Source organism: Astatotilapia calliptera, chromosome 18 (genome assembly GCF_964374335.1).
Source record: "Astatotilapia calliptera chromosome 18, fAstCal68.1, whole genome shotgun sequence".
NCBI classification, from domain to species: Eukaryota; Metazoa; Chordata; class Actinopteri; order Cichliformes; family Cichlidae; genus Astatotilapia; species Astatotilapia calliptera.
Window position 1 is genome coordinate 26,989,143 of NC_137439.1, and position 119,109 is coordinate 27,108,251.

The 119,109-nt window shown below is 41.5% G+C and overlaps 4 protein-coding genes across 12 annotated transcripts; 3 read left to right on the forward strand and 1 right to left on the reverse strand.

The window, feature by feature from the left end:
* The first annotated feature begins 4,810 nt into the window (after positions 1-4,810).
* Positions 4,811-64,521, forward strand: LOC113010063 (uncharacterized). The gene is made up of 27 exons (XM_080293301.1): positions 4,811-5,366; positions 26,323-26,946; positions 36,112-36,251; positions 39,950-40,048; positions 41,826-41,957; positions 43,428-43,547; positions 44,066-44,104; positions 46,713-46,778; positions 47,955-48,014; positions 49,980-50,027; positions 50,235-50,343; positions 51,287-51,925; positions 52,846-52,973; positions 53,397-53,448; positions 53,718-53,746; positions 57,143-57,273; positions 57,553-57,700; positions 58,781-58,928; positions 59,958-60,099; positions 60,461-60,593; positions 61,701-61,898; positions 62,061-62,301; positions 62,491-62,619; positions 62,705-62,868; positions 63,542-63,695; positions 64,013-64,084; positions 64,214-64,521. Exons 2-27 carry the CDS (start codon positions 26,877-26,879, stop codon positions 64,366-64,368), a joined length of 3,546 nt encoding a protein of 1,181 aa, XP_080149427.1. The 5' UTR covers positions 4,811-5,366; positions 26,323-26,876; the 3' UTR covers positions 64,369-64,521.
* A 1,108-nt stretch (positions 64,522-65,629) lies between these two features.
* c8a (complement component 8, alpha polypeptide) lies at positions 65,630-82,791 on the reverse strand. The gene is made up of 11 exons (XM_026150088.2): positions 82,589-82,791; positions 82,372-82,465; positions 81,891-82,038; positions 81,596-81,743; positions 79,439-79,628; positions 79,184-79,366; positions 68,093-68,333; positions 67,864-67,995; positions 67,584-67,741; positions 67,185-67,410; positions 65,630-65,928 (listed from the first exon to the last, which is right to left on the reverse strand). Exons 1-11 carry the CDS (start codon positions 82,696-82,698, stop codon positions 65,777-65,779), a joined length of 1,782 nt encoding a protein of 593 aa, XP_026005873.1. The 5' UTR covers positions 82,699-82,791; the 3' UTR covers positions 65,630-65,776.
* Positions 82,792-83,221: 430 nt separating this feature from the next.
* Positions 83,222-92,195, forward strand: LOC113010854 (uncharacterized). Of its 8 annotated transcripts, none has more exons than XM_026150079.2 (19): positions 83,222-83,382; positions 84,515-85,424; positions 85,548-85,739; positions 86,357-86,840; positions 86,920-87,035; positions 87,129-87,154; positions 87,235-87,296; positions 87,416-87,460; positions 87,545-87,674; positions 88,675-88,834; positions 88,986-89,109; positions 89,196-89,227; positions 89,420-89,483; positions 89,583-89,620; positions 89,877-89,940; positions 91,109-91,222; positions 91,306-91,352; positions 91,595-91,628; positions 91,791-92,195. In XM_026150079.2, exons 1-19 carry the CDS (start codon positions 83,374-83,376, stop codon positions 91,855-91,857), a joined length of 2,718 nt encoding a protein of 905 aa, XP_026005864.2. In that variant the 5' UTR covers positions 83,222-83,373; the 3' UTR covers positions 91,858-92,195. The 8 variants fall into 8 exon arrangements, with proteins under 8 accessions (XP_026005864.2, XP_026005867.2, XP_026005865.2 ...); XM_026150082.2 differs by having other exon boundaries at positions 91,339-91,352; XM_026150080.2 differs by having other exon boundaries at positions 89,586-89,620.
* A 986-nt stretch (positions 92,196-93,181) lies between these two features.
* Positions 93,182-105,781, forward strand: LOC113010966 (phospholipid phosphatase 3-like). 2 transcript variants are annotated; one of them, XM_026150277.2, is made up of 6 exons: positions 93,182-93,545; positions 99,636-99,793; positions 102,542-102,822; positions 102,934-102,991; positions 103,084-103,260; positions 104,105-105,781. In XM_026150277.2, the coding sequence occupies exons 1-6, from the start codon at positions 93,407-93,409 to the stop codon at positions 104,231-104,233; spliced, it is 942 nt and encodes a 313-aa protein (XP_026006062.2). In that variant the 5' UTR covers positions 93,182-93,406; the 3' UTR covers positions 104,234-105,781. The 2 variants fall into 2 exon arrangements, with proteins under 2 accessions (XP_026006062.2, XP_026006063.2); XM_026150278.2 differs by lacking the exon at positions 99,636-99,793 and adding an exon at positions 98,646-98,800 and having other exon boundaries at positions 93,192-93,545.
* Positions 105,782-119,109: the final 13,328 nt, after the last annotated feature.

Here is a 119,109-nt window from a genome sequence, read left to right on the forward strand (position 1 = left end):
TTATTCTGCATACAGTATGCTCCAGTGTGGTTCAAGTGATGGCTGGATATAAATTCCAGCAGCATCACAAAAATCCTCAAATCCCCCCTACCACCTCACCCATCCACTTCATTTCTGATAGTTTAAAATTCAATATTCATGCACGGTGGGAAAAAAATAAAAAATCCAAGGTTAGTTAGAAAACACAGACGCCTTGTTACACTGACACTAATATAAAGCTGCGGTATGTAGAGCTTCTTTCGACCTAGATAGAAATCGAAGACGGGGTTTCATCTACACAAATTAGTGCGTGCATCTGGATTTGCATGGTCTGATTATTTCAAGATTTATCAGCAAGATTTTCTCCAGACCTCTTTGACCTTGAAAAGACAGCTGCTCTGACTGCACGAGATTAACAAGCCGGTGTTGTGGTGTTCTTGGTTGAGAAACAAAAATGGCTTATAGCAAGACAACAAGGGTAAAGGTGTGGCACGATACTGAAACAAAGTTAAAACCCCCCTGAGCATCGGCACTGCATCTGTTCAGTTGCATGAATCCTAATGCTGATTCACTACCTTTTTGTGGTTTTTCATTTCTTGACTGCTGCTTCAAGGTCACAACACTTAATCCTTTGACACTGAAGGATCCAGTAATACTTAAGCAGTATTAACTGATTTTTTTTCCCTGTTTGTTTTGAGCAATATAGGGCAGTGGAGCAAGCTGTTTTCAGCAATGACATAAAACGTGGATATGTCACAGATGTTAGCAAACAGCTGCCTTTTGAAAGCACACAAAATTTAATTTGGAGACATGCTGGCATGCAAATGTTTCCGCTCAAGCCAAAGAAGAAGTGCTTAAAGAGCGTTTCCTGCCTCCCATTTCCCGCTGTGGTCTCAGTATGATCGTGTTGAATAGGACCATACTCAGACCACACTGACTCCGTATGATCTCAGTCAATAAGTTATGATTTTTTTTTAAGTTTCTGGGTCTACATTGATGGACAGTTGTGGACTTTAACAAATAGTTGACTTGCATACATTTCCATACTATACTTCCCAACAGAAGCACTACTTCCAAAGACATGCTAACTACCACAAAACAGAAAAAACAAAACAAAACACTACTATAAAATGATATTGGAGGATGGATGAGTCCATTAACTGTTTAGGAAATACAGCCATTTGTATGCACACTTTCTCATGTCTTAATGCATTCAGTCTTGTATTTAATAACTCTATCGGGTTGAGATCCAGTGACTGACTTGGCCATTGAAGAATATCCCACGTCCCTCCTTTGAGAAACTCCTGGGTTGCTTTTTTCCATATGCTTTGGCTCATTATCCACTTTTGTGACATGCTGTCTGATCACTTTTGAATCTGAGCAGAGAGTGCAGCACTGTACACTTCACAATTCATCCCGCTACTTCTATCATCAATCACATCATTAGCAGCCATATATTCCCATGCCATATTACTGCCTCCACCATGTTTGACAGATGACGCGCTATACTTAAAATCACGAGTTGTTTCTCACCGTCTCCATGCTTTTGTCTTCCTATCATTTTGGTTATGCATAAATAAAAGTATGGTTTCATCTTTCCACAACTGTGTCAGCTCTTTGGATGTTTCTTTTAGATTTTGCTTTTCATTTCAAAAATGTACCAAATTCTTGATTTGACAGTCTGTGTATAAAAAAAGCTGTAATTTTTATAAACCCACTTCAATTAAAGTTCAAAGTCTCGCCTTCAATCCCACCATGGTTTTATGATTCAAAATCCACCATGAAAGCGTGCAGAGGCAAAACTAGAAAAAAAGGTGCCTTTGAGCAAAAAGCTATTGACCTAACTACAATAGCAGTGCAGTCCCAGCTCATATACACAATAAATGATAGTCACATTGAACAACTTGCTCATTTCCTTCAATAATAAATATGAGCACTACCACAGGTGTTCTGTCTCAGTCCCCTGAGAAGTGTGCCCCCTAGACCCACAGCCGATGGAGTACATCATGATTACCCGTGGTACCGGAAATGAAGTGGCCCGGGGTGAGAGCGATAAAAGGAGTGGAACTTCTCAGCAGTCGGAGTAGTCAGAGTCAGGGGTCACATGTCATTTATCGATGTCAGGCTTTGCCCCGCCGTGCCTCTCTGAATGCTAATCGCTCACGCTCTGCTGTGACAATACGATTAGACTTGATTAAAACAGTCTATTAGCATAGAACCCACAGGCTGGGCAAACATCCTTCTTTCCTGGAAATCATGCTCACTCTGAGTGTCGAAACTGCAACTGACTGGACGTGCACTTATTGTTCGTGTTTTTGGCAACCTTCATGCCCAGAATCAGAGGCAAATCAGCACTGTGTTGGTACAATAACCTTTTTCTTTGTCCTTGAAATACACATCGTGACCCCGAAGCTGCCGCTCTGACTCAAACAGGGAACTAATTATTGATCAGCTTTCATGCCGAGGTTTTGCAAGGTAGCCACCAGTTACCCATCTCCCCTTAGGGAGCTGACTAATCATTTGCCAGGGTGCGGCGATGAGAATTTTGACTTAACTAATCTCTGGATTGAATGGAGATTAACTGCCACGTGGGGTGACGGCTCTCCTCTTTGTCTTTTTTGTCTGGACGGGGATCTGTTCTCCTTATCTTATCACCCTGCCTCATTTCTCCGGGGCAGTTCCCTGCCGTTATCAATTTGGCTCCATCTACATGGAAATCAAAGCCTTTCCAGAAGTGGAATACGATTAGGGAGGGGGGAAAAGTCTAATCTTTCCCCTTTTGGTTCATGCCACCAAAAAACCTACGATGAACCGAACAAATGAACAACAACAAACACTTCCTGTTATTCTTAATTTAGGGACTGTGTGCGTATTTGCCTAAAGAGAGCCTGTGGAGAGGGGTTTATTAATGCTGACTGGTTGACAGTGGTTGGGAACAGGGAACTGGGGAATTGACAATGGCTGCAGTGGACCCTTTAATCATTTGTAACTCTCAGTTTCACTTCGGCTCTTTATATAACTTCACTCTTCTCTGTGGATGACTGAAGGGTCATCAATAAGACAAACAATAGTTGCCCACAGACCAGTTGTACCACATATTTTTGACATTGCCCCCATCTGATAACATGTGCTCGCTGCAGGTGGACATTCAACCCACAGCTGCCAATGTACTGAACCATAATTTCCCCTTTACAGTGGAGGTGGATGAATGGGTGAACAAGGTGGCACAAAAGTGACGAGTTCCTGCATAACTCACGAAGCATTTCAACTGCGAGGCTTCTTTTTGTCTCTGGGCCTTGGAAATGAGGATTAACTCTCGCCTCACAGGACACAGCTGCCTGATTCCACTCCTGACACTGACCTCCTTTGTTTCTTTTTAATGACCAAAGAGTAGAGGACTGTGTGTGTGTGTTTGTGTGCTTGTTTGTGTGTGTGTCCAGTAGCAGGGGTGTCCGATAAAGAGCGGGAGGTTTACAGAGGGGATTAAAACCCAAACAGCAGCTTCCCTCCGTGGTAAACAAAAGTACATGGGGATGTGCAGTGTGTGTGTGTGTGTGTGTGTGTGTGTGTGTGTGTGTGTGCGCCACCGCTCGTGACACCAGACAAAAAGAGGAAGACTGAGTCCATCTGTGAAAGCAGCAGGATTAAGCTGTGCTCAAGCCAGGAGCTACACGTCAATCAACCGCTAAGTGTTTGTGCGTGTTCTTGTGCCAATGTGCATATGTGTGTGTGTGTGTGTGTGTGTGTGTGTGTGTGTGTGTGTGTGTGTGTGTGTGTGTGTGTGTGTGTGTGTGTCACATGCACAACTGTACACCCACATACATGTGCTCTTCTGATCCCACAGCGAGGACCCCAACTTTGCTGAATTCGTTCATAATCTGTGGGATGGAGCGAAGCCAGCGATACGTCCGTCACCCAACATAAAAAAAGAGAGAAACTTTATTTTTTGTGAAATGTGTGAAGTTGGCACCCAAGCATGAATCGTATGTGGCTGACATCTCCTTCATACTGTAATGTGGGATGAAGACGATGCTTTAAAGTGCTTCAAAAACAAGTTTGACAACAAGAGGGCCGACAAAGTACCGAAATAATAATAATAAAAAACATAAATTCATTCTGCAGGAATGTTCTACATCATTAGTGTACAGTCAGTCCCCCCAACACAGGTCACCCCCTCTCAATGGTTGCTGGTGCTCTGTCTCTCTTTGAGAAGCTTGTTGTCTCCTTGTCAGGACCCCCGACTGTTTGCCCATAATGCACCAGCACTCCTGCATGGCACCCTGTGAGGGGTGGTGGTGGAGGGCAAGTCAGAAGCCTTCAATGCACGGGCCACAAAGACCAAAGGTAGGCGTGTGCTTGGAGAGGTGGGGGGCTTGACCTGGATGTTCCTCAATAAAAGGACCTTGAAGGCAGGGGATCATTACGCCTGCATGAGCCGGTGCGTGAACCTGGCTTTCTCCCCTTGACAATCTTAAGGGGTAAATTAAAATCAATACAGCCTATGATGAGGCGACTGCAGTGAGACAGGGGTGAGGGAAGGTAGGAGGTGGGGGAAAGAGGGAGAGAGAGTGAGCTTGGACTTGATGGATGGCTGGTTAAAGGGGGATGATCAATTACCCTGATGGATTGCTTTTTGGGGATCTCTGAAATGAGACAGATCTCTGCTCTTTAAAGGCAAATTCAGAAGGAATGGAGGCTCCACTCCAGTTTGCATGAGAGCCCTGCAAGGCAGGAATATTATTCACTTACATCTTTGTTGTTGTGAGAAGTGGCAACTGGTCCCTCCTCCTCTCCAGAATCCTTTATTTTTCGAAAATGTTTAATCCCCTTCGTCCCCTCCCCCCTCCACACATTCTCCCTCCAACGGATCCCCTCTCTACATTATTCTCTGTGCATTTTAATTTTTTTTCCTTCTTCTGTCACCGGGGGCCCAGTTTTTCCCCGCCTACTCTCCTCATTTAAGCTTGAAACTAGAATACTGGAGCCAAGAAATAGTTAATCTCTCCGGCTGCTGCTATGATTGGCCGCTGTATTCAGCGCTTCAGCCTCCTTGAATGAGAAATAGGGGTAACCAAGCAACTTCAGTGCTGGGGAGAAGAAGATAAAAAAAGCAAAAAGATGACAGGGCTTTACGGGATTTTCACAATGATGGAAGAATTTTGAAGCTGTTAACAGAAGAAAGAAAAAAAGAGGAAGAGGCAATGTGATTTCACCTTGAGTGTCCGGCAAATGGAATTAACAAATGGATTTTCTTAAACGCGCTTCCTCCCTCTCTCTCCCTCTCTCGCTCGTTGAGGGGGGGGAATAGAGCGCTCAAATGAAGGAGACACAGATGTGGATTAAAACGCACAAATGGGACACTTCAGAAAAGCATCCACTGAGAAAAGGTGAGTAACATCTCAGCTTTTCTTTCTTTTTTTGAGGGGTGTGGGATGAAGAGGTGCTTCAGCATTAAACTGTGAAACTACAGAGCTGTTTAAGGATGCAAGGCAGCTCAGCGACATGTCAAGATTTATGGATGGGATGCGTTGAACGAAAATGGGTTGCGAACCAGTCCGCTGTGGATGACCGGGATACAAACACACACAGAGTGAAAAAAAAGAAAGAAAGAAAAAGAGAAACAAATGTGATCATGAAGCTGTGAACCTGATCGTCGGTGCTGCTTTGATGGATTTGAACGTGGAGTCCTCTGAAGCGCAAACGCCGGTCGCCTGTCAAATAACCCGCTGTCCCACGTCAAATTGCGCATAAATTACAAAGTGACGTTTGGGTTTTGATTGTTTTTAAACGATTTCAGCGGGTTAGCTGCTCATAGGGGCTTTTGGCTGTAGGATTTCGTGTAAAGGAACAAGTGTGAGAACAGGCGAAATCTTTTTTTCTCTGCCCACCACGTCTGTTGCTCTCGCCCCCCTCCACAATATTCAAATGAAGAGATGTTCTGCTGCAACAGCAGTAAGTCATCCTCAAACGAGTGCGTGTTAGCCCGCTCCGATGCTGAGCGAATGGATGAATGATGACGCATATGTTGATAAATGTATTGATTTCAGTGCGGAAGCGGTCAGGGAATGCTCCGCGGGCTGCAGTAGTAGGGGCTGAGTACCTGTGGATGAACGGTTGGATGGGAGCGCACAGCGCACAACGGCGCCGGTCTGTCCGGCAGCGGTGAGCAAAAATGTGCCAGAAACCAGTGCGTGGGCCTTCAGTGTGAGTCCTCCGGTCAGCAGCGACGTTCGTGGGTCAGTGTGGAGGTGGAAGCATTCCAGTTAGTCTTGGAAGACGTGGATGAGGTGGGTGGGTGGGGGGTAGCGTGAGACACGACTTCCATTTGCGTCATTTAAACATTTTTATTTTATTTTTTATGTTGATTTTTAATATATGTCTGGATTTGTAGGACTTACTTGCGTTGTATAAGAATGGCTAAACTTTGGTTATTTTATTTTTTAAAAGTCTGTTATCATTCTTGGTTCTATATTTAAAGATAACCCTAAACAGCAAGGTCCATCCCTAGTCCAGAGGCATTTCTTAATTAATTAAAAAGAGCCAAATATTGACAAAAATATAGTTTTTTCTGTTAAATCATTCAATAGAACAGGCTACTGTCCTGGCTGTTTATTATTTTGTTTTTCCCAATCATAACCTCTCAAACCCAACCCCCCTCCCCCTTTGGGTAAAATTGAATTGGAGCCAGTGTTACCAGTTCAAATGCAAAGTTCATTACTGGACCATATGTCAGTCATGATGCTCTGTGTTTTCTACATGGGTGCTTGTATGAGAGCAGCCGTAAATGATGGGAAATGAGCACTGTAGTGGAAATGTAGTAACACAGCAGCCATCAGCTACAGATCAGGGTGCTGCTGAAACACTGTGGCTCACCTGCATCTTGTTCATGCCGTGGTTTGGTGGGATAAAAGCGAAGGTCTGGGGCTAGGATTCTCATGCTGGTGCCAAAGTTCACTGGCGATTTCTGCAAGTCGCCCAAACTATCCTTCGTAATCTCCTTAGTGAGGATGCTCTGCAACAGAGCCTAAGCTGTGCTCAGTAGGTCGATCGTGGGATGGATGTGTTACCACTCTCACACACACATGCTATAATTTCCGGTTGTCACCCCCAGACATTTCTTTGCAGCCCAGTGTGAATTGTGGTGCTTAAGATAGAGCTCAACAAAACACTAGAGAGCATTAACTTCTCCAGTAAGGCCTTCTTTGTTGAGACTCCCAGTGGAATCAAGGCGCTTCATTTAGCTCCTGAAAGCGAAAGCAGCCGGTGCATATGGTGGATATAGCTTATCTAATTAAGACCATAATGAATTTTCCCCTTTTGCATTTGGAGGAAAGGTGGTTTGGGTATTTCTTCTCTGTGTTAACTCTTCACGATTGCATTGCAACAGTGTTGGAGCATTTTCAGCCTGTTGTTGTTTTGCACTTCTTAAATCTTTGGGTTTTTTCACCCCTTTGCCGTACCGTGCACACTCTGCTTCTCTTCTTTTGTTTCTGCTGGAAGCCTGGTGGATTATCGCATTTGTAGTTTCTCTTCATCTCGCAGCGGCATTCCCTCAACATGAACTACCAAGTGCTCTGAGGTAATACGTCTAACAAACAGGGCCTCGTACTGACACTAATGCAGTTTCAGACTCAGACACATGACTCCCGGAGTGGCCTGAATCTTTTATAAAAAAAGTAGCTTTAATGAGCAAGATTGTGCCTGAGTTCTGATTTTTGCTGGCGGCCTTATCACATTTAGTCTGTTCATTAATAAAGATGTGGCCCCTGGCAGAGGCAGGTCAGAGGTGACCTCGCTTGCAGGAGTTGAACAAAAGGGGGGAGATTGCTCCGATAACGGTGTATTGTAAAAAGCTGAATGATGCACACGTTCCCCCCCCCCCCCCCCCCCCCCAACCCGCCACCCTCCTGGGAGTGTAATCACCATGACAGGTGCAGGGAGAGTTGGGGCAACTTAATGTGTCAGAAGCAAGAACTCAGACTACTTGGTGTGAAATCAAAGAGCAAAAAAAAAAAAAACGGCCTTCCATTTTACAGAGTGCCATGTGCTGCACTAGGTTTTGGGATGAGTAACTTTGTTGAGTTTACATCAGCAAACTGGCACCATCTTGAAGTAATCCAACACAACCCCCCATTAAATTGTTTTGTTTTCTGCTATTTTGATGAACAAACAAAGTGTTAAATACTAAACTTTAAAGGTATTGGAAGGAATAGCAAGTATAAGTTGGTTGTCACATTACACCGTGGAATCTGTCAGTATCACACATTTGACCTGACAATATGTCCATTTTTGCTGTGGTCAGTTTGTGGAAAGCACGCAAACTTTGAGGGGAGGACACATTTTGTGATTTTCTTGGGTCAGAGTTTTCATGTTGTTGTTTCTGTATTAAAAAATCATACAATATTAGGCATTTAAACTGGACTTTTATTAAAAAGTTGAAGGTAATAGCTTTGATTTGAATCAGTTCTTCACTACCCAACCAAAGCCATTTGGTAGCTAGGTCTCACTGTTACCCTGTGGTTGATTCTTTGTTGACAGAATGGTTTTTGTTGAGCCATAAACCAGAGGAAGTATGGCTTTGTTGTGTTGTCTGCTAAAACTGATCACACAAAGACTTTATCCCTGAAAAACAGAGGTGTATGTTTGTCATGACTGACTTGTGTGATGCTGAGGGATGTATAGGCTTGCTAAATCACAACAAGCAACCTTATGGAGATCCCAGAAACTTTCCTTACCTGGTTGATCGAGCATGCATAAGGACTTAAATGGAGAGCAGTCAGTTTGATATTGATGCAGTTCATTTTTCTTCTCACTTTTACACCACCTTGCTCACTATTCCTCTGGTTACCTGTTGGAAAATCTTGCAAAAGAAATCTGTTTGTCTTTTAAAATATATACAGAACTTCTGGCCTTTTTTAAAATTATATCAGTGATACATCAGTGGAATTGGTTCTCTGTTGTTTTTGTGGCTTTTATAAAAGTGACATTATTAAAGCACTGAGAATACCTTAATTTCACTGCTCATAATACACAATAATTATCACTTGTTTAAATTCACATTTTAATTACAAGGTGTAATAGATGGTGTTCATTTCTAAATTTACATTTAGAAACACCATTGATAACTATGGAGACAACCAACCCCAGTTGGTGTTCACAACGTGTCATTGATGGTTAATTACTTTGTGATACAATTGACTGCAAAAATGAAAAGGATACCCATGTTTAGCTAGCACCATAAGCTCTGATTTAACAAAGGAATAGTTATTGAAAGCTATTCAATGATCAGCAATTCATGCAAGAGCAAAAAGTGTAACAACAAACCCTGGTCTACCCTACTAGCTATTTGGCTAATGAGGAACTTGGATAGCACCACAAAGTAGTGCCTTCCTTTTTTGTTTTATAGTTGCAGAGTTGAGAGTTGCATATGGTCACTAATATACATTCATTCCATCCATCATTGTGACTAACAAAGAGAAAAGCACAAGTACTGAAGTCTTCATTCCCGCGCCGGATAAACTTCTGTGCTAACAAGCTAGTGTGCAGCCAGTGGAGCCAAGCTAAAGCTAGCTGTTGCTGTTTGGTTTGAGTCTTTATGCTAAGCTGAGCTCACAGGCTGCTGGCTCCAGCATCTCATGCAGTTTAAGGTCATGTTGCCCTTATTGATTTTTTCATCTAACTCTCAGCATGAAAGCTGTTTTTAACGTCCTCTAGGACAGCCGTCCTGCTAAGAACCAAAATATCAGGCTTGGACAGACTTCACATCAGCAATATCATGGTAACAGGACTCGCTTATTGAACAATCTCTCAGTAGCATCAGCAAGCAGTCATACAGAATATAAAATGCGAAACTGGAAAATGTTCAAATGAAAATACTCTTTTTGGACCTGTTTCAGTATAAAAATTGGAAATAGTCCACACTTTACATCTTCCACAGGACAGAGGCTGTACTGCCTTGCAAGTTTCTGTCTCTCGCTTCATAAAGAGTATCTGAATGGAAAAGCTAATTCTGTTTATGCCTTATTAATACATATGTTAAATTGTTTCCAATTTAGCTATTATATCCAAAATTAAAGAAAGGCTGAAGATATTAAGCAAATAAATCCACTCACATTTACAAACAATCAAACTTATAAACTTCTCCATCCAAAACTATCTCATTGTGATTTAGACAATTGTAGATAAATATGTACATTCTGCAAAAACAGCAATCGAGTACTGCTTTCCTAACCTCTTGTCACTTATCACACTGATCCTTTTGAGCTGATAATGAGGCAGTGACCCTAACAGTATAAACAGTTTCACTGGACTCAGATGGGGAAGTGAATTACCAGTCAGTCATACAGTTATTTCCATTGTGCAGAGGCGGGTGGCTAGTAATCCCTGTGCCTTGGCCTGTAACATCTGGTGAGTGAGTGAAGTGTTCAGTGTGAAGCCAGCAGTGTCAGCCTGCCTCCTCTGTTCAACCGGGGCAGCCATCACTGCCCGCTTCACTTCCAGAGGACTGGGCAACTTCAATGCATCAATGACACCAGCCATCACAAGGGACATGTAGCATGCCAAACCAATGATTCATTAGGACTCAATTAGCTGGGAGGCATGGGGCGCCCTGCCATATGCCTCGAGGTTCAACAGCAATCTGTACCCACTCTCCGTTACTATAATCTCAACTGTATTTTGGCACTGTAAAGTCTGTACATGTGTGCTGTATCAGTGGTGTACAGTAGCAGCACAAGGGCTGCAGTCTGCTCTTTTCCGCAGAGGCATCGTCTTTGTGCTATTAAAACAAGTCAGTAGCAGAGTTTTAGCAGCTCTGTTTCCAGCCGCCCAGCTTTTGAGCTGGAAATGAGTCACAATGACCTTCAGCTCAACTCATGTTGCGCCAGTTGGCACCGTATGAAATACTCATCCATCTACTGAAGTATGAGACTGTGGAGCTCCAGATACTGTAAATCTTAGGAGGTAAGAAAGGCCCTCGCTCAGTATCGACTTCTCTTCCCTTGCCAAGAGGCGGCATGCGCTGCAGACAAGATCTATCCGCCCTCAAATCTAGTTTGTCTTCTTATCTGTGCCAAGGTAAAGGACCCCCTCACCTCATTCCACATGCCCCTGCCACTTAATCAAAGTGTTCCATAAACAGAAATAAATGAAATCAGATAGGAGCAGGAGGCAACCCCTTCGGGGTAAAAAAAAATCCATTAATCATCAACACTTTTGAGATTTGAAAAGCAAATGCTCATAATTTTCTCTATTTTACATTGATTTGTAGAAATTTTAGGTCAGACGTCCTTGAAGGAACGGCTGAAGCAGGTGTAGGGCTTTCTTTAGCGTATATATTTAAAGTGAAACCTCCCATGCACATAAGGAAATTAATGTCGGTCACACGCCTCCCTCCCTCCATATCTCCAGCATTTTCCGGCATATGATGGGACGGCTTAGCTGCTCATCCAAATCACATTTGATTGGATAAATTTATATGTAGGGCAGTGAAAGCAGGATGAGTCACTGAAAACACTTAACAAGAAAGGGATTTTGGTAAGGCAGTGTTCTCCATACAAACAGGTTTGCATCTCACGTGAACATCTTTAGCGGAAACCGGCCATCGTTCAGGAGGTTTTGTTGGTTTGGCTTTTGAATTTTCACATTTTAATTTGTGGAGCCTTTAGAAAATGAATGCACGTTTTTGCGCATTAAAGGCCTAACGTTTCAATAATACCAGCAATGAGTGAGGATACAGGCAAAGTAAGTCAAGTCGGAGCCACTCTGCCCCAGTTGTAAGCACGTGCAGCCACCCAACTGCACTCCTCCAGCGTTTTCACCGTATTACCCAGAAACGCTGCGTTCGCGTGACCCAATTTATCAGTCTCTCCTCCCCATTCATCTGCTCTCACAGATGCACTACAGGAGGCTCCATAAGAGCATCCATCACCTCAGAGTAGTGAGATCCTTCAGTTTCATCCCGCTGGCCCGTTCTACAACCCTGTTCCCAACAGGCAGGACAGCGGGTCCATATGTGGCTGGCGATTATAACAGAGTGCCAGGCTGGCAGCAGCAGCCTCGTGTTTCAGTCTGTAAAATATGTAATCAAATATAAGCTTAGCCATGTTTTTCTTCCACTGACAGTCAATTTAAATATTGTCTCTGCCACATCTCCTTACTGCTGTACTTCTTCAGCCCCCTGGAGATAATTGGGCTGTTTAGTTCAGCCCGGAGGAGCTATCAGATTAAGTTTTCATGTGATTTCATCTCCCTCAGATTCATGTCTTTTTTTTTTGTTGTTTTCCCCAGTGCTGCCATTTCAATCATTTACAATTTTGGAGTATCTGAGTAGCTAATTTTTTTTTCAATTCACGAAAAGGAGAACTTTATGCCTCTTATGGGAGGCTGTAGTTTGTGTTTCCAATACTCGGGATGCCCTCATTGGTATAAAAAAGGGAATCCTCACACATCTAAAGAAGTTTCAGCAGCAAAGGCTACGCTACAGCATAACCTTCAGGATTCACCAGAAAGCTGGTGTATTAGACTGCATTAGTATCTTTTTGTAGCGGATAAACTGGCTACTGAGTGTAGAATGTCTTTCATGTGGCCAAGCTGCTACACCGTAAAGATGTAGAAAAGCATAAACAGCATAAATAGATGCTGTAAAACTGCTGTAGCTCTTGCTGAGATCAAGAGAAATCTTCAAAAACCCAAAGTTCTCATTCTACCCTTAAAAAAAAAAAAAAAAGACAGAATTTATATTCATGCGATCGAAAGTGCGGGGAATGAGAGTACCACCTGAGTTATGCTTTTATTTTATCAGCGTACCGCGTCTTTTAATAACCAAGTCTGCTAAATTAAAAGATGCTGGTGCAGAACGTCTCGTAGCAGCGCCTGCAGGGAAGAGCCTCTGTATTTTTTATTTTTTTTGATGTGGAGTTGCACCGAGCAGCGAGCATCTGGCACAGCGGCGGCGGTCAGCATGACGCCTTCTGACGAGACCCTTTAGATCACTTCTCATCAGAGCGTCGCAGTTGGAGACCACCCTGATACTTTGCTCTAATCAGCCGTCAAGTGTCATATTCAGAAGACTTCACTCAGGCTTGTATCCAGCCTCCACTTTTGGTTTATACAAAACAACACCGAAGGAGCAGCTCCTTGGAGAGAGAGACGACACTTGTGTTGCTTGTGTGTGCATGATGTTTTTTTGGGGGGGTGTTTTCGCGATCTGTGCGAGATCCTGACCTTGCGACGCCATTGTAATGAGAGGCAGTGGAATATTTCACTTATCATTAGCAGCATGATTAGCTGCCAATGGGCTGTGCCTGACGTGGTTTAATCCTCCCAGTCTCCAGAGTGCGATAACATATGAGATGACAACAGTTTCACACCCAGTTTCACACCTCCCGTGGTTCCATACGTCGCAGCAGCCTAATCACTCATGTGAGATTAATGAGAGACGTTGAGGTGTGGTGGGAGATTCACTAATTACACCCGCGCATGCTGTAATGTAGTCGGGGGACTGGAGAGTTTGTGTGTCCGAGTGTATGTGTGTGGGTTTCTTAAGCTCTTTTTAATGTACAGTTTTATGAGATACCTGTTACTCCTTAGTGGGCGAGGATGAGCTACAACAAAGGTGACCTCGAGAGGAAAGAAGAAATGGCTGTGTGGGGAAGTGGAGTAACAAAGTCAAATCACTGCAAAATATCTTTAAACCTGGAACGTTAACAAGTTGTAGTGTAGAATTATTAAAGGTGCAGTTAGTCATTTTTTCGAGGGGGGGTTATTTCGATGAAAAAAGATTGTTGCACTGATGAATATGTGTGTAATTACGCCTTCAACAATCTGATGCATTCACATAGAAAATGCACAGGAGCGAGTGCAGGTTCCTAGCATATTTGAAGTGGCTAGGAAGGACATCTACCTTCTAATCACATTTCACATATGTGGTTGTTAGAAACATATGTGGTACGCAAAGGAGAAGAAAAGTGTTGTATCACTTGTAGGGACATAAAATTCATGTCTGCGTGAAGGTTCATAGCTACATTTTATTGTTAGAGACGGAGTTCCCTTTAGCAAAGAAGCAAAAAATGCAAAGAAAATGAAAAGAAAAAGAGACAACACCAATAGCATCACACACTCAAGTGTGCATAAACATGTTTGTTTATACCCATACTGTCGCACTTACTTATTGTGAGCAGATTAGATTAGATTAGACACATGACTGCTCAGGCTCTGGACTAGATTATAAATAATAAACTGAATATAAGTTAACATTATGCCGGCTAATTTTATGCTCAAATGTCCTAAAATCACACTTTCCCTCTGATAAATTTAGAGTTTATTTACTAACCATCAGATTCCAATCTTAGATCTACTTCAAAGGCAGTTTTGCTAATGCTGGCTAACAGCAGCAAAAACAGCAATGCTTACCAACAGAAAAGTTCAACATATCCTCATCAACTCACCTCAGTATTGCTGTTATTGGTCAGAACTGAGCTTCACTGACTAATCAACTCATGTATGAATCTTTTACAAAGGTTCATAACCTCTTTCAGTGTAAATAAAGGTGGCTGTTTCCCACCCAGCATTGATAGTGGACTGACAGCCTACATAACAGGAAAAACCTCAAAGGCAAATCTGGTCGGTCTCTTTGCTATCTCAGTACACACATTACAGACAAATGGCAGCCAGAGGTTTTGATTTAACTGATTTCATTTAAGTGTTGATATTATTCAAATAAACTCATTACAAAAAGTAAGGACATTTGTGTGTTGTTACAGCGATTATTATGTTGCTGTAATGATTGTTCAGCAGAGTTGAATATGTGGGCTGAATAACTGACCTGGAAAACTTCTCCGTTATCCAGGTCATGATTGTTTAAGGAGCTTGGAAAGACAGAGTATGGACTATTTTAAGTTTCTTGAAGATGTTTTTTTACCTCTCATCCAAGAGGCTATGTCAGTTCTAAAACCAAATGGTGGATCTTCCGAGATCTTTAAATCCTAGGACTGTCCACCATTTGGTTTCAGAACTGAGGAAGCCCCTCGAGTGAGAGGTGAAACATCTTCAGGAAACTTAAAGAGGTCTAGACGCTTTCTTTCCAAGCTCCTCAATCTGCTGCTGAACCCACAGATGCATTACAAATGTGGCACAATTTAAGTGGAAATAAACAGGCATTCCAACACAGTAAGATTTATCGCCAACAAACATTGTTACAACAAAGAAATAATCCACCAAACTCAATTTCCTTATTTTTTGTGCTAAGTTAAAGTAAAAATATAGTGTGTACAAAATGTATTTTTATACCAACAGAAAGAAACACACCAGCTGGTTGCAGTCATCATGGAGAAGTCGTAATTTAACGTTTTTGATCTCTCTTGTCTGACTAAACCATACTATAGATAGGAATATGCATTTGAATTAGGAGGGGTAAGAAAATAAAACTTAGTTGACTGCAATCTGCAATCTACTGACATATATTGGTGAAACTTTACACACTGTAATCACAGGAATCTTTTGGGCAGTAGATTTGGAGGAGCAATCAAATTAATTGCGGCACTTTTAAAGCAGAACAAGGAATGTTTCAGAATCAGAATTCAGTTCCACCAGCTTGATGTGCCATAAAAGTGACGCGTTCGTGTGGAAGTGATTCGTAGTATTTGTGTTGGTAAGAAATACCAGACCTTCAAACTCAATACCAATACACAAGAAAACACCCAACACTGCTTTTCAGACTACAAAGTGGAAAATGACACAACGAATGACATCAATGATAAAATCTAATCTAATTATTAAAAAATCAAATCAATCCCAGACTTAAGGAGAAATCACTTTTTAGACACAAATAATTGTATTATCCTGTTAAGTCACACTTTCTGTTAATGTTATAGACAGGCAGGACTGATACAATTTACTGCCCAGCTCCCATTTTATCATTGCTCTTTTATTATTAACCAAAGCTGCTAGCATCTATCTGAATGATAACCTAACTGGCAGCTAATAAGGCTATGCTAATAGCACTGGTCTTTTGTTTGCTACTGGGAATTTCAGACCTGCTCAGTTTTTGTTTTCTACATTGATTTCTGCTATGAAATTCAATTTAAGCTTGTGTGTCATGTTTTTGAGATACATATCAATGACATTTTGACACTTTTGAATATTAACATATATGGAAGTTTAGCAATTTCCCTCCAAAATTGTTGAAATGTGTTTAATCTAAAAGCAGAGCAGAAGATGACACTAGAGATCCGTTAAAACATATTTCTGTCAATTTGACTGAAAATAAAATTAGGTCAGCGTGCTAAAAAATGTTTGAGGCACTTGCTTTTGTCCTTGTACTGCACATCCTTCTCTCGTTGCAAGCACCAGCGGTAGCCACCTCATCATACTCGGATCAAATGTTCACTGATATCGTTTTTTTCGTCGTGCTTATATCTGAATGAAATCTTTCCCCGCGTTCATTGCTGACATCGCCCAGGTTTGGTGAAAAAACGTTGAGATGAGAATGTAAGAAGTGGCATTCTGGGACTCATTAGCTGGTACACGTTCAGCATGCTATCACAAGCTCAGCGTATCTCTCTGCTCTGTGATTACCAAGAAAATTCTGGGTAACCTGCACAAATGTTTCCCATGTTTCTTTTCTTTTGAACTCATCATGAAGAATCAGTTCACACATTTCAGTAAAAACAAACACTTTCCTTAATTTTGATGTCACTTTTCTCGAGATCAAAGTTTTTTTCTTAAATGCTGAAACACATCGCCGTTTCTGTCCAGTCATCCGAGCTGTCTAACACTTGGATTATCATAACTAAACAACTGAACTTTGCAGGAAGAGAAGACGGCACTGTTGGTCAGATGATTAACATCTGATTACCTAATCAGATGTTAATTTTTAGAATCAGCTGGAATCTGAGTAGCATTTTTTTACCACCCTGGTTTGCATATAAAAATTGTATTTCACTTGCTTCGCTTTCAGCAGCTTAGATAAGCCAAATCAGCATTTAGATTGAGATTTCATCTTGCATCCAGCAAATGAAAGTCCAACAAATACCCTTTTCTAGCTCTATTTCTGTTCTCCACCACTCGAAATGGCAAGTTGCTACCTGTTTCTTTCTTTGTGGTCTGCTTGATGCTGAGACATTAGAGTATAGTGGGATTTTCCAAGCGCACCTCTGTGCTGTAACTAAAAATTGCACTATGGCTGTTTTCACACATGAACTTCGGAGGTCAAGATATTGTTTGGAGTAGTCCTTTCTCAAATCTAAGATACCTTCTCACTCCTGAACATACCTCCTTTTGTTGTGGCTCCTGGTTGACTATTCAGACATGTTCTCACATAAAACTCCTTCTGGTAATATAAAATTTGGGGCTATGGCGCATGTGTGAAAATGGCTTGTGAGAACGGTGAGAGTGGAGCAAAAAGATAAACCATTTAAATCTCAGTAAAGCTGACAGAGCAGCAGGTTTAGCCGATAATTCTCTGCAGGCAGAGCTCTATGAGAAACCCACCTTCACAATATTATTTAATGGTATTTTTGAAATGTAGACAATACTACTTTGTGACTAATATTATTAATCTACACATGTTAGAGATCTGAAGAAACTTTCAACAAATCTTTCACACATCTGTTGATCATTTATTTAGATCTATACAAGGACGTACAAATAATATTCCACATTACTACAAATCACTTCCACACGAATGCGTCACTTTTATGGCCGAACATGAAGATGGTGAAAAGGAATTCTGGTTAAACATTTCTTTCTTCTTTAAAAGAAAGTGCCACAATTTATTTTGGTGCCCCTCCAAATTTCCTGCCCAAAAGATTCCTGTGATTGAAGTGTGTAAAGGTTTCACCGCTATTGCAGTCAACTAATTTCCGTTTTCTTACCCCTCCTAATTCAAATGCATAATCCTAGCTATGGTGTCTTCTATAGGACACCCATTTTAAAATGTATTCCACTACAGATTACAGATTACATGCCCCAAAATGTATTTTGTAATGTATTCCGTTATGTTACTCAATGAGAGTAACATATTCTGAATACTTTGGATTACTTAACATATTATCATGCTTTTTACAACTACATGAATGTACTATTGCTGTGTGATTTATTACTATTACTGAAGGCTATTCGCCATACAAATACTAGATTTTTAAATCTTAATATAAAATGAGTAACAGTAGTGTGGACACAGCGATCTCGTATACAAAACTATTCTGTACGTATATAAAACAGGTCCGCGGCTCTGAACCGTAGTAAAGGGACCTCTGGCTAATACCTCGGGTTCGTGTCGGGCTCGTAGCTGAAAAATAACTTTACTTTGTTGTCTGGGTCAACTTTGCTAGCAAGAGACAGGGAGAGGCGTTGAAAGGCTGCTCCAACGGAGCTTATTGTTTCAGAGGAAAACTCGAACACAGCGTACAGTCGAGTCTTAATAGCTTACTTACAACTGGGCTACACTGCCCATGAGGCTACATTATTTAGGGCTATGCCTGTAACACTCTGCCTATTGCCTTCATATTAAATAATTTTTTGAACAATAATTTAAAAAAATATTTCTTCACATCATTATGCGGGCTGCAAGTAGAGATGACATGGGCCGTGAGATTGAGATCCAGGCATTAGAGCCTCTTAATGCGTGTTTTGTTTGGGTTTTCATCCGGCGTGGAATTACCAAAAATAGAAAGGGGACAGCCTAACATATGAAACAGGAAAAGACCGCCGTGTAATCCCTTTATTTCAACAAAGTAACTGTATTCTGAATACCACCTTTTTAAACGGTAACTGTAATGGAATACAGTTACTCATATTTTGTATTTTAAATATGTAACGGCGGTACATGTATTCCGCTACTCCCCAACACTGAGGACAAGCAAGTTTAAGTTAGCCAAGGGAGCTTAAAAACATTAAATTAATGCTACTCCATAATGACTGAGGTCAGCCGGTGTGTTCCTATCACTGCTGGTGTAAAAAATACATTTGATTCATGTTTTTTTGCCATTTCAATTTCCCCCGCAAAAGTCTCAAAAATGGTGTTGAATATTTTCTTGGGTATTCGTATTGACTTTGAAGTTCTGTTACTGTGCCAAACCTAATGGAGCCAGAACTATTGTGTTCTTTAAAATCCTAACCATAAGTGCAATATTGTGCCCATCTCAACTTAGGCTTTAGCAAAATGTTGTGACAGCAAGTAGAAACACTAAAAACTTTCATCTCAAGATGGATGCTTTGGGTTTCCCCTCAAGTTCATTAATGTTTTCTTGCAGACCACAGGTAAGGCTTTTGTGCTTGATCATGAGCACTTTAATCTCTGCTACACAGGACTGTTGTTGGGAGTACTCCTCATATACCTGTCAATGATTCTGCATTAAACGTGCGTCTTTTAAGATGCGAATAGTAAGAACAACAAACCGTGAAACTAATTCACTGTCAAGTTTCATGAAGAGGCTGCTTGTGTATCTTAATTATACCCATGACCCATGTGTAATTAAAGAGGACACCTTTTGGCTATTTATTTAGTTCAAAGAGAACACAGAGGGAAGAGGGGGGAAAGCCCTAATTGTCTCATTAATTACTCTCCACATGAAATAATGACCAAACCAAGGTATCCACAGCTCTTTTGTAACTGACAAAAGAGAGCAGAGGAGGGGTGGCAGCAAAATAAAACATGCTTTAACCTCTTTTCACAAACAGGCATTGTGTTGGAAGAGAGGGAGACAAAGAAAAAGAGGGCAAATGAGATCAGGGGCAGGAGGGAGGAGAAAAAAAGAGGTAAATACGCAATTGAAAGAATAAAAAAGGCTGAGATTGAAAATTATAAATACAGAGCAAATCAAAGAGAGGGAAGCGAGACAGAAGGAGAAAATATTGGCTGTGAGGTATCGTGGTGTTTGTCCAGGCTTTCTGGACTCTGCCCAGTTCTCTCTCCCACCAACATGGTAAATAGGCTGTTTTAACACACTGTTCAGGCACTGAGACACAAACAAACCAAATCAACACTAAATTAAAGACTCCTCGGGGAGACCACAGACTAACATCAGAGGGGGTGCTTTGGAAAGCCAGATTCAGCAATTAAGTGTTCCAAGAGAGGTCCTGGAGTCTCGCGCCAGTTTCCAGACCTGCTATATTGCCATGGCTGTAATTAGATGAATAAAAGAGGAAATGTAGTGTAGCTTGTTTTCTTGCTTTTGTTTACTGCTACCATTGGGAGCAAGTGACACTTTATTAGCCTGAATATGTCTTTTATTGAGGCAGTAGAGGCCTAAGAAATGAAAACTTCCCAAATAAACCCCATTAATATTTGCATCTTGAGACCTATGCTGTGAGTGTATTTCTTTATTTATCTCGTGAGATACACACACAGACACACACACTCACCCCCTCCTCATACTTGTTTGATCTAAAATGGGCCCAATATCCTCCAGCTAAGCTGGTCAAAAGGATAATGCAGGGGCACTTTGAAGGGCAGCTTCTCACTGCCCTTTGCTTGCCAGCCACGAACATGCTGGAGCCACGCCTTACTGAGTGCACAGCTCAGAGCCCTTTACGGGCAAACTTTAAATCTGCACAGCCAAGCAGCTGCGTAACAACGCTTATTTATACCCTCAACTGAATTTTTTGTATGTATTTTCTTCCCCCTACTTCACAGCTCACACACTTCACTATTCTATCATCAGAGGCCCTCAGTCTTGTCAGAGAGAGGTGAACTAATGGGCCGCGGCTGAGCAGCCTGAGCTCAGAGGCTATCAGTTCCCCCTGGAAGGCCAGGAAGGCAGAGAAAAGGAGAAAGGGGAGGTCCTTCTGTTCTTTAGCCTCTATATTTCTTCTTCTTCTCCTTGGGATCACCAACTGCCCTCAGTCTGTTGGTTATCCCTTCCACCACACTGGGCCTTGCTGTCTTTAGAGCAGGGAGAGTGGGACCGTTTGGGGAGGTTAGCACCAATAAGCTTATAAAGACATAAAATTAACATTGATCAGAATTGTAACTATGGTTAAGGAAGTGATTCCTCCACACGTATCTTCTGTACTGCTATGTCCCAACACAATGCAAAGCAGCTTTCTCAACTCTACTCCCACAGAGGTCCATTATCTTGAGACTAGTGTTATATCCTCATAATACTGTGGCTTATCTGAAGAAGAAGCCAAGCAATAACAGTTGCTTAAGCAGCTGATAACGTGAAAGTTAGAGGAAATGGTCTTGCACTCATTTAGAAGGTCTTATTTTGGCCTCTATTAAAGAAGCCCTGTGTAAAGCTGGAACATCTTTCTATTTGTCACCGACTGAGAAAAACGGTAGCTGTTCAGCACTGTAAATAGAGCTCAGTTGAACCAAGTATTCCTTTAACCTTAACTAGAAATGGCTTTGTGAACTTCTGCACAGGTAAAACTTTAACCATTAGAGATAAAATATTAAAAGCCGTCCCACAGATGTGCCTTTAGGTACAGCAACCCTAATAACTACTGATTCTACTTGGATTCTTTCGCTCTGATCAGTCTGCATTATTTTCAATAATGTCTTCCTTTAAATCATTGATATCCATTTTAGACCCCATTCCTAAAAGACTGGTCAGGTTTCACCATTAATAATAATAATAATAATAATAATAATAACAGACTACATAGCAGGCTTTTAAGGTGGCAGTAATGATACAAATACTTAAAAAGGCATCACTTGATTAAGCTGCCTTACCTAATTATAGACAGATTTCTAACCCTTCATTTATTTAAAAAAAATGTTGAACAAGTAGGTGTAAAACAGTTAACTGATCATTTATAGAGGATTTGATTATTCAGTCAGGATTTCGAGTCTTCTTTACACACAAAGGTTTATTATGGAGTTCCACAGGGTTCTGTGCTAGGACCAATTCATTTTACATTATGCATGCTTTCTTAGGCAATATTTTTAGAAAACACTGTATACATTTTGAATGCTGAACAGATAACACCCAGCTTTATTAATCCATGAAGCCAGATGAGACAAATTAACTAGTTAAACTACAGGCATGTCCTAAAGACATCAAGGCCTGGATGACCTCTGATTTCTAAATTCAGATGTAATACTCAGTCCTAGCTGGGACTAGAAAATGAGAGCACATTTCTCCCCTATTAGCTCATCTTTAATGACTCACTGTTAAATTCAGAAATGAATTTAAAACCCTTCTCTTTATATGGAAAATATTGAATAATCAATCATATCTTAAAGACCTCATTTGACCTTATTACCCTAACAGTTCAATATCCTAACAGAGAACTTCACTCACAGACTGCATGCTTACTTGTGGTTCCTAAACTATCAGGACAGACGTAGGCTTAAAACTTGCCTTTTTTGTTAAAGCTTATAGCTAGAGCTGGATCAGGTGACCCTGAACCATCCCTTAGTTATGGGCTAGGCTGCTGGAGGGCTTCCCATAATGCACTGAGCATTGTTTTCACTCACTTCTTCTCGTTGTCTATGTGTTTATACAGCACTCTGCATTTAATGATTAGTAATTATTAAACTCTGGCTTTCTGTCCTGTAGTTTGCCTTTTTTCCTCTCTCTATAAAGTCCTTAAAGTACAGCCTTGCAGAACCATTTCTATGGTGGACCATTACTCTGAAATGCTAACTTTGAAATCTTTAAACATTTTCCCAGTGGCCTTACAGCTATAACTAAGTTTAATGTGATTAACCCTCAGAAAGCCCTGAAACACATGGTCAGAAATGTTAATAGATGCCATGCTACCATGAAGACCCATGTACCAATGAACCACTCGCTAATCAGGAATCTAATTTGTCCAACAAAATCAAATTAACGTTATCATAGATTAAAGGGCCATCAGACTAGGATGACCTTGTTGTTGATTGTGAACCTGTGATAAGGCCTCTTTCAGAATAGAATAAAATGTCCAAATAAAAATTTTCCAGCAGAAACAGTCGGTCGGTCTGTACAACCGTAGATAACACAAGTTAGCACAGCGAGGCTATTCTGAGAGGAGCTTTCCTAGGCCAGGTTGTGACAGTTGTGTCCCACTCCATAAGCTGGAGGCCATTTAGTAACAAAGATGACCAGCGCGAGGTGCCAGAGCCGGTCTGTCGAACAAATGTTCCACGAGCCCCGGGCCACACTAGGCTCAGCTAAGAACAGACAGAGATGGTCCTGGGGACGGGGCCTCCCCGCTCCTCAGCTTCAACGTGCAAGCTGGAGTGCAGGCTGCACCTTCCGTCGGGACCACTGTGAATAGAGGTGTAATTGGCCATATCCAGTCATAGATGGGTGTTCAACCTTTGTTGCTCATCAGTGGCAGGATACACAGAGGCTTGTCTCACAATATGAGGTTGATTGTGCAGTCTATTAAACACCAGTCTCAGGAGGAAGTGTTTCTCCTTGGAATGCTGGAGCTTAGAAGAATCTCCAGAAAGATCTGATTCAAAAATCGGCTCGTGCTCAGTGATTGCCTATTATATCCCAGAGACAGTAAACATGATTTAAAAATTGATCACGCTTAATTAATTGCTTTCCTCAGCAGAGACGACTAAAGAACTAGACTCAGTAAATTGTTAGAAAATCACAACCTTTTGTTTCTCAGAAGCATAAATCAAAGCTGTAAATTATAGTTTTTATTTCATTCCAAACCAGTTATCATGTTATGCAAATTTCTGGTTGTATGATACATGCAATAATTATGTAATTATGGAAAGCATTTCATCCTAATACAAAGAGTCTGCATGACAAGATACAGACACCTGCATGTCGCCCAGAGGGTCTTTTTGAAGAGAAGGTAAATGTTCCTGTTGAAACTAGAAGGGCTGAATGCATTGTGAGCGTCGTGTTAAAGAAGAGTCAACCACACAGTAGGTTTGTGATGTTGATTTCTATAAACCATTTCTATAAACCAACAGGGTGAAAATTGAGACACAAACAGGTGATGCACATTTCAAGAACAGAGTTTTGAAATTCAGGCAGATAGAAAAAAATGCCAGCAGGGGATTAGTGGAGGAAAATAAAGACATGCATGAAGAAATGAAATTGACTTTGCTCAAGGAAGTTTCCCTTTACACGTGAGAGCAGCAGAACAAAAATGAACAAATTAATAAATAAGTGGTGGCTTTTGTTGAGGGCTTTTAACATCCCCTAGCAGTTGAGAGAAGCAGGAAAAATGAGCGATGCTCGTTAACTCTGACCCAAATCCTAAGAGACAGTGGGAGCTGTTAAAACACGGAGCAGATTGGGGAGTCTGCGTGACCTAGATAGCATTGGTTTTGAAAAGCAGCCGTACTTCACATTAAATCGCTCCTACGTCTAATATAATGAGGCATATCTCCCTGGTCGGTAATGAAAATTACATTCTGATAAGGTTCTTTGTGACATAGAAAATACCTCTCCCACCACTGACACTCCGAGGCTCTGTCTGAGACGCAGTTGGTAAAGTGCGCCTTCGTCTGGACTTGGGTGGCATTATCTGGCTCGTAAGCGCACATGAATTGTGACACATGGGCTAGACATCCAGAAGAGAAGCGGTAGTGATGAGACAGCCAGTGGCCAACTGTTGTTCAAAGACATTATATGTGTCTACAACTGACTTTGGAGACTAGTGGATTAATGTTACACTCACACTGGGAAAAACAGTGATTGGAAGCCATGGTATGACCAAAAGTATTACAGCTGTGTGCAGTGTACTTGTGTGAAGTTGCATATCAAGGGAGTATATGTGACCAGTCGCAGTCACCTACCATCTTCAATGCATCTTTGGCGTGATGGTAGTAACACAGGAATAAGACAGAGTCAGTCTGCTCTCAGTTTGTGGTCAAATCAGGTCAAGTTGGTGATTATATGCAATCTATTTGTGATAATATGGTAACTGACTGTAAGAAAGTCCATCCAAATAGTGATAGATAGTGATGTGGTTGCTGCAGGGCAGCAGTTTAACTACAAAATGACATAGGTTTTTACTTTTACATAGGAATATAATCATAGTACAACCTCTTAGCAACCAATAGAGCCGAGTCCCATGCTGCAAAGAGATGTGTTGAAAATGAGTTGTGCTTGTCAACGTAGACTGACTCAATTCATTTCAGTTCAATTTTATGTATGTAGCCCCAAATCACAACCACAGCCACCTCAATGTGCTTTATATTGTACGAAGAACCCCAACAATCAGACAACCCCCAAAGAGAAAGCACTTGGCGACAGTGGGGAGGAGAAACTCCCCTTTAACAGGAAAAAACCTCTGGCAGAATCAGGCAGCCATCTGCCATGACCAGCTGGGGGTGAGGGGAGGAAGACTTATACTGATTTGCAATGTGTGGGCAATCTGTCTGTGTTAATGAATAAGAAGGTAATTATTTGTAAACCTTAGCCAGTCTGTCTGAAAGCGTTTGCATTTGAACTGTTGCAGTACTAGAGCTTTCATAGATAAAGCTGTTTTATTGAGCTTGTGGGCAGACAGGAAACACCTCTAGGCTCAGACAGCACTTATATAAAACAAATGAAAAAATTTATTTTCTAGACTGGGCATAAAAGATGGACACTGTGACTGTGCCACTCATGCGGCAGTATTGCATATATTAGTAGGCAAAATTTGTCCACTGGATACATTGTCTATCCAGATATGATGATTAATAAATAGTATGAAATGTTTTGAAATTAATCATAAAATGACTAACTGATCACACTCCTACTACACAGACAATGTCACACAATGTCACGCAGGACAATGTGTGGCCGGTGCTCGATGGGCTCCATCTCTTTTCAGGACAGCATAGGCTCAAGGCCTCTTTCTCCAACAATGGCACGTCACCATGCCAACAGAAGCTGTGCCAGCCACAGCGTCAGCTTGGCTCAGCCACCGTGTTAGCAGTGGATGATTCAAGGGCATTAAAGCACAGTGTGTGTGTGTGTGTGTGGGGGGGGTTCTAGTGTATTGGTGGCAGTGCCAGGATTCCCACCACAGTTTGCTCTGAAACAGCCTGTCATTCATTGCTTTCCACTACTTCCCCTCCTCTCATGCTGTTGGCCCGAGCTGGGAGCATTACCAATCCATCTTCTGAAAATTTGTTTTGCATGCACAGAAGCACCGGTCATGCTCTAATGTACTATATTTACTCAGAAGCAGAACATAAAAAACAAGAACATCAAATATTTCCCCACATGTCTTCTTCAAGGGTGGGCGCTGAACAGCAAGCATTTGCTGCACTCTCATTACGGACTGATGATCCAGAAGAGATAATAACATCTTTGTTGATTTGTTAAATTAGTTCCTGCCATTTCGTGTCTTAAATTAATGTTGTAATGAGTGATCAAGGGGCATGTGTCTTTTTAAGTTCTTACCACCTCCACCTTAAAATTAACCATCACCCCCTGTCTCCTTGTCTTGCAGTGCTCAGTGCAAGTGACTGTGATGGGCTGTCAAACCACATCTAAAGTACTCTACCAAAGAATAATATCCACTCCTGACCTACTCTGAAGAAAAATATTTCATTCGATCAATGTCGCAGTCTCCCCCGCAGGGGAATTACTCTTGAACAATAGGTGAACCCTAAGAAAAGAGCAACACTGGACCATGTGATACTTGACCTTCAAAGAAAGAACTCAGGTGCACTCCAGAAGATGTCAAATCGGATCTGAAGCAGCTCTCAAGAGGATCGCCCAGCTCATAATTCAAGCACTTTTTCATGTTTTGTTTTATCATTACTCAAACACCATGGGCCAAAAGTGACAGAACGTAGTTATTTTGGCTGGATCTTCATCTAATGAGGAGTACCAGACATCTCACCATGGATTTGAAGGAGATTTTCTTCACCAAAGAGCAACAGTGAGAAACATCAGAGTGGGGGGGGGGATTGGACACTGGAGGCTTGGAGGATTAGCTTGGAGTGCTGCTAACCCATGGTGGATCTGCTGTGAGTGGGGAAAGGGACTCAGCGGTGGAGGATGTCAGCAGAGGCCGAACTCCAGCCGGGTGTCAAAACCAGCCAGCGAAAGGAGTCCAGGAGGATCAAAGGTATGTTCTTACCTTTGCAACACCAGAGCGTCTGTAACATAGATGCTTGTAATATATCAGGCTTTATTATGTTTGTTTGTCAAATGAGATAAAGGTCTGAGATATAACGTTAAGGGAAAAGTACTCAAAAGACACGAAACGTGACATGACGAAATGGGAACCTGAAAGCTTTCTTATCTTCATCAGGTGGTGAACGTAACTTTTCACCTTTTGGTGAAACATCTTGGATAGAGTTAAATAACGCTGGGCTGCACGGAAAAAGGCTTCACTCAGTCAGGTTTGCCGAGAGGCTCCCTGTCTCATCCCGGGGATCCAGATGTAGTAACAGCTATTCCATGTAGCCCCAGGCTTCGGTAGCGACGTGATTTAGGTGTCATGGACAGGGTAATTCGCACTCTGTCGCTTTGATGAACAGCATAAGTGAAGTAATAGGACGAGGCATTCTCAGAATGCTCACTGGGAGATTGAAATGGGATTGAAAAGGCTGAGAGGGGGGAGGAATGAGGAGATAGAGGGGCAGAGAGAGTGGGATTCACAGGGAGGGAGAGGAAAGTGAGAAAGAAAAGGATGCTTTCTCTTTCTTCTTCCCCATCTTCATTTTGGCTTTTTTGTTCTCATTTCTCTGTCCACAAATAAAGCCACTCCCAACTAGTCCTGTAAATCTGGCTTCTGCGGGCTCGCTGTAACGAGGCCACGGGGCCAGGTCCTTTGCGGCTGTTTCACTGGCTCTGTCGACTTGCTCAGATAAATGGCCCGCTGGAGGAGGGCCCATCGATTTCAGTTAAGTGGAGGGGGGGGAGTAGAGCGAGGGGGCAGTTGCACACATGGCCATGTGGCTTATTGGTGGGGACTATCAGCACAGGCTATCAGCCCCTGACTTTACCATGCTAATCACATGTGCTGCAGGGACTATTATCACAATCAGCAAACATGCTATTTAGATCCATATAAATGGAAATCAGGCAACATGAATACAAGCAGACTGTCACGCAGCATGGTGACTTTGAGCCAGCTGGGGCGAGGTGAAGGGCACTATCAAGAATCAGGCTGATGACATACAGAGGAGGGGAGAATTATTGGCCACCATGTACATGTCATTTTTTAATAAGTATTTCCGAAGTGCTGTTAAACAGAGCAAGAAATTTTTAACACAGCTTGTCCAAACATCATGGTTTTATTTTGGATGCTTGCATTATTTAGTTTACACACAAACAGAATAATGTCACAAAAACCCCAAACTACAGGTCAACAGGTCAGAATAATTAGCCCTCTTCATGCTAAAAGTCAGTTATGTGGCCTTCTCGCTGGATAACAACCTTAACAACCAACAAGCTTTGTGTTTTGGGTTGTTGTCACGTTGGAAGACAAAGTGATGACCCAGACCTAGTTTTGGTGCTGACTGCTGGAGGTTTTCTTTCAAAATCCTTACCTGTCCTTTATTTTTTCAGTGCCTTTTTAGTGTGTGGGCTGGCAGCCACATGCCAAATGGTTAGAACGCAGCGTTCCCTGTTTGAGTCTCCCCCGTGGCCCTTTGCTGCATGTCTTGCCCTCTCTTTCTCCCTCATTTCCTATCTATCTCAATTTACTATCCAATAAAAAAGGCCAAAATTAAAACTATTTATCCTTCTTTCTTTATGATTCCTTCCACCTTGACAAGTTTCCCAGTTCCTAACGCACTGAAGCCTACCCACAGCATTATACTCCCACCATCGTGTTTCAGTGTGAGGATAATGTTCTTTAGGTTTAACTGATCTCCCATCTTTCTCAGAGAGTCTCTGTGGCCAAAGATCTCTAGTTTCATCCCATCTGACCAAATAACGTGCTCCCAGTATGCATAATCTCTCTCCAGGTTGTCCTTCCTGTAGTTGTTCTGGGTCTTTAGAAACATCTCTCTCAAGTTTTCTTTCCTGAGTCGTTGAAATCTTTTGTTTCCTAGCTCTGTATATACTCTATATCTGGAAAATAACACAGGGGGATAATAATATTGACCCTGGTTATTTTGGTTTTTTATCTGAAACGGTTCACTGAGAAGGGACTGAAAAAGAGATGATATCTAGTGAGCAGCAGTTCTCTGTGTGAAAATGCTTTGATAATGTCGGAGGTCAGAAGAGAATGGCCAGGCTGTTTCCAATAGGAAGGAGAAGCTAACTCAAATACTTACTTGTTACTACCAAGCTATGCAGAAGAGCATCTCTGAACAGAAGACCTCATCACATGTCATGGGTTACAGTTTGTTCGGACTCAACAAAATTGGATAACAGAAGACTGGAAAATGTTGCCTGCTCTGATGAGTCTCAGTTTTGGCTGCAACATTCAAATAGGCTCAGAATTGTGGGTAAAACATCATGAAAGCATGGATCCATCCTGCCTTGTATCAACGATTCTGGCTGGTGGTGGTGCAATAATGGTGTAGGGGAAATTTTCCCATGACACTATGGGGCCCTTTGTGCCAGCTGAGCATTGTTTAAGCACCACGGCTTATCTGAGTGTTGTTGCTGACCATCTCTTTTTGACCACAGTGTACCCATCTTCTGATTGTTGCTTCCAGCAGGATAACCCGCTATGTCACAAAGCTTAGATCAAATTGGTTTCTCGAACATGACAATGAGTTCAATGTACTCAAATGACCTCCAGATCTTGATCCAATACAGCACCTTTGGGGTGTGGTGGAAGGTGTGATTCACATCATGGATGTGCAGCAAACCTATCTGCAGCAACTGTGTGATTCTATCATGTCAATATGGACCGAAATCTCTGAGGAATGTTTCCAGTAACTTGTTGAATCTATGCCACGAATAGCAAATAGTAATAGTTGTACCTAAAAAAGTTTGTGGTGAGTGTCTGTTTATGTTGATATTGGATAAAATATCTAATCCAGCTTCATTCTGGACCTGGAACCACAAGAGGGCATGACAGTGACAGCCTCATTTGTATTTACTGCTCCCCTTCTGCTTTCCCATTCCCATCAAGTTAAGCTTATTTGCAGACTGTTGGACAGATAGACAATGTCTTGCTTTCTTTTCAAGATTGTAAGTAGAACTTTAGAAGTGAATTTAATGAAAGGAAATGACAGAAAAGTAAAGTTTTGGTCAGTCAGAGCAAGAACTGCAAGCCATGGGCAGATAGACAGACAAAATATTGTGTTTTTAGTTAATGACCTTGATGATGTTGTTGTTTTTTAGCAGCTTTGAATTAATTTTATTATTTTTCATCATCTAGCACCTATGTTCCAAGTGCTATTTCCCTGAATTGTGCAAGGACAGGTTTAATAGGCTGTTAGCTTTAACACTAGGTTTAAAAAAAAAAAGGAAAGAAAGAAGTATTTTACTATGAAACAAGAGAATAAATGTTCCTATTTAGCCTTTCAGAGACATGATTCATTCCAAAAAAGTCTCATGGCAGTTTATGACATCTCATCTGCAGAATTACGTTCCTACTGCCCGAACATTCGGTGGTGACCTGGCAGACTACTAGGGGTGCAACGATACACAAAATTGACGGTTTGGTTCGGTTCAATACTTTGGTGTCACGGTTCGATATTTTTGCGATACAAAAAATGTTCATGCCTTTTTAATTTGTCATTTATTAATATTCTGAATATATATTTTTACTCAAAAGTGCAGTTTTTAAATTTAATGTTGCTGAAACAACAAAATAATTAAAAAAATAAATCTATCTGATCGAAAAATCACTCATCTTTGGAAAAAAGAGTTTATTACAGAGAAATGGCTCTTTCCAAAATAAAAGCTATACTATACGCTTCTTCTGGGCTATATTCTCAGCAGCATATTAAACATATCAGGTCCCCATAAGGAGAATCATGTGCTAACGGCTGTCTAAATGAGTCGGGTAAAGTTTGTAGCATGCGTGCTTGTTGTTTTTGTCTGCTTCCACTTGTCTTTGCACTAGGATGATGTCGGCGTAAATGTGCTGTCATATTCGTTGTGTTCCCACTAGTGCTGTCAACGTTAATCTCGTTAAAATGACATTAACGCCATAACGCGGCAAATCTCTGTTAACGAGCTACCGCGGATCGCCCCGTGCGTGGGGCTGGACGGCATCAACACGTTAACAAGCTAACTGTGCTAACACACTAGTTCCCACCAATTGAGCATTGCATGGCACATCCGACATACTGTTTTACTTTTGTCCATGACGCGCTTACCTTCAGGTTCATACTTCACATGAAAACCAAAATAGTTCCAAACACCAGATCTGAATGAGGGTGGGGGAGGTTCAATTTGCCATGTTGCAACGAGCTTAGCGTCTGTCTTGCTAGCTTGCGCTGCACTCAGTGGATCTGCGCAGTGTTGCCAACTCCTCAGTAAGGAAAATCGCTATTGGCTGTCCTTAAAGTCGCTAGAAATCGTTAAATGACGTCATCGCCTAATTTGCATTGGTCATGCTAACATAATTGTAACCTACGTTGTTGGAGAGAGAAATAACATCATGGAAGAGACATAAATTGAGTAAAGAACATTCTAAATGCATTTAGAATTTATTTATAACTACAAATTAAATTTATTTTAGCAATTATTGTTTTTTTTAATGTCACAATTCCAACCCTGCTCCTTTATCCGGGCTTGGACCGGCAAAAGTGACCCGAAATAGGCACTCTGGTGGAGTTACTGTGTGTGTGTGTGTGTGTGTGTGTATAAGTAGTTTTAAACCTCGTGATCCACAAAACAGCATAACAGTAAAAGAAGAACTGACTGCGTTACAGTCAGTGTGAGTGCAGCGGCTTCGCTCATGCGCGATTCATTTGCAGTTCGGACGCATAGGTGTGAACATCTTCTGCCCTGATAGCAGCTGGGGAGGACTATTCTCCACCGTGAGCACTTTGGAACAGGCGAGGTACCCACGGCAGCACCGCTGCTTGTTGAGAGTAAAAGCGATACCCGCTTTCACGTCAAAAAGTCGTCATAAATAAGTCCAATTACACCAGAAAAAGTCGCCAGATTTGTTGCTAGTTGCTTTTTAGAAAAAAAGTCGCTAAGGGGGTCTGAAAACTCGCTAAATATAGCGACAAAGTCGCTAAGTTGGCAACACTGGATCTGCGCTCGACGGTGCAGCCTAGGCGGAGTAGTCGAACGCAGATCCACTGAGCGCTCAACACAGACAGCATCGTCAGAAGAAAAGTTGATAAAATAAAATAAAAAATTTGTATTGTTCGATACATATGCGTACCGAACCGAAAGCGCTGTATCGAACGGTTCAATATCGATACGAATATCGTTTCACCCCTACAAACTACATCAAGTTGTATATTATGGATGCAAAAAATAGGGAAAATCTTTGAATCCTTTCAAAATGCCACAATATTGCCACTCACAGAATAGAAATAAATTGGAGATAAGTTGCCCATTACAACATAAAAAGATTTGCCCCCTTAGTCATGTCCTGGTTCATCCACTAATGCATCATAGGTCACTTATTATTTAATTGCTTCTGTATCATTTTCATAAAATTCTGATGCATTTGTGATGAATGCGAAACAATTTAGGGTGAACTTGGTTTTTTGCGTGTCCGTTTTGGTTTTGGCACGCACTTATATCACTCTTCATTCTTCTCAAAACGGTGAGGAAAAATTCATTCCTGACTGCAAAGTCTGCCGTCATAAAATCCAAAGCTCCCCTCTACCCATCGTCAGAATTGCTTTACATGCGTGACTTTACTCTATCTCCATAGCAACTGTTGCTCTACCAGTGTAATCTGTGCATCGAAAAAGAGAAAGAAAGCAAAAAAGATTCATTTCAAAAAGAAAAGCATGGAGTTGAGGACATGGAAGACACTGAGAGCAGGGGAGAAAAGGGCAGAGAGCAGCTAGCAGACAAGCAGCAGAGTAAATCACTGGTTGCCTCCCATACTCTAAGAGGCAATACAAATACTACCCATTCAAATCTATTCAAACACTATTTGCCAAGTCATTTGCAGGTATGCATTTTCCTAACTGTGTCTTGACGTTGCGTCCCCATCAGCTTGGTAATAGCATCATGGAGCCCCCCCCTTCCTAAAGTATCATCCCCACAAAATGCCAGCCTGCACACACCGTCTCCTGTGTGTGACTCCACAGCGAGTCACTGATCTATCTAGTGAACTGACAATTTGCACAAAAGCCTTCATTAATCCTGAAACTGCTTTATTGATCAGCCGTTTAGCCAAACCCTCAATGCTGCGTTTAGTGCCAAAGTTTGGTCGAAGAATTTTCAATGTATTTGTTTATTTTTACATCAGTGAGGGCTGGACGGGGAGAGCACGCACCGCTGTTGAGATTTGTAAATGTGCTTCTGTGTGTTTGCTGAGGCTTGTGAAATTTCTTTTGCGCACATGGGGGGAGGCAGATGGCGCGGACAGATTTTGCTTTTCTCAGACGAGCATTCTCTTCGCTGCTACTTCAGCCTCCTGCGCTGACAGGAAATACCTGTCTTTTTATTTCAGAGAAAATATCGGCTGCTATTGCATATTTCATTATAGCTCGGAGGATGGTGTGTGTGCGTGTGGATGTGTGTGTGGCTACTGGCAAACAGCGTCTTTAAAGGAAAAGGACAGGAAGGCACAGATACACACCCAGAGAGGTTCAAAGGTTAAGCTGCCTCTATGCCCAGATCCCCAACAAAAAGTTTCTTGTTGCCAAGTCCTTATATCTGGAGGGGCACTTCTGACTCTCCATCTGCCGCCATCTGTCCCTTTGCTGTCCCCATTCTAGTGTGGCAAGAAGACGGATGCAACACTGTGATCAGACACGAGCCCTGAAACAGTATGGAGCAGGGCGAACAGTAATTGTTCTCTCCATGGTCCTGGTGCAGAGCCTGCGTGTCACGTGGGAGGATTGTAGCGTTTGATTTAAAGCCTCTGACATCCTGGATTTTAATGCCCGACTCAGTTTTTTTTTAAAATAAAATCTTTGTAAGACTACTGAGAAGCAAGGGATTTTGGAAATATTGGGAAGCAGGAGACGAGGTCTAAATTTTAACCCTGGACACATGCACTTCAGACCACCAGGCACCAGGACACATAGAGACAAACAGCACACAATACTTCAGGCAATCCACTGTCAGAAAAATTATGAGCATCAGCCTTACGGGCCAGAATCATTGTGAGGACCATTCAACCTTGGGTAATTGTAAATCCAGAAAGCCAGAGGAATATGTGTCACCTCCCGTCACGAACCCATACACACACACCTTCTCGCTTCTCCTCTCTTACAGTGTGTAACAACATGAAACAACATGCCCCTCAGCTCTTTAGTTTTCAAATACAGCACACTCGCTCATCTGGATCTGAACCCAGAGCACGTAGTGAACAAGTTACGCCACTGACTCAAGACTCTCATTTGGTATGCAAGGCCTATTTTTTTTTTTATTTTTTTTTGAGGATCTGTGCATAAATCTCTAAATCCTTCCTGAAGTGTGAGGAGGGCCTTATGCGGTATGTAAAGAAACAAATGGCACAAAACATTTGGTTACAGCTCATCTGAGAGAGTTGCACTGAATTGGACCGATTGTATTTAAAATGCATCTGGAGCAGCATGTATTTTACATTACATTACAGAGTATATGACTCGGTAAAATCAGGGTGGAATGCATAATACTGCGCAAACAAACTGCGGTTGCTTTGTGAGCAATGATAATTACCTTCCGGGGTTTAGCAAATAGGACACGTGTGGCTACAGTTCGTACTTTTAGGGAGTTCGTCACTAAATCTGAGCGTCCGTTTCTTCACACGCTGCGGCTGATGTTCAGATGTGCCCATTAGGTGTATAACTCCTCTGGCAGTGAAATAAGTCTAAATTAGACCCAGATTTGACAGTCGCTTGCTTAGAGACTTTAATGACTTTAGCATCCTCAAGCCCTTCCCCCTTTTAGAGAATTGTGCCCTCATGAATTAGTGAAGAAGTGTGCACAGCCAAGACAAGCACTTACATTTCACTAAGATGGGGTGGTGGGTGGGTGGGTGGGGAGAGAGACGCTTCTTAATCTGCCCTTTTCCGTTGTTTCCAATTTTTGTTTTTGACTTGGAAATTGCAGAAACGGAAGACGGGAATTTGGTTAGATGTGGCAGGCAATGGCATTTCTGGGTGGAATAAGCTGATTTTGGCGTAAATGTGACTTTGGAGCACAGCCTGACAGCCTCTGTTAAGGATGTTACACCTTGTCTCGTTGTCGCCCACAGCTTAGCCAGCCCCTTTAATGTGCTGCTAACTGATGTACTGCATGGTCTCCTGACCTAGATTTGAATGAGGAAGAGACTTGAAACTGTTAAATTCTCCAAGGTGCCGGTGACCTTGATTCGAAATCCCTACTATCTCTTTGTGCGACTGCTGCAGGGAGCCGGTGTTTTGCGAGTGACAAAGCCCGCACAGGTTATACAATGTAGACCTACGAGATAACGCTTGAGGCTTGAACCCACATAATCAAAACAGTGAGCGATGAGACAAAATGAGAAAGGTGTCGGTATCAAGGAGATGTCAGGGTGGCTGGAGAGACAGAATAATCAGGAAGAAGGAGGGGAGGGGATGACAGTATAAAGCCTGAGGCCATCCAGACACACACGTGAACACCCCCCACTGCCCCCAGCGGCTCACACCATCAGCCCGCCACCTTCTTGCCACCACCCTACATCCATCACACAGAGAGGGCTTGGGTGGATTGTGGGTGAGCGCTGGACCGAGAAGATTCCTCTCAATAGGAGCCATTCAGGCTGGTTTGTCGCTACCAATAGCACCCATGGGAACTCCAGCCATGGGTAGCAACACTGGAGTAAGCACCCCCTCCCTTCAGTCCTGCCTTTGTGTGTGAATGCCCTACAATGCTCTGCGACAGGTGATTGTGGCGCTGACTGTTTTTGATGTTCCAGTTGTTTTCTCATTTAGTGCGCCGGCTTTATCCAACTTCATTTTCAATTTCAAGTTCAATTTTCTTTCCATCTTTGCGCGCCGCTGCTAATTTTCTATTCTTTCTGCGTTTCCTATTCCATAAATATTAACACCGGAGCAAAGAGACACACGCGCAAATACGCATGCACCTACGCACAGACACCGCACGCAGAAGCCCACGTACCAAATGTGTTCAATTCAGTTGAGCTCACACGTCCTCATTTCCTGTAATCACTCTCTCGTTCTTATTTCTCCAACTCTTGTCTGTTTCTCTTTCTCTTCCTCTGCAGGTCAGGACCGCAGTGAGGCGGGGCTTATTAAGCGTTTCCGCGGAGATGGCGTGCGCTACAAGGCCAAGCTGATTGGGATTGATGAGGTGACAGCCGCACGCGGGGACAAGCTGTGCCAGGACTCCATGATGAAGCTGAAGGTGCAGACTTCTTTGTGTGTGTGTCTGAGTCTGTGTGGACATCACTGAGCATCTTCAATCATCTCAGTCAGATTTGGAATAAGCATGCTCAGACATGGCTGTGTTGTCTGTTGTTGAATGAATCACAGGAGCTTGTCTTATCCTGTGTATGACTCACTGAAGGTTTGAACTGACCAGATGGAACAAATGAAAGTCCAGCCTTATTATTCCACAGTGTCCTATAGAAAGCTACTGTAAGGTTGGCTTGTGCAAAATGGAAGCGGCTTTCTACTTTATTTTAATAGGCTGCTTTATTTTTAGTGTTGCTCAAAGCACTTCGCATATATTCATATGTCTTTGTTTTTTCTTTACCTCCGGGGCAAACTGGCTCCCTATTCTGAGAAATACTTAAATCAGTATATCAGTTAAATAAGAGAATTTTCACTTTTCCGCATGTGCGAGGAGAGTAACCATCCCATCCCCCCACCCCGATCTGTCTCCTGTATGTTTTCTTGTGTCACTCACACTCTATTTTTACAACCAATTTCATGATGTTACACTTGTGGCACATATGCAAACTGCGATAACATGACCCAGATAATACTTCAGCTAGTTTTCCTTGCAAAATATTGAAAGTAAACTAGATCAAATTCAGCCAGAGAGACAGAGAGAGTCAGAAAATGCCTGCATAAAAAGTGGTGGATGAACGAGTTGGGTATTCTTGAACTTACTACATAATCTGCGAGTTATTTCTATTATTTTTAAATGGGGAAAAAGTGTCAGAGAAGTAAGGTAAATGGTGGGGCTGTGGAGAAGGCTTTATTGGGGATCAGGGGCAGCTCCAGGGCTGAAATCCCCCCCACCTACAAGCAAGAGGAGAGCGCAGCAGGAGTGAGGCAAATGAAGGGGAGGGTGTGGGACACAAGAAGCAACAACAAACAGGTATGAAGGGCAGCGAGGATTATGATAGGAAGGAGACAGTTTGATGTATGAACTTCTACTTAAAAGGAATTACCTCTATTAAGTCACCTTTCATGAGCTTCTCTCCTCTAAGTGACTGAGCCTGCACATGTTGGATAGACAGATTGGTGAAAATGTTGCCTCTGTTTAGGTTTGTCAATTTAATTTCATGTAAAAGACATAGTAATAAAGACAGAGTACAGAGTAAATCATGTCTATCATTATAATCAGATGCTTAAATCAGGTCTATTTTATTTTTCAGCTTTGTTTTGAATTTTTAGACCGTGGACAGCTTTAGCTTTTGTGGCTCCTGTTGTTGTTGTTTTTTGTTTATTTATTTGTTTGCAGCCAGAAAAAGTGATTATTATCACATGAGTTGTAGTGGCTATTAGCTGATGCTAGCTTGCTTATCTATGTGCATCACACAGACTTGGGTATCTGCTGATGATAATAAGGTTCAATAAAAAAAATTATAATTTTACTCAGTAAAAGTGTAAGAAAGACTCTTCGGATGGGCTCTTAGTACTCTTAACATTTCAGCGAGCCATCTTTTTTGGTCAGATAATTAGATTGAGAAATATCTCAGAAAGCATCAACACCAGAAATGCAGTTAAGAGGTCCAGTTCAGTGTATATTAGCTGAGCTGAAGCCTGGCAGACAGCTTGCAGCAGCAGCTGTCTGTTCACCTGCCATTCAAAATGGCCACAAATTAGAAGAGTTATTTACAATTCTTCCCATGCACAATAACTATACCGGGTGAAATAAGGTAATAAGATATTTGAAAGAGACAAAAGAAAATCTTATAGAAGACTGGAAATGCAGTATTATTTTGCTTCAAAGTGTGGCATTTTTGGACAATATTAATGTCTTTGGGGACTGATTCACTATCGAGCCATGAGTTCTGTTTGAAGAAGTTTAGTTTTTGGTATCATTTCATTGGCTTCTTGTCTGTTTTTAGCGCTGAAAGTTGCTGTTTCTTTGAATTTGGCAATTACAGTGAGCTGTTTTGGGGGAAACTGCAGCAACTAAACATTTTGAACTGCCTGATGATTTTAAGATTCACACCTCTGATGTGATTCTTATCTTTGGTAATGGTCTTATACAAAATTGATGAATAAAAACCTGGCTTCTCAGAGACAAAGACGATGTGCTCTATTGAGGTGTACTGCAAATAGACCGTTTTAATGTAAACCTGTATCATAAAGGCTCTGGTTTTACATTAAAGGAATAAGACAAATGAATGGCAAGTGATATTTATCAGTTGAGCAAAGAAGCAACACGCAAGCATCACTGCAGTAATTGGCTACAGGATAAGCAGATGAACTGTAAATGCATATTCTCAATGACTTTCCTAGAGCTTAAATGTGTGGGAAGCCCCACTGGAAAAGCAGTATAGCCAGAAGGCAAAACCTCTCATTGCCCATACCCTTTTCAAATGATACAGTACTTCTAATAAAGCAACTTTTTCACTGCTTTGATCAGACATTTCTGCAGTGCCCTCCATATGACTCCGGTAGTCACCAGCTCCCAGCCAGTTACAGTCAATGGAGCAGTCGATACAGAACTGCTATTATCTGGACAGGGGATAGAGAGGGGGTACAGGTCTCTATTGAGCTGCCGTTCACTGCTGTGCGGACTAATCCGCCAAATGGGGATGCCGATGACTGATTGACAACATCCATTGACTCTCCTGCCCACCCGCCTCTTTCTCATTTGCTTTATCTCTTTCCTGCTCCTGTTGCTTGTTCTGCTCTTTATCCTTCGCCCTCTTCCTTTATGTACTGTTATTCCTTCAGCTTTTTACTGTATAGTTATTTAAAGCTAGCTCGAAGGTGATCACTGCGATTCAGGCTTTGTGGTTGTGTTATCAGCTAGGCTTTCAAAGAACTTCTCCTCCCCCTCACATGCCCCACCAGTCGTAGCAGATGGCTCCCCTGCCCCGAGCCTGGTTCTGCTGAAGTTTTTCTTTCCGTCAAAAGGGAGTTTTTCCTTCCCACTGTTGCCAAGTGCTTACTCATAGGGGCCCATCTGATTGTTGGGGTTTTCTCTGTGTTATTGTAGAGTCTTTACCTTGCGATTGCCATTGTGATTTGGTGCTATATAAATGAAACTGAACTGAATTGAATTGAATTTTTTTTTCTACCCTTATCTCATCTTTCCTCTTCTCCTCTCTTCTATTTTCTCCCAGGCATTGTTCTGTGAAAGACATGTCAAGCACACAGGTCGCATCAAAGGGAACACGGTGGAAATTTTAATTGTTTTCTTTATCAGAGCTGAGAATATGAGGAAAAAGAAGCTGGTGAGATCCATGGGAAAAACATACTTCAAAGGCTGGATTGGGTGTTCAGTCAGCACTATGTGAAGTTCCCGAAGCGAGCTGACGTCGGTCAGCGGCGCGATCCATTCTGTCAGCAGATCTCACCTTATTGTTGTTAGCTAGCACTTGTGTATTGCCACGTTGAGGTGTAGCACACTTACTTCAAAAAAAGGGAGAGAAAAATGGTTCTAAAGGGGGAAATGGCAATAATAATATAACTCGCTGCACAAGGCGATGTGTGAATTCCTCTGAGAGTGAAGCTTCAAGAAAAAAAGAGCACATGAAAGAACATCCTGTCCTATCACACTTTATGTAACTCCTGTCACCCTGCCCCCAATCTCTACCCCACATCTCCCACTGCCACACTCACCTGAGTCGGAATAGAGGAAGGCTTCATCATCTTCTTTTATCTCCTCATGTCGTTCCCTTTAATCTCCTGCAGGGAATGGCTTCCTCGGCACGTTCCAAAGGGGAGCACAAGCAGAGAGTCTTCTTGACGGTCTCTTTCGGCGGGATCAAGATTTACTGTGAAAGATCAGGGGTGAGTATCACATTAGCGAATAGGCCCGGTTTGGCAGGGCTGCACTGCCAACCTCTGTGCCAGCTGCTGTACCGTGAACCTACAATGCAGGACATCCAGAGGGCAGACGCTCGTACGGCTCAGTTCACAACGGCTGCTCGGGCCGCCATCTTATAAGCCTGACTCCCACAGTTGACATATTCTTGCAGCTGCATTACCTGTAACACATCTTTCAATGCGTTGACCATATTTCAATCTCTTCTCCAAATGTCAACAGAAATCACGAAATAGCATGATTCATACAGGACAGTTTGCCCTTTAGCCCCTAAAAGTTAAACTTGACAGCACTGGATTGTGGGCCTTGCATTTGCTATACAACCCAAAGCCAAGTGGTTTACTCCAGTGCGATTAGGAGAGTGCTGCAGGACCTACTTAAGATCACTCAGGCCCTGTCTGTGTGCTAATGATAGTGCAGTGAGCAGTCTTATGGCGATGATATGAAATGGACTGTTTCCGCCTGCATCCTGGCTTCCACCCCCACCCGGCAGACTCAGAGGCCTGCTGTTCCATTACAGGATGATCAAGGGGCTCGCTTCTCCCCCGTCCCGCGGCGTAGTGTTGGCTAGATAGGCCCACTCTGCTCATCAGCGCTAACCGATAATTAGCACTCAGTTCCACCCCTTAATGATCATTGCCGCTAATGCTAATTACACCGCCGGCTCCACCTCAGCTGTCATTAGAGCTAAACTGATAATTATGCAACAGCGCTTGTCCCGTGGCTGCCATCTCCCGCCCGACCACCAACAGCCTACTCCTCACCCCACCAAACAAAAAAGCCCCTCATCTTTTTGATAATATCTCTTTTCAATGTGACTGGTGGTGATAGTAGTACGTCTTTCGCCTCTAATGAAAAAGAGCATTAAGCCTCCTGCCACGACCCGCGCAGCTCACCAGCTTTTTGACATGCTCATTTGTTGCTCGGAAATCATGCCCCCTAATGCTCCTCTTTTTATTTACTGATTACTGGCAGTAAATAACACTCCACACTAAATACCCCTCTTGACTTATTTAGGTGGAAATGGGGATCGCTAGAGCACAGGCTGCGTCAGCGAGCATTTAGATGGAAATGCTTCATGTAAAGCTGATGTGATTTGCCACTGAATTGAGTGCCCGAGTCGTATTAGTTTTGTATTTTACATTAATCTGAGGCATTACCGGCGCCGACACACATGGCGCCGAATATCGGCTAATATTCAAACAAACGCTCCTTCCTGGTGTCTAAGCACATATCTTCTAAGAGAGGAGGAAGCAGATGGGTGTGAAGAGCTGAGTTACTCCTATATACTTACAACCCAAAGTATAGTTTTGCAACTGCTAATATCTCTTGCTTGCTAATTTGGTGTTTTTTCGTCGAACGGCAACTCGAGTCTTGCTGATATCACAAAACAGCACAAAGCTAAAATCATGCCACTGGTTTATATCTTTAATGAATGCTAGTTCTGTAGCTACATTATCCATAAAGTTATATGCAGAGATGAGAGCACTCTTTGAAGCACACTCTGTGTTGTGTTGCATTTGGCTCAACAATATGCAAAGATGTTTTAAGTAGCTTTGACCTACTTTGTCTCCCAGCACAGTTTACAGTACTGTGGTCTTTTTTTTTAAGGGAGGATTTTAAATCATACATCAGGTTTTCATTTCTGCATCTTAAAGTAGAAGAAGACAAATAGGACACGTGAAACAGAAGACCTTTTTTTGTTTAGTTTTAGCTAACACTTTCATATTTTTTGCCATCAAGGTGCTCCTTCATCACCACTCAGTCCATGAGATCAGCTACATTGCCAAGGACACCCGGGACCATCGCGCCTTTGGCTATGTCTGTGGGAAGGAGGGCCACCACAGGTTTGTGGCCATCAAGACCGCGCAGTCTGTGAGTACTTTTCCCCACGAATATTTTAATTCTCAGTCATATTCTTTACATTTGGCAGAAAAGAGAATAAGTTTGACTTTGACTCTGACATGTTAGTTGATTAACTTGCCTACAACTCTGTTTAAGTTCTCATATTATGAACAGTGTATTTCATATTTTAAGTAAAACTATTCTTCTAGTTATCAGAATCAGAATCAGAAAGGGTTTTATTGCCAAATGTTGAGCAGGTTTACAACATTAGTGCGGTACTTAGTGCAAACATACTGTCAGATAACGCTTAAATAAATATAAAAATTAGAAATTAAAAGTGCTAAGTAGATAGATATATAAATGAGTAGGGTCATGTGTTAGTGGTGGGAACAGTCATATGGTTATTGTTCATGAGTCCAACAGCAGAGGGGAAGAAACTGTTCTTATGGCGAGAGGTTCTGGTGCGAATGGACCGGAGCCTCCTGCCTGAGGGGAGCAGGTCAAATAGACTGTGTCCAGGGTGAGAAGGGTCAGCTGTGATCCGAGCTGCACGCCCCAGTGTCCTGGAGGTGTACAGGTGCTGCAGAGATGGGAGTCTGCAGCCAATCACCTTCTCAGCAGGGCGTACAGTTTCTGTTTGTCCCTGATAGTGGCTCCAATGTACCACACGGTGATGGAGGAGGTGAGGATGGACTCGATGATTGCAGTGTAGAATTGCATCATCGTCCATGTTGGCAGGTTGAATTTCTTCAGCTGCCTCAGGAAGTACATCCTCTGCTGGGCTTTCTTTATGACAGAGGTGATGGTGGGCTCCCACTTCAGGTCCTGGGTGATGGTGGTACCCAGGAAGCGGAATGAGTCCACAGAGGTGATGAGGGTGTCAGTCAGGATGATGGGGGGGAGTGGAGCTGTGTGCTTCCTGAAGTCCACAACAATCTCCACTGTCTTCTGGGCATTCAGCACCAGGTTGTTGCGGCTGCACCAAGACACCAGACGTTCAACCTCCCTGCTGTAGGCAGACTCACCCCGTCCGAGATGAGTCCAATAACGGTGGTGTCATCTGCAAACTTGATTAGCTTGACAGACTGGTGGGTGGAGGTGCAGCAGTTAGTGTACAGAGAGAAGAGCAGAGGAGAAAGAACACAGCCCTGAGGGGAGCCGGTGCTGATGGTCCAGGAGTCCGAGACATTCTTTCCCAGCCTCACATGCTGCTTCCTGTCCGTCAGTTATGGATGATGGAGTACTATTAGTACTATAGTATACATATATGTATGTATGTATGTATGTATGTATGTATGTATATATATATATATATATATATATATATATAGATAGATAGATAGATAGATAGATAGATAGATAGATAGATAGATAGATAGATAGATAGATAGATAGATAGATAGAGAGAGAGAGAAAGGTGATACTTTGATTATATACCATCTATTGCTAACCTTTTCTTAATTCAGTCCTTCACCATCATATTCCAATTCTCTCATCCAGGCGGAGCCTCTCATCATTGACCTGCGTGACCTCTTCACACTCATCTACGATATAAAACAGCGGGAGGAGATGGAGAAGAAGGCCCAGAAGGACAAACAGTGTGAGCAGGCAGTGTACCAGGTAGGATTTCCTGCGTGAAGTCTTTGCATTTTCTTTTTTTGTTGTTTTCCACTCAGTTTCATTTCTAATTCGGAGGTGAGATCACACGTTATAACTCCGCCTGCAATTCATTCACACAACAAATATCTTAACACGTTGTAGCTTCCTTTAAAGTGCGATGCTGTTTTGTGTGTTTGTCTGGACCATTGATTTCTGTTCTGAACATCTAACTACAATGGAAAAGCAACAGGTTTTGCTGGTTTGATTTTATCATTATTATTTTTATTATTACTGTCACGTCTAGGAAATATGTGTTGTTTTGTCTGTGATGTGCCAAATTACTGTTTGATTAAAAAGCAACATGCTGTCAGTCTATAACTGTGCCTGCTTGCAGGAAATGTCACGCTGCGATGAGTGTATTTTTTTGTTGTTGTTGCTGGTGGTGATGGGGGTTCTTTTTTTATCATCTTCTCTCAATTTATTCTCTAATGAGACTGAAAAACAAAATGTGTCATCTGCCTTCTGTTCCACACACACAGACTATCCTGGAAGATGAAGTGGATGATCCAGTTTACCAGGTAGGTCCGTAGGCACTCAGAGCGGGAGCTAAACACTGCTGACTTTGATGCTTTCTAGCTGTTTTCACTTTTTAAGCTTGGAATAAATATATAAACAAATAATCCTTAATTTATATCAGCCACTGACATGCTTGAATTAATGATTCATAAATATTGCACCATTCCAGTAATACACAGTAGACCATCTAGTGGACAGTTTTGTTCAACCATTCAACACCCATTTGCCAGTGCAGTGTTGTAAAACCATATTTTTTCAGTTGATCTGTGTCAATGTTCTGATTTCTTCCAAAGACATGCCCCCCTCCCCTTGACTGGTTGTTATTCCCGTCCCTTTTGCCCTGTGCATTTATTTGGCTCAACATTTTTTTCTCTGTGTTTGCTCACACTGAATACAGACAACACTAACTCTTACTCTGAATGCTATGTTCAGTGATACGTCCAACCACCTCCCAGTTCACCTCTGTTCTTTGCTCTTCAAGTATGTTTTCACGTATGATCATTCCATTTGCAGCTTTCATGTTGTTGATGATGTTGGTTGACAAAACTCCAGCCTGCTCCCAGAAGGAACTGTTTGACATCTGGGGAAACATGCTTAATTGATTTCTTGCGAAGAGTTAGATAAGTGGACCAGTGCAACTCTCATGTCTGTATCACAGACAGTGTAAAAGCTAGACTTAGCAAACATGACTTCATTCATTGGTTCCTAAAGTCTTAGGATCAGTTTTACGAATGCGTTGTGCCAGCACAAATTGGGTTTAGGCGTAAAAACAAAAGGTACTGTTGGCATTTACAAAGACATCACAGTGACAAGATTGCGTGCAAGAGGTGGGAACTATACTTGTTGCACATGTAGTTCTCAAGATGCAAAATATAGGGACACAAATATTTAAATCAAGTGCACAAAATGATGTATTAATGTTTGTGACATGCAAATTATTGCTAAGTGCCAAAAAAAGCACATCTTATTTTTGTGCTTGATATTGAAATCAACTAACTGGGTTTAGAGAGCAGCGCAACTTTTGTAAATCACCCGAACAACTAAGCACACCTATAAATGCTATTTCGGCATTGCGCTCATGAGCTACTTTAACCCATTTAGTTAATCTGGCCCTTAGTTTTGAAGCCTCGAGGTTGGTGCTCTCACCGTCACGATATTGGTTTAAAAAAAACCCACTAACAACCATATGACCAGAGAGGCAGGTCTCATTGTGAACCTGCTTGCTCACTGGCTAAAAAAACTTGTAAGCCATTGGCCAATAAAAACAATACTGATAGTCCTCCATTCTGAAACATAGTATAACCAATATGACCTGAAATGAGCGACTCAGCCCATAATGTCATCAGGAAAGACTTTGCCGGCGCATAACAGCTAATGACTTAACTTGTTGGCCATTTTGGTCACACTGTAGGGTTACTGTTTACAAGAGGAAAACCTGGTAGCTGGGGTTTGATGTTCCTTTTGTTGAAGTTGCTTTTTCTCTCACGACCAATGGTTTTATGTCCTGTAGGTTCAACATCACTTTTGAGCATTTTGTGGGCTTGAAATCACACATGAAGCCAATATAGGCTCTGTAGTCTTTTTGCAACCACAGCCATCTGGTGGCCTTCTGATAGAATGTGGCTTTGAGCACTTCCACTGGCTTCTCAGCTTCAGAGGATCTGAATCTGTGTTATCCTGCCTATGGTCTGAAAACAGTACCCAAACATGGAACTACATGCCAGTTAGCTTAGCATAAAGAAGTAATAGCTAGCCTAACAACCTGGCTGGGTCTAAAGAAAAGAAATTAAGCTTACTAGCACCTCTTAAGCTCCCTTTTAAAAAGTAAATTTTGTGTTTTTATTCCTTGGAAAAATCAAAGGGTAAAAATGACATTTTTGCTAATTTTTCCTCTTTGCTAACTGTGCTAACTTTCTTCAGGTGCTGTCAACCAAAAAAACATCCTAGATTTTTTTTTTATAATTCAGTAATTGATATAATACATACTATATAACTTATATCATTAATTAATGTGCTTGTTGCCTGGCTAGCTCTTTTCTGGTCTATATGATAAGCTAATTAGTTGGCTTCAGCTAAGTATTTACAATTGCCAGTGTTATAAAGTTGCAGTTCTCTCATCTTACTCTACACGCAAGATGACTAAGCACATGTCCCAAGATGTGAAACACTTCTTAAACGTTAAAGGAATTAATGACAGATTTTAAGACTTCATTAAAGGACATTCAGACCAGTAGGTCTGTTTTCTCTGGAAGAGGTGGAGCATTTCTGAGGTTGAAGTAAGACCTCAAGCTAAAACCTCTACACTGCCTTGAACTATTGCCTGACCTGTTATACTTGTGCTCTTTCCTCACACCTCACTCTTTTTTTCTCCCTCCTTTCATCTTCCCCATTCCTTTTTCCCATGCCCTATTTTTATACACTTCATATTCCTATCTCATTTCATTTCCCACTTGACGCCATCCTCACTCCTGTGTGCTTTCATGTATTCTTGTCATGTTTCACTACCTCTGTCTTTCTGTTTTATATACCAATCTGTCTCTCTCTGCTCTCTCTCTTCCATCTCATTATTATCTGCACCTATACGCCTTGCCCACTACTTCTGTTCTTTAGTACATAGTGTTTGAGGCTGGACACGAACCCCTCCGTGGCCCCCAGTCAGAGGAGAGCGTTTATCAGGTACAAAGACAAACATTGCCCCCCATTCTGCTTCCCTCTTCATACCCTGTGATAGATAATACAAACAGTACTAATATTATAACTTCGTAGCACATCTTAAAGAATTTAAAAAATGCCAAACTTTCATAAGTACATCAAGCTAATGTTCCTGACGAGGAAATTCTGTAGTAAAATTCCATGCAAACAAAAAAAAACGTTCATGCTGAATATCATTACACGATGAGCACCAGCAGATCATATTAAAGATGATTACCTTGCAAACAATGATATCTACTAAATGGTAAAGGCTAATGCTGAAAAGTGTCATAAAGATGATGAATAATGTTGAAAATCTCGAGGGCTGTAACTTTAAAGATGCTGGCATTGAAAAGGCATCAACTTTACGTTAAAAAAAATGATGTCAGAGTCAAGGTCAGTTGTTTAGTCTGAATAGTTCACCCACAGCCTGTATAACATTCTGCTTTTATATATCCAATACGATGACCTTTTGGTTTTAGACCATTTGAAGCTCCAACTAGGACTCCAGGGAGCTGGCGTATGGTTTAATCCAATTCCCCAGCCCCCCTTCTCTTTCGCCCTCTCTTCTCTTCCTCCTCCTCTTTTTGCCTCTCTGTATCTTGCCTTCTTCTGAAGATGAAAGATGCAGAGAGAGTGAGAGATTAATCACTTGCCATGCCATTTGATCTCAGAGTGAAACAAGATCAATAGACTCGGGGAAAAAACGTAACCAAAGTTAACCAGTCGAAGGAGCGTGGAGGAGTGGGGGGGGGGGTGTGACAGATGAGTTTAAGAGCAACAGATAGTTTGGGTAATTGTGAACGAAATAAACAGAACAGGCCAGAGCTCAGGAGGTTTTTTTCTTTATATATAGCCAGATAAACTAGTTGAGATGTGCTGTTGCTGATTAACAAATACTCACGAGCCCAGCACACACCTTTCTCAGGCACTGTTTGCAATCGATATTGATTTAAGTAGAATTGATTTGGTGCCGCAACTTTAAAATCTGCATAATCCTATTGCGCTAAACGATGAAAACGCATCTAAATAAATGGCCCAGATAGAAATTGATTCCGACATGTTTCAGCTCTTGTAAGTTCTTGTTCTTAAATACTCAGCCAAGAAAAAAAAAGGTGTTGAATGTGACTTACGTTTGACTCGACCTCCAATCCAATGCAGGTCCCAACCAGTCAGCAGAAGGAAGGGATCTATGATGTCCCAAAACGCCATTTCATGACTGTAGGTGTTTTGTTTTTTTCGAATTATTATTTACTTTTCCTATTTTTCTACTTGCAAACCTCTCTTTAAGATACTCTTGTAGGAAGTGCCTTAAGCCACCATCCATTTCTAGTAATTTAATCTGCTGTTATCTAATGGTTTCAGTTATGAATTACAGCCGACAGGCTTTTAAAAACAAACTTCTCGAGACAAGGACGAGTCACACAGGGGTGTATGTGTGTGTCTGCGTCTGTTTTTTTTCTGTGACAACAAAGCTACTGATCATGATAAGCATGCTTAAAGAATCGAAACTAATTGATTTGTCAACCAAAAGCATGCATGTCAGCAATTTCACACAACGTTAGAGGACGGGTCTCTTAGCCAAAATCTGAATCTTTGCACAATCTGATTCATGTCAAGACAAAGAATCTGTTTGCTGGTCCCAACTGACTGGTGCAGGGGGCTGATTAGATAAACAAAGGAGTGGCTGCTTCATCTTCCTCAGAGGTCGAGGACGAGAGGTTTGTAGGTGGGGGTGGGTGTCGGGTTGAGCTGCATGAGGTGTAGTTGCAGTTACATACTATCCAAGGCCGCCAAACACTCATAAAAGCTTTACTTTAACAAATAGCATCTGACCAGAGAACAGCATAAAAAGAAATGCACTTTTGACCCCATCCCCCTGCCATGTCATCTAACTGAAAATATATTTCATCTCATCTTGCTAGGCTTTATGAGTTCTTCACCGCCATGCAGTGACTACGCTGTTACATCTCTCAAGTCGCTTGTAAAGGATAAAAAACATTTATTCAAACCAATTTTGTCAAGCATTAACCCAGTAAGAACCTCCATGTAACCTCTGAAAACAGCTGCGTCAAAGTGCTCTTCTTCTCCTCCTTCTCCTCGCTGTTTCTGTGCTTGTTGCTCAGCCTATCAGACAGATAAACTGTCCCAGCCCCTGTTGCTATCTCACCTGAACAGCCCATGCCAGTATATTAAGTAGCAGCGCTTCCATATCTCTAAGTGTTACTGCTTGTCTGTTCATTCAGTTGGAGCTTTCTGAGAGCCTCGAGCTCCCCTGATGTGTGTCGGTGCCGGCGGGCAGAGATCTCTGTGTACAGTGTTTATCTCGCTCCAAATTCTGACTCATTCTATCCCCCTCGATGGTTTCGAAATGCAGTTACAATCGGTTATGTCCCAGCTTATCGGAGGAGGACATAAACGCCCTGTCGGCAGCAACGTAGATTGCTGTGATTCCTCCCCCTTTTCCTTTCTTTAGTTTGACCACGTTGTGTTTGTGTGTTTGTCTGTTTCTTTTACAGCATGTAAATCCTGTGTGTTTTTGTGAATCATTGTCTGCTTGTGCATGGCCCCCCCTCCCCTCAGAGACATTTCACGCAACCTAGCCATCTCATAGTCTCTCCCATAGCTAGGTCTCCTCTCCTTTAAGTAGTGTGAGTGGAGGACAGAGGGGACTAGAGCAGGGGTCACATCTGCCTATAGGGTGAGGTGGCCTCATTGCCTCGGTCGGGTGGTTCCAGGAGCTTCTTCCTTCATTCATTTGATGATATAAACACAGTCCCCCCGTGTATGTGCTCACAGAGGGAAATCAGCATGATAAAGCACCCCGAGCTCTCATGGGAGGGGTGGGAGTGGGGGGGCTCTTGATTGGCGCACATAAGAATATCTAATCAGAGTCTGCTTTACAGGGCTGAATAGCCTTTTACCCACTCAATTATAGCGAGCTACGAAAGATTCATTTTAGATCCATTTTCTGATAATGAATCGAGGGGACAGTTGTTTCTTGCCATCCGCGGCACAAACTGCCTTTGTGAGTAACATTCACTTCCCCGCACCTACCCACCCATGCAACCACCGTACCCTATCCGGAGATGAATTTAAGGCTTCATGGTTGTGCAAGTCTCATTTGCGTGATGTATCACTGGCCTTTGTCTTTCTCTCTCCCTCATTCCTCGGTTCGACTGACAGAATATCAACCACTTTGATCTTTTCGGCGACATGTCAACTCCTCCTTCGGTGAGTACTATAACACAAACCCTCTTTCTTTTTTTTTAGCTCCAACATGTAATGTCATTTAATTTCATTAGGTTATTTACTGAGATCTAAATGACCTGAATATGTGGCAGACACTGCAGCCAAAGATATTGTGACTTTTAGGTGACTTTGATAGCACGGTGACATCTGTGTGTGTGTGTGTGTGTGTGTGTATGCATTTCCTCCCAGATGCCCCCATCACCTGCCAACACACTGGACCCTAGCAGGAGCAGCCGCCAGCAGCAACACACTCCTGCTGAGCTGTACGCCCCCTTCAGCCCCACCTCTGTGCCATCAGGTATCCATACCCAGGCTGAAACGCTTCATCGTTTTCCACAATGCGAGAAAAAATAAAGAACGCCGGTGGCGACGTGGCTCTTTGATGTTCATGAAAAATCTTGCCAAGATTTAGCAGTGAGCGACTTTAAGGACCGCACACAGAGATGCAGTTTAATTAGGCTGTAAACCTGTGGTGAGATACAGCAAAGTGGTGTTACTTGAAGGACCACTACAGTGATTTTGCATACTTTACTGAAACAACTGACATTGTATAAAACTGAAGAAAAAAAAGATGTATCATTTAACCAGCAGCTCGCTGAAGAGCAACATCCTTTTAGATGCAAGAAACAACAACCTTCACAATCATTCTTTTCACAGTGTGTCTGTCTAAGATAACAGCGCTTATAATATGAAGTCAGCAGGCCTCATGCAGGAACATTGTTGTAGTTCTTATTTATACTACATGTGCAGCACTGGTTTCCAACTGGATTGTACATTGATTGTACCTCTGTATGTTCTCTAATATACATTTATAGCCAGCCATCTGTCCGATTTTGACTTGGTTTCATTCACAGTAAGATTTAAAGAGTAAGAAGGAAAAATTAAATTTAAGTCATTCTGATGACTTGGAGCACTACAGCAGCAAACCATTTTCAAACAAGTTTGTGACTGTACTATCACAAATAATAGCATAAATGTGACAAAAATATGATTTGGAAAGATTATAGTGCCAAAATGAGGTCGACAAGAAAAGTCCCTGTGAATCTAAGACTGTAAAAAGAATGATCTCCTCAAGTGCATCTCTTTTGCTCTTATGTTCAGAGTTAAATAGCTCATTTTTAAAGATTGGAAGTATTTATAGATTAGTATCTGTCATTTTAATAATGTGCACTAAATTGGTAACCACGGAGACCTTTAATCGTTTCCTTTTCTTTTCTCTGTCACTCTTGTTCCTGTTTCAGGTTATATGACCATGGGCCCTGTGCAGGCAGCACAGTGGGCTCAGCAGCCATTTCCTGCCCAGGCTCAGACTCTGGCCTTCCCTGTGCAGGCACCTCTGCAGGTGGCTCAGGTCCTCCCCAGTGGTCAGCCGGTCATCTGGAGCCAGGCCAACATTTTCCCTGCTACACAGCAGCAGTGGGCAGCTATGGCAGCCTACATGCCGGCCCAGACAGTGGGCGTGGGGGGCCACGCCATCCCGGCCGCCATGCTCCAGGGCTTAGTACCCATAACCACAATGTGCCCCCAGGCCTGCGACCTATCAGCCCCATCCTCAGCCATCACCAGCCCCCAGCATACGGCCGACCCCACCCTGCTCCAAAAGCAGCTCAGCCTGGGTAAAGAAGGCCTCGACTCAGATGCAGGTGAGGGTCCTTCTACATCGGGAGCAGCTGTATCAGTAGAACCTGGTGCTGTATCAGCAGGGGTGAGCAGGTGCGGCACCCCAGGCCTCATGAGTGTACCGGACACACTGGTCTGCAGTCAGCTCCTGCCACCTCCAGCTGCTACGACCCAGGAAGAAGAAGGGAGCTGTAGCGACCTTGATCTCTCTAGGATGACTCTGAGCCCAGGTACATCGACTTCACCGTCTACTGAGTCTCGTAAGTGTTTTATATTATTTACCTTCTACATAATTACTCAAACCGGCAGCTGTGCCACTTTATATGACTAGCTCAATGCATTTTTTTCATCTTCTCGATCCCCTTTTGAAAAAGGTCAACACTTTGGACAACAGTGGGCTTACATAGAGAATAGAAGTATTTTCTAAATTACTTATATTATTGTAACAATTATATGTACTACCTTAAAATAAGTTACATGCATATATGTTATATGCATATAGTTTTAATACATGTAATTTTTAAAAAAAACTGGCTGCAACGACTTGGCTAACATTAGCTAAGAATGCTAAGTCATTAATCAATGAAAATACCACATATAATTGTACATTTTGTAACATAGTATGACCAAAATTTACAAAATACTTGTACATGTTTTATATTCACTGTGGTACAAATCAACACCCAAGTTAATTAGCAATTAGCTACTTAATTAGCTAATTAATAAGCAATTAGCAACTGGGCTACTGAACAAATGTTAGCACACTAACATTGCTGTACACCTGCTAAAAATCAAAAAGCTAATATGTTAGCATGCAGACATTAGCATTCACCTTAGTTTTATATAGCCTACATAATGTCACAAAACTACTAGCATGTCTGTACATTTTGCCTTGTGTCTTTACAGCTTTAACCGAAAAACTCTGTTAACCTTAAGAAAATGAAGAGGGTTGTCCTAAGTTTTATAGAATGTCAAGTACATTAGATAAAAAGGATAGGTGATGACAAGCAATAAAGGTCATAGTTTTAAACTTACTGCTTCCCTATAAGCACATCCATGCTACCAGCCACAATGCCAGAATACTGACAGAGCAGATTAGCACAAAATCCATCTATAAGTCCTTTTACTGTGTTCTGTGAATATTTTTCTTTCATCTTCATGATTATGTTCTTTTCCTTAGCATCCACTCCAGCCCCACAGCAGAGCTCATCTTCAGACTGCCCCCCTTCCCAAGGCAGTGACCCACCCACAGATCACTCCCCTGTTGACCCTGAGGGCAACTCCAGCAACGCTAAGGAGGAACAATCGGTGAGGACGGCCCCTCTGGGGGTCATGTCAGTCATTTAGATTCATAGATTTTTCATAGAACAGCTGACTAGCATGATGCTACAATCCATTACTGCCACATGGGTGACCTATTCTCAATTATGTAACATGTAATTACGCAGATTAGAATGTCGTGATTATTATGGCCAAATTCGATGAGAGTTTAACCTTTTTTCTAGAAAAATGCCAAGTCAATTAAACACGAAAGGTCAAAAATGATTTAAGTGCTTTGATTAGATCATGTATAATAAGGCAAAATTTCAAGGTAATTAAACTCGATGTCACTTTCCTAAATGTTTTCCTGTTTTTCGGGGAAATGCAGGAGGTTTAACAAGCTGAGGATCGCCTGATCTTGACAAACACGTCACGTCTAAAGGAGAAATTTTATTGTGTTTTCTCTCTCAGGGCTCTGCCGTTGTGCCCAGCGAAGCTGCTGATCCTCCACAGGATCAGACATGTCCACAGGAAGACAGCTAGAGAACATCAGACAGTGAGTTGGTATTTCATGGTTTCCTTCTTTCTCTGATTTTCTCAGTTAAATATCAGCTGTCTTCACATTGTTGCATTTGGGTCCTCTCTCCCCAGCTCCTCTCATCCTGCTCTTCCCTCTCTCTGTCTCTTTTTATTATCCCTGTATTTTCACCTGTCAGTATATCTCCTTTTTCCGTGTGAATGAGTGGCCAGTTGAGAAAGGGCCTTGGTTTAAATTCTGTTTCTGTCCTCCAGCTCTCTGCTTCGTCACAGAAATAAGGAAGGCACAATGTTGCCACCTTGTGACGAAAGTTGTAACAGCACTAGTGCCGCTAAGTGATTTTGAAATTATTGCTGTTTGTCTTTTAGGGTGATGGAAGCTCTAAAGGCCGAAACATGAGCTCACGAGAAAAAGAAGAAAAGAGAGATGAGCGACTGTGAGCAGCAGCATCTCACAGCCTGAAACACAAACTGCTGTTTTTTTTTCAACCTTTAAAGGATATTTTGGCAGTTATTTAATAGCTGGCTATCCTAGGATCTGCTTTCCTCCAGAGGCCGCTTACTGTACTGTACTGTACTCCAGACTTTGGCTTCATCGTCCAATCAATTGACCTTTCAACCAGGAAGTGACCTTTTATCTTTGACCGAAACTGACAACAGGAGGTGATTGCGTCCTCCTGTTCTGGATTAATGAGTTTATATCTGCAATGATGTAAAAGACAAAAGAAAAAAACAACATGGTTACACTGATGATGCAAATTATTTTTTGGAAAAGAGAGAGGAGCAGTGTCCTACTGGATGCGGTTGACCTTCAAGTTCGTCAGCTGCCACCAGCAAACACTGTGCACAGCAGGAAGATTTGCCAAATGTTCTCATAGCGTCGCTCCACCGACTCAGCCATTTGCATGAACAGACCTAACATGGGTTCAGCGGACTCGGCTGTGAGCAGAGCTGATCTCCGCAGCTTCCTTCTAGGCCTGCAACAAATTTTTAAAAAAAGAAAGGTTATTTCATTTTTGTTTTTATTTTATAAGCTGTGAATTCTCGGTTGATGACGCTGAGTCACTGCAGATATCCACATGACTCTGAGGCATCAGCATGGAAATCAAGATTTGCCAAACATCTATTTTGTAAATAAGAATCTTCCCAGTCCCCCACACCCGAGCCTCTGTGCCATAAGATAGCTCTCTGCCTCTTGGATGCCAACTACCTGTGTTTCTCTCAAACAATGCCCTACCAGCACCTCCTTCTTCTTTGTTTTCTTTTTTTTTTTTTTTGACATCTGGACATTTGTTTTACCTTTTTCTTTTCTTTTTTTAAATTTCAAAAACTGTCTTCTGTTCAGTTAGTGAGAAATGAACTGTGAATCTGTGTTACATTGTCATTAAAAAGAAAATTTAAAAAAACTACTAGACCCAGTTTTTGCTCATTTTGAACTTGAAATATGACACGAGCGACGGGGCCGGAACCACAACCGCTTTTTCTTTTTTGTTGTAGTGATAGGACGCTTTGCTTTTTAGATATTTGACATTTCCAACTGAGGTCACGTTGTTTACACTTTGCCTGTCATCTAACCGTATCTCTGGTTTAATAGGCGAGCAGAATCAACTCATCCTGCACTGACGTGGCTCGATCACGCCAAGCTCGGAGACGGTCGATAGCGTTTCAATGCCTTATCGCGTTTCTTTTTATCGTCTTTTATCGTTTTCTTTTTCATTTGTCGGTGTATACAGTAAGCAGGTCATTGTTGTGACAAAGCACTTAGGCATACTGTAGGTCTGCTCCACTGAAGTAAGACGGTTGAAAAGACAGGCAACTTTATATAATATGAACAATAGAGATATCACTATTAACTGCTAGACTTACAAAAACAAATGGTAACTGTACCCCTGCTTGTGTAAGAAAAATGAGAAATAGTCCCAAAATATTTTGTAAATTTTATTTATGGAATTAAGAATTGTCATGAAAAAGGAAAAAAAAAGGACTTTTGTACGTCTATGACTTCCCCCATACACTGTACCCATGCCACTGTTCAGTCACAAATAAAATACCATGTGATTCCCACCATTGCCTTTGCTTTTTTTTTTTTTAGTGTGTGTGTATGTGTATGAAAAATTACATCTCCATTTTTACAGATTCATCCATATTTAAGCAAGTATTTTAGAGGGGGAAACATTTTGCTGAATCTGCAAAAAACTCATTATCTGGTTTTCGAAAAGTGGTGACCGTTTTAGTGACAAATCAAAAAATTGCTATTGTGCAGCTTGGTGTATCCGAGTTTTTTCTCCTTGTTTCCCTTCGTTAATAACGGCTTCCTGATAGCCACCCTCCCACTGAGGCCATTTCTAATTAAAATTCAATGAACAGTGAATAGATCAGCTGAAGATTCAGATGCGTCTTTCAGGACATGTGTCGGGTCTTTCTGGGATTTTTCCCCCAGCGTGACTTTCAGATACTGTTCGTCACTTTCTTCTGTCTTCTATTTGTCCAGTTTCCTCAGATGTTTGAATAACACACTGCACACCATGCTAAGCTAAGATGTGCCATTTTTTGCTGCTCCTTATTGGTGCAAAAGTATGTCTGTAAAACTGTACTTTGGCATTTTTCATAGATGCAACTAAAGAAATTGGAACAAAATATCATTTAAATGCATTGAAATATCCATAGGTCAGTCTTAAGTGGTTTAACAACAACGACAACAAAGCCACTCATGTGAAAATGATCAGGTACATAGACAGGACTGGAAATAAGTGGAAAAGTAACCAATGTAAGAAAATGTCTAAAGACACAATTTAATTTGCTAGGTTTTGTTATTCTAGCCCAGTTTGAATGAGTAATAGGTCAGTGTTAGTGGCTCAACAAACAAACAGAAAACATTCCTGGAAAAATGGCCAGAAACATGGACTGGACTGAAAATGAGGAGAAAGAAGAACTTTGAAAGACCTTTGGAAAGCCTGGAGAACTATCGCTCAAGACCACTTTAAAACATTACAACAAAGTCTGGCTCCTTCAAAACAAAATAGAAAGAAATTAGGGGTGGCTCAAGACTTTTGCACAGGAGTGTATATACTTTACTACTGTACTTAAATGTCTGCATGTGACTTAGCTTCTACCACTACTATCTTTACAAAGCAGAAGCCTAAATTTTGAATGTATAACATGACAAAGCAGCCGTTGCACACTCAGTGTGAGTAATGGCAGTTTCTTTACTTTCATTGCTTTTCACTAAGTACAGCTGACTCCTGTGGTTGTGTCATTCTGTGAAATCCCACAAACCAGTCAAGATAAATAAAGCTTAAAGGTCACACGTAGGGAAACATGATTCAAATGACTTTGCTGGAATTTTCTTCATTACAAACTCTTGATATTTCACCACTGGCATATTTTAATGGAAATACTTTATAGGCATCCAGATTCATTGATTCCTACAGATTATACAGACTAAGGTTTATGAAAACTAAAAATACATCCATATAATTTGGGCTGACCAAACCTGCAAGCTCTGCAAATTCTATAATGTTTAAGTAAACTTGAGGTATGTGTCCCAGCCACACAGACAACACCATAACATTGGCTTTGTGGCCCTGAATGCCTGCAGTATTCTGACTCCAGCTCCACATCTGACTTTAATGGCAGCAGTTCATATACAGTCCATTATTGATCAGGCTTTGTTTACATAGAGAGCAGAGTGTCTTCTCCTCATTCACAGTCAGTCACAACACACAAACATGCTTTCTGTGGTGATACAGAGCAGTGCAATCAATTTGCACAGTTGTCTACTCCACGTTACTTTGAGTTTGGTGCTGCTAAGGTAGGAGATTTATTTTTTTTAACTGCAATGAATTGATAAGCTTATTTTTCATTTGCTGAGTAGGTTCCACAGGAATTAATTGTTGTAACTATTTATCTGTCAAAGACCAGCTGACAAACTAGGAAGTTTAGAAGCACCTCATTTGACACTTAAATCTGTGTTCCTTTCACAAGCTATTATATTTTGATCAGATGCTTTTGAAAAAAACACATGACCTTTGCTCCCAGTGCCGCATTGCTCTATTTGTTTTGATGTGAGTTTTTAATCTGCATGTAACAGTAACTTTGCAGTGGCCACAGGAAGCAATGAAGACCCTAGCAGTCGTCAAGCCCGGTCAGTGGGTGACCCAGTGGTAATTCACCCAGTGGATTGCATTTTGTCAGAGTGGAGCGCATGGTCACGTTGTGACGTCTGTCAAAAGAAGAAAGTAAGTATAATGGCTATGAGATGTTAGTTAAATCAACAAGAACATACAGTGAAATCTGCAGAAATATGACTGGATCTCATCAGACAATCTGATTCATGCAGCTATGCATAAGCTAAGCGTGTGCTGCCTCACAGAGCAGCTGACCAGTGGACAAATACAAGCAGAACTTTAGTCTGAATGCAATGCTTTAATAAAAAATTAGAAAAAAATACAGTCATTGTTAGTCCAAGAATGTGGAACAGCCTGTGATTCAGCCTCATGTGAATTTACCCCCAACAGTGGTTGGTCATTGGTTATACTGTAGACTGCTTTAGAGATAGGGCAAACAAAAAGAGGTATTAAAGACTATTTAAAAGAATTTGTTTGAAAGTAGATGAGCAGAGCGTACTATTATCAAGTCTGAACCATGAAGCTTCAGGCAGCAGTCGGCTAATAGTAGATCATCTACAGTGGAAACGGCTTGCCTGGTTTAGTCCAAATGTAGAATTTGCCTAGAAGACCTATATATTTTAAAAATAAATCTGCTAAATTATGCTAAATATAAAAATGCTAAATTAGCAACTAACTTAGCATTGTTTCAATGGGAATTTTTGGCAAAAGGCAAATAAAATGTGTTTCCTAAAATATCAAAAGTTGAAACAAAATCTTTCATCTCAAACTCAGAAATCAAGCAATACTATTTTTAGTTTAACTAACCCACAGAATTACTAGCCAGATAAACTTCTTAAATCAAATGTTACATTTCCACAGATTAGCTTAATTTAGCGTAGTTTAGACTGGATGAATCATTCCTATGGGGCTAGGATTGAGAGCTAAATCTGGAGCATTCTACATTTTGACACTTGTGACCTGTTTTTGTGAAAGCTGAGAGCTCAGTGTCTGGTGAAGGACTCAGCTGATATACTTCAGTGCTCTATTTTATCCACTTTACAAGTAAAGGGATTAATAACCTTGACATGACAAAGTGGAAAGAGCCTGCTAATGTGATTTCAGCTGATAGCTCCCCGGGAGCAGTTTTCAGGCCACCGTTATTGGATACTGGCAAAATCTCTTGTGTTTCTGTGACCCGCAACATCACAGTATCGCTATGCCAAAGTGGAGCAGCCTTCTCAGTTTGGAGGGGAACAGTGCAATTCCCATGCCAGGGAGGAGGAGGCCTGTAATGTTCCAGCCCGCTACACTTGTGACAGTGTTCCTCTCTGTGAGGGCTTCCTCTGCACCCAAACAGGTAACTCCAACAGTCGGAATAGAAATCACACAGCAGTAGTTTTTCAGTGTTTAAGAATTCACATTGCATGGACGTTACTGTTATGTGTTTGATATAATCAAGTCTTCTTTCCAGTCAGAAAATTTCAAATTATCTAGCAATTTAATTTTTACTGGGTTCAGCCACTATATAATCGTAAATTATCTATTTTTAAACAAAGTTTTTGACTGTCCAACCTAGATACAACTTAAATTTTACGGATTGACCTATTTTCTGAGTGACTAGAAAAATGAGATTGTGGGGGGAGACTTGTGGGGATAGGTTAATTGATTAATCCAAATTGTCACTAGGTGTGAATGTGAGTGTGAATGGTTCTCTGTCCCTATGTGTTAGCCCTGCGACAGACTGGCGACCTGTCCAGGGTATACCCCGCCTTTCGCCCTATGGCAGCTGGGATAGGCTCCGGCGCCCCCCGCGACCCTGAAAAGGATAAGCGGAAGCGAATGGATGGATGGATAGAAAAACGAGATTGCAGCACAAATGAACATCCTCCAAAGGGTGACAGGGGGTCAGCAGGGGTCTTGAAATAGAGCGGCTAGTCCTCCAGGATGCAAGGAGCCAGTTGAGGTGGTTGAGACATCTGACCAGGATGCCTCCTTAGTGCCTCCTAGGTGATGTGTTCAGGGAAGAGGCCACAGGGAAGACCCAGGATTCACTGGAGAGATTACATTTTGGGATAAGTTGTGACTTTCCGGAGTCAATATTCTTTATTTGGAGCAGAGTCCAACTTGCTTTATTCCCTAAGCTTAGCAAACTGATGACCACCACTTGACAAAGAGACATGTTGAGAATCAAATCAACTCTTCATCTAATTCTTATCTAACTCTTCACTTGAAAGTAAAGATCCACTTTTGAAACACATTTTTTTTTGATTTTATGTTACAGATAATTTTGCAAAATGGATCCAATTCTGCAAACATACTTATTCTGCACACTGCCTGTCTGGAAAGAAGTCATGGTTTAACACCATATATTCCTCTACTCTGTCAGGTCGCTGTATTCCTAGAACTCTGCAGTGTAATGGGGAGGATGACTGTGGGGACATGTCAGATGAAAATGGCTGCAGGAAGGTTCCCAAGCCCTGCAGGCAGGAGGCTGAGGAGTACTGGGGAATCGAAAACCTTGCCAAAGGGTGAGCTATGTTTCCACTAGTCTGTCTCTTGTGCAAGTCCAAATTATTGTTATTACTTGTGTTTTATGTACTTTGTACTTCTATCCAAGCATGTTAGGGATAGCTCAGTAGGTAGAGTGGTGGCCCCATGATCGGAAGGTCGGGGGTTTGACTCCACTGAACGGCTACCCTGAGGTACCCCTGAGCAAGGTACCATCCCTACACACTGCTCCCCGGGCTCTGCACTGGTGGCTGCCCACTGCTTCACTGGGTGAATGGGTTAAATGCAGAGGAACTATTTCCCTATGGGGACTAACACGCACACTTTACATGTTACTCTTCTAAATCCAATCCATGCACAGAATTATTGCTGTTCTTTCAGAATAAACATCTTGAACAGTAACCTGGAAGGAGTGGTGCTTGATAACAGATACTATGCAGGCAGCTGCCTGCCCCACTACATCCAGGACGTCAGATTCAGGAAGCCCTACAACTTACAACAGTATACCTTTCAGGTGAAAAAGCAGACAAACACACTTCTGTCCAGTATTGTGGTCTAGTATTCATAAACGAATTCATTTACTAATGGTTTGTTGAAGTTTTAAAACAAAATTGTTGCCATGTTGCCATGTTGCTATGCCATTGTTATATCATTGCAGTATCATCTGTGTTCAAAGTACTCTTAATATGACTATTTGTTTTAAGTTTTTATTATTTTTTGAACATTTAAAGAAGCAGTAGGGGTCCGAGGCACTTTCCAAAGTGTTAAAATAAGACGAACACAGGTCACAAGCCCAGTGTTTAACACTGAAGCCTGCTTTTTCTAGCTCTGGCACCTCGCCTCTGTCCCCCAATAGGCACAGTCTTGGTGATCTAGGAAACTTAAATTTCACCCAGCCCTCCATATGTTTTAAAACATTTTCCCATATTGGGGAGACCAGTGGATATTCCCACATAGCTTGCACTAGCTTACCCTTTGCTTTTTATGCACTTCCAACACAAGTCATGTTTACTAATTTTATAAAGTCTCATCTGTGTGTAATAGTACCTGTTAAGAATTTTATATTGGATAAATTTACCTCTAGCTTCCCTTATGTAAAACCCATTTTCAGAGATGATTGAATCCCATGTTCCCTTATCAAAGGATCAATCCAGATCTTTTTGTAAGTAAGGGTGTAAGTAAAATGAAATTCTCTAGAAGATTTGTCTCCTGAGACAGCTTTATTTTATCTTTCAAACAATCTCTAATGGCCGGGTCCTTCCAAATTAAACTTTACTGTCAGATCATTAAAAGACATGAGCGTGTTCTCTTCTTTTAAATGACTTTTTTGTGCCATTGTGGCCAGTAAATTGTTTGTTTACCTTTTTTAATTTTGGGGTTGTGCCACAGGGGTGCACATTTTTAAAAGTATGGGGACAGATTAAAGCTCTTGTGAACCTCTTGCCACACCATTTTTGAAAACTTTAAAATAGGGTTTTCTATTCTATACCCTTTGTTGTCTTGTTTTTGAGCTAACACCTCAATGGGGGTGAACAGAAAGGCCAGTTCACGCTTAATATGACTAATTAACCATTACCATTTAGTTTTCACACAAAACATTTTATTTTTTTTTTGTCCACAGACGAGAGGCTCCTATGATTTTAGCCTGCAGGCTTTTGAATCCTACTCTGACTACATGGACTACACCATGAAGGAGCGCACTAGCAAAACCGTTGTTTCCATCGGCTTTGGCATTCCAGGAATTTTCGAGTTTGGCATCAACTACAATGATAACAAATACAGCAAGTCAGTTAAGAAACTTCGCAGTGCCTCTGGGACGGTGAGGTGTCATGTTTTGGGTTGTTTTTAATGCGTGCAGATCTCTTTACGTTACCTTGAACTTCTCACTCTGTTTTCAAATATCCACATATCCAAAATGTATGTTGTATTCTTAACACAGTAGGCATTGTGATAACTTTGACCTGCATTCTCTGATGCCCAGACAAACAGCTTTGTGAGGGCCAAGGCAGAGCTGGAGTTGGCCCAGTACATGCTGAAGCCGGATGATTTAATGCTACACCCCGAGTTTCTACGGCGCCTACGCGCCCTGCCGCAGGCTTATGATTATGGGGAATACAGGCAGATTTACAGGGACTATGGCACCCACTATGTCACCGAGGCTGCCCTCGGAGGAGACTATGAGCACACCATTATTTTGGACAAAGAGAAGCTTGCAAAGACAGGTAGGAGTCCTCAACAAGCTTTAGTTAGGCGTTCTCAGTCAGTTGTTTCCATATTTAGATGACATGACAAGAAATCCTAGATCGTTACTGTTAGAAATAAGCTGTCAACACTTTAAGACTGTTTGAACTAGTCTTTGCTTTATTTCGTGAAAGAAATGGTCTCTGAGGGTTTTTTTCTCTTTATCCCAGAATATTCTTTAGAAGACTACAAGAACTGCGTAGAGGCAGGTTTAAAGGTTGGCGCAAATATAGACGGTATCTATTTATCATTGGGGTTTCACGGAGGATCCTGTGATGGCCTGCTGAACGAGATGGGAGGTGGGATCTCCTGTTTGATCATAGTTCTGTCAGTCTGTCTTACATTGAGCAAATAAGCTTAAGTAAGTAATTTGTCTCTTTCCAGAGGAGAAAAGGACTGGCAGTGTGGTGGAAGACTTTGTTGCTATCGTAAGAGGTGGAAGTAGCGAATCCGTCTCTGCTTTGTTGTCCAAGAAGCTTCCCACCCCTGAACTAATGAGGCTATGGGGTGAAGGTGTGCGGTTCAACCCTGACTTCATTCGCCAAACGGTGAGTTCAGTTCATTTCAGTTCAATTAAATTTTATTTATATAGCACCAAATCACAGTAACAGACGCCTCAATGTGCTTTCTATTGTAAGGGGAAGATACTAAAATAACAAAGAAAACAACAATAATCAGATGAACTTCTATTAGCAAGGAAGAGCCAGGCTCAGGAAGAGCAGCCAGCCTGGGAACCCCCCAGCAGCCTAGGCCTATTGCAGTTTTTCTGTCTATTGCTTCTATTTTGGCTGTGCTACATGCTGGAGTCCCACACATAATACTCTACAATGGGTGTGTTTGTTTTTGTCTATATTTTTTTTTTTTACATGAATGCAGTAAATAGTTCATTTTGTTCATTTTTTTTTTTAAATATTTCTCAGCTTCAGCTCAAAAATGTGATGGAATTATCCACACGGCATCTGACCTCACTAATTGATGCATGACAAGCACTGGCACAATCACACAGTGGCAAAGTACAAACCGAGCTGATCAATGGCAAGAGCAAACACAAAATGATGCCAAAAAGCAAGTGTGCCAAAGACAAATAGGCTGCCTTGCTGCAGCACAGTCAGGTTTCAGCACTTGTGGAGCTTCCCAGTAAGCTCAGTACAAAAAAGGGAGAGAGTTTTATTTGGACAGTAAAAAGATCCTGGATTTAAAACAGTATTTATGTCTTATTAGACACGGCCACTCCATGAGCTGGTGACCTCCAGAGACTTTTCCCAGCATGCTGTCCTGAAAAGAAACCTGAAGAGAGCCCTGTCAGAGTACTTGGCAGAGGCTAGTCCATGCCGGTGTGCGCCCTGTCGCAACAATGGAGTGGCTGTTCTGAAAGGTAACCCAGTTGTTGTTGTTGAGCAACAACTATTAACATGGAGTGATTCCTTTGTTCCATCTCCATCATTTATTCACAGAAAACTCAATGCACTACTTTGTATCATAAGCTACTTATGATAGCTTTACTTTGATGTAATAAGGATGTGTCTTTCATCAAAGACTCAAGAAGTAATTCCAACATCTTAGTACAATCCCATTTTTCTACTGTTTTGTTTAAGTTTCAGCTGAAACAAAATCTAAATGCGATATCTGGTGATGATTATAGTGATGGCAAATAGTGACAGTGAAGGAAATATCTTTTTTTCTTCTTAACAGGTACAAAGTGTGACTGTGTTTGTCCTTTTGGCTATACTGGAAGAGCCTGTGAGATCACTAATAGGAAAAAAGGTTAAGACAACTTTAAAAAATAATAACAATAATAATAATAATCTGGTAACAGTGTTGTATTTGTTTTATTTATGTCCACTAATTGTGCTGAGACACTGACAGGAGGTATGGTTTGATCCGTTCTGACAGAAATAGCCATTGATGGCAACTGGAGCTGCTGGGGTGCGTGGTCATCCTGCAGCGGAGGGCAAAAGACAAGAAGTCGACAGTGCAACAACCCTCTACCCAGCAATGGAGGCAGGGCATGCACAGAACTGCAGCAAGAGTCTACTGCCTGCTTTTAAAATCCCCTGTCAAAGATGCCATAAAGATTTATAAAAGAGATGTTCAGTGTCTGGTACATTTGTCTTGTATTTGACTGTCCAGTGTGACATGATGATTCTCCTTGACAATGCTTCATCTCCCTATTCAAGTATTAAAAAAAATGTTAACCCCAATGGATTATGTCTTGATTCTAGGCCTCGTCTTTGTATTTTTTATCCCGACCTGTTTCAGATACTTAGCTTCTGTTAACAAGATTCGACCGTCAGATTTAAAGTAATTCACAAAAGTACAATACTGTGCAGCTGGAGGTGCTGGAGGTGCTGGAGGTGCTGGGGTGCGTGGTCACTCTGCAGTGGAGGCCAAAAGACAAGGAGAGAAGTGGTAAATGGACTGGTTCTTATAAAGTGCTTTTAAAAAATAAAAGTATATATATTTATTTATTTTTGCCATACTTGAGCGCTCAAAAAGCTTTTTACAACATGTCTCATTCATCCATTCATGAAAGCACTTTTCTCTACGGCTAACACTCACAAACATTAACACTCAAATGGAACCATTTGGAATAATTTGGGGTGCAGCATTTTGTCCAAGGATACTTTGGCATGCAGGCTGGAGGAGTCCAGGATCAAACTCCCAGCCTTCCATTTGGTAGATGATCTGCTTCTACCTCCTGAGCCAAAAAACACCCCACAGTGGAAAATACGTGCAGAGATTTATTGAAACGTATGAAAGGATCATAATAAATACAGTATGTAAGGCAAAAACAGAGTTTGGACAGTCTTAACAACCATTTCTCATTGGTGAGGATCAAATGTCTTTCAGATACTTTTCATTTGCTGTAGATGGTCTTTTAGGCAAGTTACTTTTTCATTTTTCCTCCACTTGTTTAGTTTCCTCAAATTTTTTATTGACACACTGCACACTGTGGCAAGCTATGGCAATTTTTCAGCTAAAGACTCTTTGGGAATCAGCTTGTTGGTGCAAAAATACCATTTTATGCCTCTCAACTTGTGTTGTCTTTGATATTCTTCATCAAATTGAAAACTAATTAAACAAAAGAAAAGAGAACAAATTAATGTTTTTGTGACAGGCTGCCAGTAACAGTAGGGTGCCTAATTTATCATTTAAAATTTGTTCTTTCATCCTAAATTTTAATACCGTTTCATCCCTTGAGTTAGGTGTCTTTTTTTGCTTACATGACTCAGGTCAGTGTTAAGTGGCTCAGCAAACAATAAAGCCTTCCTGTGAAAATGGCCAGGTACAAAGACTGGACACAAAATCTGCATGAACATACATTTATTCGGAAAAATACAGAAATTCCAATTTTCTCTTTTATTTTTGAGCACTTTAATGTTTCCAAAGGAATACAAAAAATGCTCACTAAGTAGTTAACACATCTTCACTCAGCAATCTGAAAGAAACTTGTGTTTAACAGGGCCAAGTCTGAGAAGCAGAGCCCAAGCAGGTGGCTCCGCCATTCTGAGGTGGAGGATTATTACACACTCGTGTCCTGGTCTTCCTCCTCGATGTACAGGGTGACCAGGCCCCCCAGCAGGACCACGATCCATCTGCCTTGGTTTCTGTTGATAAAAATTAAAGGTGTTGATTATGAACTGTAGGGTGTAGATCCATTAACAGCTAAATTTTTGAGTTTCACTAACAACAGATTAGATGACTATTTGAATATGAATCAGTGGAGAACTATCACCGCAGTCGGTTCATTCTAGCTCAGCTATTATGTTGCTTTGGGCTACAAAAGGCAACAGTCTGCAGTAAAGAGGAGCCGCTCCCTTTTTTCCAAGGGGCCACTACAGCAGATGGAGCCACACATTTTGATTTGGCAAAGATCGCGTGCCTTATGCTCTTCCTGACACAACCCTGCCATCTAACTGGGCTTGATGACTGGCACTAAGCGCACATTACCTTGTGATCCTTCTGAGGCTGGGTTTGTGTTTGCTTCCCTTCTGGAACCAGGGAGCTTTTGGATTTTACGGTGAATGTGTTAACCACTACACCATGGAGCCACACAACAGTCACAGTACTGGGTCGTGTGACCCAGTGTTTAAGTTTTATTGTATTTTGTTATTCATTTGTGTTCTAGTTTCAGTTTAGTTTCTCAAATTAATTTCTACGATGTCCAGGTTGCTGTTCTAGTCCTTTGTTTGTGTTTGTTTCTCCTGCTAAACAGGTGAACATAGATTCAGGAGCAACAGGACTTAGTGCTACTAATTCTTTGATTTTATTTATTTTTTGCTGTGTTTTACTTGCATCTATTTGAAAGAGTGAGTGTAAACACAAAAAATTTATTTTATATGATGGAATATGCAGAAAATAGGTTTAAATGTTAAACAAATTCCTTCAAATCAAATAATGTTATATATAATTTAATTTTTGCTTGATGCAATGTGCATAAAGTTAAAAGATTAAAACTAATAAAACAAGGTTTTAAAAGAGACTTTTTCATTTGATTCAGTTTTATATGATGGATTATTCAGAAAATAGAATTGGGCTGAAAGGTCGGTTGCTTTATTCAGTTGTGTATCATGTTTTTAAAAAAGTAACTAGGCAATAAAGTAACTAATTACTTTTGAAAATAAGTAATCAGTAAAGTAACAGGATTACGTTCTCGACGAAGTAATCCGTAATTAGTAACTAATTACTATTTTCAAGTTACTTGACCAACACTGGTCATATACAAGTGAAGCTTGTCTGCTGAATGTTAAAAAATTACGACTACAATATTTGTCACAGTTGTATTTTTACTTGTTTCTAATGTCTTTTGAAATACTGTGTGTGATTTGAACATGTTCAGCTTGTTCCTGTTTCTTCTTCTCACCTCTTCGGTTGGTGTTTTCGCAGGCGTACCCCTGGTAGCCTGAACTACACATGCAATTACAAGACGTGCCTGAGAGGACAGGAATCCCATTGTTGCTGCAGGGGGCACAGCGGCACGGGTTAAACTGCTGCAGATACTCATCAATGGCTCGCTGCAAGTTGGCCAGTCTGTCACCTACGTGGTCAGCAGCTGTGCTGCTACGTACAAGCTCATGAATCGGCATGATCTAGTTTACAGGGCATGTGGGACAGAGACAGGATGAGAAGAAAGAGGAAAGTTCATTACAAGAAGATGTCAGCAGTGTGTTGAGAGAAATGACACTCAGATTTATAACATTTGTTGAAGAGCAAGATATATAATTCATCTTGATTCATACATAATTTAACTTTACTGAGTTACCTCATAATCAATGAGTGCTGGGTTATATTTAAGATAGAACCCCCACTTCCGGTACATGTCAGGGTTCCTGATGGCGTTCAGACCAGCGCTGCTGTCTGTGATTCCTCCGCTTACTTTTGTGACAACGTCCTCAATAATAGCTGAACTACCTCTTCTATCTGTGCATACAAAAACAAATCAAAAGAAACTATAACCCTGTTTTTGTAAGAAATGAAAAAAAGTTACAAATAAAGCAATTTAACTAGTTAATTTAGATAAAGACAGAATTTCCATTTTTCACCTTCATTGAAATGTCCGTCTTTGTTGCATAATTTCCCTGACAGCTTGGGCTCTATTGCTGCACTGCTGCCAACTGGAATACTCAAACCAAACGAGGCACCAAAGCATGAACCAGCTTCATCAGCGTTAATATCTGTAAACATTGGGGAAAACACAAAACAAGGGTTACTTTACATCGCATGTGATAATGTGGTAGGGTACTCTGATTACAAAATGGAAAACTGCAGTACTTAGGTTTTCCAGTTTTGTTTTGTTGACAATCATGACATGTTCCACGGTTCCACCCATAGTTCCCTCTGTGATATAGTGGGTGCCAAATGTGTTGAAGAAGCGAGAGTACATCCCAAAGTCGTATTCCTCTGGGAGCTCCATGAGTGAAACATAGAAATCTTCATGAAGCATCAGCTTATTAGTTCTCATCTTGAAGCGAGCGGTTTGCACTTCTGAATTAAGCCAAATGAAACCTAAATCCTGAGGGGGAAAAAACAATATAACAACTAGATTTTGCACTTTGAATGTGAAACAACAAATATACAAAGAAACAAAATGTGCCACCCTTCACTTCTTTATATTTTGTTTCTGTGGCAAAGGGGTCTGGGCCAGACTTGAACCCAAGGTGCTCCATTGAACCTTGTGGTTGAACATAAAATAGTGTTGTTGGTTTTTTTTTACTAATCAGGTGATTGCCAAAGTGCTTTTAGCTGATAACTTTTTCAGTTTGTCCTTAAAAAAAAAAAAACTAGAGGAAGAAGTCTACACAGATGAACGATGTCTGAAAGTTATCTTCCCAAGAAATAGAAAAATCCAGCAAAATAGGCGGAGCTGAAAGATGCGTCTTCACTAGATCCATTTGGATCTTGTTGAAATTGATGGAACTATGAACACAGACGAGTACTTTCATATTTTGAGCTACCACACAATACCATCTGGGAAGCATCTGATAGGTAACAGGTTCATTGTTCAGCATGACAATGATCCCAAACACACAGTCTTAATATAACATAACATAATAACATATGTGAATTCTGACCAGTCACAAGAGACAGTTTCACATTGACCTAAGTAACAATTTCATGGTTCAAAGAGTGCACCACTCCGTCTCTTTTTTTTCTTGCCTTGTCTCACCAATATGACAGAAACCATATGGATAAGATGACATTTCCTTAATTACACTTTGGATCTCACATTTAAATGAATGGAACGCTTACTTTGGTCTTCACAGATCACAGCCAAAAATAATAATGATAGCTTTTGAATTGTTTTCTTAATTTGTACATGCGTGTGCTTCTCTAATTATGAGGATCAGCCCAAACTACTTTGGTCCATTAAAAACCAGAATCCTGACAGCATGCCTGCCTCAACATTAACATCACTGAAGCAGTGTGGGATAATTTTGATCATTTTCCTTTGAACGTCCTTCCAGAAGCCTGGAACTATTCCTGAAAACTACTCAAAGACATCTTGCTTAGAGAGTTTAGACTATGTTAAAGAGCAAATGGTAGTCATACCAAATCTTGACTTTCAGACTGATTTGAATTGTATACATTTAATTGACATATTTACCATTTTAATCCCAAAATATAAAGAAGTGAAGAGGAGCTCAATAGTTCCACACAGTACTGTACAATCTTGCTGACACTATATTCTTGTTTGACCACTGAAGCTAATGCTAGGTAGAGTTCTTAGCTTAAGGTACCTGTTGAGCTAGTGTCGAGGAGGGAAATTATTTTACTGCTATTGTTAAATAATTGTTATTGCATTAATAATATAATTTGCAGCATGGATATTGCATTCCAAGGTTTAGACAGTGTCTCTTTCAGAAAGACTGAGTTGCAGGCTGACAGGAAGTTGTATGCAGAAAGAAGACAGGAAGTTATTTTGAGCCGCAGGCTAAGACGAGGCTTTAACAATGTAACAGATAGCTTTATCATTTTATATTAAGGTTTTAGTAGAGGTTCTTGATTAAAACATTTATTTAGTAGAAGACATACACATAGTCTCAGTGAGCTTCTGGTCTGGTAAAAGGTCAGAAGTGTAAGAGGTGACACAAAGAGCATGTGAGGTCAACACACACACACACACACACACACACACTTTAAATTAGATTTATTTAGAGGAGAGGTTAGTTATGTTTGGCTGTAACTGCAAAATTGTCTTGGTAAAAGAGGAACCGTTTCTTGGTGTCTCGGCAAGAAAGAGGAACAAGACAAGAACTGAAAGGTAGACAGGAAGGGCTAGCCATGAAAATAGAAGATGATTTTCTAGGTGAAAAGTCATGATGTTGATCTGATCTATGTATAAAATGTATGTGACGCATGAAGGGGCGTCAGTAAATAAACCCTGATGCTATAAAATATCTGTTCATGCTTTGATTAAGTCGAAGACTACTTCCTGTCTGCGTACAGAGTTTTCTTCCCACGCGTGTATTCATTAAAATCTTCGTTTGACTTCACCCGGCCGGACCAGTGTGGTTATTCTTCGATCACCTCTTGTACCCTTCCTCAATATTGAATCTTAACATTTGGGGGCTCGTCCGGTTATTGGGGAAGGAGAGTTGGAGGTTTGGACGGAGAAATCCGGGGTCTTGGGTGGTCTGACGGGCAGACGTGAATTCCAGTGGTCTAAGTGAGTGGGCATAAGCCGGCTTATCCAAAAGGTAAGGCACTACCTGTTGAATTATTTCCAAAGTGTGCCAAACTGGATATGATAAAATTTAAGTCTACTCACTGAAGTTACTGGTGGATGTCTGTTTTGATTTTGATGAAAATCTCATGAGTTGAAGCAGTTAGAGTTCTGCTAAGAAGAAATGAAAGTAGTTAAGAGTCTGATAAGAAAAGTTTAAATACTGGGTTGAAGTCCCAAAGAAATTGAGTTAGAGTCTCAAGTAGTTGGTAGGGAATTGGTTATTGTGTTGGTTAGAGTCCAAATTTGGTCATAAGAGTGGACCTGAGCGTTCATTTTGTGAGTTGGAGTCTCCATTTGACCACTAGGTTGCACCTACTTCAGTTATACACTTGTTTCGGGTGTTGATTGTTGTTTCAAAGTATTATAAATTATTCTAGAACGGCAGTTCGAGTCTGCTAGGAAGCGCAGTTCTCGGAGGTAACGCTCCCTCCCGGCCAAGGACGCTTGGCCCTGACCTATCGGCGAATAGGGTTAGTACGGTTGGCAACCGGGGAGAACTTGGGAACCTCCAAAATAGCTAGGAGTTAGAGTCTCCTTACCGTTTGCAACGGTATCTGCGCTTTTTTGGCCAGCAGAAGTGGTCTTCGGGCGTGTAACTTTAACTTAACACTTCGGGGTAAGCCTTGGCTGTGAAATGCCAGAAATAGAGCTTCAGGCAAAGTTTGGGTTGGTTGACGCTTTTAAATTGAGTTAGGGATTTTAGAAATGAGGCCAGAAACAGTTAAAGTCTTGATACTGGTTAATTGATCGCAAAAAACGGTTATGTTAAATTTGTCGAAATTTGATAGGTGTTAAAAGGTTTAAAATCTGTGCAGTTGTAAATATAAGACGTCTCTGTATTAAAAAAGATCTCTGTGGGTCGAGTCAGCAATGCACTGACTGCCTGCTGCTATTCTTAGATGAAGAGTGTGTGTGCATGCAAATGAGGCAGCTGATGCAGAGCGCATGAGAGGACTATGCTTTCGGTTTTGTGTGTCATTCAGCTCTATAACTATTGTTTGCAAATGTGGATAAATGTCTGCAGTTAAAATGCTGGCTTAGTAAATAACAACATTGTAAATATATGAATGGTGACAGCGTTTCAAAATAGAATATAAGAATTGTTTGTGTTTAAAACCAACGGTTAGGTAAAGAAGATTTAAGGTGGATTTGAAGGCATAAACAAAAAATAAAAGGGTTACAGTCTGCAAGGGTTGTTAATTCATGAGCTGACTGGATGCAGAGTAAGTGGAGTGGTCATCCTGAGAGGATTGAATGATGCTCTAACTCTGTGGTCAAGTCAGACATAGGCTTTAAGCAACCATGAGCCACTAATAAGCGTGACAGATTAATGAGTATGTGTAAATTGAACTTGTTAAATAGTTTTGATAGGAGTAACTCAATGAGCACGCAATAAAGTGGACTTTTTAGGGGCAGTTTATCACTGACACCATAAAAAGCAACTTAATTAGTAGTTCAATAACAAATTGAAAAGATAACCTTTGTTATTTGATAAGAGAGAGTAAATTCAGGTTACATATAGTGAATAAATAAGGAAATGTTAATCTCTGCGTCATTCCACACTGAAATTTCAATTGTAGGGGATCATTTGGAGGTGAATTGTGTAGGACACGGGGAGACAGAAGAATCTCCCCATGAGTTTTCAGTGTGCATAGAAATTGAGGAGGCTGAACTGGAAGCCTGCCTGGGTCGTTGTTTTTGTTTATTTGAGGGTCTGCTGGAAGTTTGTGAAAACGACCACCTTGATATGTGGGAGCCTTCTCGGGCAGCGATTTTTTTGTTAGACCTGTGGCAGGCTGTGCAACATGGAGAAAGCTTTGACATAATGTCATAAAGGTGATTTCTTGGTTTTAGACTTATTAGCACGGGACAAGTTGAGGGACCCTTGAGGGTGTGTTGCTGTAAAGTATACAAGGGACGCGCAGCGCCGTTAATGGGTTTAAAATAAATGAAAAAACACTAATCCGAGGAACCATTGGAAGAGGTAAGTCTGTGTTTCAGAGAATGGCTGACAGCTCGGGTGCGACACCTAGTAGGAAAAGGGGATGCAAACCTCTGAAGGATCAGCTCGAACAGCTTAAGAAAGCTGTTCGCTTGGCTTCCCCTGGAGTATCAAAATCAGCAGAGAAAGAGTGCCAAGCGATGGAGGTTGAGGTAAGTAAACCTATTATATCCCAACAGAAAGGGCTGGGTGATAAAATACCTCTGACCTTGGTGTTAAAAACTGAAGGAGAAGTGTATGGACAAATGCATGAGGCCCTACGTGCGTCCATAGAGGCATTAACGGCATTGGAGGTTATAAAGCAGAGAGTAATGCAGGGAGGGCCAGAAGAGGAGAATGAAGACCGTGCGACGTCATCAGAAGAAGACGATGAGGAGGACGAAGATGGAGGAGCTGAACCCCAACCAAGTACAAGCCTAATTTTGAGGAAAAGAAGTGTGAAGAGAGACCAAGCACAGAGACAGCCCATATTTAAGAGCTCAAAGGGGAAAGGAAAGTTGAGGAAGAGTAGAAGAGTGAGTTTTGAACAAGGAGCTCCTGACCCTGGTTTAAGTCTGCCTCTAATAGCAGGTCCAAAGAACGAACCAGTTTATCGCGCCTATAAGGTGAGAGATTTGGAAGCATTGGTTAAACAACTTCCACCAATAACCAAGGGAGAACATTGGGAAGGAGAAGAATTAGCGCTGGGCGACTTTCGCACTTTGGCCGGACGTTGTATGCTGGGTGGTGGGTTAGCAGATGTAGAGCAGATAGCTCAAACAACCAGATATGCAAATGACCTGAAATATCATGAGGTGCAGAGTGACTTAGCAGATGCAGTTTGGGAGAAGGACCCAACTCCTAACTTTGGAGCCATTCCAAAAATTATTTGGGATCCCAAAAACACACCCAGAGAGTGTTTAGCTAAAGCAAAGGAACAATGGTTGTTAGGAACAGGAATACATCCGGGGAAGGAGGGTGAAAGTAGAGCGTGGTGTCGTTCGGCAGTGCTGGCAGGGCTGCCCAATCAGGTTGCAGTTGACTTGGAAAAGAACCCAGATTTTGCCGTTGCAGACTCGGTGCAGTGGGAGAGACATGTGACCCACAGACTTCAGCAGGAACAGGATTTGACGAACACACAAAAGAAAGAGTTAGATGAAGCACAGGCGCAGCTGCTTAGGCTGCAGCTGGGTGAGGCTCGCGAAAAATATAATGCGAAGAAAAAAGAACCGAAAGAACTAAATAAGACTATAATGGTGGCAAGGCCTCAGCCCGATCCTGTGCCTGACTGGCCAGATCAGGATCCGGGTCTCTACCCTGATGATCGTTGGCCCGCCAATGCACCAAGGCAGCGTCAACCCGTAGGGAATTGGGGGACCGGTGGACCGCAGAGAGGGCGTGGTGGATCCGTGAGGGGAGGACAAAGGGCTCGGAATCCGGGGAATCCTGGCAGTGTGTCTTGGACTGCCTGTTACAGCTGTGGAGCAGAAGGACACTGGTCCCGAGAATGCCCTGAATCGCAGCGAAATTATCAGAGGCGAGGCTATCAACCCCAGGCACAAGGAGGCCCAAGACAAAGAGTTGCTTACAGGGGAGCACATCAGGCTCCAAACCCGAATGCAGCACCAGCCCCCCAGTACCCAGTAGCCGACTGGGGCTGGGAGGGGGAGCAATACTGATGGAGCCCGGAGAAACTGAACAGCGTGGGGACGGCAGAACCTATGCTGTCAATGATGATGATCCAGCATTGACACAGCTGGGAAAACAGACTTTGAAGCACCAATATGTGGTGTCCTCACAGGTGCCTGGAAAATCTCATGGGCAGGGACCTGCTTGTGAAACTGGGATCACCTTCAAAGACTCAATATCTAGTCCAGAACTCTGAACAACCCACTGCCAAAATCTACTGGGGGAGGCTAGTGGAAGAAGGTATTCTGAGACATTATCAGCTGTGGAAACCCTGGATAATGAGCCTGGCCGTCTATTCCCCACCGCGAGATCCTTTCCACGTTACACTCTTTTATGATAGGGAAGATAACGATATCTATCGGGAACAGTTCCAGTCTGATCTTGAGGGACAGACGTGGAATGTGCAAACACATAACATTTATGTTGGACCAGAAGGTGTGGCCGCGGCTGTGAAATTTACTGATGAACAACTGCCTTGGTACAATGTGGGAGAGGATTCAGCCCCTCACATTACATTGGCGGTCCACGAGGGTCATGGGCCAAGAGATCTGGGACCAATGGTCAAGCGGGCGCTGGACAACGCATGCTGGCAAGGCACCCAAATTCCAAATGTCTGGTATGCACCAAAATGTAAAATATATCGCATAACTTGTTTGTCCAACGATGTAGTGATCTTAGAACATAAAGAAATCTCCAGAATACATGACAGGGAAAGAATGGATCATCCTGATGCAGTAGCTGAGCTCTCAAAATTGCCTGGTACTTTGTGGTCCGCAGGGCCCACAGATGTGGGTCTAGCTAACCGTTCGCCTGTCCTGTTCCGGCTGAAGTATGACATACCATTTAACAGACCATAATAGAAGCACATAACTGAAGACCAAAAGTGGTTCACATGTATTGACCTAGCGAATGCATTCTTTTGTCTCCCACTGCACGAGTCACTCAGAGACATTTTCTCATTCACATACAGAGGCCGCAAATTTAGGTACACACGCCTACCACAAGGCTTTGCACTCTCACCAGGAATTTTTAATCAGGTGTTGAAAGAGGCATTGTCCCCATGTCAACTGCCAGGGGGCTGTAAATTAATACAGTATGTTGATGATCTTCTTATTGCAGCCCCGTCAGCAGCGGCCTGTACGGCAGCATCGCTCGTGGTGTTGAACAGATTGGCGGAGTGTGGCTTCAAAGTGAGCAAAGAAAAACTTCAGTTGGTCCGGCCAGAGGTAACATTCCTGGGCCGGGTGATCGTACACAGATCAGTGGGGTTAATGAACACACACAGAGACCAAATTCTGACACATCCAAAACCAAGAACTGTGAAGGAGTTGCTTTCCTTTCTTGGCTTGACAGGTTACAGCAGGCAGTTCATTCCGAACTATGCGGGTAAAACGGCCCCTTTAAGGGACTTGATCAAGAAAGTTAGTGTTCGAAATCTGAAGGCTGAATTGCCTTGGACGCCGGACACAGGGACAGCGTTCATTTCACTAAAACAGGATTTGTCAAGAGCCACAGATCTGGCCACACCTAACTATGATGAGGCATTTTATCTTGATGTTTCAGAAACAAAGGGAGTTGTGAATGGTGTGTTGTTTCAGAAAAAAGGGGGAGGTAGGGATGTACTTATGTATGTCAGCATAAGATTAAATTCAACAGAAGCAAGGCATCCCACATGCACACAACACGCAGCAGGAGTAGCAAAGATAATTCAGAAAACAGCACATATAGTGAGGGAACACCCACTGAAAGTGCTTACTACACACAGTGTAGTGGCCTATGTGAACTCACAGGCATTCACAATGACTCCACTGACGCAACAAAGGTTCAGCAAAATTTTAGAGGCGCCAAATCTGATATTCACACATGAAGGAATAAATATGGCGGACCTAATGGGGTCAGGAGAACCACATGACTGTATTAAGAAAGCCCAGGTTGAAGGAAAAATCGAGGGACAACAGTCGGCCCAGAGAGCTGAAGTGATAGCCCTAACTCGAGCCCTGAGGTTGGCTAAAAACATGAGAGTGAACATCTACACTGACTCAGCATATGCGTTTGGAGCAGCTCATGTGGAACTGGCTCAGTGGAAGAGAGCCGGGTTCAGAACGGCCATTAATGCACCCATCTGTCACAAAAAGGCCCTGGAGGACCCAGACGAGGTAAGTATTATAAAATGCAAAGGCCACTCACAAGCAGACAGTATGGTGGCAAGAGGAAATCAGAAAGCTGACGAAGCCGCAAAGGAAGCAGCGGGCTACAAAGGACAGAGACAACTGGTGCAGGTAACCCCAGAAGAGGAGGGTAGCACTAATAGCATGGGAGAAGTTAGACAGGCTCAGGAGGAGACATCCCCAGAGGAAAAGGGGGTGTGGGAAAACAAAGGAGCCTGGCAAGATGGCGGTTTGTGGAGGGGGCCAGATGGGCGTCCCGCTTTAACGGCCAAAATGGCGGAACAAAAGGTGAATGAGGCTCACGGGCTTGGTCACGTGGGAGTGAAACAGATGGAGAGAAATTTGTGCCGATGGTGGCATCCTGAGTTGAGAAGGATGATACTGGAAAGGGCCAGAACGTGCCTAATTTGTGGGGCACACAACCCAAAGCCAGCAGTAAAACCTGAAGCTGGTAAGGTTCTCATGCCAGGAAGGCCAGGAGAAGAGGTCGTGATTGATTATACCGACATGATTGATACAGGCCCAGGTGGGGTGAGGTATTTGTTGGTGTGTGTGGATGTTTTGACTGGATGGCCCGAAGCATGGGCGACCGAATGTGAAGACGCGAAAAGCGTGATTAAGTGCTTAATCATTACATTCCAAGGCATGGGTTTCCCAAGAGAATTAGATCAGACAATGGTACTCACTTCAAGAATAAAGATTTGCAAGAGGTAGGGAGGATGAACCTAAATTTGAAAAACAAGTTGGCTAAAATTTGTGCAGACAGGGCTAAATTGGGTCGCAGCCCTGCCCATTGCTTTGATGACCATAAGATGTTTATGATGATGTTAACTTTGTATTTCAGGTGCAGTTATAACTATTTTATACATATTGCATTTTGTGCTTTTAAAGGAGTTGTGGCTCAAATTTGTCTCTGGAGGGTCACGAGCCTTTGGCTAGCGCTATGATTAGCCAATCTACTGTGAGGATAATATGAGTTCATGAAGGATTGCACACGCTTACAGACACAGAGTTAAGAAACACACATGACAGTATTGATTCCAGGCAAAAGGCCTTAAATTCATTTAGCTTTTAACTGAACTTAAAGAAGGACCAAAGAGGAAGGAAAGCATATATTTTGGTTAAGTCTGATACATTAGAATTAGAAGGTATTGTTACATTAAGGGAGCAAAATGAAATAAAAAGGTTATACCAAAACAGGTGATAACATAGGAAATGTGAGGTTTTAAAATGAAGTTAGTGTTAACACATAGGAGTTGTTTCAAGGCAGCATTTAGCTATGATGAAATGTATACAGGAGTAATTGCTTATATGCTTAAACTTAATTGATTGAAGTGGTTGTTTTCTTTTGGAGTAGATTAACTTGCAGCAGCGACAACTTGTGCATAGGATGTTGATGATCAGATAAGGGAAAGTAGAGCGAGCAACTGGACGTGAAACCAGCGCTTAAAAGAATTTTAAAGTGATGAGTAACGTTGAAGAGTATACACAAATACAAGTCAATAAGTTAAGAAGATAATTAGGATCAGGCTTTTAATTAAAGAGTCCCAGATAGGATAAGTTAGGGAGATGCAAGAAAAGGTGTTTTGTTTCCTTTGCAGAAGACTGATCTCGGCGACCACAGGAGGGGCGAGGATCCTGGAGATCTCGAGGTTCGAGACCACCAGAGAAGGGTCTGCGTGAGGACACAATGTATTGTGACCTCTGGTTTTCAGAGGTCAAAAGGGGGAGTGTCGAGGAGGGAAATTATTTTACTGCTATTGTTAAATAATTGTTATTGCATTAATAATATAATTTGCAGCATGGATATTGCATTCCAAGGTTTAGACAGTGTCTCTTTCAGAAAGACTGAGTTGCAGGCTGACAGGAAGTTGTATGCAGAAAGAAGACAGGAAGTTATTTTGAGCCGCAGGCTAAGACGAGGCTTTAACAATGTAACAGATAGCTTTATCATTTTATATTAAGGTTTTAGTAGAGGTTCTTGATTAAAACATTTATTTAGTAGAAGACATACACATAGTCTCAGTGAGCTTCTGGTCTGGTAAAAGGTCAGAAGTGTAAGAGGTGACACAAAGAGCATGTGAGGTCAACACACACACACACACACACACACACACACACTTTAAATTAGATTTATTTAGAGGAGAGGTTAGTTATGTTTGGCTGTAACTGCAAAATTGTCTTGGTAAAAGAGGAACCGTTTCTTGGTGTCTCGGCAAGAAAGAGGAACAAGACAAGAACTGAAAGGTAGACAGGAAGGGCTAGCCATGAAAATAGAAGATGATTTTCTAGGTGAAAAGTCATGATGTTGATCTGATCTATGTATAAAATGTATGTGACGCATGAAGGGGCGTCAGTAAATAAACCCTGATGCTATAAAATATCTGTTCATGCTTTGATTAAGTCGAAGACTACTTCCTGTCTGCGTACAGAGTTTTCTTCCCACGCGTGTATTCATTAAAATCTTCGTTTGACTTCACCCGGCCGGACCAGTGTGGTTATTCTTCGATCACCTCTTGTACCCTTCCTCAATATTGAATCTTAACACTAGCTAGCTCAAGCCAGTTGGATTGAATGTGACCTCTTATAAACAATCTAGTTAGCCATAGGTTAATTATTTGCTGGTAGCCTCAGTAGCTAGAAATACCATAAGCTATTTAACTCTAAATTACTTAATGCTAAATTAAAAACGAATTAGCAGTGATTTCAAATAATGAACATTAATATATTTTAACAACAATATCAACAGTAATTGTTTTCATTTAAAACATTTTAATATTCGGGTGAAAAGAATATACCTGGCTTTCAAACTGTGTTATGTTATTGAGAAATGTATTTTCACTGCTGCCACTCAGTCCCACTTCCACATGGGAGATTCCAAATGTGAAGCCACTTTTGGACGATGACACTGTTTTCCTTGCTTTCAGCAGGCTCAGCATGTCATCAAAATATTCAGAAGAGCCCTTTGATGATGCTTGAGCCTGTAACAGGTTAGATACGTTAAAATATTTTTGTAGAATAAAATAAAACGAAAAATCAGAACATTACAGTACCATAAAATGGTAAGTATGGTAGTTGTATGGTTTTCTGTAGTTTTTTTCATCTTCATTGTAGTGCAGGTTCTCGCAGAATGCATCATACGTGAATTTTCTCCATTCGCCATTATAGACATATTCACACTCTCCTCCAAAATATCTTGGGTCAAGTACATGATCCATTAATTCTCCACTTAAAACATTATAGCTACAAGAAAGAAGAACAGTGCAAATTAAGAAATTACATTCAGATACAGATTTATTCTTTTTCAAGACAAAGAAATAGTGTGATATAAATGCATATCAAAGGTTCAATTGGACCGGCATTTTGGAGCTAAAACTGTTTCTGGAGCAAAGTATTTTGTTTTGGGGGGGTCACAGGGGTGCCTGTCAGTAAGAGGGTCCTGGGTTAAAATTCAGGCAGATGTTTCTGTGTGGAGTTTGCATGTCACCCATGCCAGCGTAGGTTCTCTCTGGGTGCTCCAGCTTCCTCTCACAGTCCAGAGTAAGGGATAGGTTTATTGTCCACAAGTGGGAATATGAAAGGCTGTCTATCTCTCTATGTTATGTATACCTTGCTTTTCATCCTATGACTGCTAGGAGAAGCTCTAGTGCCCCTGTGACCCTGGAAAAATAGATGGTGGAGTGAAATAGTCACAGTTTTACAGCAAAGTAAAAAAATATGTCTTTTAACAATTCTCAACTACAGAAGCAAACTTTAAGAAGAGGTACTTAATTAACGTATTACATAAATATTGATCACCAATTACCAAGTGATCACCAATGGGTGTGAATATTATCAGGGTTGTGATGCACATTTATCCCAGCTACCATAGAGGGAGAGGCAGGGTAAACCCTGGACCTTTTAGACAACACAGAGAGACCGGCAACCATTCGCGGTCACATTCACAGCTATGGGCAATTTAGAATCACCAATTAACCTAACCCCACTCCCTGCATGTCTTTGGACTGTGGGAGGAAGCTGGAGAACCTGGAGAGACACCCACGCAAATATAAGGAGAACATGCAAACTCCAATCAAACCCAGGACCTTCTAGCTGTGAGGCAAAAACGCCACCGTGCTGACATTGTTTGACAACTCCTTCATAAAAAAAAAAAGCAAAAAATGCTTTTATTGTGGCAGGGTCATTTTAATGCAGTTATTTTATTTATAAGGTCTTGAAACAGCTTTGCATTTTATTGTTCACACAAAATATATTATGACTTGAGGTGGCAAAACTGAGTTCTTTTTTAAAATACACACGCAAATAATCTGCTAACAATCTTTTTACTTGCTGTTATATTTTAGGTCCTATTTTATAGCAACTTCAAAAGGTGCAACTTTTACTTTGAAGGCAAAATGTCAGTTTCTGATATGCATCGCATGTGTTTTTTCTTTTTTCTTTAATTAGTTTACAGATAATTGAATAAGCTAATGGTTCAGTGAATGGTAATCCACATCTTTATCCAAAACAAAAAGGAAGGACAACTTTAGAGTGACCATTTTCCTCAAGCTACTGGTTGTGATTAAAAAATAAATAAATAAATAAATCTTAGTATAATACAGAAAATCTCTGTTTGCATGTTTGTTTCTTTGGCCACCAACTCGTCCTACACAATCAGGAGTTGAGCCACCAAACTTGGCGCACAGGTAAAAATTAGGCCCCTGAGGTTTTAATCAATAGCAGAAATTATGCTTCATCGTGTTGCCTAGCAACTACCCAGCAGCATGGGTAAAATGTTGCTGGGTAGTTTTTCACATTTATGCACCTAGAATATTTTGTAAAAACATGACATTATTTTTATTTTACCGCAATTTACCACATTTATATCCATAAAGGGTGAATTATAAATTGTACAGTGTCATGTTGCCTGGCAACCACCTAGCAATGAGCTAAAATTACCTATTTTTTTTACATTTATGCACCAAAAAAACCTTATAAATGCATTTTAATAATTTAAATCTTACGCCACAAGCAGGCCAAACAATACTGAAAGGTGGCTTTCACCAGGGTCACAGCAGTATGCCCGTTTCAAGGCATAACAATAGACAATATAAAAGATGGCTGTAGCCACTGAGATGCCACTGACTGCTAATGAAGTCACATATTGTACAACTTTCCATAGGTGATGTAAACTACATGTGCATGTGCATTCATCACAGCACATTATTCACCCTTGCGTGCCACGCTCCGCACCAGGGATCGGTATGAGGGTGGAACACTTGTCGTTTCTCTGGTTAACATTTTCACATCCATCCTCATCAGAAAAATCATCACAGTCTGGCTCTCCATTACATTGAAGCGAATGGCTGATGCAACGCCCTAGAAACAAAGTAAGTAAGGACGCACATTTATCAGAATTGACTTCCTGACACACAAATGCTTGCAGCATGCCATGCATGCTAGTGAAAAGACATAGAGAAATCACCTTCAGCATTTGTTGCCTGAATGGTCGTAGATGGTCCTTACCTGTTTCTTTGCAGGTGAAGCTCTCTTCGCAGTAATCTGGGACCAGACACGGCGTGGCTGATCTGGGACACATCTCCCTCCTCCAGAGTACATCAGTACACTCAGTCCCACCAAACTGTGAAGGTTTCTCTAAGTATCGGAAACTGAACTAAAACCAAGTTCAAAATGAGTTAAATTCTCTGAATTCATCCATTCATGCTCATAGTAGAAGAATCGTAAAATTAAAATTGTACAACATTTGATATTTATTGATGAGTTATAAAGTTATAAGAGAGCTTCCAGGAACATCGGGGACAGAGTACAGCCACGGCCCACTTTATTGACTCTCCTGATGTGATCTGAGTTACTTTGCAAAACAAACTGTGAAATGTCAGTGTTTGGAAGAAAGTTGCAGTAGCAAAGTATTGCACAAGCCAGCCATACCAAGCACTGTGAACAACATTAATCATATTTAAATGTTTAGTGAAAAAAGCATAATCACCTTTTTGTCTGTGCAGGAGTCACATGGTGTCCAAGATGACCAGCTCCCCAGTCTACAGTCGATAGGTGTCGGTTTGTTCACAGCTCTGGCCCTCCTGACCCACATAATTATTATTATTATCTTAGTTCCATTTGTAAATCCCATTGTGCATGAGATATGATAAATAAAAGCTATTAAGGTGTAAATGCAAGAAGTGGTGAGGTGAAAAATACTGTACCTGTTTTTAGCTGTTGTCCATGGCGTCCTGGATGCGTCAACAATTGTGTCAGAACTGACAAACAGATGCAGTGTGCATAAACCAAGGAGTAAACGAAGGAATGTCCCCATAGTGAAAATAAACAGCGATTCCTAAAGACTCAGAGCCACATCGCAAATCAGATATTGTGATCCTGAAGGGGTCCTGAGGGGACTCTTGACACTGTTGCCTTGATCAGCCACAGTAAATGATTGATCAAGAGTAAACACATGCGATTACAACAGTTAGGAAAGTTTTTCTCTGTCTTTTTTTAAAATCATCTATTGCAACCTTTTTCTATGACATACTTTACAAATGTGAAACTGAACCTTCACTGTGTGCAAAGTTGATATCCATTTATTTAAATTATGATATGTAATGAAATTTTCCGATACCTCACCGAATTTCATGAATCTTCTTGGAGAGGTGAGAGGTTGATATGGACAAAAGAAGATGCGTTAAAATTAAAAACTGTAAGTGGAAAATTAGTTATCGTTATCAAAATAAATCCCTATCCACGCACGTTGCGCCTTCGACGCTCCTGATTCGTTGATCGAGGAAACGTGAACGCGCACGTAGGTCGAGTGCAGCACGCAGGTGCGTCATTCAGCGGCTCTTTCAAATTGTTTGTTTTAGCCTTCACCGTGATTAACCAGAGCTGTTAGGTCGCTGTTTAAAAAAAATAAAGTAAACAGCGTCTCGGTATTAAAATTGAAACCGTCTTTCAAATGCTCGGTCCTTAACAGCGATGACAGACAGAAGCTACAATGGAAGAGGTAAAGTTACAAGGCTTTTATAGCAGGTTTAATTAGCTAAAGGGCAGTTAAATAGAAAGCTAATTTACTTGTATTGCTTTTCTGTCTGCTAATGTGCTTCTGCTGCTGCTTTACTCTTTCTAACACACGAGTATGGCTTAACTTAACTGATAGAACGGGGAAAAAAATACTTTTGAAATAAAATCATCATTTTTACGACCAACCCAGTTAAATATATGAAAGTCGTTTCGGTGCTCACAGTGATAGCAGTTTTCCCTTTTGATCGCTTTTGAGAAACATGGATGTCTTAAATTTTCTACATCTATTATTGATTAAAACAATATATGAAGGCTTAATCTGTTCAGTAGCATCTTAATTAACCAACAAACACTTGGGTTTTAAATGACCAGCGACTTGTGGAAAAAAAAGCCTCGCAATTACCAAAAGGGTGTAGTTTTGTTTTTTCGGGGAAAAGAAAGAAAGCTTAAAGCAGAGACATTAAATTTAGGTGAGCGGATTACTACTTTAAACTCTGCAGTTAGAAAAATAGTTCTAAAGTACCAAAAAAAGGTACCTTCACGTGTCATTTGTATGATTGGTAGGTAAGGTAGGATTGGAAACTTAGAAAGTTTATTTTCATTCCTGTTTCTCAGCATATGCAAACATTACCTGTTGAATTATAGCAATTTTGTTGGACAGATGGAACGCAAATTATTTCTGTATCACTTTCAGGGGAGTAAATGAGGAAAAGACGTCTTTTGTAATTTTTGCAGGCTTATCTCTTTACCCCTTGAATGCCGAGCAGCAGCAACCCTTGAAGCTTTTTTTTTTTTTTTCCTAAACTGAGCAGTTTCTGTCATATTTCGGGCCTGCTTATAGAAACAATGACTGGGTTTGTACCAGAGGTTAGTGAGGGTGGTCTCTGCCCATGTAGCTTTCCTTGGAAAACGACAAACTCTTCTAATGTTTGTCACACCACGTCTTTATAGATATATACTGAGGTGTCAGCGCTCGTCATTAAGGGTTCAGAGGAGGGCATCAAACCTTGTCTTTATGAGGGAAAAGAGTTAAAATGACCATATAACATCCCTTATACTTCTGTGCTTTCTTTTACTTACGTTTTTTTTTTTTTTTTTTTTTTTTTTTAATTTAGGAGGGACCAATCAACTTCAAAGCACTGAGGGCCAAATTTCAGGAAGAGGCTCTCCTGGCTCAATCCAAAACCAGCCGTCCAGCTGTTGCTGAAAAACCCAAACAGATTCTTCCACCTGGAGGTCACTGCACTGTGGTTAGCAGTATTAATACTGCTGCAGAAAACAAGACACCAGCGCTTCCTCGTGTCATTTTCAGAGATGCACTGCGACTGTCTGGAGGCAAGAGGCCGATTTCCTTTCCGCTGCAACCTCAGCGGACCTCCCTGTCATCTCAGCTTACTAATGGAGACGGCACAGCAAGGCATTCTCGATACATGCCGCTGGTGCTTCCTGTCCTGCCCGCAAAAGATCAGAAGACAGAAACACCATTCAGGAGAGAGTACAAACCCGAACCAGAGTTGGGGAAGGAAGCCTTGCCACAAACTAAAGTCAAGAAGAAGGCTTTGCTGCTTCCATTCAAATCAGTCAAAGCATCAAAGGTCAGTGCGGAAAGCGGAGATGAGCCCACATATGGTGATTTGACCACCAGACCGTGTAGCGCTCCTGGTGAGTTGCCATCAGTGGAAAAACAAACCACAGAGGATGGGGCTTCACTCCAAAGTGACCAATCAAACAGTGAATACCCCCTCTCCAGTCCAGATGTCCCAGTCACCCCTCCTTCAGCAGAGACCACAGTCGATTCTGACAATAAAATTATGAGCACTTTGGAGAGGGCCAAGAAGAAATTCTCACGCCGAAACATGTTGATCTCTTCCAAACCCAAGAGCTTGCATTCCCCTGACAACACAGGCAAGGAGTTTACTCCACCACCGAGGACCGCTGATCTGCCCACCCCCCCACCAGTGTGTCTTTCACATCTGGCTTGTATCTCAGCCCGGCCTTTCTTCAAAACCAACAACGCTTTATGCAGTAAGCTATATGCAGAGTGACAAATGTCAAAATCTGCAGTTTCATCATGTGTGTTAATGTTATAACATAAATTTTTATATACATTGCTAATACTCTTCATATTTAATGCTTTTCCCCCTCAAGAATCGGCACTGGATAAGCAGCTTGGCAGAGAGAAATCTGAAAATATGCCAGTGAAGACTGTTGAACTTCATCCACCATGTGTCCCACTAAAGAAGCCTCTGCCTGATCTGAGAACACTGGGGCCAGTGCCGGCAAAGCCCCTCAGACCTCCATTAGTAGATCTCAGCTATTACCATGCGCCTCTGTTTACTGGTATGAGAGTCTCACGAAGTCTACAGACATGGCCACTGGGAGCAATAGCAGAGAATAGATTTGCGTTAAAAACCTATTAGAAAATGTCAGCGAAGGTTAGCTGATGCGTTTTAGCAAATTCTGTCCTCTCTTGCTGTCACATAGACAGTTTACCTGCATCTCAAACTGCGCATTAGGTGTCAGAATAATCTGACAAATTACTTGGGCTGCGATCAGTCATATTAGAAAACATAGTTGACAACAAAAGGTTTCTTGATCTTAAGAAAAACCTGATTAATGTTGGAAAAATAGGAAAATGTAGGTTTTATTTTATTTTAGGTTTTAACATCAGCTGCTGTCTATATAGCGTCAGTTAGAATGATTATTTATTAGCAGTACTCCTAATAACATCTCAGGTTAAACAGATGCATGTTGGAAAAGGCTATCAGTCTGTTTATAGAGATTAATGTTTCATTTCTTCTTCTTTTTCCTCTTTTTGCATCTTCAGTTCTGTGGCCACAGTTCATGTGCTTAGTCATCAGTGACTTAGCATTATCCTCTCTGCAGTTCACATTATTCCTCTTTTTGTGGTGAGGCCTAACATCTGTTCAAATACTGCTTTTACTTTCTTATTATAGTGGTGTCACCAAACGTTAGCCAAGCAGAGTCTGAGCACCCACCCGTCTCCAACCCTCTGCTGGATGCCCCAGAGTTTCCAGACTTTGAAAATACAGAGATGGAAACAGCAGAAAGTGGAGGTGTTGATGTTGCTGCACTAGAACTGGAGGCCTTAGACTTAGTCGGCGCTAACCCTCACACAGCTGTCGACGCTGAGCATCCACAAGCTGACTTGTCAGCGCACGATCCTGTGGGGCCTCGTGTGAGCTCCATCATCCAAGATCTGAACCTTGGAAGTGAAAACATAATACCCCTTGATCCAGCCAGCTTCTCTGAACCAATAAACTTGTTGGAGTTCCCAGAGCCTGCTATACCACAGCAGAGGTCCCAGAGCAAAGAGGTGCTTGTCGATTCTTTTCCTAAATCTCCGTCTGATGAAACTGATGTGGGAGTTGCTGAGTGTCAGTCTTTCCCAGAGGAAAGAGAGCTCAGTAGCCACTCATGGTAAGTTTTATAGTAACTGGAATCAGTTTTTTTTTCCTTCTTCATATAACAGTGTGCTGTTTATACTTTCCCCTTACAGTGGACATCAACAGGACAGTTACTATGAAACGTATACTAACATATATGAAGATGTTGAGAATATGAACAAATTCACTTTGAGCCAAAACTCCACCAAAAGAAAAGGCGGACTGAAGAGTAAGTACTTCACACACATTTTATTCTTAAAATAAAACCATTTGCAGATATTTATTCTCATTTATAATCACTGTTTGCTTTTGCTTTTTACAGATCCATACGTGGACCACCAGCCAAAGGTAACTCATTTTTAAATCGGAGTATATAATCATCTTAGCAACTTTAAAAAGTGTATTTTACTGTGTATTTTTGTATCTAGTGTTGTCTTTTTTGGGTTTTTTCTCAAAAGGAGTCATGTGTTAAAAGGCAAAAGAATCCATGGTATGCTTTTTCTTTTTTCCCGTCTTTCATTCCCTCCTTCCCTTCTCGTAAACATAATACCTTTGTTCTGTTATTGACACTGTGACATCCATTCCCTTCCTATGGTTATCAAACTGCAGGGTTTGTGTATCGGGTGAACATTTGGCACATAATCATATGCACAGGTATGTCAGACATGTAAATCTTTTTACTTAACATGTGATTTAAAAAACAAGCTACTCAAATCCCTTTTTTCACATTTTTCTTAGCATGATGAACACTCCCAACCCCGCCGACCATAAAGAACAGAAGAAGCGGGAGAAACAACGATTGGAAAAGGAAAAAAAGGAGCAAAAAGAGAGGGAGAAGAAGGAAAATGAAATGAAAAAGAAGTTCAAAGTAAGGGGGTGATTTGTTTTGAGATGATGACTTTTGATTTTAGTTTCCTTTGGTTACTGTTTATTCAGCTTTTCTAAGTCACAGTTGGGAAATGTTACTTCCTGAATTTTTAGGGTTTTTTTTTTTTAATAAAACTTCAAACATAGAATCAGTGCAGCATCTCTTCAGAGATGTAAAACATTTTTGTGCTTTACTTTTTTTGCTGCTTAGGTATTTGTAAGACAGTGCAGCTCATTGCTAAGATGTGACTCCTATAATGTATAACAGATGGATGTGGCTTTAGGGTCTGAAAAAGTACCATATACCTTTCTTTCTAATAGCCAGCAGAGGGTGACACCTGTGTTTTCTGGAAATAAAAATAAAAAATCCTTTCATGTATAACCTCAGTAAATGTGTTCCTGATGTGATCAATTTCACTAACTAGAAGTCTAATTTCAAGTCTTTATGAATACAACAAAACAAATATTTGTTTTCAGTTTGCCAGCCTGTGAGTGTGTGACATCCAAGGACAGCTTCTGAAAATGAAACCAATGCAGAAAGTGTTAAAAACTCCAGTACCTGTAGGAATCCCCATAGTCTCGTGTTAAAATGTCCAACTTTACAGCATTAAAAAGCTTGTTTACAACCTGGTAGAAAAAACAGTTTTCACTGCTGTGGATAGTTCACTTGCTCATAACAACTCTGAGTGGCTAAGTCGATTTTACAGGTGTTCAGACACCGACAGCTGAAGCCGATGAGTAAGTGCTTTGTAATCTTAGCAATAGTGTGTGTGTGTGTGTGTGTGTGTGTGTGTGTGTGTGTGTGTGTGTGTGTGTGTTGCAGCCGCAGGGTTTATGAATGCAGCTTGCTCTCCAAGCTTGCAAACATTAGCAGATTAATTGGCACTCCAGCCTCCGTCCACCCAAAAAGAAAAAAGACAGGGCAGTGGTCAAAATGTTAATATTGAACCTTAAAACTCTAAGGTCATTGTTTACATACAGTCTTTTACGTGACCTCGTAGGTGACGGGGGACGAAGAGCCGATGTACCATGCCAAGGTGATGGTGGCCAGTAAAGTCCGCAAGAATGATCTGCCTGTGAAGAGCGGGGACACGGTCAGCATTATCCGCACCACCAACTGCCCCAAAGGCAAATGGTTGGCCCGAGACGCCAACAACAAGTGTGAGTTCACTTTTGTGTTATTTGTAAGTGTGAAATAAGAATGGCTTAATAGCATCTGGACTTTAAAAACATAGCATGGATACAACAGATGTTGATACAACAGGAGTGTTTCCACATTTGGTGTCATTACTTTGCTGCTCTCTCCTTGCAGATGGTTATATTTCAGTGATGAATGTGGAGCTAAATATCAAGGAGATGCTGGAACTCGGCAAGAAGGCTCAAGCAGCAGGGCGAGGAGGCAACGTGGAGGGAGATAACATAAGTATTGGAAGCAGGTACTGGGTAGCACACTGATCAAATTTTTAGTTTCTCAATTAAAAACAAAACAGTGCCATGATTCACTTTTTTCTTTGTTTTTCAGATCCTCAAACCAGCCTTTTCTAACAAGCAGTTGTAAGTTTCAGGAGGCTCTGTATGACTGAGTGCTGCTGCACTGAGGCTGGATCCCAGCCAGCATCACTTAACTGCTGTCATCTGCTTTACGGCCGGGTGTTATTTTATGATACTGATGGAATTCATGGGCTTTCATTAGCATGCTTGTCAGGCTTCATTGTTTGTTTTATTCCTTTTTCCTTCTTCACACAGTCACAGATGACAGCGAGGAGTGGGCCTATGAAGATGAGACCCTCTCACCATTCAGTGAGAGCCAGTAAGATGTTTGGCATTTATTCAAAGCAGCTTTTTGATCAGTGTCACTTCTAAAAATGACAAATGAACATTAAATATTCTTTCTCTTCAATTTGGGTAGCAGCTTTTCTCAGCAGACGGCTTCAGTGCCCGAGATGTGTGAGTACATTTTTATGTCCCGTCTTTTTGAAGTTGAAATGGGCCAACAGAAGATGCCTACCCACACCCCCACCCTCTCCTGTTTAAAGGGAACTCTGGTTGTTTTATGCAATGGCAGACTGCAGCAGGGCTTTGATGTGCACTTTTACCATATGTTTTTCTTACTTCCTTCCTCTTCAGTCTGCATTTTAACTAACCCCGTTTCTGTCTCGCCCTTCCGCTTACACCTCTGCCCTTCATTTGTTCACTTTGTCAGCATGTGTTCATGCTGGTGCCCAGAACACACCGAATGACGCCAACTTGGATGACCTGCACTCGCAGTAAGTCTCAAACACGGATGTCAGAGCAGACGCATTATTTCCCTTTCAAACCCTTCATAAACATTACTGCACTGCTTCTTAGCAAGGGTATATATACTGTGTTGTGGACTAATTTATGATCACTTACTGTGTTAATGAGCAGGTAAATATTAAAGGTGGAAGAGGAGCAAAAACAATATTGGGACACATTTTACAAGGTCCTTGAAGCTGTAGCGATACAGGGAGTGTTTCTAGAGACCTCCACTGATTACAGGAGCGACTAAAGACTATCATTGCCACACTGGATGATAAACTTAAAAATCTTAGCTGATTAACAGTCTGCCCGAGAAAGGCGAATCACCAAACCGAGAAACCGGCTAACTGCTGGGTTCTCTTTTTGTTAACCTGTTACTTGTGTATGATTTTTCTTGATTGGCATCATTTTCTTTTACAAAATGATTAAAAACTCCAATTATAATCATCTGTGAGGTATTCCAGTTTATTCTTTTGTGCGAGCAACTGTATAAATCTAAAAGCTATTCAATTTGTAATCACATCCGACAAAGGGAGGGCGCCAGCTGGTAAAATATTGGCCAATTTACTTGAAATTTAAGCGAAACAATTAATCAGAAGAGAGAAAAGCTGCTGATTGTCTAAGTGAGCAAAGCTTGAAGTCCAAAATATTGGGATATTTTAAATCCTAAGTGGCAGAAATGGTTAAATAACCAACGCTTGCTGTTTTATTTAACCTACTTATCAACATCTTACTAATACACAAAGGATCGCCACTATTAATTTTTGTTTGTTTTTTGTTTTTTTTAAACTGTGGATTTGTAACATAAGTTTTCTTCTTTTTTATGGAACACTGAGTTTAGGTTAAGCCTAAAACTAAATTACAAAAATTGACTTTGATAGCATTGCCTTGAAGGCTTTTACCTTAGCTGAAGGAAGCTTTTTGAGCCTTTTATAACCAGGCTTTTACTTTGAAACCTCAGGCCAATACAAATTTGATAAAACGTTTTGTCTTCTGTTCCAGGAAGTACAAAAAGTAGCCTTTAATAAAAAGCTCTGCTTCAGGGAGGTGTTGTGTTGGGTTCTACTCACCCTGCACAGTCTTGTTTCCGTGGAAGAATTTGGAAGCTGGACAAAATAAAACAACTAATTTTGCAACATTACTTCTGCTCTTCAGAATTAAGCATGAAGCCCTGCAGAAGTTGGCAGTCTTCTTTCACCACACCAAAGATGAACTTGGTGATGTCCATGATGATGATGATGATGATGATGATGGAGCAAAGTTTACAAGGTTTTATTTTTGTAACCTTTAACCTCAGACACTATTTATGCAAACTTGTCATGTTTCTAGCTGCTTGTCTTTATATTCAACAGCACTGTTCTTTCCTCTTCTTGTGTCCTGTTTAGCCATGAACCTCAGAGTAAGTGGTGTGTTGTTTTGTTTTTCCCCTCCCATTCTCTGCCATGGCTCCACTGTTGTCACCACATGTCGCCCTCACTGATAATGGTGAAGCTAAACACGGGAGACTTTTTCCCTAATGGAAAATAACTTGAGAAACCTTTATCTGCTTTAAATGACCTGGAGTCATGCTGCTGTTAGTTATTTTGCGTTGCTGGTTGTTCAAAGCTGATGTGACACTTGTATCTGTTCGTCTTTATCTAGACTTCTTGAGTGCGGTTGAGGAGCCTCCATATCCGTAAGTGTCTCCTGTTTCCTTCTGATCAGAAAGCCTAACTTTGTTATTATGACAAACATTAAACTGAGTACCCATAGAAGCATGTACTGTAATACTTAGAAAAAACATCTTACCTAACCCTTTCTCATAAACTGTTGTAATGCCCTGTGTTCTTCTTGACAGTGAACAAGAAGTTGACTTCACAGAGCTGGAACTTCTTCCTCCCCCACCGCTATATGCTGACACCTAATTATCACTTTATGGAGATTGATGTTATGACTTTGACCCTCTGCTGTGAAGAAAAAAACCCTCATGAATACTAATTGAACTGTGATATCACCTACTTTTTGCGAATAGTAGTCGTTTGTTTTTTTTTGTTTGTTTGTTTTCATTACTCTGGAAGTCACTGAAATGAGTAATGGTGCACATATTAAACAGTTACACTTTGTCTAAATACCAGTAACAGTAGTTAAGTGTTCACTTGTGGTTGCTTAGTTATGACTGTTTCCAGAAATGTTGTTTACATTTCTTTCTTTCTTTTTTTTTGCTGTTGTTTCAGTGTAACATCTAATAAATAGTTGACATCGAGTTATGCCTTTATGACACCGTTTGGTTTTCCTATCCTGTTTGTGTACAGTCTTTTCTTATGACTGAGTTTGAGGCAGTGGTGGGGGAACTCCAGGCCTCAATGGCCGGTGTCCTGCAGCTTTTAGATGTGTCCTTGATCCAACACAGCTGATTCAAATTGCTAAATTACCTCAACATGTTTTGAAGTTCTCCAGAGGCCTGGTAAAAAACACATCATTTGATTCAGGTGTGTTGACCCAGGGTGCAATCTAAAATCTAAAATATGCAGGACACTGTCACATGAGACCTGGAGTCCCCCCCCTCTGTTAAAGCATCCCAGTACTGAGGCTGTGCTTATCAGGGTTACAAATGATATCTTAAGAACAAATGATATGGGCAGGTGTTCTATCCTTGTATTACTTCACAAATGTGTTCTTTACCTCACGCTGGCGTCCTCAGTCCAAAGACATGCACGCTGGAGTGAATTGTTGTGTTCATTGATATAATTGAATAATCTGGGCTGGATTTAGGTGGTGGCTGTGGCTCAGTAAGTTAATTTTGTCAACTGTAATTAACTTGCATCTATTGCAGTGTATTTAAGAGCATGTCAGGCGTAGGTTAAAAGTACTTTTTAATGAATGTTTGTGTAATAGGTGAATGAGGATGGTACCAAGAAAGCACTTTGAGTGCTCAAATTGCTTCAGTCCAACTGCAACCCTGAATTGGATGAGCAGAAGAAAATGGATGAGCTCAAAGTTTGCAAAATCAAGGAAATTTTCCTACTGGTTTTTCCCTCCATCTATGAGTTATTTAAAGTGGAAAATGAGAACTTGCTCCAGAATTTGAAGGAGGAAAAAAGTTTATTTTTCTTTGCTTTGTTGCTGCTGTTGACTGGGGCGCCCCTCAGCCCTGAGAGGTGAGTGGGGTGGTGGGAGTCCCCACCGGGCACATGAAAGAGGAGGAGCCGGAGGAGGGGTTTTCTTGAAGGGCTGTGACAGGACCTATCCCTGCAGAAACGAGTAAAGGATGGTTAGAGGAAGGTGAGCCATTAGTGAGGAGCGAGTAGTTTCCACAGTGTTTTCCAGCTGACCAAAGAGACTCGCGTGACTGCTCCTACTTAGGATTCCTGTAGAGACACGTGTTGTAGACCGAGAAATAAACTCCAACAGCAACCAATTTATTTTTATTCTGCTTCCTCCTCCTTTTTTTAACCAAACACGCAAACGCTTTAAATGCAACGCTGTCTGATCTATGAGAAAGCCATGGCAGCCAACACGAAGAACGGCGGGAGTTCGCTCAACAACAACAACTGCAAAGACCACAGCGGGAGGAAGCTGCTGGTCGGAGTGGATCTGTTCTGCCTGTTTTTAGGTAAGAGTCGCGTCACGTTACTGTGGGCACCTTTGGCGGGAAGTTTGCGGCTTCTTGCTCGTTTCATTGTTACTCCTGGCGTGTTTCAAACGGACAGTTTGTCGCTCGTGTGCGGCTGCCCCGGCTCTCGATACCAGGGATGCCGAGCTCGTTTGATGTCGTGACACTTTCTTTAAGAGAAAACTAGTTTTTTACTGCACATTTCATTCCCGAGGCTTCTCAATATAAGAAAAAGAAGTGCAGTTTCACGTAGAAATGCTGCAGCATGTCAGTGGAAGAAAGTGGACTCTGCAAGACTCTTTGGGCGGAAATTGTAAGAAACAAATGTGTGAAAGTCCGCCCAGGCTGTCCTGTATTAATAAAGCTGAAATTTTTGGTAATTCATTCATTGTATTTATTTATTTTCTGTGGAGGCGTAAAAAGAACAGGCATGTAGATTGTGGGGAAAACTGAACTTTACTGTCATTTAATGATTTATCGGTAGCTTCATTGCTGTAGTATGTATGGCTGTGGGGGAAAGTCTTAATAATCAGTAGAAAAAGCTGTAGAAAAATTCTGAATATTCAGTTTAAAGGTCAAAATGTATTCCTTATTTTCCAAAGACATTCACATTAAAGTCCTTCCCAGGCCGATTCTAGTCCTCAGACCATACGTTTCACACCACTGAGTAATAATATAAATGTCTTTTTCCTGTAGTTCATTTGTGATATTAAAACACTGCATTTGTATCTCTTTTCTTTATGTCTGCTGTAAAAATGTGTATTAAATAAGACAAAAAGTGATAATATCACATGTGATTCTGCCACACCAGCTTTCACAAACTTTGTAACTGAAGCAAAGCAGTGGCTACTCTGGCCTGTTTATTTAGCTATTAAAGTACATGTGGATTTCCAAAAGTTACATTAGCTTAATCCCTAAAAAATGCAGTCCAAGTGGAAAGAAATTAATAAAGTGCTCCGGGAGGGATATACATTTCTTTGGTCTCCACCCACACCTGTGTGGACTTCTGCTTTGACTGTTCATTTTATTTTCCAGAATGGCCCACATTCCAAAGCAGCTGGAATTCTTCAGATCTGAACATCTGGCATAATATTTCTGTGTGTGTGGTGTAATTAAGGGAAGTGGTGAAAAGGTCAGAGCTGTGTGTGTGTGTGTGTGTGTGTGTGTGTGTGTGTGTGTGTGTGTGTGGATCCATTCTGGTCCTGTGATGTTCAGCAGCTGCACACACTGGGTGAAACATTCAGAACATGAAAGTCCCAGTTTTAAAAGTGGGGAGGGTGCTGTGTGGTTCAGACCTTTGACTTCATTTTCTGCTGTGATACAACCACATGTTTGCATTGTGTTGTTCACTGGAATATTGGTGTAAAGTCATGATTGCAAACACCGCAGCAGTGGTAAGATAAAGCCGCAACTATACTGGATAGCAGTTAAGCTATTGTTAACAGTGGTTTAGACTACAAACAATCTTTCTTTGACAAGCTATATTTAGTTTAAGTGTAATTTTATTTTTTGTATCTCTGTGGAGGGTAAATCCCCGTCGTTTCTTCTCTATGTACATAACTTCCCACAGAGAAGCTTGTCAACAAACCAAGAGTGTTTTTTCTGGCTAAAGATGTGGCTTGAACAGAGCAACCACAAGGAGGAAACGTCTGGCCAGCGCTGGTTAATCACCACTTCTCCTTCATTCTCACACACTGATTTGTACTTCTGGGGAAAACTGCATCCCAGGATATTGCTCCCCAGCTCTGTCATGCACTGAGTGAATGTGCTCCCCATGGACCCGTCAGTGCATGTAAAGATAACAACAGGGGAAGTCGGCTGGATGAGAAAGTCATGCTGAGTCAGTGTTGACTAGAACTGAATTGGGAGAAGGAAAAAGAAAGATGCCCCTCAATCAGCCCCGGGGCGAGGGGGTGATTGGGTTCACGTTTACTCTAAGCTGTAGCAACTGACTCTCCAGTTAATCGCGTGATCACGTTTACACGTGCCTTCGCCCAGCTTCACAACTAAGCTGGTGATTGGCGGTTAATGGGTAACGATCTGAATTTTTTACCACACCTTTTTTTTTTTTTTAAAATCCCTTAAGGCCTGCTCACCAGAATGAGAAAAACAGAGAACCTCACTTTCATAATGCGTTTCATTACTAATTGTAATTGGATGCGTTGGAGGCCAACACAAGCCTCTACAAGCAAAACCTTATTATTCGTTTCACCCCGTTCTAGATAACAGTCAGTCAACATTTTCTCAGGGCTTTGCCTTGGGGGATGAGGGGTGGGATTTAAGATGATTCAGGTGATTTGAGTAGGTTTTTGGAAATTCCTGTGAGAAAGCGATGATGACGAACCTGTGCACATTTCCTGGATATCAAATTTTTATTTGCCACGATGATGAAGCCCAATGGCCCTTTCTGCTCCAGATAATGTTTTTTTTTTTTTTTTTTTAATCCCTTAAGGCCTGCTCACCAGAATGAGAAAAACAGAGAACCTCACTTTCATAATGCGTTTCATTACTAATTGTAATTGGATGTGTTGGAGGCCAACACAAGCCTCTACAAGCAAAACTGAAACTAAAAGTGTCTTTGTATTTAGAATTTGGTTAAACGGAGCCTTTGGGAATAGTAAACATGAGCTTTCTTTCTGAAACGAGTTATTTCCAGTTAATCCAGTTCTTTCCAGGAACCCGTAGGCTCCTAGATTCCTTCTTGTGACACAATTTCCAAAAAAAAGCTTGACCCACAGACCTTTTGGAAAAGAGAAAAGCACTGAGGTGTTCCAGTTTAATAAATGTTTGTGTTAAATGAAATTGTTAGTCCAGTGTGGCAGTCAAGATGTGAGATTCACATTTGATTTCACTGGGATTTTCATTAAAACCCAAGCAGGCAGACCTGCGCCAACCCCCCACCCCCATGCTGAAATTGTGAAGTAGCTCAATTGCTGTGTGTGTGTGTGTGTGTGTGTGTGTGTGTGTGTGTGTGTGTGTGTGGTGAAAACAACTTCATCTGTGTATATGTCACAGCTGCCTCAGACGTGTATGTATACTTTTTTAGGCCAGCAGACAGCGAGGGATCCCTGCAAGTGGAAAATGTGCGTCTGTTTGTTTTTAATAGCCGTGTTGGCGAATGCCTCCTGGAGTATAGTGAGGATTGAATTCGGAGTGTGCGTTTACCGCATATTTATTCTAGTTTCCACAAGGTGTGGCTGCATGGAGCTGTCAGATCTTGATGATGTGTCTTCTGCCGTGTTTCGACGTTACGCCGCGCTCATTCGTGAGCTGAAAAAGTCATCATCGGTCTTCATTTACGGGGTTTGCTTATTTTCACATTTTGTCTCCACAGTTGTTTTGGAGAAGAGGTGCGAGAAGGAGATCATGAACTGCAGGAAAAAAAAATCTTCCAGCATTCTGCTTGTTTTTTATTGTCTTTGGGCCGATGCTGCTAGTGCGAAAGGCAGACTCACGGCTGCTGACTGGTGTTGTTGTTGGCAGTGATGAGGACACCCTCCACCCCCTCGCCCTCCCCCCCTGACTTTTAGATGAGGGGAAAAGGAGGGGAGGGAAAATCCCAAGATGCCACACTCACTGCTGATGCTGCAGCTCTGTTTCGGATGCAGGGGGTCAAAGGACTGTGGAAGAAAAACCTGAGGCAAGCAGGGGTCACATTTCTTCTTTTCTTTTTTTAATATATTCCAATCACCGCTTTGGAACCGTTGACCTCACGCTGGTTCCTCAAAAGCTGTGACCTCTTAAGTTCATCAGGCCGTTTGCCATCCATTGGTTTCTTTCCATCAGTCTCTGGCCTTGTGGTTTGTGGGTTTGCAAATGTGTTTAGATGCAGTCGCAGGGGTCGGGGCTCTCGGGTCAATGTGCTTCGCATGTAGCATTTTGAGCTTCTGTGCCCTTTTTTTTATTTTTATTATTATTATTTTCCCTCCCTAAATCCTTTGTATCAGCAGTTTGAACAGACTAAGTCCCTGCTTTGGAAAGGCTCGTGTTGCTCTTTTCATAGCCAGACTAACCAAACTGAAGGGATCAGACATGCAGGATTTAGCAGACTTTAAACTGCAGTGTATTTTTACAGTTCCAGAGCTGTTAATATGTCCCACCCTGCGCTTTTTCTTTTTTCTTCTTCACTGGACCTGCTTCACAGCCGCTCCATCCAGGTGTTTGGTTGAAGAACAACAGTGAAAGCGAGAGAATTAATAATGTGAATCCTGCTGAATGTGGCAGGACTTACCCCGGCATTCAGGGTGCCAGAGTTCTGTCTGTAACCTGAGCCCAGCCCACAGCCGAACCTTCAAAGGCACCCCCGAGTCAGCTGTATGTTTGTGTGTGTGGATGTAAAGGGGCTCAGCAGTGACTGGAGCATGTGTTGACATTTATTTTGAGAAATTGTGCCCGCTCCCCCGTCTGCTTGTTTTTCTTTGTGTCTGCAGATCGCGGACGTCTTCAGAGAGTGGCTCGAAAGCTAAACGTTGCTTTGAAGTCGTTTGAAAGTGTGTTTTCCAAATTCTGTCCGAGATTTGAGGCCTCCCCCTGGGTACCCTCGAATATCAAAGTCCTCGCTGAAGTCTGTTAGGAAATTGACGGGGAAAATAAGCTGTTTTGGGGGAGGAGGGGGTTGGCTTGCATCTTAACTACGCCCACTCTGTTTGTTATCGGAAGACAAATAAGATCTTTTTGGCACTTTTGCCGAAAAACACGCAGTCTATCGGACACAAACACCTCCCCCGAGGCGTCTTTTAAAAGGGCCTTTTTAAGAGTAAGAGCACTTCGGCAGGAAAGGAAGGAGGACTGATAGCGTGTGTTTTTTCTTGTCAGTTAACTGCAGCATTGCCTCCTAAGAACAGGGCCCATCTTACCCTCTTAATGGGAACTTGAAATCATTTGATGCTATTCTCGGCTCAAGCGGTTCACTTAAGTCAAGTGCAAAATGGTGATGATTTGATTTAATGGTTATCATTTTTTCTTCTTTTTACGATAACGGGCAAACAGGATGCGATAAGCTCGTAAACTTACTGTAAATGTTTTAAATGTGTTTTGTTTTTTCTCTCTGTTGATCCAACGTGTCTGTGTTTGTGGTCCTGTGTCTGTCCAACCATGCAGTGATGCTCGTTGCCGTGCTGTTGCACAAATTTCCCTTCCCGCCTTACCAGAGAGGATTCTCCTGCAGTGACAGCAGCATCAATCTGCCTTATAAGAACAGCACAGTGTCCACTGCGCTGCTCACGGCAGTGGGCTTCACTGTGCCTGTGGTCTCAGTAAGTTCCTGCGCGGTGAAGTAAGAAAACGAGAGAACACGTCGGGACGCTCTCAGTTCATTACCGGCTGCACTGTGACACCTTAGGGGGGGTCTGATTGGTTCAGCAGCCTCTCACTCACTCTCAGTGGTTTTGTCTCATTGACTGTAAATCACGTACATTACCGCCAACCATTTTCCACTGCGCGGTATCGTTAACTTCTAGATTTAATTGCTACCCTTCAGGCTGCCTCGGTTTCCATTTATTTCACTGCTTCAATAAAATTAAATATTTTACACGTTTAGAAATGGGACTATATAATAATGCAATTACCAGCAACTCCCTAAGATGATCAAAGAGTCATCTAGTCTATGAAATCTTAAATGATCCTAAAAACACACACAGTTTCCCACACTCTTGCTTATGTACGTTTTTAAAAAGAGATTTTCAATTCACTAAATTTTCTGTCGTCTGCTGGGATTTGGATATATGCGTTATCCCAAAAATAGATATCTGAGCTCGTTTTTCTATCAGAGAATAAGTCAGTTTTCAGCTGGCTTGGAGAGTTACAGATAAGTCTGAAAGCAGTGATTGTCCAAAATCCGTCTTAAAACGTGTTGTATTTTAACAAAACTGGAATAATTTCTCCATCGGTTGTGGATAGCAGCCACAGAATGAACTGAGCCGGTCCCACGTGTTCGCTCGTTACCTCTTGCTTGTATCCGCGTCCTCCTGTAATTTGCGTGGCATTAACCCAGCACCTCCGTCTCTCTTTCTCCCTCTCCCTTTCTTCTCCATCACCCATCCCCACCAACCCTCCTTCCTCTCTGTGCCGCTCGCTGCTTCTTCACACTAGCCGGCCTGCCTTTCTTGGTCATTGAAACCAGCGCAGTTCAGCCTTACCATAGAGGGTTTTACTGCGACGATGAGTCCATCAAGTATCCGGCCAAAAACGGAGACACCATTAGCGACGGTGTGCTTAGCGCTGCTGGCATTCTAATCTCCATCCTCTCTGTAAGTCCTCTCACCCTGACCACTAATGTCATCACCTCCTCTCATGTTTTTGCACCTTGCCCATATACTAGCAGCACCATTGAACTGCAGTTGATGTTAACCACATCCTTTGTCATCATCCATCAGTCTTTATTCATTGTTACAGCCAAGTGTCCAGCACAGACGATTTGTAGTAACGCTGATACACTTTTCCAGCTGTTAGATTAGAACAGTTGTTTTTCACCAAGTAAACCTGCAATCTTCTCTGTGCGCTTTACTGTATGTGCTGAGAAATGCGGGGTTTATCGCTGGGCTTTATCTTACAGTTGATGCGTTCTGGCCATAAACTGAGATTGTCCCGGGAGATGGCTGGAACGACGACTCCTCGTACCTGCACCATCACACCTTATTATTCGTTTCACCCCGTTCTAGATAACAGTCAGTCAACATTTTCTCAGGGCTTTGCCTTGGGGGATGAGGGGTGGGATTTAAGATGATTCAGGTGATTTGAGTAGGTTTTTGGAAATTCCTGTGAGAAAGCGATGATGACGAACCTGTGCACATTTCCTGGATATCAAATTTTTATTTGCCACGATGATGAAGCCCAATGGCCCTTTCTGCTCCAGATAATGTTGCTGCTTCAGGTTTCAGATGGCCATCAGCGGGCCCTGCAGAGAGAAGCCTAACATTTCACAAACACCTCAGAGTGCACAGCTGCACTGAGGCTCAAAATAATCCAATAGAAACGCTTATAACTGCATATTTTAATAGTGCAAACACTAAATATATCTTAAGCTGTCATCCTTATGAAAATCAGGAGAAAATATTTTAGGTATCCTTTCTGAAAAAATCCATGAATAGTTTGGAATTAGGGTCCACAGAAAAATCCCCAAATAGGCGGAAGGTCGACTGTGAAGATTAATTCTATTGTTCTAGTGCATTTCCAGTTCACTAGTTACGTAAACGGCTATTAAACATTACATCTCAGCAAACTACAAACCTTCAGCAGGCATTAAAGGCCTCACACTGGTGATCACAGTAAAGGAACTGTGGTACGATACCGTAGATTCTTTGATCGTGGTTTTAGAATTGCGACAGGATAAATGCACACACAGTATTTTAAACAAATACCACTGACATGCAAGAAAGTGAGCACAAACATCCAAATCACACACAATAACGGATAAATAAGACTAAAATAAATGGACAAGCAGCCTGGACAGGAACATGGAGCATACACACATTAATGATAAAAAGAATAATGATGATGATGATGATGATAATTCTGCTCAGCGCTGCTGCAGCACATGCTGTCACCTGACAGAGCGACATGTCGCCGGCTGTCATCATCTCGCCCTGCAGTCACCAGAGCAGACTCTGGGCCCTCAGGGGCTTTTAATGGTGAGGAGACCTGGCTGTGCAATTATGGTTGATGCAATGGTTGTTTGGTTAAATACTGTAATTGCTGGGGTGGAATTGTGGCGAAAGCCCCAAACAAGAAGGCTCTGCCAAATATCGCATTTTCCCCTGGCGCAACATGACTTTAAAATCCACGTTTTCTTTTTTTTCTTTTTCCCCCCCTGGAGCGTTCTGGCCAACCTCTGTTTTCTGAACCAGAAGGCGCAAACATTAAGCCATTTAGTGCTTCATTTCCCACTATAGAACTAGAATCCAATGTGTCGTAAATGATTTATGCCCAACTTTATTAGAAGGGAAGAAAACACTGTGTCACTTTGGAAATGCGAAACTTTCGACATAAGCCACAAATTAGTGTCCTGCCCCACGATTATCTTTGAGGTTTCAGTGCAACAGGCATAGATTCTCGAATGCCAGCTCGTTCGCAAAGTATAAAACAAAACAAATCTCTCAAAGAAGGGGAACCAGATGTTTTGTCCCCCTTCCCCTCTTTCCCATGAAAGCCGCTGAGCTGTGTCGAGCCGGCTCTAAAGGCCTGAATGGTGGGAAAATGACGCGCTCGCACTATCAGCTTGTTAAATCTTCTTAAGGGGCTATCCCTCCACAGAGAGACTTTCCCAGAATCCGACTTATTTCTGTGCCGTTCGAAAGAATTTCTTATGAAGCTGAGACACTAACATGAAAACAACTCACACGTCCCTTGTGAAATCTGAGCTGTTTCGGTAAGGCAGGGGAAAAACAAACGTGCCCCCGACGTGCGCCTGTGGAGTCTGGCCTCCAGAATCAGACACAGCACCCAGCTCAGCGATTCTCCTGATTAGAACCACCGGGGCCCGGCCCCTCCTCCCTCCTCCGATGCTGACTTCCATCCTTCCACTCTCGAGCTGAGACAACAGCGGATGAGGAGGAAGGGGAGGAGGGAGGCTGAGGGGGGACTGCGAGGCGTTTTTGAGCTCCAGCAGCTGTTTTGAGTTACCTCCTCCTAAACACGCCTCACTCCATCAGTCGCTGGTTTAGACTGCGGTCTATTTACACACTTCTAGAAAACTATACAAGGTGGACTCGGTCTGACACCCCCCTCCTGTCGTCTCACTGTTGTTATAGTTGTAGAATGGCACAGGTAAACACTTCAAACTCTAAACAAGCTCTTCTCGAGCCCCTTCTCAAAGAAATCACTGCATTCTCGTAGCTGTAATAACAACATCTACGGTCTTAATAGTTAATAGTGTGTTCATTATTTATTTGTTCTGATATTTAAAATATAAATGAATAGAAGCTCCCTCAGGAATAGGTCTTTGTTGTCTTTGTTACCAGTCGTGTCACTGACATTGCTTTCCCGTCTCTCCCCCTCAGATTATAATTGGTGAGAGCTACAGGATCTACTTTTTGAATGAAGGCTCCAAGTCTTTTGTGGGGAACCCGTACATTTCCGCTCTGTACAAGCAGGTCGGGGTGTTCATCTTTGGCTGTGCAGTCAGCCACTCCTTCACCAATATCGCCAAAGTGTCAGTGGGCCGTCTGCGTCCTCACTTTCTTGACGTGTGCGATCCTGACTTCTCCACGGTCAACTGCTCTCTGGGCTACATCACTGACTACCAGTGTCGGGGCCTGGAGAGCAAAGTTCAGGAGGCCAGGTATAACGGGCAAAGCTCAAAATGTTCTAAATATCCCAAATAAAATGCTTGATTGGCCGCTGTGTTTTTTTAAGCCGTTTCAACATGCTGACTGCCATCTGCTCTCCTCAGGAAGTCTTTCTTCTCTGGACATGCATCCTTCTCCATGTACACGATGCTTTATTTGGTGGTAAGTTTCTGACCTTTTTATTCTCGTACCATCTTACTCATCCTGTTATTCTCTGCATGAATACTCAGTATGTCAACGTCTCTCTCTTGCAGTTTTACCTCCAGTCTCGCTTTACTTGGCATGGAGCCCGTCTGCTTCGCCCTTTAACCCAGTTCACCCTCATCATGATGTCTTTCTACACCGGCTTGTCCCGCGTGTCTGATCACAAGCACCACCCCACTGACGTGCTGGCTGGTTTCGTACAAGGAGCCCTGGTGGCTTACTGCATAGTGAGTGGCTGTGTTGCAAACTAGTGCACTAGATTTGTTCAGAAATCGAAGAGCCCTCAGGCTAAATCTTTCTAATAGAATGATGCCGTTCTAGTGGACAATCACCTCGCTTTTATTTTGAAAGTTCAGTCGTTGCTAACCAAAAAGCCCACCTTGCGTTTCTCTAGTGGCTTCTTTGCCCACCAGGTTGGTGTTGTGGATGTCCTCACTCTCATTAAGCTACTTAACAAGAGGGGATCTTGTCCAATCGTTAGATTTTCTCCAACTACTATCCTACTCCTGCATCACCACAAATGTTTATCTGTAGAAAATGATGCTTTTTTTGTGTGTGGATGCTGTTGGGGTCTATATGTTAAGTCTTAGGATGACAGTGAGCATTATCTATGGAGCGTAAACTAAAGGTTTCCATATCAGTATGTAAGAAAATGACAATGGTAATGATGTTCTATATTGGGTGAGACTGTGCCTTGTAAATGATGCAAAGATTTTTTTTCCTTTCATCATTTAGACGCACAGTCGGTTTATAATTTATGTTGCAAAAAGCATGTTTACAAGTGGAAAAAGCAAAGGGACCACATACAGAACCCTGAGGAACACCAAACTGTATTTCTAAAGGACAGAAAGTACGAGTGAAAGTAGGAGGAGTAAGACTTTAAATGGGAGGAACAAAATACATTTGTCTAGTACTGACATACTCATAAAAATCCCTCCATGTAAACAATGCATTGTCTATTTTCTATCTTACATTCTTAATGTTATTTGATAACATTTTTAACATTTTTAACATTTTGCCCCTTTGCGATGCTCAAACGTTAAAGGAGTGTTCTCTCTATGCTCTCCACAGGTCTTCTTTGTGTCAGACTTGTTCAAGCCCAAAGGAAGACGCTCTACTTTGTCTTCAACCCCTCTGAAGAAAGAACTTGTTCCCACCGTAGACATCAGAGAGCGGAGCAACCACCTCATCATAGCATAGAGAAGGCTGCAGAGTGACTGTATATAACCCTGACCTGTGCCTTTTTTATTTTTTTAAATTAAATCACAACTACAGCCACTAGTCAATACTGAATAATGGAAACTTCAAAGATCTGGAACATGCAGACAAATCCAGAGTCTTGAACATCTCACTGGATGAGAAGACGCTGCGGAAAAGCAGTTAAGCGACTTTAGCTCTCTGAATGGAAATTTGTCTTTATTTCCCCTCCGATTTACCAGACGATCTCAGAGTGGAAAAGAGAGCTGACCTCCTTTTGATTAAGAGATCCTTGTCCCTGTTTTGTGTTATGAAGATTTCTGGAGATGTCAACTGTCAGCTTAGAAATGGCAGCTGTAAACAAAGCTGTGCGGCTTTCTTGCCTCAGCTGCATCTATGAGTCCCGGGGTGCTACTCTGCTCCTGCCACTCGCTCACTGTGTGACCTGTCCTAACAAACCATGGCAACCAAACAAATTCCTTAATTTCAGGAAGGATGTTGTTTTTGTTTGGTTTGATTGCAACACAAGCAGTCTGTGTGATTTATAGCACTAAACTCGGTATTCTTTGTCACCACTTGAATGACATAAAGTGAAGCTTTTGGAAAGCTTTGTAAGCCGTCAAGTTTAAAAAAAAAAAAAAAAAAATGTGCACGATGTAATGTTGCTTAGAAGCTGCACATAAGTAACAGTAGTTGGGAAGTACAGTGAAGGCGTATGTTTTGGATGTGGGCCTGTTTCTGCTGGGCAGGACAAGCCCACACTGAGCCATTTAATGAAATGCCTGTTGTATGTACCAAGCGGGTACTCACAAGTGTGTGTGTGTGTGTGTGCGCGCGTGTGTGTGTGTGCGTGTGTGTGTGTGTGTGTGTGTGTGTGTGTTCAGTACATCTGTATATGCACACATACACCTAAAAACAACAAGATGCGCACTCATAGAGCAGCAGCTACCCGTTTCAGGACCAAAGCACAATTTAGTCATTATTTTCAGCACATTGTAAATAACTCAAAGTCATGTAAAGTAACACAAAAGGGCTAGCAACAAGCTAGGGCTAGCTCTGCATTATATAATAGACGACCATTTTATAATGATGCCAGTATATTTGTATGTTTTTAATGTAATTACCTAGCACAATGATAACTGTTACCACTGGGTGAAATATCAAAATGTCATCCTAACTCGACGGAGTTGAAACTTTAGTCTGACATGTTTATAAATGTACTTTATATAGAATCTGAGCATTCTTGTATATATTTTTAATTTTTTCCCCCACGTGTTGTTCGTGCTGTGCGTGTGTACAGCAGGCATTTTGGTGAAATGTCCACTATGACTCTGACACCTGTGTAAATGGAATACGAGCTTCTTGAAGAGGCAGAGCATGAATATTAAGTTTTATAAAAAACAAAGCTCTCTAAGCAGACAGCTTCAGTACTTTTTTTTTTTCTTTTTTTTATAGAGTTTGAGTATTTTTCTAACTTTGTGAAATTTTGTACGATGAAACTGTGTGACTATATCAAAATAAAAATGTCTTTAATAAAACGCCTAAAACCAAGAGCGAGAGTGTGTTTGGTTTGTTATTTTACTTGAAGACAAAAAAGAAATTCTCCGAAATTCTCTTTCTTTATATCTCTGTATAGTCGCTGGCAAGCCAGTGCGTGTGATGGAGCGATTTTTGGGTGTGGGGCAATACTAGACTTCCATGCGCAGCTTCCTGTGGGGGAAATGGTGAACATTCCAGGCTTTAACCCCTCTCCCCAATGGCTTGCTGGAATAATATAGAGTCCACACAAACTATGGCAGAGCGGTAAAATACATTCACATGTGAAAACGCTTGCAGGCTATATAGTTTGCCTGCCCTTATATACTTCTATGTTGCCTGTAAATGTATATGTTATCCACAGGTTGTGCTGTTTAACTGTACGTTTCTTTATGTGCCAGCATGTTCTCCTGAGCTGCTGAGGCACGACACCCAGAGGGAGACCAGAACTGATTAGTTTAATAAGCTGCAAAATGTGTTTTGTTTATATGACTATGTCAGGAGTAATGCTATTGTGTACCAGCTGCCTTGTGTTATGCTACTACTAAATTACTGTTTCCAGTGTCTTAATTTGCCATGAGACTACACCATACTGTGTGTGTGTGTGTGTGTGTCCACTCTGAGCTAGGCTACATTATGGGTTATTTTTAGGTATTCTATCTGGAACACAGTCCAAAACAAAACATCTCAACAATTCCTGAATGGATTCACATAGCTGCAGTACAGACCTTTTTTGTACACTGATACTCCTTTCTGCAGATCTGGCAAACGGGCCGTTGCTGGTTCATGTAAAAAGCATTACTACAGCTGTGTTACTGTCACCAGAAACTCTGCATTTAAAAATCGGGCATATTTAGATGCTGATGGGATTAATAACAGTGTTAAGGGCTTGAATCTAACAGACGTCTGTTTTCACGTAAATGTTCAGCACTCCAACTTTGAATTACATTTGCTCTCTATAGAGAATGAACCCAGTTATTTATGGTGGTGATCATCACAGTGTAAAACTAAGGCAGGAATATCAGTCTGTGCAGAAATCATAAGCCATTTTGATACCATTTCATTGGCTTTGCTGCAAATGAAAGTGACAATAAGTGCACTGGAGAGGCAACAACAAGACCCCCGTCAAGAAAGGGAACAGTTCCTCTTTCTTAAATGTTGCAGATTTGTTGACTGCACATCCATGATGAAAATCTCCCATTCCAAAGGTGCACAGGCACCTGTCTGCAGCATCCAAATGTGCAGGTTTGACCTGTCACATGATCATAGATGCACTTTTGCATGCCCTGGTTGTAACAAGTGGTTATTTGACTTACTGTTGCCTTCCTATCAGCTGGAAGCAGTCTGGCCATTCTCCTCTGACCTCAATGAGGCATTTTTATCCAGAGAATATTTCCTTCTTTATGGGCCATTCTCTGTAAACCCTAGATATGACTATGCAGGAAAATCCCAGTAGATCAGCAGTTTCTGAGATATGTTCCGCCCTGTCTGGCACCGACAACCACGCCACATTCAAAGTCAGTTAAATCACCTTTCTTCACAGGTCGTCTTGGCCTAAACAAATTGAGTTGCTGCCATGTGATCACTTGATTACATATTTGTATCCGAAAGCAGTCGAATGGGGTTTTTTTTTTTGTTTGTTTGTTTCTTTCTTTCTTTCTTTCTTTCTTTCTTTCTTTCTTTCTTGAATGTGATTCAGAGGCTTTCTTAATCAGAAGCTCTCAGCTCTGAAATACTGAAATACTTTCATGTGGTTTGGAGGGGGGAACAAAAAGAGAAGTTGCTGCTGTGTTTTCCCACTGTGGTTTAACTCCTGATATTTGTGAAGTAATTACTCTGTGTGACTTACAAATTCTTCCCATGAACTCTGCGGCAGTGTTGTGGTCGGTCTGAAGTCTTGCTTCTTTGTTGTTTGCCCCCTGCACACACAGAGACTTTAAAAGCCATCTAAGATTATTTGTCATGCAACTCTTATTAGCGATGGTGTTTCTGGTCATGCGTGCACAATGTTCCGAGGGCATCCTTTCAGATGTTTTTTGGTAGTTTGGACAGAAAAGAAAAACAGCATTTGTGTAGTTGTAGTTTTTTTTTTTTTAAATTAATGCAGTTAGAAGAAAACAAAACCTGGTCTATTCTTCGACAAAGTTTGGCCTTGCTGCTCCTTCCGTCAACTTTGAAGCCTGTCGTGGAGTTTGACGCCACATGATATTATTGGCAGGACTTGCTGAGGTCACTGGTCCTCTCCCTCTGACAGATGGAGGGATGCTGAGAGGAAGCGTGGCACACCCTCCGAGTGCCCTCGCTGATAAGTGACCTCATTACGGCTCCGCTGGGCATGTTTTTCTTATTCACAGAACAGAATGATGACGGCTGGCTCCTCGGGGGACCTCGGCTTTTGAGCTGTGCCAAGTTTTCTGACTTTCTGAGAGTTTTTCTCTTCTTGGCTCATGGCTCACATTTAGTTTCAAAGACAATCAGTACCAGGCTGAAATACTCACATTGCACTGAAACACATTGCGTTATCTGATGTCTCTATACCAGCAGCTTGTGAGAACATTTAAAGACCAGGTGTTTTTAACATGTTATTATGTAAGCTTATTTTACTCATGCTAATACAATACAAGCTAACGCCCCTTCTGAAACCTCTAAGCGCTAATGTTAGCCATAATATATTGCGTCCATGCCCAGAAGCTCTTATTCTTGGCAGAATCTTGGGGTTAAGTTCTGCTGCTGTAAGCAGTTTTCTGAATACGTGTCTCTTTCCTCTCTCCTTGTTTCTCTCTTTGTTCTCCTTGTACCTGCAGACTGTAAACATCAGGAGGAAGGCCAAATAACATTTGCTATGTCAGGACCCTCAGCCCAAAACACTATATATAAATATATAGACTACTTAGAGTTAGTAATGTTAGGATTGTACAGACACTACTGCTTGTTCCTGAAGTTTTTGAGACAGCTCTCTTTGTCTGTGGAAGTCACGTCACGTGTGGATGGCTGGCAATCATTATGTTTTTTTGATAGTGTCTTTTATTGCTTGTGATGGGGTGCTGATGATGATCGAACTATTGATCTGAGACATTTGTCTCAGATTCTGACATGTCCCAGCCTCAAAAGCGAGGGACCGATCAGATCTTTGAATGCTTTGAAAAGGAATCAGTTGACGTGATTCGGGCATTTGAGTTGGAATGACCCATAATCAGATTTTCCGAGGGATGATCCGTTTCAAATTTGATAACATGATTATGAGGTGGATTTTGCCGTTTTAGCTACCCTAACAACTACAACACTAATAGAAGGAATGGTGAAAACTTACAGACGATTGTAAGTTTCATTTAGTGGGAATTTTACTTTACTTTTACTGCTTTCTATCAAGTCAAATATATTGACCTCCATAAAATCTCAATACCCAAGCAACATGTTATTCAAAGCCATTAGTCACAGAAAACCTGCCTCTACGTACCCCAGAAACATATTCCATCCCAGTCCCAACTCCTCAAACTGATTTCCCAATCCCAAATCCCAAGGCCATGTACTCCCTCTTATTTCTTTCTCCGCTGAAGAATTTGAACAAATTACCTCCATATGTGTCTGAAGGAGTCCCATGGGAGGAGGGCCAAGAAGAATATAGTGCTGACAGAACACAAACACTGACTTCATCAAACATTGCAGGCATGCTCTGATGCTCACCATATGCTCACCTGGCACTAGCAGGCATTTGCTGACAGCACAGCAGCATCTCACCAGTGAGGTTCTTTATCTTCTTCTGCCACATGTTCAGTATCTGAGGAGCGGAGGCGCGCGGAGGCTGGTCATGGTAGCTGCTATCACCGCTGAGGCAAAACATCACCACACAGCGGAGGGTCTGTGTTTATACAAGCCTTCAAATGATAAGTTAACAGTGAGAAAGCAAAGATTGAAAATGTCAATCAAATTTCAATATTTCTTGTGTACGTTAACAAAATCGCTCTCTGTGGAGCCTCAAAGAAGCCGAGAGGAAGACCGAGTATACGTTTCCATTGGTGACTGACGTTACACCTCAGGTACTGCACTCGGCCCACTGAAACCTGTATTTCCACTGGCACCTGGCCAGAGGCTTTTGACCTTGTTCGCTTTCGTTCTCATGCCATTTGCCGGTGACCTTTCAGGCAATGAAAAGCATGCCTCTGGAGAAATATCGCTTACAGAAAGCCTTCGCCGGTTTTAAAGAGAAAAATCACCTAATTAAGCGCAGCAGTAATTCATACAATCATCAATGTGTCTGGAGCTATGGTCCTCCCTCTGCGCTGACCTCCACCATTAGGAATGTGTGATTCAGCAGGGGAGAGAAAAGTGGACTGCTCCTATCTACTGAGTGCCAAGCTGTGCCGTAACAGAGCTACGGGGCTGATCCAGAGGGACTCCATCAGCGGGCTCTGCCTCCTCCCAGGCGTCTTTAACAGCACAACATGCACAGATAGATTGAGGGGGAGGATCTTTAAGGATTTGGCAGTAACAGCCTTTCTGAGTACCAAAAGTGCTATTGCATTTGGACCCTCTGCTCAGCTGTTCGACTTGTTATTTGATGGTGGTTAGAGATCCTTATTAGAAATCCTGGGTGCTGGTTTAGCTCAGTGGGTGAGCAGGCGACCATGTGCCGGGTTTGAGTCTGATCTGCATGGCTTCCCATTTCTCTCTCCGTGCTTTCCTGTCTATCTTCACTGTTTCTATCCGATAAAGGCAACACACACACACACACACACACACACACAAAAAAGAACACATTCCACATTAGACTGAACAGTTATATAAGTTACCTTATTGCTGTTCTGCTGGACAACATTCACAAGAAAGCACTGATTACTAAAGTCACCCCATGGGAGGCCAGCAGATTGGAATCAGTGACTCTGAGCACACTGGAATTTTGATTTCTTTGCTCTGATCATCTAAACCTAGCATCAGCGTCTTTTTACTGGAGGAGGTAGACAAAATTCTGACAAAGCAACATGTGAGTCAAGTCATGCAGCTGACTCACATCTGGGAAAAGAGATGGAAGGTGATGACTTAAGCCTTGGAAATGAAAGTAGCTCCCAAAGCATGCGATAGCCTCAGTCTCTTCTCGTACCCAGCGCTTATTAGTGACAATGGGTCAAACGTGTGATGTGAAAGTGGTCACCTTCAGTGGAAAACCCACAGGAGATTGTGTCCATCAGCTGAACGGTGTGATTTTCTTAATCTGATTATTTTGGTTTTAAAACCCACAACTTGACACTTCACTGTCCTCGGTTCACCCTCCCTGCTGTCGTTGGCTCTGTTTGCAGCTTTTAAACCCTACAGGCAAACCTTAGCAGCTCAAAAGCCAGACGTAACCCTCGGCACTCGACGAAGAGTAAAACAGAGCAAAGAGGGAAAGAATATTGGACATCGTTTACAGACAGCTCCAGATCAATGATAATGTCAGCATTCCCACGAGTGGCCAAAAAATCAATAAATGCAGTTAGAAAAAAATAATAATACAAGAGGTGGGGATATTGATAGTTTTTCTGAAATGAGATGCTATATGTATTGATCAACTGGTGGTAGCTATATTGATTAAGTTGTTCATCAATATTTCTGTTGTTGTACATCTATTAGTGTAGCCTCCTTTAGTCTATACATGCATGTAATCTTGTTTATTGCTTATTTAATTAAGCTAGTAATAAAATAAGTATAATACATATGGATTAGTGCTTTGGTAATCTTCTGTGGACAGTATATTGATAAGTCTGGTGACTTGATGTCTATAATGATGGATTTACTGCAGTATGCATCACTAAATCGAATGAAAAAAGCAGAAATGTAGAAGTAAATGTCCAATTTCTACTATGAATTAGCTAATGTGTCAGCAGATACAGCAGTATTTGCAAGTAAAAAGTAAGTGCAATTTTGCAATTTCATTAGTGCAGCATCCATTTCAAGAGCAACATCCCAAAGTGTTTCAAAACAAAATGCTAGAACATAGAAAAAGTCTAAATGTTAAAGGGTCTAATGCTGGACTTCATTGGACTGTGTTGGTTTTAGCACAGTGTAACCAGTAAACTGTACTGCTTAACGTTTATCAAAAGTAGTATCAGAAGGGACACCAAACCAAAATATCTGAAATTCTTTCCTGTGTTGGAACTCGCATCAGTTCCCAGAGGTTTAAATGTTTTCTTGGGAAGGATAGGAAGATCTTTCCTCTGTGCACTGGATTCTCCAGCTCCTCCTTACTCCAGGCGGTAGAGATCCCTGAGTGATGCCTGGGCTTTCTCCGGAGCTCTGGGAGGAAAATCCTGTTTAATGTCTCCACAATAACATTCCCTGGGGTTATTTATTCAGGAATGTTAATGTGCTTAGAATCTACTAGCCAGTATGGCCTCTGACACAGGCTCCTCTGGGTTTTCCTATCAAGCATTCAATCAGGCGCAGCACTAGCTCTTTGGTGCCGCTGCCATCTGTTTAAACAACAAAGATTGATGCAGCAGGAATCTATTGATGACCCTGCAGTCAGACAGTGCGGCTTATCAGTGTGTGCACAAGCCTGCCCGGATGCTCATCCACGCAGTGTGCGCTTCTGCCTGTGTTTTGCTTCAGTCTGACATTGTAACGTGCAGCAGGAAACAGAAGCAGTTTAATGTTTGCGAGGCCTTCTGTAAAACAAAATTCACGGACTACTTAGCATGCCTGTCATGCATTGTAAATGCTGTGTCCTCTTCCAGGATTTGTGCTTTATGTCATGGTTTGACTGAACACAACGCCATTACAGGATGTAAATGGGCCTCTCTTTACATGTGAGCTTCATTACTTTTCCACATTCATTTAATCTCTCTGTAGGTCCCTAAGTGGAAACAGATGCACAGAGCAGCGTGATTGCTTAACTAAAAATTCATGCACTGCAGGAGTTCTTAACTAACAGTTCCCCTCTTTACACTGCACCTTTACTTTACAGTGTTTAGGCTTACTGTGAAATCCATAAAATAAATGTTTTCAAACACACACTTACTTGACTTCGACATCAATAATGCTTTCATATTTGCTATAAGGCGCCTCCAGCAGTGAGGCAAAATATAAATGATGCCATATAACTGATCATCAATATAAGCTAATGTTGTTATTTTTAAAAAAAAATGTAGTTGCACAAAACAAACACCACAACAGTTTGACTTACCGTCGTGGGGGTGGTTTTAAAGACTAAAGAGAATGAAAGTTTATACACTTGCAGTTAAGAAGAAGGTGGGAACAAGAAATAATCAATTGAAATAAAGCATTATGAAAATTAAATTTTTATGATATACAGTAGCAGGCACATTTTTTGAGCCACCCCAAATTTCTTTATATATGCTAGGAAAACTGGAAGTAGGTGCAGAACTTTTTGAATCAAGTACAAATTTATATTTAAATATAGTGTAAGTATAGTGTAAATCTCTACAATTCATGAGCATATAATGGAGGCAAGAGGGTGCACAACAACGTAGGTAAAACTGAAGTGGCAGAGAGAGTTGGGACTTAACATATCTGATGAGGAATGGTCACAAATCTGGAAAAAACAGCAGGCAACAGCATATCTCGTGTTTGGAGACTGCATTGCTGGAAAAATGTAATTAGATTTTTTATAACACCCAAAATTAGAAGCAAACACACTTCATTACCACATCCGTGTTGGAGAAGCTGTGGAGATGTAAATGTGTTCTGGTTCTGTCCCAAGATCGCAAAATCTAAGTCTTGTACATTATTATATCTTGGTGTCATTATGGAAAATGTGTTGAAAGAACATAGATACATATTAAAAATTATGATCAGGAAGCACCGATAAGCATGCCCAATAATAAGGCTCCAGGTCCAGACGGCTTTCCTGCAGAATTCTACAAAGAATTCTGGACGATTCTAGCACCAGTTTTTTACAGAACGTTGTTGGAAATTAAAGAAAAGGGCAGACTTCCATCAAATATGAATTCTGCAAACATTAATCTCCTGCTAAAACCAGGCAAAGACCCTGTATATCCCTCAAGCTATCGTCCAATATCCCTTATAAATGTAGACCTTAAAATAATCTGCAAAGCTCTCTCAAAGAGATTAGAGAAAATAACCCCCCTCCTAATTCATCCTGACCAAACTGGTTTCATAAAAGGTAGGCACTCATCAACAAATACACGCAGATTACTTAATTTGATAGACTACTCATACAGTAAAAACCTAGAAACTACAATATTCTCTTTAGATGCAGAAAAAGCATTTGACAGAGTTAACTGGAAATTTCTATTTGCAACTTTACACAAATTTGGTTTTGGATCTTCTTTCATAAACTGGTTAAAAATATTATATAATTTCCCAACAGCTTGTGTCAGAACAAATGACCAAACATCCTACAGCTTCTGTCTCCTGAGGGGCACCAGGCAGGGATGCCCACTCTCCCCTTCACTGTTTGCAATTTTTATTAAACCACTAGCAGCAGCAATTAGACAGAATTCAGTAATTAAGGGCATAAAATGCAAGAACGTGGAACATAAAATCAGCCTTTATGCCTATGATGTGTTACTATTTCTCCAAAATTCACAAACCAATATCTCTGGGGTGATTGAATTGATAAACTCTTTTGCAAGAATATCAGATTACTCAATTAACTGGTCAAAATCTACAGTCCTCCCGATTAATTGCTCCCTCCATAATTCCTCTTCTACACCACTGCAATCGGGAAATATAAAATATTTAGGTATTAATGTTTCTCCCAAGCTTGCAGATCTAACTAAATTAAACCATATCCCACTTTTAAAGAAGGTAGAAGGCGATCTGGCTAGATGGAAATGTCTACCCATATCACTCATGGGAAGGGTCGCTGCTATAAAAATGATGGTCTTACCAAAAATAAATTATTTATTCTCAATGATCCCAACTAAACCGCCACAAGATTGGTTCAGATCTCTAGATTCATGTATGTCCAAATTCCTTTGGAAAAATAAACCCCCACGTATAAGCTTAAAAACACTACAAAAGACCAAGGATAAAGGAGGACTAGAACTGCCTAACTTTCAGCACTACTTCTTAGCCAACAGGCTTCAGTTTATCTCAGGATGGCTAAAACACACCCTCTTAGATGAACCTTGGCTAGATGTAGAACAAGCACGCTGCAATAATCTAGAGATCTCAGACCTACCATTTATCAGCTCAAACATCCAACGACATGAATGCTTTAAAAGCATCAACATCAGCTCTTCTCTGACAGCATGGTGGGAGTTTCTAAAATTGACGGCGTCTTCATTAATCCCATGCAAACGTACACCTATCTGGAACAACCCTGACATATTACAAAACAATAATATGATAAACTTTTCAGATTGGAGTGGTAAAGGAATCAAATATTTAGAACATATATTAGAAGGAACAGAATTTATTCCATTTGACAGACTAGTTACACAATATGGGATCAACAAGAAAAGATTTTTAGAATATCAACAAATTAAATCCATAGTAAAAAAGAAATTTAAACCGGGTCAAGTTGAACTACAAACACCACCAAGTGTGGTTCAATTTCTTACTCTTAAAACCCCCAAATTACTATCCAAAATATACAGAATGCTTTCTAAAACAGATGAATCAATATCACTTCCTATTGCAAAATGGGAAGCGGATTTATCAGTTAACTTAGACCTAAACTTCTGGTCTCAGATTTGCTTAAAAACCTTTCATTTAATTAGAAATCCCAGTCTTCAATCAATTCAATACAAAATACTACATAGAGTACGCTATACAGGTCATCGGATGTTCAAGATGGGCTTTACGTCTACCAACAACTGCTCACACTGCCAAACCAATTCACCGGACAATTATATCCACGCTCTTTGGTTTTGGCGCAAGATATGTGAAGACTTATCGAAGTGTCTGAAATGTAACATTCCAACTTCCCCCTTAGTGTGTTTGTTGGGCAGCTTAGATAATGTCACTACAGATAAGAATGTAGCCCATATGGTTTTCACTGCCCTATGCATAGCCAAGAAAACTGTCCTCATGAACTGGAAAAATAAAAATAATCTTAATTCTAACCAATATAGAAATTATCTATTAGATTACATTAGTCTTGATACAGCCTCTGCCACCACATCAGATCAATTTCTCTGGGCTCCTTTGATCAGCTCCATCACCTAGTGGTGGTGGGGGGTCATAGTTTGGCTCCTACCTCAAAGCACACTGTGCGCTGCCGATCTTACGTGCTGCACAATAATGTTTAATATTTAGTATTTACTGTTATATTCCCATAGATCATCGTGATGTTGTTTATTATATCGCTCTTTTTTTCCTGCTTGTTTTCTCTTTTTTTCTTTCTCAACAGGTGATCCAGGTGATTGATATATGTATTTTTTGTCTGTTTTTTTTGTTGGTTTTTGTTTTTTGCCCTTTATCCCCGTCCCTCTTCTCCACTGTTTTTCTTTCCCTCTTTCTTTCTCCCCTTTCTTTTCCCCAGTCAGGTCTGTCCCGTATTTAGCAAGTGAAAATAAAATAAAATAAACAATAAAAGGTGAATCAAATAGACCATTACGGCAAGGCTGGAATGGTCCATTTGGTAAAGTAAATCCGTTGGGCAGCTTTCTTCAACTTTAGAGAATAATTGTGATGGCAAAAAGAGCCAAACAGGACAGGCAAAAAAAAAAAAAGTATGATTGCAGCCTGTAAAAAGGCAATCACAAGAAAATGGTACAAGATAGACCCACCATCGCAGGATGAATGGATCAAAATTATAGACGAAATACAAATTATGGAACAATTGACTTACAGAATAAGGACTCAGAAAGATTCAATACCATCACAGTGGGAGAAATGGACGGATTACATAAACTCGACAGGATAAAGACCATCACACTGATAATGAGAAACAATCAAATTGTAGAAACATGGTGACTCAACACCTTTTTATACCTGTTTTATTTATTTATTTCTTTTTCTTTTTATGTTCTTCTTTGTTGTTACCCTCCATCTCCCCTGTATAATGTTTAAAGAAAAACAATAAAAAGAAATGATCAAAAAATAAATATAGTGCAAAGCTAAAAACAACATGGATTCATCTCTCCATCAGACGCATCACCACGGATCTTGTGTAATTTGGCGTAACCTTCAAGAAGAAAGTACCATCAGGTATTTTCCACAGTGTATTACATGGTGGATCAAAATCTGATGGTACTTTTTTAATCAGTTTTCACAAGATGCCCAACACCACTGGCTGAAATGCAGCCCAAACCATGACACAGCCTCCACCGTGTTTTACAGATGGCTGCAGACACTCACTGTTGTACGTCTCTCCTGATCTCCTCCATATGCATTTACAATGATTTGAAAAAGTGGTATTTGCATTTATCACTCTGTAAGACCTGCTGCCGTTAACTTTAGTCCAGGGTTGGTGTCATTTAGCATCAGCATTTTCTCCTCGCTATCCTTTTGTAAAAATGTCTTCTTGACAGCCAGGCACTGAGACTTTCTGAAGAGGCTTTGGCAAACTGAAACTGAAAAGCCAGATGCATCTCTCAGGTCCTGTGTCAGTCTTTGCTTTCAGATACTGTTAATCTGATGTAGACTTTTTTAAAATTCCTGCTAATCGTCTTTTTCCTCCAGTTGTTTAGTTTCCTTACATTATTATGCCTGTCAAATGGTTTATATTGAATTTAAGAAATGACAACAAACTATGTGTTTTTTTTCCACAGGCCTCCAAATTATGGAGGCCTGTTCTAGGTCTGGTCACGGCAGATGGCCCCGCCCCTCCCTGAGCCTGGTTCTGCTGGAGGTTTCTTCCAGTGAAAAGGGAGTTTTTCCTTCCCACTGTCGCCAAAATGCTTGCTCATAGGGGGTCATGTGATTGTTGGGTTTTTCTCTGTATTGCAGGGTCTACCTTACAATATAAAGTGCCTTGAGCTAACTGTTATAATTTGGCGCTGTATAAATAAAATTGAATTGAACAGAATTGTAAATTATGCATTAAGACTTGTGTACAGTATTGTACACACCTACATTATCAAGGGGCCATTTTCTTCTCCCTCACCTACACAGACGTCATTATGTATCATAGCTGACTGCAATGCATGAAGTATCACAGAATCACTGTGCGATGTTTCTTTGTTTTCACCAAAGCTCAACAGATAAAGTCCCAACCTCTGTGCTAAGCTAAACAAGAAGAAGCTTAATGTAAGAGTGGCAATAATCTTCTCATTTAAATTCAAAACTGAGGGAAATATACATTTTTTCCCCCAAAATGTTGAACTTTTTCTCCCCAACATTAGGATTTTACAGTCTTCTTAAATATCTTCTATACTACATATTTGACATGTGATGATTTCCACACTTTCAAGCTTATTTTTCTTTGCAAACTTGAACGAACAGCTGAGCGTTTCCTGGTCTTGTTGTGCCGTAGGAATCCAGGGATCCTCGTCCTCAGTGATTGGCTTTGTTTGCATGTGACTGCCTTCCACCACATGAAGCAGCAGGATTTCCTGGCTCATTCGCCTCATTTGTAATGCTGTTTTTCTGACCCTCGACTCAAACATGTTTGCCCTAGTTCATGCTCATTATTTGGGGATTTGAGCTCTAAGGATGTTAATATATCTTTTTTCCTTTCTTTCTTTTAACGATCAGGGTGACTCTCTGCAGTCAGGGTGATGTGGTTTTAATTCTGCTCTTCACATGTTTCAGGTGTTTGAGGAAAAGAAAGTAGGGTAACTGCTGTAACAAACCTCCTGCCCTCTTTATGATCCACAGTAAATCACGTTTAATTGCAATGGCAGAAGCAGTAAAATCATATCTGCTCGTAATGTTCCCCTTTCAATGATATCCGCATTTTGACCATTTTTTAATGTTTACACAACTTTATAATTTCCCTAAAACTGGAAGTCAGAGGCCCTGACTCATAAAAAAACAACATAATTCCTTCGGTGCGCAACTTTTTTATGATTAACCACTGCGTCATGTAACGCTAACTTTAGGGTCACTCGCACATTTCCTGAAAGAGGTGGGCAGTAATTTATGCCCCCGTACACCAAGTGAAACCTGATGTTTATTCACTCCTCACTTCAGCTTCATGCTTTTTTTCCAGTCCAGGAGGCTGCAGAATGCTGTGTCACATTTGACAAATTTACCATCAGTGTTAATGCTTCTCTCTGATGAAGTCACTGAAACGTGCTCGCAGCAGTCGAGCACCTTTGTCAACAAACTTGGACATTTAATGGCCGAGCTTTCCTATAAAGTTACAACAACTACATTCTCCTGGTATACGCGATGACCTCATGGTGTTGACTTAGGCTCAGTTTTCAGGATTTGACAGGCTCAATGGTGAAACTTGATCCGTAATCTTAAGAAAACAAAACTTGTGATTGTAA

Coding starts and splice junctions, on each gene's coding strand:
- LOC113010063 (XM_080293301.1), top strand. CDS start 26,877: ATGTCAGCAGAGGCCGAACTCCAGCCGGGTGTCAAAACCAGCCAGCGA. Junction 52,974..53,396: donor ACGCTAAGGAGGAACAATCG/GTGAGGACGGCC, acceptor TTTCTCTCTCAG/GGCTCTGCCGTTGTGCCCAG. Junction 58,929..59,957: donor CTTCCTCTGCACCCAAACAG/GTAACTCCAACA, acceptor CTACTCTGTCAG/GTCGCTGTATTCCTAGAACT.
- LOC113010854 (XM_026150079.2), top strand. Junction 87,036..87,128: donor AAGAAAAGGCGGACTGAAGA/GTAAGTACTTCA, acceptor TGCTTTTTACAG/ATCCATACGTGGACCACCAG. Junction 87,461..87,544: donor GCACATAATCATATGCACAG/GTATGTCAGACA, acceptor CATTTTTCTTAG/CATGATGAACACTCCCAACC.
- LOC113010966 (XM_026150277.2), top strand. CDS start 93,407: ATGCAACGCTGTCTGATCTATGAGAAAGCCATGGCAGCCAACACGAAG. Junction 99,794..102,541: donor TTCTAATCTCCATCCTCTCT/GTAAGTCCTCTC, acceptor TCTCCCCCTCAG/ATTATAATTGGTGAGAGCTA. Junction 102,823..102,933: donor AGCAAAGTTCAGGAGGCCAG/GTATAACGGGCA, acceptor TGCTCTCCTCAG/GAAGTCTTTCTTCTCTGGAC.
- c8a (XM_026150088.2), bottom strand. CDS start 82,698: ATGGGGACATTCCTTCGTTTACTCCTTGGTTTATGCACACTGCATCTG. Junction 82,466..82,588: donor TGGACAACAGCTAAAAACAG/GTACAGTATTTT, acceptor TATGTGGGTCAG/GAGGGCCAGAGCTGTGAACA. Junction 82,039..82,371: donor ACTCCTGCACAGACAAAAAG/GTGATTATGCTT, acceptor ACTTGGTTTTAG/TTCAGTTTCCGATACTTAGA.